This window comes from Triticum urartu, chromosome 2A (assembly GCF_056163025.1).
Source record: "Triticum urartu cultivar PI428250 chromosome 2A, HENAU_Tu73, whole genome shotgun sequence".
NCBI classification, from domain to species: Eukaryota; Viridiplantae; Streptophyta; class Magnoliopsida; order Poales; family Poaceae; genus Triticum; species Triticum urartu.
The window spans coordinates 16,161,638-16,272,978 of NC_141874.1; the positions used below are offsets into that span (position 1 = coordinate 16,161,638).

General features: G+C 46.4%; 7 protein-coding genes and 3 pseudogenes across 7 annotated transcripts; 5 read left to right on the plus strand and 5 right to left on the minus strand.

The window, feature by feature from the left end:
* Positions 1-8,770: 8,770 nt before the first annotated feature.
* Positions 8,771-8,909, minus strand: LOC125541933 (small nucleolar RNA Z247; annotated as a pseudogene).
* Positions 8,910-12,966: 4,057 nt separating this feature from the next.
* LOC125540595 (cytochrome P450 89A2) lies at positions 12,967-14,450 on the minus strand. Its single transcript, XM_048704201.1, has one exon. The coding sequence runs from the start codon at positions 14,435-14,437 to the stop codon at positions 13,016-13,018; it is 1,422 nt and encodes a 473-aa protein (XP_048560158.1). The 5' UTR covers positions 14,438-14,450; the 3' UTR covers positions 12,967-13,015.
* A 1,387-nt stretch (positions 14,451-15,837) lies between these two features.
* Positions 15,838-36,928, plus strand: LOC125534704 (putative amidase At4g34880; annotated as a pseudogene).
* Positions 36,929-37,431: 503 nt separating this feature from the next.
* Positions 37,432-38,767, minus strand: LOC125534705 (putative serine/threonine-protein kinase-like protein CCR3; annotated as a pseudogene).
* Positions 38,768-38,882: 115 nt separating this feature from the next.
* Positions 38,883-39,919, plus strand: LOC147982940 (uncharacterized). Its single transcript, XM_087542749.1, has 3 exons — positions 38,883-39,083; positions 39,171-39,450; positions 39,637-39,919. Exons 1-3 carry the CDS (start codon positions 38,883-38,885, stop codon positions 39,690-39,692), a joined length of 537 nt encoding a protein of 178 aa, XP_087398875.1. The 3' UTR covers positions 39,693-39,919.
* Positions 39,920-49,639: 9,720 nt separating this feature from the next.
* LOC125535023 (cytochrome P450 89A2-like) lies at positions 49,640-51,429 on the minus strand. Its single transcript, XM_048698086.2, has one exon. It carries the CDS (start codon positions 51,360-51,362, stop codon positions 49,914-49,916), a length of 1,449 nt encoding a protein of 482 aa, XP_048554043.1. The 5' UTR covers positions 51,363-51,429; the 3' UTR covers positions 49,640-49,913.
* A 9,950-nt stretch (positions 51,430-61,379) lies between these two features.
* LOC125535020 (putative amidase At4g34880) lies at positions 61,380-66,974 on the plus strand. The gene is made up of 5 exons (XM_048698085.2): positions 61,380-61,966; positions 62,073-62,287; positions 65,684-65,923; positions 66,136-66,334; positions 66,466-66,974. Exons 1-5 carry the CDS (start codon positions 61,448-61,450, stop codon positions 66,820-66,822), a joined length of 1,530 nt encoding a protein of 509 aa, XP_048554042.1. The 5' UTR covers positions 61,380-61,447; the 3' UTR covers positions 66,823-66,974.
* A 75-nt stretch (positions 66,975-67,049) lies between these two features.
* On the plus strand, positions 67,050-70,347 carry LOC125535022 (putative amidase At4g34880). The gene is made up of 4 exons (XM_087542748.1): positions 67,050-67,847; positions 68,609-68,848; positions 69,267-69,468; positions 69,689-70,347. The coding sequence occupies exons 1-4, from the start codon at positions 67,702-67,704 to the stop codon at positions 70,043-70,045; spliced, it is 945 nt and encodes a 314-aa protein (XP_087398874.1). The 5' UTR covers positions 67,050-67,701; the 3' UTR covers positions 70,046-70,347.
* Positions 70,348-71,844: 1,497 nt separating this feature from the next.
* Positions 71,845-88,333, minus strand: LOC125535024 (MraZ). The gene is made up of 22 exons (XM_048698087.2): positions 87,204-88,333; positions 86,267-86,382; positions 85,481-85,689; positions 84,048-84,167; positions 82,758-82,886; positions 82,555-82,680; positions 81,723-81,778; positions 81,541-81,640; positions 80,806-80,923; positions 80,498-80,707; positions 79,863-80,187; positions 77,720-77,813; positions 77,076-77,184; positions 76,714-76,982; positions 76,221-76,348; positions 75,307-75,541; positions 74,787-74,975; positions 74,039-74,322; positions 73,740-73,947; positions 73,399-73,638; positions 73,101-73,183; positions 71,845-72,342 (listed from the first exon to the last, which is right to left on the minus strand). The coding sequence occupies exons 1-22, from the start codon at positions 88,061-88,063 to the stop codon at positions 72,183-72,185; spliced, it is 4,368 nt and encodes a 1,455-aa protein (XP_048554044.2). The 5' UTR covers positions 88,064-88,333; the 3' UTR covers positions 71,845-72,182.
* A 1,544-nt stretch (positions 88,334-89,877) lies between these two features.
* On the plus strand, positions 89,878-92,608 carry LOC147982941 (uncharacterized). The gene is made up of 3 exons (XM_087540591.1): positions 89,878-91,068; positions 91,189-91,342; positions 91,554-92,608. Exons 1-3 carry the CDS (start codon positions 89,878-89,880, stop codon positions 92,606-92,608), a joined length of 2,400 nt encoding a protein of 799 aa, XP_087396717.1.
* The last annotated feature ends 18,733 nt before the right edge of the window (positions 92,609-111,341 follow it).

Consider the following 111,341-nt stretch of genomic DNA (forward strand, 5'->3'; position numbering starts at 1 on the left):
ATCTGATCATTGTCGTAGTACTTCTCCCTCATGGCAAGTTTCTCAAGTTCGTTGGTGACGTGATCAGTGGCTCCTGAGTCGGCGTACCAGATGGTACCATCTCCTCCTTGCTCCCGAATCGCAGCTACAACAAGACGAGCATCAGGAATGAAGTCATCATCATAACGGTGCCAACAATCCATGATCTCATGGCCTGCCTTTTTGCAGAGTTGACACCGAACACGTCCTTGGGAGGATGATCTAGAGGAGGCGTGGTTGTTGCTGTAGCCGCCCCCTTGATACGTCTCCAACGTATCTATAATTTTTCATTACTCCATGCTATATTATCTACTATTTTGGACATTATTGGGCTTTATTATCCACTTTTATATTATTTTTGGGACTAACCTATTAACCGGTAGCCCTGCCCAGAATTGCTGTTTTTTGCCTGTTTTAGGGTTTTGAAGAAAAGGAATATCAAACGGAGTCCAAACGGAATGAAACCTTCGGGAACGTGATTTTTAGGAAGATTATGATCTGGGAGACTTGGACCCTACGTCAAGAAATAAAACAGGAGGCCATAAGGTAGGGGGCGCGCCCACCCCCACCAGGCGCGCCCTCCACCCTTGTGGGGCCCCTGTTGCTCCACCGACGTACTCCTTCCTCCTACATATATCCACGTATCCCCAAACGATCAGATACGGAGCCAAAACCCTAATTTCACCGTCATAACTTTCTGTATCCATGAGATCCCATCTTGGGGCCTGTTCCGGACCTCCGTCGGAGGGGGCATCGATCATGGAGGGCTTCTACATCGACACCATAGCCTCTCCGATGAAGTGTGAGTAGTTTACCTCAGACATCTGGGTCCATAGTTAGTAACTAGATGGCTTGTTCTCTCTTTTTGGATCTCAATACAACGCCCCCCCTCTCTTATGGAGAACTATTCGATGTAATCTTCTTTTTGCGGTGTGTTTGTTGAGACCGATGAATTGTGGGTTTATGATCAAGTCTATCTATGAATAATATTTGAATCTTCTCTGAATTCTTTTATGTATGATTGGTTATATTTGCAAGTCTCTTCGAATTATCAGTTTGGTTTGGCCTACTAGATTGATCTTTCTTGCAATGGGAGAAGTGCTTAGCTTTGGGTTCAATCTTGCGGTGTCCTTTCCCGGTGACAGTAAGGGCAGCAAGGCACATATTGTATTGTTGCCATCGAGGATAACAAGATGGGGTTTTCTTCATATTGCATGAGTCTATCCCTCTACATCATGTCATCTTGCTTAAGGCGTTACTCTGTTTTTAACTTAATACTCTAGATGCATGTTGGATAGCGGTCGATGAGTGGAGTAATAGTAGTAGATGCAGGCAGGAGTCGGTCTACTTGTCTCGGACGTGATGCCTATATACATGATCATACCTAGATATTCTCATAACTATGCTCAATTCTGTCAATTGCTCAACAGTAATTTGTTCACCCACCGTAGAATACTTATGCTCTCGAGAGAATCCACTAGTGAAACCTATGGCCCCGGGTCTATCTTTATCATATTGATCTCCTACTACTTAGTTATTTCCTTTGCTATTTATTTTGCCTTTATTTCACTTTGCATCTTTTATCATAAAAATACCAAAAATATTGTCTTATCATATGTATCAGATCTCACTCTCGTAAGTGGCCCTATTGGGATTGACAACCCCCATTTGCGTTGGTTGCGAGGATTTATTTGTTTTGGGCGGGTGTGAGGGACTCGCGCGTAGCCTCCTACTGGATTGATACCTTGGTTCTCAAAAACTGAGGGAAATACTTACGCTACTTTGCTGCATCATCCCTTCCTCTTCGGGGAAAACCAACGCAGTGCTCAAGAGGTAGCAAGAAGGATTTCTGGCGCAGTTGCCGGGGAGGTCTACGCAAAAGTCAACATACCAAGTACCCATCACATACCCTTATCTCCCGCATTACATTATTTGTCATTTGCCTCTTGTTTTCCTCTCCCCCCCACTTCACCCTTGCCGTTTTATTCGCCCTCTCTCTCTATCCTCCCTCTCTATTTGCCTCTTTTTGTCCGCTTGCTTTTTGTTTGCTTGTGTGTTAGTTTGCTTGCTTGTCACGATGGCTTAAGATAATACTAAATTGTGTGACTTCACCAATACCAACAACAATGATTTTATTAGCACTCCAATTGCTCCTCTTACCGATGCTGAATCTTGTGAAATTAATACTGTTTGGCTGAATCTTGTCATGAAAGATCCATTTTCCAGCCTTCCTAGCGAAGATGCCGCTACCCATCTAAATAGCTTCGTTGATTTGTGTGACATGCAAAAGAAGAAAGATGTGGATAATGATATTGTTAAATTGAAGCTATTTTCTTTTCCGCTTAGAGATCGTGCTAAAGCTTGCTTTTCGCCTTTGCCTAAAAATAGTATTGATTCATGGAACAAGTGCAAAGATGCTTTTATCTCTAAGTATTTTCCTCCCGCTAAGATCATCTCTCTTAGAAACGATATTATGAATTTTAAGCAACTTGATCATGAACATGTTGCACAAGCTTGGGAGAGAATGAAATTAATGATACGTAATTGCCCTACTCATGGTTTAAATGTGTGGATGATTATACAAAAATTTTATGCCGGATTGAATTTTGCTTCTAGAAATCTTTTAGATTCGGCCGCGGGAGGAACTTTTATGGAAATCACTTTAGGAGAAGCTACTAAACTCCTAGATAATATTATGGTTAATTATTCTCAATGGCATACTGAAAGATCTACTAATAAAAAGGTGCATGCGATAGAAGAAATTAATGTTTTGAGTGGGAAGATGGATGAACTTATGAAATTATTTGCTAATAAGAGTGTTTCTTCTGATCCTAATGATATGCCCTTGTCTACTTTGATTGAGAATAATAATGAATCTATGGATGTGAATTTTTTTGGTAGGAACAATTTTGGTAGCAACGCGTATAGAGGAAATTTCAACTCTAGGCCTTATCCTAGTAATCCCTCTAATAATTATGATAATTCATACAACAATTCTTATGGAAATTATAATAAGATTCCCTCTGATTTTGAATCTAATATTAAAGAATTTATTACTTCGCAAAAGAATTTTAATGCTATGATTGAAGAAAAATTGCTTAAGATTGATGATTTGGCTAGGAACATTGATAGAATTTCTCTTGATATTGATTTTTGAAACTTAGATCTATTCCACCTAAGCATGATATCAATGAGTCTCTCAAAGCCATGATAGTTTTCATTGATGAGTGCAAAGAAAGAACCGCTAGGATGCGTGCTAAGAAAGATGCCTTTATAAGAGCGTATTCTTCTAGTTGCTATGAAAATAAAGATGAAGATCTAAAAGTTATTGATGTGTCCCCTATTAAACCTTTGTTTTGCAATATGAATCTTGATAATGATAGGACTGAATATGATCTACCTTTACCTAGAAGGTGTTCCAAGAATTCGGAATTTGTTGATCTTGATGCTAAATTTGATAAAAGTGGGATTGAAGAAATTAAAACCCTAGATATTGCTAAACCCACTATTATGGATTTCAGGGAATTTAACTATGAAAAATTCTCTTTGATTGATTGTATTTCCTTGTTGCAATCCGTGCTAAATTCTCCTCATGCTTATAGTCAAAATAAAGCGTTTATTAAACATATCATTGATGCCTTGATGCAATCTTATGAAGAAAAACTTGAATTGGAAGTTTCTATCCCTAGAAAACTTTATGATGAGTGGGAACCAACTATTAAAATTAAAATTAAAGATCATGAATGCTATGCTTTATGTGATTTGGGTGCTAGTGTTTCCATGATTCCAAAGACTTTGTGTGATTTGTTAGGTTTCCGTGATTTTGATGATTGCTCTCTAAACTTGCACCTTGCGGATTCCACTATTAAGAAACCTATGGGAAGAATTAATGATGTTCTTATTGTTGCAAATAGTAATTATGTGCCCGTAGATTTTATTGTTCTTGACATAGATTGCAATCCTTCATGTCCTATTATTCTTGGTAGACCTTTCCTTAGAACGATTGGTGCAATTATTGATATGAAGGAAGGAAATATTAGATTCCAATTTCCATTAAGGAAAGGCATGGAACACTTTCCTAGAAAGAAAATTAAATTACCTTATGAATCTATTGTGAGAGCCACTTATGGATTGCCTACCAAAGATGGCAATACCTAGATCTATTCTTGCTTGTTATGCCTAGCTAGGGGCGTTAAACGATAGCGCTTGTTGGGAGGCAACCCAATTTTATTTTTATTCCTTGCTTTTTGATCCTGTTTAGTAATAAATAATTTATCTAGCCTCTGTTTTGGTTGTGTTTTTTGTGTGTTTAATTAGTGTTTGTCCCAAGTAGAACCGTTGGGAAGACTTGGGGAAAGTCTTGTTGAACTTGCTGTAAAAAACAGAAACTTTAGCGCTCACGAGAACTACTGCCATTTTTATTTGGGAAGTGATATTTAGTTAATTATTTTTGAAGATTATTAATAGATAAATTCCTCACCTCCAGAAATTTATTTTAGAATTTTTGGGGTTCCAGATATTGCGCTAGCTACAGATTACTACAGACTGTTCTGTTTTAGACAGATTCTGTCTTTCGTGTGTTGTTTGCTTATTTTGATGAATCTATGGCTAGTAAAATAGTTTATAAACCATAGAGAAGTTGGAATACAGTAGGTATAACACCAATACAAATAAAGAATGAGTTCATTACAGTACCTTGAAGTGGTCTTTTATTTTCTTTCGCTAATGGAGCTCACGAGATTTTCTACTTTAAGTTTTGTGTTGTGAAGTTTTCAAGTTTTGCGTAAAGATTTGATGGATTATGGAACAAGGAGTGGCAAGAGCCTAAGCTTGGGGATGCCCATGGCACCCCCAAGATAATCTAAGGACACCTAAAAGCCTAAGCTTGGGGATGCCCCGGAAGGCATCCCCTCTTTCGTCTACTTCTATCGGTAACTTTACTTGGAGCTATATTTTTATTCGCCACATGATATGTGTTTTGCTTGGAGCGTCTTGTATTATTTGTGTCTTTGCTTGTTAGTTTACCACAACATCCTTGCTGTACACACCTTTTGAGAGAGCCATACATGATTTAGAATTTGTTAGAATACTCTAAGTGCTTCGCTTATATCTTTTGAGTTATATAATTTTGCTCTAGTACTTCACTTATATCTTTTAAAGCATGGTGGTGGATTTGTTTCATAGAAACTATTGATCTCTGATGCTTCACTTAGATTATTTTGAGAGTCTTAATAGCATGGTAATTTGCTTAAAATCCTAATATGCTTGGTATACAAGATTAATAATAAAAACTTTCTTATGAGTGTGTTGAATACTATGATAAGTTTGATACTTGATAATTGTTTTGAGATATAAAGATGGTGATATTAAAGTTGTGCTAGTTGAGTAGTTGTGAATTTGAGAAATACTTGCGTTGAAGCTTGTGATTCCCGTAGCATGCACGTATGGTGAACCGTTATGTGATGAAGTCGGAGCATGATTTATTTTTTGATTGCCTTCCTTATGAGTGGCGGTCGGGGACGAGCGATGGTCTTTTCCTGTCAATCTATCCCCCTAGGAGCATGCGTGTAATACTTTGCTTTGATAACTTGTAGATTTTTGCAATAAGTATATGAGTTCTTTATGACTAATGTTGAGTCCATGGATTATACACGCTTTTCTCACCCTTCCACCTTTGCTAGCCTCTCTAATACCGTGCACCTTTCGCCGGTATCATACACCCACCATATACCTTCCTCAAAACAGCCACCATACCTACCTATTATGGCATTTCCATAGCCATTCTGAGATATATTGCCATGCAACTTTCCACCGTTCCGTTTATTATGACACACTCCATCATTTTCATATTGCTTAGCATGATCATGTAGTTGACATCGTATTTGTGGCAAAGCCACCATTCATAATTCTTTCATACATGTCACTCATGTATCATTGCATATCCTGGTACACCGCCGGAGGCATTCATATAGAGTCATATTTTGTTCTAAGTATCGAGTTGTAATTTTTGAGTTGTAAGAAGAATAAAAGTGTGATGATCATCATTATTAGAGCATTGTCCCAGTGAGGAAAGGATGATGGAGACTATGATTCCCCCACAAGTCGGGATGAGACGCCGGACGAAACAAAAAGAGGCCATAAAAAAGAGAAAAGGCCCAAATAAAAAAATAAAAAAATGAGAGAAAAAGAGAGAAGGGACAATGTTACTATCCTTTTACCACATTTGTGCTTCAAAGTAGCACCATGATCTTCATAGTAGAGAGTCTCTCATGTTATCACTTTCATATACTAGTGGGAATATTTCATTATAGAATTTGGCTTGTATATTGCAATGATGGGCTTCCTCAAAATGCCCTAGGACTTCATGAGCAAGCAAGTTGGATGCACACCCACTTAGTTTCTTTTTGAGCTTTCATATACTTATAGCTCTAGTGCATCCGTTGCATGGCAATCCCTACTCACTCACATTGATATCTATTGATGGGCATCTCCATAGCCCGTTGATACGCCTAGTTGATGTGAGACTATCTTCTCCCGTTTTGTCCTCTCCACAACCACCACTCTATTCCACCTATAGTGCTATATCCATGGCTCATGCTCATGTATTGCGTGAAGATTGAAAAAGTTTTGAGAATGTCAAAAGTATGAAACAATTGCTTGGCTTGTCATCGGGGTTGTGCATGATTTAAATATTTTCTGTGGTGCGGATAGAGCATAGCCAGACTATATGATTTTGTAGGGATAACTTTCTTTAGCCATGTTATTTTGAGAAGACATAATTGCTTTGTTAGTATGCTTGAAGTATTATTATTTTTATGTCAATATGAACTTTTGTCTTGAATCTTTCGGATCTGAATATTCATACGACAATTAAGAAGAATTACATTAAAATTATGCCAAGTAGCACTCCGCATCAAAAATTCTATATTTATCATTTACCTACTCGAGGACGAGCAGGATTAAGCTTGGGGATGCTTGATACGTCTCCAATGTATCTATAATTTTTGATTGCTCCATGCTATATTATCTACTGTTTTGGACATTATTGGGCTTTATTATCCACTTTTATATTATTTTTGGGACTAACCTATTAACCGGAGGCCCAGCCCAGAATTGCTGTTTTTTGCCTGTTTTAGGGTTTCGAAGAAAAGGAATATCAAACGGAGTCCAAACGGAATGAAACCTTTGGGAACGTTATTTTTAGAAAGATTATGATCCGGGAGACTTGGACCCTACACCAAGAAATAAAACAGGAGGCCACGAGGTAGGGGGCGCGCCCACCCCCACCAGGCGCGCCCTCCACCCTCGTGGGCCCCCTGTTGCTCCACCGACGTACTCCTTCCTCCTATATATATCCACGTACCCCAAAACGACCAGATATGGAGCCAAAACCCTAATTCCACCGCCGTAACTTGCTGTATCCGCGAGATCCCATCTTGGGGCCTGTTCCAGAGCTCCGCCGGAGGGGGCATCGATCACAGAGGGCTTCTACATCAACACCATAGCCTCTCCGATGAAGTGTGAGTAGTTTACCTCAGACCTACGGGTCCATAGTTAGTAGCTAGATGGCTTATTCTCTCTTTTTGGATCTCAATACAACGTTCTCCCCCTCTCTTGTGGAGAGCTATTCGATGTAATCTTATTTTTGCGGTGTGTTTGTTGAGACCGATGAATTGTGGGTTTATGATCAAGTCTATCTATGAATAATATTTGAATCCTCTCTGAATTCTTTTATGTATGATTGGTTATCTTTGCAAGTCTCTTCGAATTATCAGTTTGGTTTGGCCTACTAGATTGATCTTCCTTGCAATTGGAGAAGTGCTTAGCTTTGGGTTCAATCTTGCGGTGTCCTTTCCCGGTGACAGTAAGGGCAGCAAGGCATGTGTTGTATTGTTGCCATCGAGGATAACAAGATGGGGTTTTCTTCATATTGCATGAGTCTATTCCTCTACATCATGTCATCTTGCTTAAGGCGTTACTCTGTTTTTAACTTAATACTCTAGATGCATGCTGGATAGCGGTCGATGAGTGGAGTAATAGTAGTAGATGCAGGCAGGAGTCGGTCTACTTGTCTCGGACGTGATGCCTATATACATGATCATACCTAGATATTCTCATAACTATGCTCAATTCTGTCAATTGCTCAACAATAATTTGTTCACCCACCATAGAATACTTATGCTCTCGAGAGAAGCCACTAGTGAAACCTATGGCCCCCGGGTCTATCTTTATCATATTGATCTCCTACTACTTAGTTATTTCCTTTGCTATTTATTTTGCCTTTATTTCACTTTGCATCTTTTATCATAAAAATACCGAAAATATTATCTTATCATATCTATCAGATCTCACTCTCGTAAGTGGCCCTATAGGGATTGACAACCTCTATTTGCGTTGGTTGCGAGGATTTATTTGTTTTGTGCGGGTGCGAGGGACTCGCGTGTAGCCTCCTACTGGATTGATACCTTGGTTCTCAAAAACTGAGGGAAATACTTACACTACTTTGCTGCATCATCCCTTCCTCTTCGGGGAAAACAAACGCAGTGCTCAAGAGGTAGCACCCCTCCAAAATGAGAAGAGGAAGAATTGTTGTTGTAGCCTCCTACGTTTGGACGCGCCCCTTGGCCATTGCCAAGGCCACGCCCGCCACTGTTGTTCCCGCGGTCGCGCTCACGAGCAGACCCATGACCTCGCGAGGTGGCGTTGGTGGAAGACTGTCGTATGTTGGTTCCGTGAAGAAGATTGATGCGTGCATCAAAGCTTAACAGCTGTGTGTACAGCTCTTGGACGGTGACAGGCTCCACCCGCGCAGCAAGGACCGACATGACCGGGTTGTAGTCGAGGTCGAGGCCGGCCAGAACCTATGAAATGATTTCGCCACTTTGCATCGCCGCTCCAGTGCACGCGATCTCATCTGACAGCGATTTGATCTTGGCTAGGTACTCTGACATCGTCAAGTTTCCTTTTTTCAGATTGGTGAGCTCAATCCTTGTGTTTATGGCTTGAGCTTGATTTTGGGCAGCAAACATGGCATGGATTGCTGCCCATACCTCTGCCGACGTCTGAAGGGTGACCACATATGCAAGGATCTCGCGAGACAAGGAACCCATCAGAAAACCTTGGACTTGCTACTGTTGTGCATACCAGAGGACGCGGGAGAAGTTCACAATCTGCTCCTCTTTCCCATCATTGGTGATGGTGAGTGTCTCCGGCGGCGCTTGGCTCTCCGGATCAAGGTGGTGGCCCATCTGCGCGCCCTTGATTTGGGGCAGCACAATAGCCTTCCACATGAGGTAGTTTTCCCTCGTGAGCTTCTCCTGGGGTGGAGGTCCGATGGACATGGGATATGACGAGCTGGAGGAGGAAGGGGTGAAGGTGGAGGTTGATGCAACAGATGTGGTGAGGGCACTCATGGTGCTGGATTGGGTGGAGGCAGAGGTCATGGCGAAAGTGGCAATGGGGTTTGGAATTTTACGATGGGTGTGAACTAGATGCGATCCTCTTTCGATCTCTGGGAAGAAGATGCTCTGATTACCATGTAAAATAGTTTGGGAAGCATAGAACTCTTTTTTCGGGCCGCAGTTTTATTTATACAAGTGATGCAGTGGCTTACAATAAGATCGATCAAGAGTTTGATCGAGAGTTTACAGAGAAGGTCGGTAACGGGAGGAAGAAACAGAAGAAGAGATAGAATAGGTTTCCAGGATTTAAAACCTCTAGTCCTATCCTATTACAATGTATTTCAACATTATGTACGCTAGTTAATCTAATGGTCCTGCTGTGCTTCCGTTTATTCATGGATGGTCTGACCAGAACTGTTGTGCAAAAATCGTTCCAGAAGTGGCGTATATGTAGCATGGTTCATACTCATCAACTTGAAAAAGCTGACCACACCTACCATGTGATTTGAGAAAGTCATAACATGGTATGATAGTGGATTATGATACCATATGTTTCTTTCTAATCTGTGATTAGCTATTTTGCCATGTGGCTGGGAAACATTTCTTTTGGTTGTTTTTTTCCTTTGTCGGTATTTCCGGCGACTATAAAATATGTTCAATGCAATCTCACACATTCCCTTTTTAGTGATTAACTAGATGAGTGTATATGCGTTCAAGGGGGATGTATGTATTTTAGTGGTTTCGCCAACTGTGACTAGTGTATGATTCTAGCTTTATAATTCACTCTTCTTCTTCTTTCTCCACCCACTATCTCTGCCTCACAAGCCTTCCACCCCGTCTTAGTATACCCACACTTTAAATTTCAAACATGTAATCATGCAATTATGTTATATTTGAACATCGTGCCTTGGCTTGGCTTGCCATGTCTGCAATTTTTTATTGCACGTAGAGCTCTCTCTCTCTCTCTCTCTCTCTCTCTCTCTCTCTCTCTCGTGTATTGCATGGATTGGATTGAGGTATAATCAAATTATGGCCATAATGCAAAAATAACACACAAAATAAACAACCAAATGTTAATTTTACGTTTGTGTATGTTATATAACATCCGAAACACGGAACAAAAAGTAAAACATTTTCAGGAGCAACATACAGATCTAGCGGTACAATGCAATTACTTTCAGTGGATACACATCTCCCTATTCTCCATAAGAATTAGTGGAATTAGCATGCTACAATTAATAACCAACACCTAGAAATCATACGGTCAGTAATCAACACCAGAACTAGGCAATCGCCCCCACAAGCCCTTTCGTTCAGGTGCGCCGTCGAGCACTACTCCATGCCAGTCTTCCCTCATGGGAGTAGGACGATATACTCACCTTTTGTGATAATTTGTTCCTTCCCAGCTGTGATTGATTCCTTCCCGTGAATTTATTATGTTATCAAATAATTACCGATCATGATTGATTTTTAATGATTTTATTGTGTTCCCAATATTTATTACCCAAAAAGAAATTGATTATCGAATTTGAATATATTGTGTGACTAAATATTGATTTGATTTGGCCGACCAGATGAAAACTATTAACCAAAGAAAAATCGCGAGGGATGAAGAACCAGTGGAAGGGTGGGGGTGACATATGGATGGAGTGCGGACGAAGGAAGGGCATGAGAAAACTTGACATAAGATGAAACCTTACATTTATCTAGGTAGTAGAGGCTTGTAATTGATATCCTATTCCACGCTTGCACCTTCCCACCACCACACTCACCTCACCTCCTCTTCCCCTCGCTTGTCTTGCCTGATATGCATGACATTTATCTCTCCGGGGCCCAGTGCGAAACTAAAAAGTGTGGCCCTATCTCCCTAGCAAAAATGAATTAACGAGCAATTATAATTTATATATCACGGAAAAAATTATATAGAACAATTGCAAGTGCAAGGTAGAAGGATTAACAAACTAATACCGGATGCCACTTGTGATGCTTCTTTTCTAACAAACTTGTCCATACTCCATACCACCTTTATAAGATTTATTAATTAAATTTCGTTCTCTTTCTTTTCTTTTGTGCTTGTAGGCACCTGGTGTTTCCCAATGATGACTCAAATCTAAACTATTGAAACACAAGATACAAAAGATGAATAGAATAAAATCTAAGTGATATGGCAACAGATATTAATTAGAGATTATACGTCAATGTTTGACAATTAAACGAACCGTCTGACTCACCTAGTCTCCTATTCTCTCCGGTTAAACTGTTATACTGTGATCTTCAACCAGCAAGGCAAGAAGCGATCTCTAACGATCCCTATCAAAAGTTAACTAGAAAATTTGTAACGCTGGTTGGTTTGCGATCGATGTGATCGTGGACCGCTGTAACGCTGGTTGTTTTGCGATCGATCTAATCTAATTCCCATCCCCGACTCGAGAGCAGCGGCCTGGTGGCTGGCTCGCGTCGCGGATGCCAACGCCCACCGGCCCAGCAAAACAACGTTTCTTTGAAGGCAAATTTTAACATGGTCCCGCTTACCTCCTTTTTTTACATGTGAGGTAAGAAGGTAAGAGTCAATCAAGCCATTCATTGATGAGATCAACGGCTAAGATCTATTTTATACTCTTACCTCTCATGTGAAAAGAAGGGGTAAGAGGGACCATGTTAAAACTGCTCTTCTTTGAATATACATACTAGGCCTATAAAAATTTGCCCCCCCCCCCAAAAAAAAATTTACGGGCGCTATACGGGTCACACAGTCAGCACACCTATGGGCCTGGCCCTGACCACACCGGGCCAGAAGCCGACCATTTGCGGGACCAGAACCCTGCAGACTCCCTGGTGTCAACTATTTCATATCACACCATGAGGGGGTAGAGGCCTGAGGCACCTTCTTCACCCTCGAAATGGGACACAAAACCCCAACATTAAAGGAAACTAGAGTGCATTGTGTATAGATCTGAGGTTCCCATGCCGGAGACGAGAAAAACCAACATGAAACAGTGGAAGGAGAAGCTTTCCGCGGCTATAGGTCTTGGCTACGACTGGACCAAACTTGTAGCTCGCGAGTTTAATGAACCCTCAATACCTCACCTTGTTAAGCTTGTAGCTTGCTTTTTAATGAACAATGATTTTAGCTCATTAACTTTAATGAGCTTAACGAACGAGCTAACGAGTTTCACGAGCAGCTCGTTAGTACAACGCAATACATATTTTTGTCTTATATGACAACATTTTTGTAGCATCTAAGTTGATCTATTCAATCTAATTGATCCAACCTAGTTCATAGAAGATAGCAAACTAGTGCACCTTCTTATGTAGTCACCATCTTCTTCTTCGCAAAAAACACATACATTCTTATCCAGTACGCTGTAGCACATTGTAGTCTGTTAGCAAGCGCTCACGTGATTAACAAGTTTCAAATGAACAAAGCTGAGAAGGATTTTGTGCTTGTTAAGCTTAATGAGTTTAACTAGTCAAGCCTTAAAGAGCACGAGTTTAACGAGCTGAGCAGCTCAATAATCCACCCCTACTCTCGGCTGCAACAATGGTAGAAACACAACAATTTTATTCTAAAGATATCGTGTAGATTCACGAGATCTTTAGATGGATTTAGTGCGTCGCGTGACACGTGCGGAAAGCGGCTTCTTCATCACCTTGAAGAAGGAATCCAGCTCCGTGAGGTCAACAGCGGCAATGCCAGTCGGCGGCGCCCACTCGAACTCGCAGACGATTGCCGCCAAGAAGCACTTCATGTTCACCATCGCCATCCCCACGCCAGGGCAGAACCTATGCCCTGCGCCAAATGGCATCATCCTGATCTGCTTGGGCGCCGGCAACGGGCCAATGCCCTCCCCGTCGCCGCCGGTAAGGAACCGCTCCGGCAGGAACTCGTCGGGATCCTTCCATATCTTGCTGTCCCTGCCAATGTCCCCCGCAGAGAAATTCACGTAAAAGTCGCCGGCTGGCGGCGGCACGGCCATTCCTCCGGCCAGCACTCCGACGGCATTGGCATGGACATGGCGCGGGATGACCGGCAACGGTGGGTGCATGCGAAGGGTCTCCAGCACGACGGCATGCAGGTAAGGCATGCCTGCACCCACACGGGAAACCTCGCCGTCGTTGACCTCGCAGTGTAGCTTCTCCTGCACCTCCGGCTTGTCGACAAGGTGGGCGAGGGCCCATTCGAGGCTTGCCACCACCGTCCCCGTGCCGGCGCCAAGGAACTCCGAGATCAGCCGCACCATCTCCTCGTCCCTAAGAGCGCGCCGGCCGCCGTCCTCGTTGGGGACGCGGAGATTGATGAGTGACTCGACGTACGGACGACGGCCGTTGTCGTCACGTGGTCGAGGAGACCGGACCACCCGCCTCCATGCCTCGATGGGAGGGAGGAATAGCTCCTTGAGCCGGACATCGATGGCGAAGAGCCTGCGCAGCCATCTCCACTCCACGAGCTTCTCCATCACGGAGCCCGTGGCCGTGAAGGGCTTGACCAGCCCAATGGCGAGCTGGAAGCGTTGTATGTCGTGGCGCATAGCGCGCACGTGGTCCTCGTCGACGACGTCACCGAAGCACAGGCGCGCGACGACCGAGAACACGGCGCCATAGAGGTGCTGGTGCACCTCCGTCACCTCCTCCCGGCCTCCCCGGGGGGCGGACGACAGCGCGGCGATGAGGCCCTGGACGGCCTCCCGCTGCAGCGGCGCTAGGCCGGCCAGGCGAGACGGATGGAGGGTCTCGGCGGTGAGGTTGCACCGGAGGGCGCGCCAGTGCGGTCCGTGTGCCATGGTGTTGAGGTTCTCGTTCCGCTGGCCGCGTCGCCGGGCGGCCTGGGCCACGTGCAGGCGCGCGGGCGGGCGATTCGAGAAGGCGTCTGCGTTCTCGACGAGCGCGCGGTGGGCGACAGCTGGGTCGCTGATCTTGTGCATGGCAAGTGAGGGTGGAGGAGGAGGAGCGCGGCCGCGCCGGAAGACGGCGAGGAGGCCGCACAGGAGAAACGCGAGGAGCACGAGGAGCTGATCCATTGATCTGCTGGACCTAGCTGCTGCATGCCTGTAGATGATTGTGTGTTTCCATACTTATAGGAGTGGGAGAGAGGGGCCTCGCCGCGTGATTGACTTTTGATCTTTCCCACCATGAACAATGAATCATATGCTGAGTGACTATAGGTGTGAGTGCGATATAACAGGCATGCATGGCCACTCACACCTAACGCTTGCACTCACACCGAACAGAGTATGATAAGATGCTCCTCACACCACTATTTGTTAGTGTTCTTTTTCTTACTTTTTGGAGTGCTTTCACTGGATACACTAGACGATGCGCCCCACGTTGTGGCGGTATTTTATATTAAATAAAAATTGCACTGAATTAATAATCATCTACTATTTGTTTAATTATCAGTATTAAGATAATTTGTTTATCGGTATTTTATAAATAAATAGATATCTTAATCTTTAAGTTCAAAGTTGGACGAAAACAAAAGATAATACGCATGGATGAAGCTATGAGCTGCATGGATGGGTCAATTTCTTTTTATTGATTAAAATACTCATAAAGCTCACCCGCAAAAAAAAATACTCATAAAGCAGCAGTTACTGCATGTTACTACATATGGTGGGTACAGCAGCTCGCGTTGGCCCTGTTTGAATACTTTAACTTAGTTAGGCCAACTCCACCGCACGACCCCAAACAGACGTCCGGATTAGCCGGATTTTGTCCCTTTGGGGTGCCGATGGATTCGCCCGTGTCCGGATTTGTCAGATGGGTCGTGCGTGCGCGCACCGCGCGGCCGCACCCCAAATTATGTCCGGGGTGGACATGAATAAAAAAAATACAAAAATAACTAAAAAAATAAATAAACACATTTAAAAAAACATAAAACATATATAGGGGTCGGCCACAAAACGGCCCAGTTTCCACGGCCACTTAAAAGGCCCAGTTTCATAATTAACATATAAAACAAAATATAAAAACGCCTCCCGCGCGCTCCTGCCGCGCCCGTCGATACCGTGGCCGTCGCCGTCTTCACTGGCCGCCGGTGTCGTCGTCGTCGCTGACGAGGTCGACGTAGGCCGGCAGCGTCCAGAGGTGGGCCGGAGGTGCGTGGTGGACGGGGGCGGGCTGGACGGTCGGAGGTGCCTGCACCACCTCCTCCCGTGGCGACGCCTCCAGCTCCGGTGACCGCGGCAGAATGGGGCACCAGTTCACGCCCACGCCGGCGGCCATCTCCGGAGCAGTGCAGGACCAGCCTCACCCCTGGCCCAGCAGCTGCTGGAACGCGGCCGGCGGGTCCTCCCTCCTCTCCTCCTCCACGGCCACCATCTGCAGCTCCGGGAAGGCGACGTCCCCGGCGGCAGAGAGGGCCATGGCCTCCTCCAGGCCGTCCCACTGCCGCTTGTCGTGCATGTACATGGAGTCGTCCATGACACGCTGCAGGAGACAGGCCTCCTCCTCCGTTGTCATGCGTGTACATGGAGTCGTCCATGACACGCTGTCGAGTTTCGAGGAGGCCGCGGGGTGGCGTGGGGCAGTGTGGACGACGACCCGTCCACGCTTCCCACTTAAAGAAGGACGGCGACCGTTCGACGTGCGGATGACAGGTGGGGCCGCCCGCTCGTGCGCATTGATGTGGGCGGGTGGGAGCTAGGTGGCCGCCTGCCACGCGGCCCCGACACAAAACGGACAAGATGGGTCCGGGCCGTCGCGCGCTGGGCCGCCTCCTTTGTCCGTTTTATCCCAAACGGACGGGGCCGGACAGGATAGGGTCGCGCGGTGGAGTTGGCCTTAGAGGTTAGAGTTAGATTATAACCTTAAACTAACCCTAGACTAACTCTAACCAAAGAGTTGTTTGGATGGTAGGGTTAGATTGACAATAAATATTCTTTCTCAATCATTTGACTACTTTGGATCATGTTTGAATGGGAGGGATAACTGTTTTTACTATTTTTTCTAGTGGGCCTAGGAGAACTAACCCAAATAAGCTCCTCTAGTGTGGGCTAGTTTTTTGGGATGGGTTAGATCCAACTAACCCACCATGTTTGGATACTTTTGAGTTATTTGAGCCTCAACTAACTAAAATTAACTCTAACTTAGGGATCCAAACAGAGCCATTGTGTAGATTGGATGGATATTGTTGATTGATCTTGTATATCAAAAGGCTACATTCATTTGGGTGATGTGACTTAAGAAGAAGCGGCAGAATTCCTTGTAGTGAGGGCTAGCTATTTAGATATAATAAATTCCAGTTTGTTTTGAGGATGATTGTTGACACTTCAAAAATAATGCACAAGTTAGGGCATCTCCAAGGCGGACCAGTAAATCTCCCGCAATCATTCCGACCGAGCTGTCCGGACCATAGAAGCCATCTAACGCCGATCTATATCGATCCACGGAGCGGTCCGGACGTGAGTTCTCCCGCAAACCGAAGACAAAATCGGGGGAGGTTTGCGGGAGTCCGGACCGCTCCTAAGCCCGCTTCTGACCACCCTGGCCCACCAAAAACCCGTCAACCGCCCCTCCTGCACTTTCCTTCCGACGCACGCGCCGCTTACCACGCCGCACTCATGTCGGCCCATAGCACGCGAAGGCCGGCATTGATGCCGCAATGTGACCGAAGGGGGGAGGGCGGCGCTACCGACGCGACTTGTCGGCATGGCCCGCCCTTCGCCTGGTCCTCGTCGCGGCTATTTAAGCCGTGCGCCGGAGTTGCACAGAGATACAACATCCCTCCCCAATCACCATCCCCCTCCTCTCCCCCATCTCCGTGCCGCGAAATGAGAAACTAGCGGTACCGGTTTCTACCGGGTACCACAAATGCAAACCGGTATCACAAATGCGTTGGATCCATTGTGTGATGCGTGCGTAGAAATCAATCTTGTACCGTAGCCACTGTATCAAAAAAATGTATCTACAGTGGCCAAATGATTTTTTGTTTTTGTGTATTCGCACACAATAGATACAGTGGATCCCACAACACACTTAACACATTCTGTCTATCTTTTAGACCCCTGCCTCTCGGCCATTGTTTGAGGAACCGCTAGATTGGGTAGGTCCGCCGTGTTGCACCGCGCCTCCCGCCGCCGTTGTGCTGCAACCGTGCCGTCGGGAGGAAGTGGAGTGGACCTCCAAGCATAGTAACAAAGTCTGGATCTAACGGCCCGAGTATAGTAACAAAGTCGAAGCCCTTTAGTATTTGCTGACTCCCTTGATTTGTGGATCGAGGCAGTCGAATCACAGATACTCCATTTGTCTCTTCAATCTTTGCAGTTCATAGTACCCGCGGTATCCTTAATTTCCCGGTTGTCGACATGCAAGAGGAGCATATAACAGATCTTGATTAGTGCCTTGGACGTTGTTGGTTATGTTGGGGAACGTAGTAATTCAAAAAAAATTCTTACAATCACGCAAGATCTATCTAGAAGATGCATGGCAACGAGAGGGAAGAGTGTGTTCACGTACCCTCGTAGACCGAAAGCGGAAGCGTTTAGTAACGCGGTTGATGTAGTAGAACATCTTCACAATCCAACCGATCCAAGTACCAAACGTACGACACCTCCGTGTTCAGCACACGTTCAGCACGATGACATCCCTCGAGCTCTGTCTCCAGTTGAGGACAAGGGAGAGTTTCATCAGCACGACGACGTGGCGACGGTGATGATGATGTTACCGCATATGACCGAGGTGTTGAACTCTGGAAGGGGGCACCGCACACGGCTAAGAGATTGTCTGCTGTGATATTGGGGTGCCCCCTGACCACGTATATAAAGGAGGGAGGGAGAGAGGAGGCCAGCCAAGGGGGGATCCTACTTGGAGCGGAGAAGGAGAAGGAAGGAGAGGGCCACGCCCCCACCCCTTGTCCAATTCAGTTTGGGCAGGGGGGAGGCGCGCGCCACTTCATGGTTTTCTTCCCTCTCTCCACTAAAGCCCACTAAGGCCCATTAACTAACCCGGGGGTTTTGGTAACCTCCCGGTACTCCGAAAAAATGCCCGAACCATTCCGATGTCCAAATGCAACCTTCCAACATATGAATCTTTACCTCTCGACCGTTTCGAGACTCCTCGTCATGTCCGTGATCTCATCCGGGACTCCGAACAAACTTCGGTTCATCGAATCACATAACTCATAATACAAATCATCATCGAACGTTAAGCGTGCGGACCCTACGGGTTCGAGAACTATGTAGACATGACCGAGACACATCTCCGGTAAATAACCAATAGCGGAACCTGGATGCTCATATTGGCTCCTACATATTCTACGAAGATCTTTATCGGTCAAACTCATATATAGTTTTAAATAGCCGACTATAACTCCACTGTAGCCCGCTATAGCATTTTCAGCAGGGTGCTGTTAAATGGCCGCCTTCACAAATAGCCCGCTTTAGCCCGCTATAGCTGATTTGGAGGCCTGTCGCTATTTTCCATAGCTCACTATTTAAAACATTGGTCAAACCGCATAACAACATACATTATTCCCTTTGTCATCGGTATGTTATTTGCATGAGATTCAATCGTCGGTATCATCATACCTAGTTCAATCTCGTTACCGGCAAGTCTCTTTACTCGTTCCGTAATGCATCATCCCACAACTAACTCATTAGTCATATTGCTTGCAAGGCTTATAGTGATATGCATTACCGAGAGGGCCTAGAGATACCTCTTCGATACACTGAATGACAAATTCTAATCTCGATCTATGTCAAGTCAACAAACACCTTTGGAGACACCTGTAGAGCATATTTATAATCACCCAGTTACATTGTAACGTTTGATAGCACACAAAGTGTTCCTCCGGTATTCAGGAGTTGCATAATCTCATAGTCAGAGGAATATGTATAAGTCATGAAGAAAGCAATAGCAATAAAACTTAACGGTCATTATGCTAAGCTAAAGTATGGGTCTTGTCCATCACATCATTCTCCTAATGATGTGATCTCATTCATCAAATGACAACACATGTCTATGGTTAGGAAACTTAACCATCTTTGATTAACGAGCTAGTCAAGTAGAGGCACACTAGGGACACTTTGTTTTGTCTATGTATTCACACATGTATCAAGTTTCCTGTTAATACAATTCTAGCATGAATAATAAGCATTTATCATGATATAAGGAAATATAAAATAACAACTTTATTATTGCTTCTAGGGCATATTTCCTTCAGTCTCCCACTTGCACCAGAGTCAATAATCTAGTTCACATCGCCATGTGATTTAACACCAATAGTTCACATCATCATGTGATTAACACCCTATAGTTTACATCGCCATGTGACTAATACCCAAAGGGTTTACTAGAGTCAATAATCTAGTTCACATCGCAATGTGATTAACACCCAAAGAGTACTAAGGTGTGATCATTTTTTGCTTGTGAGAGAAGTTGAGTCAACGGCCCTGCCACATTCAGATCCGTATGTATTTTGCAAATTTCTATGTCTACAATGCTCTGCATTGAGCTACTCTAGCTAATTGCTCCCACTTTCAATATATATCCAGATTGAGACTCAAAGTCATCCAGATCGGTGTTATAGCTTGCATCGACATAAATCTTTATGATGAACTCTTTATCACCTCCATAACCGAGAAATATTTCCTTATTCTACTAAGAATAATTTTGACCACCATCCAGTGATCCACTCCTGGATCACTATTGTACCCTCTTGCCAAACTTATGGTGAGGTACATAATAGGTCTGGTACACAGCATAACATACTTTATAGAACCTATGACTGAGGCATAGGGAATGACTTTCATTATTTTTCTATTTTTTGTCATGGTCGGATTTTGAGTCTTACTCAACTTCACACCTTGCAACACAGGCAAGAAATCCTTCTTTGACTGTTCCATTTTGAACTACTTCAAAATCTTGTCAAGGTATGTACTCATTGAAAAAACGTATCAAGCGTCTTGATCTATCTTTATAGATCTTGATGCTCAATGTGTAAGCAGCTTCACCGAGGTCTTTCTTTGAAAAACTCCTTTCAAACACTCTTTTATGCTTCCCAGAAAATTCTACATCATTTCCGATCAATAATATGTCACTCACATATACTTATCAAAAAGGTTGTAGTGCTCCCACCCACTTTCTTGAAAATACAGACTTCTCGGCAAGTTTGTATAAAACTATATGTTTTGATCAACTCATCAAAGCGTGTATTCCAACTCCAAGATGCTTGCGCCAGTCCATAGATGGATCGCTGGAGCTTGCACATTTTATTAGCACCTTTAGGATTGACAAAACCTCTTGGTTGCATCATATATAACTCTTCTTTAAGAAATCCATTAAGGAATGCAGTTTTTGACTTCCATTTGCCAGATTTCATAAAACGTGGCAATTGCTAACATGATTCGGACAAACTTAAGCATCGATACGAGTGAGAAAATCCCATCGTAGTCAACACCTTGAACTTTGTCGAAAACCTTTTGCGACAATTCAAGCTTTGTAGATAGTAACACTACTATCAGCGTCCGTCTACCTCTTGAAGATCCATTTATTCTCAATGGTTTGCTGATCATCGAGCAACTCAACCAAAGTACATACTTTGTTCTCATACATAGATCTCATCTCAAATTTCATGGCCTCAAGCCATTTTGCGGAATCTGGGCTCATCATCGCTTCCTTATAATTCGTAGGTTCGTCATGGTCTAGTAACATGACTTCCAGAACAGGATTACCGTACCACTTTGGTGCGGACCGTACTCTGGTTGACCTACGAAGTTCAGTAGAAACTTGATCTGAAGTTTCATGATCATCATCATTAACTTCCTCACTAATTGGTGTAGGAATCACTGGAACTGATTTCTGTGATGAACTACTTTTCAATTCGGGAGAAGGTACAATTACCTCATCAAGTTCTACTTTCCTCCCACTCACTTCTTTCGAGAGAAATTCTTTCTCTAGAAAGGATCCATTTTTAGCAACAAATATCTTGCCTTTGGATTTATGATAGAAAGTGTACCCAACAATTTCCTTTTGGGTATCCTATGAAGACGCATTTCTCCGATATGGGTTCGAACTTATCAGGCTGAAGCTTTTTCACATAAGCATCGCAACCTCAAACTTTAAGAAACGACAGCTTAGGTTTCTTGCTAAACTACAGTTCATACAGTGTCGTCTCAACGGATTTAGATGGTGCCCTATTTAACATGATTGCAGTTGTCTCTAATGCATAGCCCCAAAATGATAGTGGTAAATTGGTAAGAGACATCATAGATCGCACCATATCCAATAAAGTACGGACACACCATTATGTTGTGGTGTTCCAGGTGGCGTGAGTTGTGAAACTATTCCACATTGTTTTAAATGAAGCCCAAACTTGTAATTCAAATATTCGTCTCCGCGATCAGATCGTAGAAACTTTATTTTCTTGTTACTATGATTCTTCACTTCACTCTGAAATTTTTTAAACTTTTTCAAGTGTTCCAGACTTGTGTTTCATTAAGTAGATATACCCATATCTACTCAAATCATCTGTGAAGGTTTTGAAAATAACGATACCTTCCGCGAGCCTCAACACTCATCGGACTGCATACATCGGTATGTATTATTTCCAATAAGTCAGTGGCTCACTCCATTGTTCTAGAGAACGGAGTCTTGGTCATCTTGCCAATGAGGCATGGTTTGCAAGCATCAAATAATTCATAATCAGGTGATTCCAAAAGTCCATCTGCATGGAGTTTCTTCATGCGCTTTACACCAATATGACCTAAACGGCAACGCCACAAGTATGTTGCAGTATCATTATCAGCTTTTGTCACAGCCCTAGAATTTGCTTGTAGCTATTTACCTGAGTGAGCATCATGCATCATGTTTAAATTCTGAAAGTTGAATTGAGGTTAGTTGAAACCCTCATAAATCACTTCAAAAATAATCAACATTAAAATCTTTTCAAAGAAGTCCAAGAAAATGTTCCTCTTAGTCTCTGAAAATATTGGCAAGAGGTAAAACTCAAAACAATATTTTTGGAATCTCAGAGATATTTATTTTGGGCCTTTGAATTAATTCAATAACTACTTGCATTGGATATATTTTTTTTTATATAAATAATACATGTCCAATAATTCTGGAACATTTTATGTGGTTTGGGATATTTTAGTTCTAGTCACATATTTATTTTCAGGATTTTATAAAATGATTTAGTATTTTAATTAAATCAAAACAAATGTCAGAAAATATAAAACAGAACTAAAATAAGAGAGAGAGAGAGAGAGAGAGAAGGACTACCTGGCCCACCTACCTGAAGCCGGCCCAGCTCGCTGGCCCAGCCCACCAGGGGCAGAGCCGTCTTCAACCTCTGCCTACTGGCAGAGGCGTGGCGACGCGCCCGTGCCCGAGCCTCCACCTCCTGCTTGGCTGCCTCCTCCTCCCCAGGACGTCTCTCGCAGCGCCACGCGACCCTCCCCGGATCTCTCTCACTCTCTCTCGTCCCCATCCCCTCCCCTAGTTTTCCCTCTCTCTCACGCCCGAGAACGCCGTCGTCGCCGCCGACGTGCACCACCGCAGCCACCGCCTCCCCCTCGCCTCCCTGACTGGCTCAGAGGCTCCGCCTCGACCCCCTCTTTCTTCCACCCCGAGCCACGTCACCGTGGGAGCCCCACATCGCCGCCACGAGTCGTCTTCCCCGAGCACGGCCGCCAGACTCCATCGACGAATTCGTCGCCTTCCGGTCGTCCCCGAGCCACCTGAGCTCCGCTTCGACCTCGCCGTGAGCTCCTCTGCCAAACCCCTCTCTCCCCGCCGTCTATTTCCTCCTCTAGCCTCACTAACCACCGCGGCCAAAGCTCGCCGCCACGGCCACAGCTGCCGCCACCCACGCCCGAGCTTTGCCCCGTGCTCAGCACTCTCCCAGGAGCCGGGCGCGCCCACCCGTTCGACCTGCTGTGCCCCCTAGCGCCAACCCCGACCTCGCCCGAACTCCGGCCACCGCAAAAGTTGCCGCCGCCGTCGATTTAGTCAACCCCGGCGCGAGGTGTTGCCACCGCTGGATGCGCGAGTCTCCCAGCTCGCCGTAGCCACAAACCACGAGCGAAACGATGCTCTGTAGCTCCGTCCCGAGCATCTCCGGCGAGCCACCGCCGTGCTTTTGGTCGCCGGCGTCGACCGCTGACGTGGTCGCTTAATTAAGACTAATCACCACTAATCCCTCCCTAACAGACGCTGACAGACGGGCCCCACCCGTTAGTTAACCACATGGTTATACCCTGTTTAATTTAAGCTAATGATCATGGCCCCACCGGTCAGTTTGACCTGGCCACGTCACACGTTGACCGACCCCACCCGTCAGTGTTGACTTTGCTGACACGGCAGTTGACCGGTCCCACATGTCATCCACCCAAACCAGCCCTGTTACACTGACCCGTGGGTCCCAGCCGTCAGGTTTGACTCTGGGCGACCGTGTTGACCAGCTGACGTCACAGTGACGTAATGTTGACGCAATAATTCATTTTCTGGAATTTGTTAATTCTAAATAATTCAGAAAATTCCAGAAAATGCCCAAAACTTCTAAAAATCATAGAAAATCAACCGTAACTCTAAATGAAATAAATTATATATGAAAAATTATCAGAAAAATTCAAGGAATCTGTTTATGGCATTTTCATGCATGTTAGAACAACTTATGGCTGCTGATTAGGCCAATTCATATAAATGGAATTTAAACTCTCACATATGGAGTTTGAATTTGAACCTAGGGTTCAAACCAACTCCATTTAACATGTTGCTAGTTGCATTAGCTCAAACCATAGCATATTGCCATGTCATGATCATGCATCATATTGAGCATTGCATTGATTGTGTCCTTTCTCTGTTGCCGGTATTTGTCCCCTCTCGATAGACGTTGTACCGACGATGTGATCGTTGACACTGATGAAGACCCAATGATATCTTCAGAAGTGCCAGGCAAGCACAACCCCCTTGTTCATTCCGATACAAGCCCACTCTCTCGCTCCTGCTCTCTTTTACTGCATTAGGACAACAACGATTCAACTGTACATGCTGCGGTAGTTGAACCCCTTCCTTTGCATGACCTGTCATTGCCACAGTAAATAGATGAAACCCACTAGTATGAGTAGGAGTTGTTTGAGCCCTGATGTGCCTACTCATTCATGCTTGTTTGTCATGCCTGCTACTGCTTAGAGTTGAGTCAGGTCTGGTTCATCGGGGATGAATCGGAGGTGTGTAAACATGTCCTACTGTTGAGAGCTAAGTGTGTGAACATGATTTGGAAAAGGTAGCGGTGAGAGGCCATGTAGGAGTACATGGTGGGTTGTCTCATTGAAACCGTCCTCAGGAACCGAGTTCTGTGTTTGTGATCCATGAAACAGTTACTACCACGCATTGGGCCCGAAACCAATGGACCCTCTCGACTTCTTGATCACCCTTGTCCTCTGTCCAGGAGTTGCAACTAGTTTCTGGTGTTTATAGGATATGTGTTGGCGGCTGTGCGTAGCGCTGACTCTAGTGGTGGGCTATGATGCGGTAGATACACCATGGCACGGTGTACCGGGCGCCCATTTGGTGTCTCGGGAACCCTGTTCACATCGTTCGGGGCCGTATGTGGAAACCTCGCCCGGACTCCCTGCGGATGGAACCTGGATAGGCGATAAACCTGGACTAGAGACTTGAGTGTTTAGGTAGGCCGTGGCCGACACCCTCGTTGGGCTTTCGCTTGAAGGTTGCCGAGTACATGTCGTGTAAACGGCGGTAAGTGGTGAGAGCGTGTGTGAAGAAGTACACCCCTGCAGGGTTAACATCATCTATTCGAATAGCCGTGTCCGCGGTAAAGGACTTCTGGGTTGCCTATAACAGTTCATAGACAAGTGAAAGTGGATACTCTAAAACTCGCAAGATAAGTGTGAGTGCTATGGATGGCCTTCTCGTAGGGAGACGGGAGTGGTTCCATAGTGGTGTATTGGATGGTAAATATGTGGACTCGTGTGCGCCACCTCAAAAGAGTTGCTTGCAGTCGTAGTTCAGATAGCCACCGAGTCAAAGCTGGCTTGCTGCAGTTAAACTCCACCACCCCCCCTTTCGTTGATACTGATGCATATGTAGCTAGTTCTGATGTAAGTCTTGCTGAGTACTCTTGTACTCACGTTTGCTTAATTTATGTTTTGCGGAGAGATTTCAGTCTCGCTAGTAGTTCCGCGTGGACTTCGACGTTAGCTTGATGCCTCATCTACGATCTTGTGCCCTTGGCAGGATCTGGTAGATAGTCGGGCTTCTCAGCCTTCTTCATTTGTAGTTGTCTGTACTCAGACAAGTTAAGCTTCCGCATGTGCTTGTTGCTTGTATGTTCTGTGTGTTGGGTCATAAGACCCATGTTTGTAATATCTCGCTCCTCGGAGCCTAATGAATAAATACTTGAGTTGTAGAGTTATGTTGTGATGCCATGTTGTATTTACACATATCGAGCATATTGTGTGTATGATTGAAATGCTTGGTATGTGTGGGATCCGACAATCTAGTTGTTTATCCTTGGCAGTCTCTCTTATGGGGAAATGTAGTCTAGTGCTTCCATGAGCCATAGTAGTCCGCTATAGCCCGGTTCACCGGAGTCCTGCTAGCCCAGCACTACTGTTCAGGACACTTGACTGGCCGGCATGTGTTTCACTTCGTTCCTATGTCTGTCCCTTCGGGGAAATGTCACGCGGTGACTTCCGGAGTCCTGCCTAGCCTGCTACAGCCCGGGTTCCCCGGAGTCCTGTTAGCCCAGTGCTACAGCCCGGAATCACTCGTTGATGACCGACATGCTCGATGTGATTCATGTATGCCTGTCTCCATAGGTCTGTGCCGCTTTGGGTTCACAACTAGCCATGTCGGCCTGGGTTCTCTGTCATATGGATGCTAGCGACACTATCATATATGTGAGCCAAAAGGCGCAAACGGTTCCGGGCCATGGTAAGGCGACACCCGTGGGATACCGTGCGTGAGGCCGCAAAGTGATATGAGGTGTTACCGGCTAGATCGATGTGACTCGGAATCGGGGTCCTGACAGCGTTGGTATTAGAGCCTGACTGCCTGTAGGATTAGCAAGCCAAACTGGTCGAAGTCGAGTCTAGAAATGCTTTAGTTATGTAAGGGAATTGATTGTGGAAGGGAACGTAAGGCTCTTTTTACTCCTTATACCTCATGGCCTTCTGATCTGAGTCAACCTCTTCTCTTCTACGGGGATTAAGAACTAGGCCTTCTCATCTATCTATCAGGATGACGTGTTACTGAACCGTAGTTGCCTAGGATTGTTGAGTTCAAGCCTCAGTTCAGTTCCTACTACTTCCATATATTCATAACTAGCCTCAGAACCTTGATATTGTGATGTTGAGTGGTTATGCCACCATTTTTTTTGCAGGATGTCTCAAATCTGTTCGAGCATTTACAGCCGTTATGCTGTCCGAGTCATCCCAGGTTTCTAAATAGTCTGATGCATTTGTAAATTCCTTCTTTCCGTTCCCGACGTCCCTTTGGGCCAGTTCAACCACACTAATTGGTGAGTTGAGGTACTTTATTGCCTCGACATATATGTTGGGGACATTATTATGACCCTAGGTGTCTTAGGGAGTCACCTAGTAATCTATCCATGTTTTGTGTCCCCAGTGTGATGAATCTGGCCACCATTCTCGAAAGCATTCCGTGATGCCATTAGTAGTAGGTATTCTACTCCTGGGTTTTCGAACCCGTGATTCACCCTACTTCGTGTTGATAGTGTTGCTCGTACCTTTAGAATATTAGTAACCTTGCGATAGTCCTCGAGGTCTGTGGTATTTCTTTCTTCCAAATACCACGAACCACTAATGGCAGAAGTTTGTTGGATCAAAGATCACAACAAGAGTGCTCTTAATGAGTTCTTGATTCATATTGTGACTCTGCCAGTTCTATCATTCTGCATGGGTTATCCGGAAGAAATATGTTGAACTCGTTCGACATGCTAATCTATGCATCCACAACTTAGAAAATTATATGTTCCCTGAGTTGTTCCCTTCAGTTGTATTCCGACCATCCTCTATCAGTTGATAGCCAAGGGTATGTGTGCATTCGTGTTATCAATGCTTATTATTCTTGTGGTCTATCAAGCCATTCTATTCTGGAATGACTAGGAGAAACAAACTCCAGTACCTCATCCATATCCAGGATTGGGTCAAAGCAATTGTATTCCGCAGATCAAAATGCCATCCAGCTTTTGCTTTGCTCTACCTTGGAGTGTTACCATCTTTATGTCAGGAGTGTCATGAGAATTGCACCACCTCTTATGAATTCTTGACGCAGTAATACTTCTTGCCATCATTGTTCATTCCTAAGTTCCATGTTATTATAACCGGAATGCCGACAAGTGAACCGTGGTGTGTGAAAGCAATATTCCTAGCAACTCCGTTGCTTGGTAGTTAATGGACAATACTCTCATTCTTAGTGTGCTGGTAATTAAATCACCATCCTAAGATTGACCGTGCTACCTAGTCCATATTTCTGGGTGCACTCATCGACCAATGAGTTAGGACTGTGAATCCCTCGCTCCTTGATCATATCGTCTTGCCCTGAAAAGCAAGATTGTTCTCGAGCTTAATAACATATCGGTGGTTCGTGATTTTCCGAATATTTTCTCGGAAGTGTTACCAGGTTGTCACCTGACCGTTATGTTGAGTTCGTGAACAAGTTGGTTTTCCGATAAACCACTTTTCCCCAAGAACCTGTGTTGGATACCCCTGAGCTAGTTGGTTAAGCTTAACAACAACTTGGAGAGTTGGAAGATAAAAGCTTGACCTACCACGCTCATCCCTAAGGGATATCCTTGTGTGTGCGTGTGTGTGTGTTGAAGAAAGATGATATCTTCATCGACTGATCCCCATGATCAGTTGTTGGATCTATTATCTTGTCCAAACCTTGATTTGAGTGTGGGCTATCGTCAAATCAAATCAGAACCAACGATGTTCGTAATGTTGTCTTACTTGCGGTTGTCCCTTGAGCATACACCATTATATCTTTGGTCTGACCAATACTATCACATTGTTCACATAGTGGTGGAAGTCCAGTGATATGGAGATTCCGATGAGTTGTTGTTAAGCCCATCAGCAGCATTTTGTCTCCCCCATGATTCACGTTGAACATTACACTAGTGTTGGAAACTTTATAAGCATTGCCCTCATGTCCCGATCATGAAGCATATGTCCGGTTGAAAGGTGTGACTTCCTCTAATTCATGTGCATCTGATGTAAGTTGCCGCCGTGAATTCGAGAAAGTTTGTTTTGCTTCCTCTGGAATCATCCCAAGTCAGTCATGCATGTGCGAAGTATTCTATGGTCTGATAGACTGATCATCTACATTCTATACGTATCCCTAGCACACCAAGCCACTGATTGATTTGTTCAAGGAGAAGAAGTTTCTTCTTAAGAGTTAGACCTACGCAAGGACTTCGATATCCTTGTTGATGGTTCCCCCTGAACTCGGTAGTGTTTCATTTTAAGACTACCAGGTGACCATGCTTGTCTAGGACAACGTGTTCACATGCTTGTAGCAGAACCGGCTCATGTTTTGGAGCTTACTACCGTAGTTCATTCCCCCGAGAATCTCGCAACGTCGTCTCGTCGATTTGTGTTGCAAACCTTCATTTTCATTTCTAGACTCGATGAGTCTGGAATATCCTGACACCAACCAGATCTGAATCTCAGGCAGATATGATGTTTGGAGCATTTTCCAAGAACTATAATATTGGTCTCTCGATAACCGGTAAAGTGGATGTCGTGGCCAACACACCTAGCCGGAAGGCCTATTATTGTAGTATCTTGATTGAGGAAGTTGGTCACCTACCCATAAGGATTTCGTAGGATTTACTCCAGAAGTTGTTCCTTATGGATCTATTGTATTCTGAAGTCCGACCACTACTTGGTGGCTATGCCGATGCTTTAAAGCATGACCGTGGTAACCAGTACATCAAGGAGAACATTAGAAGCGGAGAGCTAAATGTCTCTCGGTCGATCATCCAGATTTCTTTCCCTTGGCCTCACCAAGGTGAAATATGAGAAAGTGTTATCTTCCTTTGCACCCGTATTGTCCATCACTATTCATCATGGTAGTAAGATGTGTTCCCAGGATCCTCGGCACGGATGTTGGTAAGACCTTGATGAGTATGGGAATGCTCAAGTTCTTGAGAGCACGCTCAGGCACTAGGTTCTGATGTTGTCGTTAACTGGAATGTGCCTCCGTTCCCTCAGTTGTTCGATAACCATCCAATTGGTGGAATCACCTTTGCCGTTGAACCTTCTCCCCAGTTACTAGAATCATTCCCAACATTTGCATTTTGTTCCCAGCTTACACCTCAGTAGCTGTTGTTCAGGATCATCCTCAAAAGTGGACTTACCATGGGTCTCATCTATTTCCGATGATAAGCAAAAATCATCCATTGCGTTGTCTTCGACAAGGTAGTCCACATCATCCATTCTAGTCCGAGTATGTCATTCTTTCAAACCCCTTCAAAAGATCGATTGTGATTGCCCTAGGCTGGTATAAAGAGTTTCAATGATCTATGGGTCAAAAGTAATTCTTTTTGCCACTTAAGGGAATAGCTCTACGAGTCACCTTCACTAAGGTGCCTCGTTATGGTTTTATGGGCAACATAACTTCTCGCTACTTTGAAACCCCCTCACCATATATTTAGGCGTGGAATTGTTGCCCACCAAATCAAACCCCGTCGTTGTTCTTCCATCCCTCTCGATGTGTTTTGTGTCTCAACTCGAGATGTTTCAACATCTCATTCCGCGAGTCGGGATTGTATAGTTCGATCTTTGAGAAGATCAATCCTAGTAGAGTTTCTTTCCGCCGTCACCGCATGGATGAAGATCTCAAAAGCGAGGATGTCAAGATCAACGTATGCAACGAATCAACCACCTTATGAGGTGCAACCTGGATCGTGAAGATTATGACAGCTTGTGTTTCCCCCTTCACCTTACCCTACGCTTGAATCTCGGGTCGAGATTCTTGTTTAGTGGGGGTGAGTTGTCACAGCCCTAGAATTTGCTTGTAGCTATTTACCTGAGTGAGCATCATGCATCATGTCTAAATTCTGAAAGTTGAATTGAGGTTAGTTGAAACCCTCATAAATCACTTCAAAAATAATCAACATTAAAATCTTTTCAAAGAAGTCCAAGAAAATGTTCCTCTTAGTCTCTGAAAATATTGGCAAGAGGTAAAACTCAAAACAATATTTTTGGAATCTCAGAGATATTTATTTTGGGCCTTTGAATTAATTCAATAACTACTTGCATTGGATATATATTTTTTTATATAAATAATACATGTCCAATAATTCTGGAACATTTTATGTGGTTTGGGATATTTTAGTTCTAGTCACATATTTATTTTCAGGATTTTATAAAATGATTTAGTATTTTAATTAGATCAAAACAAATGTCAGAAAATAGAAAACAGAACTAAAATAAAAGAGAGAGAGAGAAGGACTACATGGCCCACCTACCTGAAGCCGGCCCAGCTCGCTGGCCTAGCCCACCAGGGGCAGAGCCGTCTTCAACCTCTGCCTACTGGCAGAGGCATGGCAACGCGCCCGTGCCCGAGCCTCCACCTCCTGCTTGGCTGCCTCCTCCTCCCCTGGACGTCTCTCGCAGCGCCACGCGACCCTCCCCGGATCTCTCTCACTCTCTCCCGTCCCCATCCCCTCCCCTAGTTTTCCCTCTCTCTCACGCCCGAGAACGCCTTCGTCGCCGCCGACGTGCACCACCGCAGCCACCGCCTCCCCCTCGCCTCCCTGACTGGCTCAGAGGCTCCGCCTCGACCCCCTCTTTCTTCCACCCCGAGCCACGTCACCGCGGGAGCCCCACATCGCCGCCACGAGTCGTCTTCCCCGAGCACGGCCGCCGGACTCCATCGACGAATTCGTCGCCTTCCGGTCGTCCCCGAGCCAGCTGAGCTCCGCTTCGACCTCGCCGTGAGCTCCTCTACCAAACCCCTCTCTCCCCGCCGTCTATTTCCTCCTCTAGCCTCACTAACCACCGCGGCCGAAGCTCGCCGCCGCCGTACCTCATCGCCGCCACGGCCACAGCTGCCGGCACCCACGCCCGAGCTTTGCCCCGTGCTCAGCACTCTCCCAGGAGCCGGGCGTGCCCACCCGTTCGACCTGCTGTGCCCCCTAGCGCCAACCCCGACCTCGCCCGAACTCCGGCCACCGCAAAAGTTGCCGCCGCCGTCGATTTAGTCAACCCCGGCGCGAGGTGTTGCCACCGCTGGATGCGCGAGTCTCCCAGCTCGCCGTAGCCACAAACCACGAGCGAAACGATGCTCTGTAGCTCCGTCCCGAGCATCTCCGGCGATCCACCGCCGTGCTTTTGGTCACCGGCGTCGACCGCTGACGTGGTCGCTTAATTAAGACTAATCACCACTAATCCCTCCCTAACAGACGCTGACAGACGGGCCCCACCCGTTAGTTAACCACAGGGTTATACCCTGTTTAATTTAAGCTAATGACCGTGGCCCCACCGGTCAGTTTGACCTGGCCACGTCACACGTTGACCGACCCCACCCGTCAGTGTTGACTTTGCTGACGCTGCAGTTGACCGGTCCCACATGTCATCCACCCAAACCAGCCCTGTTACACTGACCCGTGGGTCCCAGCCGTCAGGTTTGACTCTGGGCGACCGTGTTGACCAGCTGACATCATAGTGACGTAATGTTGACGCAATAATTCATTTTCTGGAATTAGTTAATTCTAAATAATTCAGAAAATTCCAGAAAATGCCCAAAACTTCTAAAAATCATAGAAAATCAACCGTAACTCCAAATGAAATAAATTATATATGAAAAATTATCAGAAAAATTCAAGGAACCTGTTTATGGCATTTTCATGCATGTTAGAACAACTTATGGCTGCTGATTAGGCCAATTCATATAAATGGAATTTAAACTCTCACGTATGGAGTTTGAATTTGAACCTAGGGTTCAAACCAACTCCATTTAACATGTTGCTAGTTGCATTAGCTCAAACCATAGCATATTGCCATGTCATGATCATGCATCATATTGAGCATTGCATTGATTGTGTCCTTTCTCTGTTGCCGGTATTTGTCCCCTCTCGATAGACGTTGTACCGACGATGTGATCGTTGACACTGATGAAGACCCAATGATATCTTCAGAAGTGCCAGGCAAGCACAACCCCCTTGTTCATTCCGATACAAGCCCACTCTCTCGCTCCTGCTCTCTTTTACTGCATTAGGACAACAACGATTCAACTGTACATGCTGCGGTAGTTGAACCCCTTCCTTTGCATGACCTGCCATTGCCACAGTAAATAGATGAAACCCACTAGCATGAGTAGGAGTTGTTTGAGCCCTGATGTGCCTACTCATTCATGCTTGTTTGTCATGCCTGCTACTGCTTAGAGTTGAGTCAGGTCTGGTTCATCGGGGATGAATCGGAGGTGTGTAAACATGTCCTACTGTTGAGAGCTAAGTGTGTGAACATGATTTGGTAAAGGTAGTGGTGAGAGGCCATGTAGGAGTACATGGTGGGTTGTCTCATTGAAACCGTCCTCAGGAACCGAGTTCTGTGTTTGTGATCCATGAAACAGTTACTACCACGCATTGGGCCCGAAACCAATGGACCCTCTCGGCTTCTTGATCACCCTTGTCCTCTGTCCAGGAGTTGCAACTAGTTTCTGGTGTTTATAGGATATGTGTTGGCGGCCGTGCGTAGCGCTAACCCTAGGGGTGGGCTATGATGCGGTAGATACACCATGGCACGGTGTACCGGGCGCCCGTTTGGTGTCTCGGGAACCCTGTTCACATCGTTCGGGGCCGTATGTGGAAACCTCGCCCGGACTCCCTGCGGATGGAACCTGGATAGGCGATAAACCTAGACTAGAGACTTGAGTGTTTAGGTAGGCCGTGGCCGACACCCTCGTTGGGCTTCCGCTTGAAGGTTGCCGAGTACATGTCGTGTAAACGGCGGTAAGTGGTGAGAGCGTGTGTGAAGAAGTACACCCCTGCAGGGTTAACATCATCTATTCGAATAGCCGTGTCCGCGGTAAAGGACTTCTGGGTTGCCTATAACAGTTCATAGACAAGTGAAAGTGGATACTCTAAAACTCGCAAGATAAGTGTGAGTGCTATGGATGGCCTTCTCGTAGGGAGACGGGAGTGGTTCCATAGTGGTGTATTGGATGGTGAATATGTGGACTCGTGTGCGCCACCTCAAAAGAGTTGCCTGCAGTCGTAGTTCAGATAGCCACCGAGTCAAAGCTGGCTTGCTGCAGTTAAACTCCACCACCCCCCCTTTCGTTGATACCGATGCATATGTAGCTAGTTCTGATGTAAGTCTTGCTGAGTACTCTTGTACTCACGTTTGCTTAATTTATGTTTTGCAGAGAGATTTCAGTCTCGCTAGTAGTTCCGCGTGGACTTCGACGTTAGCTTGATGCCTCATCTATGATCTTGTGCCCTTGGCAGGATCTGGTAGATAGTCGGGCTTCTCAGCCTTCTTCATTTGTAGTTGTCTGTACTCAGACAAGTTAAGCTTCCGCATGTGCTTGTTGCTTGTATGTTCTGTGTGTTGGGTCATAAGACCCATGTTTGTAATATCTCGCTCCTCGGAGCCTAATGAATAAATACTTGAGTTGTAGAGTTATGTTGTGATGCCATGTTGTATTTACACATATCGAGCATATTGTGTGTATGATTGAAATGCTTGGTATGTGTGGGATCCGACAATCTAGTTGTTTATCCTTGGCAGTCTCTCTTATGGGGAAATGTAGTCTAGTGCTTCCATGAGCCATAGTAGTCCGCTACAGCCCGGTTCACCGGAGTCCTGCTAGCCCAGCACTACTGTTCAGGACACTTGACTGGCCGGCATGTGTTTCACTTCGTTCCTATGTCTGTCCCTTCGGGGAAATGTCACGCGGTGACTTCCGGAGTCCTGCCTAGCCTGCTACAGCCCGGGTTCCCCGGAGTCCTGTTAGCCCAGTGCTACAGCCCGGAATCACTCGTTGATGACCGACATGCTCGATGTGATTCATGTATGCCTGTCTCCATAGATCTGTGCCGCTTTGGGTTCACAATTAGCCATGTCGGCCCGGGTTCTCTGTCATATGGATGCTAGCGACACTATCATATACGTGAGCCAAAAGGTGCAAACGGTTCCGGGCCATGGTAAGGCGACACCCGTGGGATACCGTGCGTGAGACCGCAAAGTGATATGAGGTGTTACCGGCTAGATCGATGTGACTCGGAATCGGGGTCCTGACAGCTTTGCATCTTTTGGTATCAATATTATTAATATGTGTATCACTATGATCGAGATTCAATAAACCATTTATATTAAGTGTATGACCATAGAAGGTTTTATTCATGTAAACAGAACAACAATTATTCTTTGACTTAAATGAATAACCGTACTGCAATAAACATGATCCAATCATATTCATGCTCAACGCAAATACCAAATAACATTTATTTTAGGTTCAACACTAATCCTGAAGGTAAGAGGAGTGTGCGATAGTGATCTTATCAACCTTGAAATCATTTCCAATACACATCGTCACCTCGTCCTTAACTAGTCTCTGTTTATCTTGTAACTCCTGTTTTTGTGTTACTACTCTTAGCAACTGAACCAGTATCAAATACCGAGGGGTTGCTATAAACACTAGTAAAGTACACATCAATAACATGTATATTAAATATACCTTTGTTCCCTTTGCCATCCTTCTTATCCGCCAAGTATCTAGGGCAGTTCCACTTCAAGTGACGATTTTCTTTGCACTAGAAGCATTCAGTTTCAGGCTTGGGTCTAGCTTTGGGCTTCTTCATGGGAGTGGAAACTTGCTTGCCATTTTTCTTGAAGTTCTCTTTCTTTTCCTTTGCCCCTTTACTTGAAACTAGTGGTCTTGTCAACCATCAACACTTGATACTTTTTTTTGATTTCTACCTTTGCCGATTTCAGCATCACGAAGAGCTCGGAAATTGTTTTCGTCATCCCTTGCATATTATAGTTCATCACGAAGTTCTAGTTGCTTGATGATAGTGACTAGAGAATACTATCAATCACTATATTATCTGGAAGATTAACTCCACTTGATTCAAGCGATTGTAGTTCCCAGACATTCTGAGCACATACTCACTAGCTTAGCTATTCTCCTCCATCTTGTAGGCAAAGTACTGTCAGAGGTCTCATACCTCTCGACAGGGGCATGAGTCTGAAATACTAATTTCAACTCTTGGAACATCTCATATGCTCCATCGCGTTCAAAACGTTTTTGAAGTCACGATTCTAAGCCGTAAAGCATGGTGCACTAAACTATCAAGTATTCATCATACCAAGCTTGCAAAACGTTCATAACGTCCGCATCTGCTCAACAGGTTCATCACCTAGTGGTGCATCAAGGACATAATTCTTCTGTGCAGCAATGATGAGGATAATCCTCAGATCACGGACCTAGTCCGCATTATTGCTACTAACACCTTTCAACTTAGTTTTCTCTAGGAACATATCAAAAATAAAATAGAGGAGCTATACGCGAACTATTGATCTACAACATAGATTGCAAATACTATCAGGACTAAGTTCATGATAAATTAAAGTTCAATTAATCAAATTACTTAAGAAATCCCACTTAGATAGACATCCCTCTAGTCATCTAAATGATCACGTGATCCATAGCAACTAAATCATGTCCGACAATCACGTGAGATGGAGTAGTTTTCAATGATGAACATCTCTATGTGGATAAGCTAGACGTCGCTGCCAATTTGACCGCTCTATTAGATGAGATTGGGTCCAACAAGGGGATGGTGATGCAGGCATAATTCAAGCTCAGCATAAACGCGTATTTGCCAGACTTGGTCCACTCCCCGGTCCATTCGCTTGCAGACATCATAGCTTTCAACAAGGCACATCCTATAGAGGCAAGTGTAGCAACTGAATCCACATTTCATCTCTTCGCTTCTTGTTATTTGTTCAAAGTTCAAACAATATATATCCAGGTATTAAAGTAATTTTATCAAAGTTTTTATAGATCAGTGATCACTCTTAAAAACGGTAGAATCAACACGGCAGTGAATGGAACTTGCTCTTTATGCACGCTCTTAAAAAATTTCTTTACCCTTAACTTTAATGCAAAGGCAGAGCTCCTGCCAATTTGGCTCAAAAAAAATTTATTTACATGTTGGTGCAGGAGAGGCTAAAAGATTTCGGACAACCCGACCTTATCGCGGCCCAAAACACAAACGGCATTGGCACGGTGGAGAGAGTCGCGATCTGGTGGCTGAATGAACTAAACGTAGAAGGGATGGACATGCTGATGAAGGAGCACCAGCTGGACGCAATTGTGGCGCCTAACAGCGATATATCTAGCATTCTCGCCATTGGCCACTCTGGCATCGTTGTGCCGGAAGGTTACTATGAGAAGGAGGTCCCCTTCGGGATATGTTTTGGTGGGCTGCAGGGGTACGAGCCAAGGCTGATCGAGATGCCTATGCTTTTGAGCAGGCTACCAAAGTTAGGAGGCCACCCATGTTCAAGCCCTAGCTAAATATAACTTTTTGAGTAGCGACAGTGTAACAAACTCTATGGCCCAAAAATAGGCTCTAGTTACATTTTTCTCTTTACATGTCACAGAACAAAAACCTGGAAGTATTACTTATTGGGTCAGCAAGTAACTCTGAATAAACTAGCAATGTGGCAGTAAAGGTGAAGCAACAGGCACCATCTACAGGTAACCAACGGAGTACTCCAGCCAATGTTACAGCAAAAGAAAACACACCCATCTCCTCCTTACGCTTAATTTAATTAATGTATGAAAATACCATATGACAATGTTCTACGGTTTCGGGCTTAAAAAAAGCAGGGTCGGTGGTGAACAAGCAAACTATACATAACCGTCGGCCCCAACAGACGCTTGCAGATTACCAGAAGCAGGGCGTTACCTATGCATGGTAACAAGATGCTCAGCTGGTGAGTGAAGCGATTGACGGCCACTTGTCGCTCGTTGTGAACCCTGTCATGGTATAATGCACCTTGGACGATTGGTGTCAACGCCCATCCTCCAACATCTCAGGTTCCTAATTACGGAAGAGAACACAAAAGGAGCAGTGAGCACCCTTCATCAGTGCACGGACATGATTGAATTAGATTAATCTGAACAAAGTTCAATTAGTTTGTAGTGTACCAGATCGGAATAGTAGCATGCTGATGGCACGTTCCTCGCATGTGGAGAGTCCGGTGAGTCGTCGACTTTTTCAAGGAAGGGCTACAAACCAGACTTGTCAACTGAATCTGGCTCATCGCTGCAGATCAACTCGCACGCTATCTCGAGGTTGGCAACAATGCCTGATATGGCGGGCCGGTCGTTCCCGGCAAACTTCACGCAGCATCTTGCAATCTACGCCACATGTTTCGATGTGTGCAGCTGCGATGGCGTTGGCTCCGGTACAGGTCATCTATCCAGCATCTCCTCAGTAATACCGGCCTCAACGATGGGGAGTGCAAAGGATGCCAGATCTATATTTATCTCCTCCTCTGCTTGGTAAAACGCCTTTTTCCTTGTCAGAACCCCAAGCATAACCACGCCGAGGCTATACACGTCGCTCGCCAGAGTCAGATGACCTGTATGGAGGTACTCAAGATCGATGTATCCAAGTGTGCCTCTAACGGTGATATCCAACCACGGCACCTCACTCGCCCTGTCCCAGGCGAGCGACAAGCCAAAGTCTGACACACGTGGTACCCACTTGCCATCGAAAAGGATGTTACTCGGCTTGATGTCCCGATGAATGATCGGCGGGTTGGCATGACAATGCAGGTGCTCGATGGCGCGTGACACGTCGAGGAGCACATCAATGCGCATCTTCCAGGACACCGTCACCGGCGACAACGTGGAGCAGCCCTGATCAGCGTGCAGGTGGTCGAAGAGTGTGCCATTCTCCATGTACTCGTAGACGACCGACCTCTGTGGCTCTTCCGGCTCCTTTGTCCGTCTTGTTAGCAGGCCCTTTTTCTCTTTTGCCGGGTTGTTGGTAGGCGCTTTTCCTTGCTCACGGTCACACACGATCCAAGCAGGTGGACGATGTGTTTGTGTTGGGGCCGTGGTAGGGTGTGGAGCTCCATGCTGAATACCTTTATGCAGTACTCGTCATTATTGATCCGCTTGATGGCCACCCCTCGCCCATCGTGAAGCCTGCCTTTGTACACCTTACCAGAAGAACCTTAACCAATCACGGTGTCAAGGGCGAAGTTATTGGTGGCAGCCACAATCTCCACGAACGTAAACTCCTTGGTTCCGAATAAGGCTATTCCTAACTGATTGCGCGCGCAGCACGAATCAGTGTCGTTGCTCCTCATGTGGGTCAGCATGAGCGTGCCCCACATGGCCCCATCCGAATATAGCGTGCAGTTTTCCCAGCCGCATATGGAATGAATACAGTCCCATCGTATCTGCCGATCTACTACTACCTATGCACGCACTGTACTCGCCTATGGGGCGATGTGCTCATCCCCCGTGACCCAGCTGCCCCATCCGCCCGAACGGGACACCATTCGAAATGTGAATCCCCTTCGGCAGACGCAGCCTCGTCGCCGGGAACCAGATCGACCTTCCATCCATATCGACGCCTCGGTCTACAGATTTCTTCTCGATTTGCCCAATGGATCTTGGTGCGGAGTCATTCACGGATCTCCGGTTCAGGTTTCTCCTCTCATAAGCTCCTCTGTTTCTTGCATCGTCTTCTTCCGTCAAATCCTTCAATCTTCATCTTGCCGTGTCCATGTGCAGCTTCTGTTCCCAGCCGAGGGCGTCCCAGATCTGGGATTGCTAGAGAAGGAGTACGACGTGCTAGAGGAGGAGGAGGGCGACAATTGCGTTCCTCTGAATTTACAGAAGGATTCGCCTTCCTCAAGCCAAGATGGAGAGAAAGATGGTGTTACGGATTCTGGATCTCAAGTTCCTGAGGCCACGCAAGATTTTTCTGGCATCCCGGATATTGACAACATCGATAGCCACCGAGAGAGCGCTCATCTGAATCGCAACACACTCCAGATCTGTGGCCTAAAAGGTACTATATCCGTCGCACTCCTGGTTGTCCTCGTCGATGCATTCCATTCTCACACGAAGGACTTTACTGAAGTTTTGGATTTTGCATGAATTAACCCTGTTTAAGTTTGATCAAGCCTATTAAAATATTATTAACATCTGAAACACCAAATTAGCATCATGGAATTCTTTTGTTATTTCTTCTCAGCTCAAAAAAGACAACCGGTGACAACGGCGTTTGATGTCGGCGGTGGCCTGGGGTGACGTGCAACGGCTGTCTGGGAGACAGTCGGAGCTGCACTGGTAGAAGAACTTATGAGTGCGGAATATCATTTAGCCAGACGGATTTATTGAACCTTTTTTTTGCGAGGGGATTTACTGAACCTTGTGGATAGAAAAATATTTCCCAACACTGTCAGACGGAATCAAAATATATTTCTGAATAAAATATACGAGTGTCACTGGATAAAATATTCCTACGTGCTCCATGTCACCGGATAAAATATAAGAACAATACTTTGTTTTTTGAGGAAACAATACTTTGTTTTATTCTACCGACGAAGAACATTTTCCATCTCTTGCAAAAGAAAAAAGAAGAACGTTTTCCATCGAGGTGTCGGACTTTGCTTTGCCACCTATGAAGAACTTGTTGATGGCTGTTGTTTTTTGTTTGGCGTTATATTGTCACATGTCTCACCATTCGTAAGAGAGAAGGTTCAAATTTTGAATCTCATCGGTAGAAAAATCTTGCTCTCTCTCCACTTCTATGACCCTGAGGACCTAACCCATAGCGGCGCCTCACCTCTGACACAACTATCGTGTAGCTTTGTGGGACTATGGACCCACCTGCCGTCCAATCTCGAGAGGAATACGGCTTGATATACCAGCTGTTAAAATAGGAAGATGCCTCCTACACAGATGGAAAAGGACTGGGACCTGACCAACCTGTCAGCCTGTTGATTTCACATGAAGCTGGATGTGCGGACGAGATACGCGTTGTGCGCGCAATGGGTTAGGAAAAATCCACGTCCCCTTGGTTCCATGCAGTAGTACCTCTTGGGAAGCGGATTTTTCCTAACTATTTGCGCCCTCAACATATATCTAGTCCACCCATCGATAATATTTCTAACAGTGTCATAAAGTTTTCATCAAAGTCCAGACAAGCTGTTTATAAAGTTATCGGTTTCAAATACATTTTATAGCAAAGTTCTTTAATATTTCTAACAAAGTGCAGAAACACTATTTATAAAGTTCTTCACTCCTGATCTTGTTTATTTATCACTTTGAAAATGCAAAGTTCTTCACTATGCCCAGCAAAGTTCCTCACTGAAAACACTTATAATCTTCAAAAAGACCATATTTCAAAAACAATTTTTTGATTAAACTGTTAAAAGACAACTAAAAGTAATCAAGTTTTTGAAGAGAGGAAAGACGACCTAGACATGCATGTGCACTGTAGCCATGCATGTGTCTGTCCATGGGAAAGAAAAGAGAGGGAGAGGGGCATGCACATGCAAAGGGCCTGGATCCATATGTTGGAGCAGTGGCTGTGATTAGCGTTGCGCGTGCAACCACTTAGAGGGTGTTTGTTTTCAGGGACTTATTGGTTTAGGGACTTAAAAAAGTCCCTATAAGTCTCATCTAAACCAAACAGGAGGGACTGATAGGGACTTAAAGTGGGCAGTTGGGACTTATGAAATAAGACTCTCAAGGAGGGACTTATAGGGACTTATAGTTGTAACATGGTCTTTTAGTCCATGTTAAGTCCCAGAAATCAAATAGGTAGTGACTTCTTAGGGACTTGGGACTTATAAGTTGGGACTAAAAAAAGTCCTAGGACTTATGAACCAAACACGGCCTTAGGAAAGGCCTTATTCGAAGTCAATGTGCTCAGCTCAGCTGAAGCTAGCTGCTCACTCAACTAATTTTCTGTACGTCCTTCGATTTCTCCTTTCCCTTTGAGCTCTCACTTTGTATCGTGCGATGGACTCCAATTGGCAAATCATACAAGCAAGCAAGCAAGCACACAGGATGTTGGTGTAAAATACAAAGGCAGCTGGTTAACACAAGTTTCCTTCGAAGAACGTCACGAGCGACGTACAACCGGCTATTTTATCTTGTCTTTGTTTGCCTATTGTATGTCCTATTTTTGCCCGCTGTGGTCCAATAAAAATAGGTGTTTAGACATTATATGTCCTATTTTTGCCCGTTGTGGCTATTTGTTTTTTTATCTTGTCTTTGTTTGTCTATTTGAGTTGTGTTTAGCACTTTGATACTTTATCTGTCTTAATTAATAAATGGCTATGTGCACCGCTTGATGTCAGAGAGGCCGGGATAATCCTCCTTTTCAAAAAAAATCGTCTATGGTTCATTCAAATGGTCAAAGAAAATATGGGATGATCTACGTCAATCTAATGGTCTTGCTTCGCTTTCGTGGATGTGATTAGAACTGTCATACAAAATTCATATCAGAAGTGCCGTATGTGTATCATGGTTCAACAATGATTACAAAACTACTCCGCATACGCTTTACGTATAATTTATGTATGCTAGTTAATCAATGGTCCTGCTGCGCTTTCATTTATTCATGGATGATCTGATTAGAACTGTTGTATAAAAATCATACCAGAAGTGTCGTATATGTAGCATGGTTCATACTCATCAACTTGAAAAAGCTGACCACACCTACCGTGTGGTCTGAGAAAGTCATAACATGGTATGACAGTGGATTATGATACCATATGTTTCTTTCTAATCTGTGATTGGCTATTTTGCCATGTGGCTGGGAAACATTTCTTTTGGTTGTTGTTTTTTCCTTTGTTGCTATTTCCGACGACTATAAAATAAGTATAATGCAATCTCACAGATTCCCTTTTTAGTGATTAACTAGATGACTGTATATGTATTCAATGGGGATGTACATATTTTATTGGTTTCACAAACTGTGACTAATGTATGATTCTACCTTTATAATTCACTCTTCTTCTTTCTCCACCCACTATCTCTGCCTCTCCATCATAGAAATCCAAGCCCGCCATCCTCTCCCACTGGCACAGCTAGCTCACAAGCCTTCCACCCTGTCTTGGTATACCCACACTTTGAATTTCTAACATGTAATCATGCAACTATGTTATATTTCAACATCGTGCATTTGTCTTGGCTTGCCATGTCTGCAATTTTTTATTGCACGTAGCTCTCTCTCTCTCTCTCTCTCTCTCTCTCTCTCTCTCTCCTTGTCCTCGCCTGAAGGAACGAACTTGGATGTCGAGTGTATTGCACGGATTGGATTAAGGTATGATTAAATTATGGTCATAATATAAAAATAACACACGAAGCAAACAACCAAATGTTAAATTTACGTTTGTCTATGTTGTATAACAAACGAAACACGGAACAAAAAGTAAAACATTTTCAGGAGCAACATACAGATCTAGCGGCACAATGCAATTGCTACCAGTGGATGCACATCTCCCTGTTCTCCATAACAATTAGCGGAATTAGCATGCTACAGTTAATAACCAACACCTAGAAATCATACGGCCAGTAATCAACACCAGAACTAGGCAATTGCCCCCACGCGCCCTTTCGCTCAGGCGCGCCGTCGAGCACTACTCCATGCCAGTCTTCCATCAAGGGAGCGGACATATAACTACTCACCTTTTGTGACAATTTATTCCTTCCCGTCTGTGATTGATTCTTTCCCATGAATTTATTATGTTATCAAATAATTACCAATCATGATTGATTTTTTATGATTTTATTGTGTTGTGAATATTTATTACCCAAAAAGAAATTGATTATCAAATTTGAATATATTGTGTGACTAAATATTAATTTGATTTGGCCGACCAGATGAAAACTATTAACCAAAGAAAAATCGCGAGGGATGAAGAACAATTGAAAGGGTGGCAGAGTGACATATTGATGGAGTGCGGACGAAGGAAGGGCATAAGAAAACTTGACATAAGAAGGGACCTTACATCTATTTAGGTAGTAGAGGCTTGCAATTGATGGAAGACTGGCACCTTCCGACCACCACACGCACCTCAGCTCCTCTCCCCTCGCTTGTCTTGCCTGATATGCATGACATTTATGTTAGAATAAATCCAAAGCATACCGTCGATCATCCAAGGACCAAACAATCACATGAGTACGACATCGAAATTTGTTAACGAGGTTCATCGATATGGCTACATCCCGGGGCCTAACTACGGGCGCTTTTCCCCGTGACACCGCTACAATACCGCATCCGGTCGTCCCGAACACCGGCACATGCCGCCGGCTTTTCTTGCGTTCCGGTGCTATTATGTTGGCATATGTTACATCATGTGTCTACCCCCTCTATATAAGAGAGGCTTAGGCTACAAGTGTCCTACTAGGACACGACTCCACATCCTATGTAAACACAATACAACTCATAGTCCAACTGTAACCTACCTTGTACACAATATTCGACACAACTCTAATAAACTCCACCTTGGCGAATATTCTCCACCACCCTGAATTTGTCCATGCATCGAACTTCCATGTACATTGAACTTGAGCTTATCCCATGAGTACCGCTGCTACTCCAAAGACTCCATATGACTCCACCTGCAACTTGTAGTCCCTTCTTTTCTTGACCACAGTCAACACTCGAGCAAAATTAAGTTCCTTCTTACTCTAATTTGTGCTCCCAACTTTCAGAGTACAACGCCATCACACACTGATCACTGACCTGCGTGAAAGTGAACAACTCACATATTGGGTGACACACATAAGAGTTATCTGAACTCAACATCACCGCTCCTTTCTTGACCGTCTGTCTGAAACTTGAAGGAATTTCACCAGACTGTCCAAATCTGACCCAGCCGAACATATCTGACTGCAATCATGCTCCACCCTGCATCACAACTGCTTGCACATCATTGCATGTTTTGGACGCCTTGTGTTTGCATGATTCTGCATGACGCGCTCCAGGTTTCCAAATACTCAACCCTGACTGCCATCCATACACAAATTGTGTACCAAACAAAGGAGACCGAAATAAAATCTCTTGTAGCCTTCCTGTGTGCACGTACCAAAGGAGATCAATGACAAGCTAACTAGTCAAACTCCAATCTGTCACATTGTAGCTTGTGGACTTGTATTTCTTTCCTCTTGTTAGATAGCATCACGCCTGATCCTTGGTCCTTGTGCCAATATTTTTGTCCAAAACAAATCCCATATACGTTGCACCGATCGCACTGTAACCCGTGTGTTCTGCCTTGAGTCATCAAGTTCTACGCCTTGGCCACTTGCCCTTCCAGCACCTGGCTGGTACGTGCCCGCATCCAGCACGCCCCCGCCTCCAAACCCTTGGGCCACGCCTAGCGATGCCGCTGGCCGCTCGCCAACACACGCTGCTTAGGGTAGATTCCGTGTGCGTCGCCGTCAGTCCATCGATCTGCTCGACCTCGCTGACACGGTCTCGAACACGATACGCCCTGCTGTACACGATTCAGTCGCTCGATTGCTATTCCAAAGAAAACGCCACTCTGTCGGATCGGCCCTCGTCCGCACAAGTCGCTCTACGGCGACGTCTTCCATACGAATAATGTTGATCCACTCTGAGCGCTTTTTCTCCTCTGATCAACAATCCACGACCTCCAAATAACCTAGCTCATGATATCACTTGTTAGAATAAATCCGAGACATACCGTCGATCATCCGAGGACCAAGCAATCACACGAGCACGACACTGAGATTTGTTAACGAGGTTCACCGATATGGCTACATCCCCGGGGCCTGACTACGGGCGCTCCTCCCTGTGACACCGCTACAATACCGCATCCGGTCGCCCTGGACACCGGCAATGCCGCCGGCTTCCCCTGCGTTCCGGTGTCTCTACCCCCGCTATATAAGAGAGGCCTAGGATACAAGTGTCCTACTAAGACACGACTCCACATCCTATGTAAACACAATACAACTCATAGTTTAACTGTAACCTATCTTATACATAATATTCGACACAACTCTAACAATTTATCTCTCCACATGCTTCTCTGATGTTTCGCAACATCATCTCAATGAGACGACACATCAAATGCAACTTAAGACCTTGAGAGGACCGAACAATATAGGTTGGAGTCTAGACCACGACCCATTTTGAGCTACACGCAGATGACTTGGAGTTGGAGCTGGCTAGAAGTTCTACACTAATAACCCCGACGACATTCCTATTCCTCCCTTCAATTGCTCTGTTTTTGTTGTAGCTTTAATGTTACAAGCATACGTTTCTTCATCCTCCTCATGTCCAAATCTTTCCTCCACCCATTGTAAGATATGCGTCTATAAGTGTAGATAGCAAAGGCAGTCTTGGTCACTTGTGCTAATGTGGTGACGTGCAGGGGCCTAGGTAGGCCAAAGCAACACAGGCCATGGCCTGGGGTGGCAACAACTCCCTTTGTTGACTATTGTTGTTTTATTTTGCGAAAAAAATCTGATCTATTCATCTTTAATCATGGCAGTATAACGAACACCAGAAATAATAAAGGTTAGATCTAGATCCATATAGACCATCTAGCGATGACTACAAATACTGAAGCGAGCCGAAGGCGCGCCTCCGTCATCACCCCTCCATCGCCGGTGTCAGGAACAACTTGTTGTAGAAGACAGTCAGGAAGTCGTCGTGCTAAGGCCCCATAAGACCAGCACACCAGAACAGCAACCACCGTCGATGTAGAATAATGTAGATCAGAAGGATCCAACCCGAAGACACATGAACGTAGACGAACACCGGCGAGATCCGAGTAAATCCATCAAAGATAGATCCACCGAAGACACACCTCCACAGGCCCACCAACGGTGCTAGACACACCGCCGGGAGGGGGGCTAGGCAGGGAGACTTTATTCCATCTTCAGGGAGCTGCCTCCGTCTCACCTTCCTGAGCAGGACACAAACCCTAACAAAAATTGAAAGAAACGACTAAAAACGGAGTCCTTCCGTCGGCCCTTGACGAGATCCACCCCCCCCCCCCCCCCCCCCGCCCCCGCCCCCGCCCCCGCCCCCGACCCTAGGGCCACTAGAGAGGAGGCGGACCTGCGGCGTCGCCGGCGAGAGGCAGGAACCCTAGCTTTTTTGGAGGAGGAGGAAGAAGCAGCCTATTGATTGTTGACTGATTGATTGTTGACTGTTGCTGTTGCAGCTATTGTTTGATATTGTATCTTGAATTTGGCCTGGGCCATTGGTAATTTCTAGCTACGCAACTAATGACGTGCCTCTCAAAACAGTGGTCATAGAAAAAAATAGTTTGACAAATAAGTCATCATATATCCGCATTAGTTGATCCATGAATAGATTGCAACGGTATGAGTAAATCGACAAAATGGTAGACAACAAAGCAAACTGTTAGACCAGCAATCACACCAAGATGCTTTCGAAATAGATTAGCAGTACTCACAAATTGTGCCGGACATGGTTTTCGATACACGCTCTTGTAGATGGTTGTGCATAGAACCGTCAGGATGAGATAGCCTTCTAACAACACAACAAAATGGACCACCAAAAAACACAGCAAAATGATTTTACAATGTGTGAAAGAGGCTACGCGAGAGACAGGGAGATCAAACCCAGCGTTAGGAGATGGACTGATCGGCCTTCTCTGTATGAATTCTTCTTTGTGGATGGTTACTTAATTAATTCTCATTATCACAACTGGCAAAGATTCCAACCCACAATGAACCAATACCTGGTATAGCTCGGCTCTTCATGATAAAAAAAACGCACATGGCGAGAGGCGAGGGAATGAACGGGCGTTGTTGCTCTCTTTGTCATCCGCGTTCCTGTTTTATTTTTTGCCCTAATGTACTCTTAATAGTTTATCAACGCAGTCGGATGTTCACTAAAAAGATACTTGCATGCTATGTGTAAAGCCTTTAGTCCTACATTGTTAGCGCAAAAAGGAACAACAACACATACAGTTGTATTTATAAGGAGCAGCTTGAGTCGTCCACCCCAATAAGTCAAAATTATTCAAACGCGTTGTGGCCGAGGACACACCCATTCCATGGTAAATTTGTGAACTGTTGATTCCTCGCCACAATATCATAGAACAAGTTCGCCAAAACAAAAAGAATGAAACTTGAGAACTAAGAGCATCTTCAATAGATGATGCAAATTTGTAGATATAAAACTAGAGATGTAAAATTTACATCACCAAAAGTACATTTTAGATCTTTAAAAAAAAGAGGCAACTCCAACAGATGATGTATATTGGTGATGTAACTCCAATAGATGATGTATAATTGGTGATGTAAACTACACCTACTGTTGAAATTGAACCTAGTGTCGAAATTGATCAAATGGCTGATGCTCTCGCATGCCTCCGGCCGATTCCCATGCACCGCCAGTTGCCGAGAAAATCGAGCTGCCGCTTATCGTCTCCTCCTCTGTCGCACACTGCTAGATGTTGCTGCCGCTCCTCCTCTGCCACAATCACTCCTCCTCGCCTCCTCCTCTGTGGACACCGCCAACCGGGTTGTGGCCCGGGATGGCGTCAAGGCGAAGCATCGTGGCCATGAGTGCCTCGGAGAAGTGCGCGCGACCGCCACGCACTTCTGGCATCCTCCTCTGCTCGCGACAGCTCATCTGCTCCAGCGCGGCGGATGGCCGGATTCGGGCAGCGGGGATGGCCGCGGGCGGACTGGAATGGGTAGGGGAGGCCGAAGCTGACGGAGGTGGTGGGGTGGCGCCAGAAGTGGCTGGAATCAGTTGCCGACGGTAGCGGCCGAAAGAGGATGGCGACTGCGGTATCGTCCGATTGGTAGTGGGCGGGGACGCAGCAGCAGTGGAGCATCGGGATCTGGCGGCGGCGCAGCGGAGTTGGCCGGGTCGGGTGGCGGTGACGCGCGGGCGGGTGGGAAATGAAATGAAGGGTTGTTGGCATGCGGACAGATTTTTACTTCTCCGGGAGGTGGAGATGCAAATTTGCATCTCGAGATGATGTATTTTGCATCTCCTAGAGGTGGAGGTGTAATATTTTTATATCTACATCATCTTTTGGAGATGGTTTTTTAGGTCTCTAGTTATTTTTGCATCTAGATCATCTATTGAAGATGCTCTAATGACCACACCAAACTTGATACCACACCCGACCGGAAGCCGACGATTTGCGGGACCAAAACCCCATAGACTCCTCGATGTCAGCCATGTCATATCACACCAGGACGGGGGTAGAAGCCTGAGGCACCATCTGCTACCTCGAAATGTGGCACAAGACCAGAACATTAAGGGAAACTAGAGTGCATTTTGTTTGGATCTGGGGTTCCCTGCCGGAGACGAGAGAAACCGACATAAAACAGTGGAAGGAGAAGTTTTCCTCAGCTATAGGTCTCGGCACTCGTAGCTCGCGAGCTTAAAGAATGTTTGATAGTTCGCCTTGTTAAGCTTGTAGTGCTTCATAAGTAGGCCCTGTTTGGTTCATAAGTTCTAGTATTTTTTTAGGCCCTGTTTGGTTCATAAGTGGCCTAAAAAAATCCTAGGACTTTTTTTAGTCTCAACTTATAAGTCTCAAGTCCCTAAAAAGTTCCTATTTGTTTGGTTCCTGGGACTTACAAGTCTCTATAAGACCATATTACAACTATAAGTCCCTTCTTGAGAGTCTTATTTCATAAGTCCCAATGCCCACTTTAAGTCCCTATAAGTCCCTCCTGTTTGGTTTAGATGGGACTTATAGGGACTTTTTTAAGTCCCTAAACCAATAAGTCCCTGGAAACAAACACCCTCTTAGTCCCAATTTATAAGTCTCAAGTCTCTAAAAAGTCCCTACCTGTTTGGTTCCTGGGACTTATAAGTCTCTATAAGACCATATTACAACTATAAGTCCCTATAAGTCCCTCCTTGAGAGTCTTATTTCATAAGTCCCAAATGTTCACTTTAAGTCCCTATAAGTCCCTCCTGTTTGGTTTAGGTGGGACTTATAGGGACTTATTTAAGTCCCTAGACCAATAAGTCTGTGGAAACAAACACCTTCTTAATAGAGCCAACCACTAATTTCAGCTCAATAATTTTAACAAGCTTAATGAATGGGATAACAAGTTTAACGAGCAGCTCGTAAAGTTCGTTAGTACAACACGACACATATTTTTATCTTATATGATAACATTTTTGTAGCATCTAAGTCGATATATCCAATCAAATATAATCGATCCAACCTAGTTCACAGGAGATAGAAAATTAGTGCATCTCCTCATGTAGTCACCATCTTCTTCATAAAAGTCATGTGCATTCTTATCCTGTAGGCCGTAGCACATTGTAGTATGTTCGCGAGCGTTCACGAGCTTAACGAGTTTCAAATGAACAAAGCCGAGCGGGGTTTTCTGCTTGTTAAGCTTAACGAGCACGAGCTTAACGAGCACGAGCTTAACGAGCTGAGCAACTCATTAATCCACCCTTACTCTCGGCTGCAACAACGGTAGGAACACAACATTTTTATTCTACAAATATCACGCAGATTCACGAGATCTTTAGATGGATTTGGTGCGTCGCGTGACACGAGCGGAAAGCGGCTTCTTCATCACCTTGAAGAAGGAATCCAGCTCGGTGAGGTCAATGGCGATAGTGCCAGTCGGCGGCGCCCACTCAAACTCGCGCACGAGCGCCGCCAAGAAGCACTTCATGTTCACCATCGCCATGCCCACGCCAGGGCAGAACCTATGCCCGGCGCCAAATGGCATCATCCGGATCTGCTTGGGCCCCGGCAACGGGCCAATGCCCTCCCCGTCGCCGCCGGTCAGGAACCTCTCCGGAAGAAACTCGTCGGGATCCTTCCATATCTTGCTGTCCCTACCAATGTCCCCCGCAGAGAAATTGACGTAAAAGTCGCAGGCCGGCGGCGGCACGTCCATTCCTCCGGCCAGCACTCCGACGGCATCGGCATGGACATGGCGCGGGATGACCGGCAACGGCGGATGCATGCGGAGGGTCTCCAGCACGACGGCATGCAGGTAAGGCATGCCTGCACCTGCACGGGAGACCTCGCCGTTGTCGACCTCGCCGCGGAGCTTCTCCTGCATCTCCGGCTTGTCGACAAGGTGGGCGAGGGCCCATTCGAGGGTTGCCACCGCCGTCCCCGTGCCGGCGCCGAGGAACTCTGAGATTAGTTGCACCATCTCGTCGTCCCTAAGAGCGCGCCTGCCGCCGTCCTCATCAGGGATGCGGAGGTCGACGAGTGAGTCGACGTACGGACGACGGCCGTCGTCGTCGCGTGGTCGAGCAGACTGAAGCCCCCGCCGCCGTGCCTGGATGGGAGGGAGGAACAGCTCCTTGAGCCGGACATCGATGGCGAAGAGCCTGCGCAGCCGCCTCCACTCGACGAGCTTCTCCATCACGGAGCCCATGGACGTGAAGGGCTTGACCAGCCCAATGGCAATCTGGAATCTCTGTATGACGTGGCGCATGGCGCGCACATGGGCCTCGTCGACGGCGTCGCCGAAGCAGACGCGCGCGACGACCGAGAACACGGCGCCATAGAGGTGCTGGTGCACCTCCGTCACCTCCTCCCGGCTTCCACGTGGGGCGGACGACAGGTCGGCCACGAGGCCCTGGACGGCCTCCCGCTGCAGGGGCGCGAGGCTGCCGAGGCGCGACGGGTGGAGGGTCTCGGCGGTGAGGTTGCACCGGAGGGCGCGCCAGTGCGGGCCGTGCGCCACGGAGTTGAGGTTCTCGTTCCTCTGGCCGCCGCGCCGGCCGGCCAGGGCCACGTGCAGTCGCGCTGGAGGGCGGTTCGAGAAGGCGTCGGCGTTGTCGACAAGCGCGCGGTGGGCGACGGCTGGGTCGATGATCTTGTGCATGGCGAGTGAGGGTGGAGGAGGAGGAGCACGGCCGCGCCGGAGGACAGCCAGGAGGCCGCACAAGAGAAGGGCGAGGAGCACGACGAGCTGATCCATACTGATCTGCTGGACCTGCTGCTGCATGCCTGCAAATGATTGTGTGTTTGGATACTATATAGGAGTGAGAGAGAGGCGCCTCCCACCATGAATGGTCATGCCGAGTGACTCGGTGCCAGTTTGATATAACACCGGCATGGCCACTCACACCTAACACTTGCCATTATTGTATCATCCACTCACACCTAACGAGTATGATAAGATGCTCCTCACACCACTCTTTGTTAGTGTTCATTTTGCTCACCTTTTGGAGCGCTCTCATTAAAAGTATCACGTTTTGTTTCGAGGATGGATGCTAACACTTTAAAAATAATGCACTAGTTATATTCCTAAATATAGCACTAATTAAGGTTGTGCCGATGCCGAAACCAAAGCACTGGAGCGCCACCAAGCATCTCACCTTATTCTCCCTTTTGAGTCACCCACTTGAAGGTCACACCACAAGCAAGAAAACTTCCGCGCCTTGACCCCTACCACCTAGGAGCCCAAATATTCAAAAATAACAAGTGTTGGCAATGAACGTGTTGGAAAATCACAAATTGATTTGGTGGAAATGTAGATCGGGTGAACCTCTTCCAAATCCTAAAGTATGGTGGAATTTGAGATGATGGATTTGGAGTAATCGAGATTTTAGGGTGTAGAAATGAAAAACAACCGGAAGTCAATGGTTTCAAGTGAGAGGTGGCGGGGGGGGGGGGGGGGGGGGTATTTACACCTACCCCCCATCAATGTGATAGTTGCCACGCACGTCCAGGAAGGAGGGGGAAGGAGCCGTAGTCACAATGTGTATCTTAACATCTACCATATGAAGGTTTGTCCTGGTGAAACAGACACCGGGACACAGAATGAGCGATGCGTCTATCGTAGCTTCCTTCACCGCTGACTGGCCAACTCAATTGGAAGGTTTTGTATCATAAGGCTAGTCATAGTGGAGAGTAATTTATACTAGTTTCATGCATATAACACTAGTGTAAGTTACTACCTTCATAGTGTAAAGTAACATAGTAGTAGTGTCATAGATGACTTCATTTATTATCTTGTAGTATCATTTTCTCTTGGGAAGCATTAGGCTAGTCATAGTGGGGAGTAAGTTAGACTAGTGTCATATGCATGACACTAGTCTATGTTACTACCTTCATAATGTAAAATAACATATAAGTAGTATCATAGATGATTGCATTTATTATATTGTAGACTCATTCTGCTTTAGGTTCCGTTATGTTACAGTAACATATTATGTTCCTCCAAACACCTCACTCCTCATTAACTACATGCCACATAAGCAAACTTGTCTTGAAAAACGTTATGTTACTAGCTAAGTTACTCCCACTATGACCAGCCTTATTTTAGGCCCTTCCAAGTGCTCCACGGTGTACAGGTGCTAAGGGTGCCACATAGGCAAAAATATGATGTGGCAAAGCATTTAAAAAGGAGAGAGAGCATTATGGTGACCCCAATAAGAACCAATGCTAAGCACGTGGACCTAGGTAAAAAGACTACCAACCAATACATGAAGGAGTTTTATTACTAAACAATTAAATAGAGGAGGCTTAGCTACAAAACCTAAGCACTGATGCATTAAGGACATTAGTTGCTAAGCATTTTAATGCACTTAGCACCTCACTTTAGCACCAATGCATTGGAAAAGGTCTTACCGTAACATATTAGGCTAGTCATAGTGGGAGTAACTTAGGTAGTAACATAGAGCACTCCAAGAAAATGTTGCTTATGTGGCATATAGTTAATGAGGTGAGAGGTGTTTATAGTAACATATTATGTTACTGTAACATAACGCTTCCTGAGAAAGAATCAGTCTATAAGCTAATAAATGAAGCCATCTATGACAATACTACTATGTTACTTTGCACTATGGAGGTAGTAATTTAGACTAGTGTCATGACCAACCTTATGTTACCACAGACATCTCTCTCTTCAGTAACTACTTGTCACATAAGTAAATTTGCCTTGGGGTGCGTTATGTTACTATGCCCTTCGTCCAGGTGCAAAGGGCATCTTAAGGAGTTGCATTACAACCTAGGTGCGTGAAGATTTGATGGGTGATATTAAACCAAAAATCAATGACAATGATGACTCCTATTTGGCCCTCTTGAAGAATTTGGAGGAGCCAACCACTATACGCTAGTTTCCCGCGTCATTAATTTCTAAAGAGCAGCATGCAAATCCTATTTAATGCGGCAGCCAATGAAAATAACAGCATGCAAAGTGAAAATTAATTATCACAGAGAATGAGGAGCTCCTTCTACATAAGGTAACTGATATGTTTGGAATACTAAATTTTCATTAAAGACCCCCTATGCACCTCGACGAAGGGAGTAGCTAAGTTACTCCCACTATGACTAACCTAATAAGGAAAAGCATGATGGGGCACTCCTCCTCTAGCTAGGACGCTTGTCGGCTCGTCCTTTTAGACATGGAGTAGATCACCTAGATGTGCAACAACTACTGCCTGGCGAGCACATCTCCGATGTTGTTTCCCTTGCCACATGACTCTGATTCATGATGGCTGACATAAGGAACAGATTCGCGGTGACAAGCTCACCCCTGAGTTATCGAGTGCTTCTATTCTATGCTTTAAGAGTAGGCGGAGGTAGGTGGCAAATCGCCTCACATGCTCTCATATGGGCCAGCCTTAGCATGACCCATCAGTTCAATGTTCTTTATTTTTGTTATATAATTCAGAAAAAAATTGTAGTTACAAGAATTTATAGAAAACACCCTCAAAGAATGAAAAAAGGAGAAATGTCCACATATTTGGAGAATAAAATGTTTGGATTTTGTTTACAACATTCATTTTTTTGCGAGAAAAAGTAGGGTATTTATTTCAGATTCACAGGATTACAATCGGCGGCGACAAGTTTAACGATATAAGAAAGAGGTTGTGTAAGCCAGCATGCAGTATAGTGCTATCCCCAACAAGCAAAATTCGCTAAACAATCTACAACCCTATTTTGTTCATGAGAGATTTTTCCAGGAGTATACACCCCATCTTCTAGTAGAAGTTTTATCTCTGTAATCAAATGGCCATACGTTGATCTGTCTAAAGAACGGTCCTTGATCACCGATAATGGTGTGGTATAGTCAAACTGGGTCATTACTGGTAGGGCAGTCCGCTGGGTCGCCAATTCAAGACCCTCCATTATCGCATGTAACTCCACCTCCAAAGCTTCATTGCAGTGGTATAACCGCCTCTACGCCGCAAAAATTATCGCTCCCTTGTCGTATCTCAAAACCATTCCTGTACCAGCCGAACCGTCCTCTTTAAGAAAAGATCCATCCACAGATAAAGCACCCCAACCAGATGGTGGCTGTGGTCATGGATGGTTCGGCGGTTTCGGTTTGGTTTGAGGCAACTGTCTACATCGAACACCAGGGATTTTCCTTTATTGCCTCCTCAACAGTAAGTTGGCGCGCTTGACTCACTGAGTTAAGATAGCTGCTCAGGAACAAGCTGGCACTTCCGTAGGGGAATAGATTTACCATGATATAGCTCATTCCGGTGGTGCCATATACGCCATTGAAGGAGCAGAAGTATGTCTCGTGTTCTCTCAGGTTGATCAACAAGAAGGTGAAGCAACTATTCGTTCCCAGCCCATATAACTTCCATCCTATCTGGTATGGGCCATTGAAGCTTCGTTGAATCCCAAAGAGTTGCAGCATTCGGGCAAGCTACGAGTGCATGAAATGACAATTCTTCCTTCCGGCCACAAATAGGGCAGGCTGCATGAGTTCCAATATGAAGGCAGTTCTTCTCCAAATTAGTGTCTAGAGCTCCAGACGCTACTTTCCCCTCATTTTATGTGGAACTGATGCCTTCCAAATCAGGTTCCACAATGGACGATTACCTCCAGGTCTTCAACTACTAACGCCGGAACAGTGACTTTCCTCATGGTCTGCCATGGCTAATGGTACGCAGACTTGACACCTTCTTGCCAAGCAATAAAACCATCGAACAAACCTAGGTGAAGTTCGTATTTTCAATATTTCATCCACATCCGCAGGCAGAAAATATTTTTTTATTAAATCCATCTTCCATGCCCCCATTATGATCAATAAAGTCTGACACCTTCTTGAGCCGGTAGATTCCCTTCAATGGAACCGTCGTGTATGGCGGACCATGAGGGATCCACGGATCACGCCAAGTACGTATCTTCCACCACCCATGATAGTTTCCGGCCAATGCGAGGACGGTAGTTGAAGGACGATTAGACGAAGGTGTTGTACGTTAACAGCTCTGACAGATGGAGATGGGGCTCGGAGGGGTAGGACTTTGTGGCGTCGCCGGACGGCTTTAAATAGTGGGTGCCTAGGAAAGCAGAGCGGTGGCTTGAATGTGGACGCCCGGATTTTGTTATTGCCAATGGCTGCCGATCGCACGAGAAAGGAAGATAGAGAGGATTTTGCGAGAGAAGAACAAGTCTGACAAAGGAGGGTTTTGAGCTGAGCACTGAACTGCAGCTTTTCTTTGCTTTTCTGTTATTTGTAGCAAGCTCAAACGGCTGCCTAAAAACAAGCAAAACGCCCACTTCTCTAGCTGGCTTACTGGTCGTGTCATCCCACGACGCCGCACTGAGATCGAGCAACTATTGCGCCCGCACAAACCGTGATAATCATGCTATCCCATGACCTGGTCCTGCGAGCGAAACTAGCTAACTATCTAACTGAATCTACTGACAGACTAGCTAACTGAAACTACTGACCGTACGTGGACATATGCACGCTGCCGGTCCTTTTATTCAGATAAGGAATAGATTGTAAAGCTGAGACTAGCCACAATGGGTAGTAACATAGACTAGTAATATACACATGTTACTAGTCTATGTTACTACCTCTATAGTGGGGAGTAACATATGTGTGGTAACATGCAACACTTTATTTATTAGGCTTTAGACTCATTTTGCTTTGATATGTGTGATGTTACTCATACTACTAGTAACTGACTATGTTATCACTTTTCTCCATTTTTTCATTTATTACTTGTCACATCATTTATTTTATCTAGACATATGTGATGTTACTACCTATGTTACTTCCACTATGGATAGTCTGAGACTAGCAACGAGATTACACATCAGATTTGGCTTCCTGTTTGCCGCACCAATGTGAATGCCGAGCACACGGAGGGTCGGTCAGCCAGCTTAAATGCGGTTGAAGCCATCCCGTAGTCCCGTCCGGTCACACCCGCTCTGAACCGGCATAAATGCAGTGTAGAGAGTGAGCGGGCGGGACGGGAGAGACAGAGTGGCGGCTTCAATGCGGGATGGTGTTGTCAATGCCGGGCAGGCGGGCAGCCGGTCAGCCAGTTTGAGTGTGGTAGGAAGTCTCCCATCCGATCACGTCTACTCCAAACCGGCATGAATCAGGCGCGGAAAGCTTGCGGATGCGGCGGGAGAGGGGTTTTGGACGTGGGCCCATGGTGTTGGAGGTCCAGATGCCCACAAACCTTGCCTACATTTGGTTCTGATTTGTGGGATTTTGGATATCAAGATAGGTCTAGACAAATTGAGTGAGTGGCGTTGGATGGCAAGAAAATGTTTGGACTGTGCGATCTGTACATATAGGAGCTATTTCATGAACTGCGCTCGAGTTTCCCTTAGTACGCAAGGAAGCTAGCTACTTCTGAGATGTATTTGTCAAGGTCGGTTCTTGTGGCCTATAAATAGGCATGTATGCCATCTTTCTAAGGCAAGCTTGTAGTGTACTCTATAAGACAAATGGTCTTGAGCCCTTGGCTGTGTGGGGCAACAAGTCACCAAAACTGCCTGTGTATGTTGTGAGAAACAACATAGAGAAAGTAAGTGGGGCAGAGCTAAGAGAGCTAAGAGCATCTCCAGCCGCGCCACAGAAAGGCCTCTCCAGGTGATTTTTTTTTTCACCGTCGCCGAAAAAACGGTCTAATCGTGCCTTCAGGAGTCCGATTTTCGCCGGCCTGGGTCGAAATCAGCACCGGCGGATCCAGCCCGAACCCGGCACGCTGGGGGGCACTCGGGAGCAACGGGCGAATCGTTTTTGGCGCGAAAGAGCCACGGGCCCTCCTTGCCAGCGACTCGTCTCTCTTCCCGCGGCGAATCAATGCCAAATCTGCCGCGCGCTGTCGCGCCGGTCAGCCTCCTCCATTGATGCCTCACGGACGACGCGCGTCCTTCGTCCGCCACGCGTGCACACGACGGCCACGCGTACACGCTGCGCCCCCGCCTATATAAGCCGACCCCCAGCGCGCTGGAGACACACAGACTCTCCACCGCCGACGCGCCGTTTCTCCCCCATTCCTCCCTCTCCTCTTGTCGTCCCCAGTTCAACCATGGCCGAGCGCTTCCCAAGTGACGGCGCGGCGATGAACGGCTTCGGCCGCCGCCACCTTCACGAGGACGAAACTTGGCTCCTCTACGAGGCCGAGTACCCGGTCCCGCCGGATATGCGGGTGCCCGGATCGTGGAGGATCAGCGCCGGCGGGGTCCCGGTGCCACCACCGCCCACCGGGGTGGCGCGGCGTGCGGAGATCGCGCGTATCCGCGCCTCTCTGCCGCGGGCGGCGAGGAAAGGTCCACGGTACGTCCCCGACAGCCCGCTCTGGGAGCCCTACTTTCGCCGCCGCCACGCCGAGCAGCTCGAGGCCACCAACGGCGCCGTGCCCTCCGGAAGGCTCAACTCCGAAGGCCGGCACCGATGGTGGGACGTGCCCGGCCGCACGCTGGAGGCCGTCCTCGAGTACATCGAGGGCGGCAACACGCCAAGGCTGGAGTACCCCGCTCCCCCGTCCATCTCTCGCCGGCGTGGGAGCTCGTGGAGGCCGAGGCGCATGGACCCGGGGGCGTCCTCCTCCTCGTCCGGCTGCTCGTCCGACTCTCCCTGCCTCCGCCCCGTCAAGCCGGAGCCCCAGGACACGCCTGTCAGCGCGCGCACCCGCAGCTTCAGCATCCGCATCGATGACTCCGCCCCCGCCTCTGGCCGCCTCGTCCTCGTCAGGCCGAAGCCGGAGCCCGGCCTCCCTGCGGAGTACGAGGAGATAGTCCGGCGCGGCTTCTCCGACGAGGACGCCCTACGGTGGGCGCGGGACGACTACCTCCGCGACGAGATGGTCCGGCAGCGCCGGGCCCTGGAGGAGATAGCCGCCCGCAAGCGTGGGCGCGAGGACGAGCACGGCGTGGTGATCCTCGACAGCGACGAGGACGAGGTCGCCCCCGGACCGTCCAACCCGCCGAGCCAACCTGGGAGGGTTGTAGCAGGGACGGCGGCCGCGGAGGAGGCGACGACGACGGCGGCGGCAGCGGCGACTACACGCGGTTCTACAGCCTCCTCGGCATGTAGAGCTGCAAGGGCGGCGGGCGGCGAGGGAGACGGCGGGCCTAGTAGCGTTTTTTTTCTTTTTTGTAAAATACTCTATATATGTATGAACTCGCCGAAGTTTGGTTGAATTTGCGCCGTGTTTGTGCCGGAATTTAAAAAAAAAATTTAAACGTGGGCGCCGCGACTGGGGGCATCACGTCCCGAGCACGCGGTTTGCGCCGGTGTGCCCTAGAGGACGGTTTTTAGTGCCTTCTGAAGGGCCAATGACGGGAGATGCTCTAAGTGATTGAGCTTCAAAAGAGAAGAGAGGGAGAGAAGCTTAATTCAGGAATAAGGGGAGTCGATTCAGCTAAGCTTCACTTCTAGTAGCAGTTATGTGTGTCTATCACACACACACAGAGAGAAGCATATTTCAGGAATAAGGGGAGTCGAGTGATTCGATTCCAACAGACACATCCGTCGTGTTGAGCTTGTCGCGCGTCGCAATCAGGTCCTTGAGCAGCACGGGAACCATTTGCCAGCGCTCGGCATCGGCGGGTGTTGGAACCGAGGATTGCTGGACAATCACAGAAACACGAAGAGATGAATTTTACCGGATGACAAACACCCACGGCGATGGAAACCCGCCTCGGCGACGAACGCCGGGGCCCTTTTTCTCTCTCTGCATTTCACCAACTCGGCTCAAACCGAACAAGTCCATTACATTGACTTATATAGCCCAGCAAACAGACGCACGCCCAGCCGTCGCATGTATCTGGCCACTATCCACGCACGCACGCACTAACTGATCGACCTAGCATGCACTAACCACTAAGCCACATGCACGCAACGCCGCGACTCCACTCTTGCTAGCTCGCCCGATCAGCACGCCATGGCCGGCTCGCACGACCCGCTCATACGCACCTGGACTCGCAACAGATCGTCAACGGCCGCAGCCTTACACGATGGACTCAGGTGCAAACACACCATCGCGACACACGGGCACACAGGCCCTGAACGGACCGCACCCGGTGCACCCGACGCCAACAGCGGGCACCTCTTGCCGTAGCGCGTACACGTTAACCTCGATGACGGTGCAGACCAATGAGTTCAGCCGGCTGATACGGTCCAGGTAGAACCGGACGAGCACCGTTGTGGTGATGGTGCCGTTGCCGAAGCCGAGTGGGATGGCCTCCACTGCGACCACATGGAACTCGAAGCATGTACTGGCGTCGGCGAACCGAGCAAAGACGGCGACGACGAGCAGCGTTCCTGGGCCTCGTGGCCGTGGCTGAGACATCCGGTCGTTCGCTGATCAGTTGTGATCGAGCAGCTGACTTTTTGTTTGTTTAGCCTCAGCTAATCCCAAGTCTCAACTATGATGACATATTGTGAAGCAGCTACTCATATTAAACATAGCTCGAACTCATACCATTCCAACGATATTTGATATCACTTGGGGTGCTAAGTATAAGAAAAAACTTAGCAATTAAATTCTTTAAGACATACTCCTTCCGTTCACAAATATAAGATGTTTTGGATATTTCAATATGGATTATATACGGAATGAAAGGAGTGAACACACACTAAAACATGTCTGTATGCATCCAATTCGTTAGAACATCTTATATTTATGAACGCAGGGATAGATCCTTAATTTTTTATTGCTAAAGCTTCCTTCTCTTTTAATTATTTAGCAACTGAACTTCCTCATGGATAGGCGATTTGCGTCGATCCATGTGCGGTGTGCTCATCATTTCTTTTTAAAAACTGCTTGAGCATGGATTACGGGCAGCGTGCCTTCTGCTAATTCATCCCTCACTCCAACTAGGTGATGCCACCTCTCTCTCCGTATGCCCATCTCCCTACAAACGTGCCCGTAACACTAGCATTGCTCGTTTCTTTATGAGATCTCCAAAATGGTCTCTTCTCTTTAGTTGCTTTGCATGTGGTATTCAACACAAAAGTATCTCTGGCCATTCCGTCAAATCACTTTTAAGTACTCCATTTTTTTTATATTTCAATAGTTAAACCCTTTTTAGCCCTTCCCTCGAAACTGTTTACTTCTCAAAACTAATTGCCACTCAAACCATCCTCTTCATGCTTCGTCAAACCTTCTCTCTCCTCTCATTGCATCCTCTTTCTTTTGCCGGGCACGCAACCACTGCACCGACCTTCATGGCGGCGACACCCCGGCCCTCCCGACATCCGTGGCGACCTCACACGTCGCTGCCAAACTCCTCCGCGCCCTCTCCTCGCCCGGCGGCTGTCCCATGACCAAAGTCGTCATCACTCCATTGACACTCCAAGATCCATCCTTTTGTCGACTACTCTGATGCCCCGATTTCGCACGCACGCATCTGCCAAATAAGCAGGAGACCACTGAATGTACATCGCCAAAAAGGCTGAAATAAATCAGAAAAAATGAGCACCATTGTCAAGTCTAGAACTTGAACTCCAGCGCTCTAGTTCGACCACTTGCATTTTAACAACCATTGTCTATGCCCAAAGAAGGAATCAGGGCGTTTGCCGATTCCGTTGGTCAAACGGAACTTATTTTGGGCAGTTCCGTTTGGACTACCCATTGGCAATTGGCAATGCATGTACGGCGACTTGCAGCATTTTTTTTTTCTTAACTTGCAGCATGTGCGCTTCCTTGCTTGTATAATGTGCCAATTGGAGTCCATGGCGGGTGCCTTCCTAGCAAACAATCGGGTTTTTTTATCATGGGAAAGTTATTAATCTATGTTGATCTCATCGATAAGCTTGTGTTCAGTCAGCAGTCAGCACTAGACTTCACATTTGGACAGGCCGGCGTTAGCTCCAGGATGCCTCAGCCGCTCCTGGCAGTGGCCGCGGCGCTCGTGCTCCTGCTGTTCGCCGCCGCCGCCGCCCATGGCTTCGAGATCGAGGAGGCGACCGTGGCCAGCATCCAGCTAGGCTTCCACAACGGAAGCCTCACCTCCGTGGAGCTCGTCCGGTTCTACCTGGACCGCATCAGCCGCCTCAACCCACTGCTGCACGCCGTCATCGAGGTCAACCCGGATGCGCTCCGCCACGCCGCGCGCGCCGACGCAGAGCGCCGCTCCTCCTCGTCCGGCAAATGCGGGGCCCTGCACGGAGTCCCCGTCCTGCTCAAGGACAACATCGCCACCCGCGACGCGCTCAACACGACGGCCGGGTCCTTCGCCCTCCTCGGCTCCGTGGCCAGGCGGGACGCCGGTGTGGTGCGCCGGCTGCGGCGCGCGGGCGCTGTGGTGCTCGGCAAGGCCAACATGGACGAGTGGGCCAACTTCCGCAGCCTCGCCGGCACCGACGGCTGGAGCGCGCGCGGCGGCCAGGCCCGGGTAAGTAACTACACGAGCACATCTAGTGATCCTCTCACTCTGCTTGCTCCAATGGCGAACGAACTAATCCTAATCCTCTTGTCTTGCTCTGTGTTCTGTGGTGTAGAACCCGTACGTGCTGTCGGCGAGCCCGTGCGGGTCGAGTACGGGGTCGGCGATCGCCGCAGCGGCGAGCATGACGGCGGTGACGGTGGGGACGGAGACCGACGGCTCCATACTCTGCCCGGCGTCGCTGAACTCGGTGGTGGGGATCAAGCCCACGGTGGGGTTGACCAGCCGAGCGGGGGTCGTCCCCATCACACCACGCCAAGATACCGTCGGGTAAGTGATCGATTTAATTAACTGATCCCCTGCCTGTATGCAATGCATAGACCATCGATCTAACCAATGAAATATTCTAAAATCTAAAAAGTGCACGCGCACTGTTTAGACGAGTCGAGCGGCCGGGTGCTGGCCACACGATCTCGCTCCTATCGTCGCGCGCGTGGGTCAGGTGCTACCTTGTCGAGACGGCTTTCCATTCTCCCTTGCGCTGCCCCTGCTCCTCTCGTTCTTCCCATGGCGCCGTCGGCGTTGCCCCTGCTCCTCCCGTTTTTTCCATGGCGCCGCCCTAGCCCCCTCTCTCCTTCCCATGACAGGCAACAAGATCGACGGTCGAGCCTTTGCCGCCTTTCTGCCCCATTCATATCCAGCTTCATGTGCTCGATGGCGGTGGAGGTCAGCGGGAGCACCGACTAGCTGGAGTTCACCATGCTCCTCTCTGGCCCAATCCGCCCCTTCGGCCATGAACCGGGGTACCGCAGGGAAAGGGGGCAAGATTCTCATCCCCCCGACGCTGGTAAGGAAGGTGTCACGGGAATCAGCGCGTCATTGGCGAATACCGCCGGCCGCCGCTGCTGCAAATCTCTGAGTCTTGGTGAGTTTTGGTTAGATGGGGAAGAACCAGAGGACGAGAAGACGAGAAGACCTGTATGCTCTGTCTGAGCAGAGGCCAATGAGAATCTTTGACGAGGTAGATGGATTATTGGGGTTGGATGGATTGTAGGGAAGAGATCTGAGCTTCGTCTCCCTTCCCCTGTTCTTGCGTGCTTCCCTTTCTTCAGGAAGAAAAATATGCCCAAGCACTAGTATAGTTAATTTACGTTAATTACTACCCGCTAAGATATGTTGATCTTGCCCTTCGTTGTATCTTCTGCACCATCTGTTTCTCTATTCACCCGCCACGTAGATGAGTAGGTATGTGCCTTGCTTTGCAGGAAACCCATTGAACAATTGTACCTCTTCTCCTGAAGCCGATGCTGCTGTGCCTATGAGCTCAGATATGATGGATGCTTGTAACGTAGGAAGACTAGTCGCACACACATTGATATTTAGTTGGCTTGTAATGTAGTCCAGTTGCACATACGTTGATGTTTAGTTGACAGGAAGACTAATTGTACACACATATACTCAGTTGGCTTGTAATTTAGTTTAGTTGCACATACATTAATGTTTAGTTGGCAGGACACTAGTTGCACACACATATGTGCAACTGACGCGGCAATGTAGCTTAGTTGCACACACATTGATGTTTAGTTGGAAGGACTAGTTATACACATATGCTCAGTTGGCGCGGCAATGTGGTCTAGTTGCATACACGTTGATGTTTAGTTGGCAGGAAGACTAGTTCGTCGAAACATTCCCATGCGGGGTCTACTTTTAAAGAGCACGTCGCGTGGGTTTAAACGGTGAAAACAGATCTAAATTTTGACACGCGGTTTAGAAGATATATTTTTTATAATTTTGAAAACCAAAAATTAATACACAAGAAAAGAACACAAGAAATATTAGTGCAGCAATATGGGCATCCATCAAATGAGAAAAGACCACATAAGATGATTAATTAACTGTGTTTTTATAGCACTTTTAGATTACAGTAATTTTGTCTTTTTTAACCTGTGATAGGACTAGACGTGCTGCCGACCAAGGGGCCGGCTGCTCGCTAGCGCTAGCGAGCCCGCCAGCTAGACACGCCCATGAAATATACTCCCTCCGTTGTTAAATATAAATTTTTTTAGAGATTCCATTACAGAGACTACGAATGTATATAGACTAAAGGTTTACTTATTTTGCTCCGTGTGTAGTCTATAGCGAAATTTCTTAAAAAATATATATTTAGAAATAGAGAGAGTAGTAGTAACTCGTTAAACAAGTATATATCAGTAGATGTGTACTCCCTCTATCCCATGATATCTTATATTAAAAGAACGGAAGGAGTAGTTTCTTATGTTTTTTTCATTGATAGAACGAGCTAGATTCGTACTAGTAAAATGATGTTTCCAGCAGTATATGGTTTGTAATATGCAACTGCTATTAGACTACCCACATTGTGAATAACTTCAACAATAACATAAGGTTCAACTCAGCAAGTTTGCTTATGTGGCAGTGATTTAATGAGAAAAGAGAGATGAATTGAGCAAAATAGCTAATTACATTGGTCAAACTGCCGACCTAGAGATTCGTGCAAGCATTATTACAAATCCAAAAGGAGGTAATGTTATGATATTGATGCCAATTCTATGAAGTTTGTCAGTTAAAGCGGAATAAATCCGCTTTGTCAGCTACTACCTCCGTCCTAGGTTATAAGTTCACTTTGTATTTTGTGTCAAATTTTGTTATAAATTTAACTAACAAAATATTAATATATGTCACCAAAAATGATATAGTTGGATTCGTATTCGAACATAGTTTTCAATTATATTATTTTTTATAACATGCATTAACATTTTATTATTTAAATTTAAGGTCAACTTTAGCACAAAATACAAAAGGAGACTAATAAACCAGGACGGAGGTAATACTCCGTAGTTGTCAAAAATGTGAAAACAGCGGCTTAGGTTCATATAGCAGCCTAGCTTCGGCATATCATGCATGTCATATCACCGGAAAAAAAAGATCACTTTCAGTTATTGGACTCCACTACAAATTTGATGTCAGATGTTTGACAATGGCAAATCGAACGTTTTTCATGCCAAATTATGTTCTTCGAGGATGGCAAGTGTAGTTGGCGAGCATGGCAAATCCCCCTCGGTTCGCTTTTTACCAGAAAGATTACTGTCCTTACAAACTAAAATCGCTACTAAGCATACAATTCCGACGTAGGATATTTAGCGTTTCCATAGTTATTTTTGTACTCTCTTTGTTCCAAATCAATTAAAATTAGTAGAATTTTGCATGTCACGTGAGGTCGAATTATGGATTAACTGTTGAGGGTACACGCGACATGATATAGCTTGAATTGATAAAAATATTTTTTTTCAAAAGAGAGATCGAAAAGTGGGCTTTGAATGGTTGAGATGCAGGACAACTTGTTACACACAATCTTGCTATTGACATCAACAGATCTAGAGATCGAGATTGCAACCCCCTTTTTTTCTTGAATAAGAAATGTTTCTCAAAGTCCACTTTGATATTCAACTTGCCAACTGGCTAGGGTAGCTGCCACTCTTTCGGTCTTTCCTTGGTTTATAAATCATCCTAGTGGTATTTTGCAAATGGTGCTAAACATCCTACTGTAGTACAACACAGTAAATAGTTGTTGTTTTTTTGAAATGATGGTCAAACCTCCGGTCTCTGCATCGTTATGATGCACACAATCACTATTATTAATGGTTGCCATATGAACTGTGTCTTCAAGTAAAGTAAAACAAATGGAGATCTTGATGTTTCATACGGCAGGCCGATTTGCCGCACAGTGACAGATGCGGTGCTTGTGCTGGACGCCATCGTTGGCTACGACGCCCTCGACGCGGCAGCCACAAGCACAGCTTCCAAGTACATCCCCGATGGTGGATACACACAGTTCTTGAAGAAAGACGGACTAAACGGGAAGAGGATCGGCATCCCCAATGGGTTCTTCAACTACGCGAATGGGACCGTGCAGCACACAGTTTACCAACAACATATAGACACAATGAGGTATTTGCCTTCTTCTTTTACAATAGCGGAGCAATCCTAATTTCCATCTTTGCCCTCTTTGTGAGATGTTCAATGCCTCAAGTACTGCAAAGTTTGCCGAAAAAGTATTACTATCTCCGATCCATATTAATTGTCGCTATTAGATAGATCCGTTTGAGCAACAACTAATATGGATCGGAGAGAGTCACATTACCTTGTTTGTCCATTTGAAGGAAACAAGGAGCAATAGTGATCGAGGACCTTGACATAGCGAATCTAAGTGTCATATTGGATTCCCTTAACAATGGACAAGAGATTGCATTAGCAGCAGAGTTCAAGTTAAGCCTCAACGCATATCTGCCGGGCTTATCCTACTCTCCAGTTCGAACACCTGCAGAGATCATAGCTTTCAACGATGCACATCCCGTTGAGGTCAGCTTAGTTCAGAGTTGATTGTTTTCATCTTCATGTATTTTCTCATCGTTACCTTTATGTTATGGTTTATATGTTTGTTTCCGTTAAAAGTCACGAAACTGAAATTACGAGATTGACACGCATGGCAGGAAAAGATGAAGGAAATTGGGCAGATCATCTTCCTGGTGGCCGAGAACACGACCGGCATTGGTGCCATTGAGAAAGCGGCGATCAGTCAGCTAAACAAGCTGTCCGCCGACGGGCTAGAGAAGCTGATGAGGGAGCATGAGCTGGACGCGGTCGTGACACCCAACGACTCCGCGTCCTCCGTGCTCGCCATGGGCGGCATGCCGGCCATCACCGTACCGGGTGGTTACGGCAAGCTAGGGGTGCCGTTTGGTGTCAGCTTCGGTGGGTTGAAGGGGTACGAGCCGAGGCTGATCGAGATGGCGTATGCGTTTGAGCAGGTTACCATGGTCAGGAAGACCCCCACTTTCTTGCCGTAGAACAGACAAGAGAATGGTGGTGTTGTTGGGATTTATTTTGTTTGTTTCACCATATTTATGTACATCTATGGTGTAATTATTTTCCGCAAATTTGTCGACAAATATTTAGATACTTTTCAGAAGATCTTTCCTGGAAATGTATCGTTGGAAAAGTGACCGGGACAGGCATACTCATGGAGCATCTGAAAAATGCCAAAAGCGACTCCACAAAATATGTTCAAATGCCACTAACTTAAAGCAACGGGCGCACTGGCAAAACCACTAACCACACTGACACTGGCACCGTGCAGCTCAGCTAAGTATGGCTTGGCTGCGGCTGCAATCTGCTGCCGCCGTCCTCGCTCTGATGGTCATCGCCGGCGCCGCGCACAGCTTCGAGTTCCACGAGGCCACCATCGACGCCATCCAGCTCGGCTTCCGCAACGGCAGCCTCACCTCGGCCGCGCTCGTCCAGTTCTATCTGGACCAGATCAGCCGCCTGAACCCGCTGCTGCGCGCCGTCATCGAGGTCAACCCGGACGCGCTCCGGCAGGCGGCTTGCGCCGACGCCGCGCGCGGCCGCGGCCAGCCCACCGGCGTGCTGCACGGCGTATACCCGTCCTGCTCAAGGACAACATCGCCACCCGCGACGCGCTCAACACCACGGCCGGCTCCTTGGCGCTCCTCGGCTCCGTGGTGAGGCGGGACGCCGGCGTGGCGGCCCGGCTGCGGCGCGCGGGCGCCGTGGTGCTCGGCAAGTCTAACCCCTCCGAGTGGTCCGAGTTCCGCCAAGTCGACAACGGGTGGAGCGCCCGCGGCGGCCAGACGCGCAACCCGTACGTGCTGTCGTCCGACCCGTGTGGGTCGAGCGCCGGGTCGGGCGTCGCCGCGGCGGCGAACATGGCGGCCGTGACGCTGGGTACCGACACCGACGGCTCCATACTCTGCCCGTCGTCGTTCAACTCCGTGGTCGGCATCAGGCCGACCCTCGGGCTCACCAGCCGTGCCGGCGTCGTGTCCATCACCCCGTTGCAGGACACCGTCGGGTGGGAATTCTTCTTCTTGATGTTGTTTCTCTTCATTCATCATTATTGGAATATATTGTCGTCTTTCTCCATCATCAGTTTTGACTTTTGAATGAATTGGCTGGAGCATGAATCTTCTATATCTAAATAATTAGCCCTCACTAACATATTTCTCTCAACATGCAAGCATGCCACCTCATCATTCAACATGCATGAAAAAGGCTCACCTCAACATGGAACTATGCATAATAAAAACCCACCTCAACATGCAAACATGCATGGAAAATTTCATTCTATTATGCTATTTACATTTAATTTTTATATTCATTTAAAAACTATTATTTCAAATATTAATGTTTCATATAACCAAAACCTCATCAAAATATTGCAAAACATTCCTGCAACAACGTGCGGAGCGTCATCTAGTTCAATATGGTATCAGGCTCAAAAGTCTTAATAAGTTCAAGACTCTGCCAACGCAATATTAAAAAAAGATTATGTGGCCTACTTAAATTCATTGAAAAATAGCACGCTATAGTGTATTGAGAATTGTCTCGCTAAATATATTAGTGTACAACGTCTCGTTAATAGCACACTATAACGTGATATAGCACGCTAATAGCATATCTTGAGGTCAGCTCTATTTTACTGTAGCGCGCTATTTTTTTTCCTTGCTTAAATCCCACGTCTAAGAACTAAATAAGTCTAGACGTGAGGGAAGCGTTGAAATATATTTTCCACCTCTCTTCATCGGTTTGAATTTTGAATGAGTTGGAATGCAGGCCGATTTGCCGGACGGTGTCAGACGCGGTGCACGTGCTGGACGCCGTCATCGGCTACGACGAGCACGACGCCGCGGCCACCGGAGCGGCGTCCAAGTACATCCCTCCCGGCGGGTACGCGCAGTTCTTGAGGAAGGACGGGCTGAGAGGCAAGAGGGTCGGCGTCCTCCGTGGATTCTTCCAATCATATGCAGGCACGCAGCGACTGAGGGTGTACGAGCAGCACCTCGCCACCATGAGGTGAGTGACGAACAATTTAAATAAATACCGCCGACTGTCGATGGTTTTCTATTATTTTGGAATGCAAATTTGGAACCTTTATGACCGATTTGGTAGAAAAGAGGGAATGGTGTGCATTTTTCATTGGGGATTCCGTGAAATAAAACGTCGAGTCTTCCTCCTATCCCTTATGTGGGATATCCAATGTATTGGAAGTCAGGTTAAAGATGGTCTTTATCGTCATCTTATTCTTTATATGGAATGTGGGGGGCAAGGTACCTTCGGGTCCTTCGTCTTGGTTCAACCAAATAAACTATGAAAAATGATGTGAATTTCAAAATTTTAGTGTATTGTTTTTTTTTGAACTAAAGAAGGTACCTAAAGGTTTCGATTTTGCATCCATATACTCTTATTCTATTTTATATTAATTTCGTCAAAGGAAACATGGGGCCGTGGTGGTCGATAACTTACGTGTCACGGCCAATCCGACGGCTCTGTTGGATGATATCAGTTCCAACGAGGGCATCGCAGTGGTGGCAGAGTTCAAGCTCAGCATAAACGCCTACTTGGCAGACTTGGTCTACTCCCCGGTCCATTCGCTCGCGGACATCATAGTTTTCAACAACGCACATCCTATAGAGGTAATAATAAATAGCGTAAAAAACTGAAAATTCTTGATTTATCTTATTGTATGTTCGAAATAATAAGCAGCAATATATCCAAGAACATATTGTGTAACTTAGTTTACCCACAAACTTTAGAGGCCGTGTTGCTTGTGCATCGGTTCATTTACATCCATCGATGCAGAGGCCCGGATCCAATAAGTGAGCTGAAACCTAATTAATGACATGTTTGCTGCAGGAGCGGATGAAAGATTTCGGGCAGGATGACCTTATCGCGGCCCAAAACACAAGCGGCATTGGCCCCGTGGAAAGAGTGGCGATACGACGGCTAAAGGAACTGTCAGCTAATGGGCTGGAGAAGTTGATGAAGGAGCACCAACTAGACGCGATTGTGACGCCCGGCAGCGACGCTTCTAGCCTTCTTGCCACAGGTGGTCACCCTGGCATGATTGTGCCAGCGGGGTTTAACGAGCAAGGGGTTCCCTTTGGCATATGCTTCGGTGGGCTGCAGGGGTACGAGCCAAGGCTGATCGAGATGGCATATGCATTCGAGCAAGCTACTAAAGTGAGGAAGCCACCCATGTTCAAGCCCTAGCTGGAATGCACAATCAAGAGTTAAGTATAACCCTAGTATGTGCATCAGCCATTCAGAAACTTAGTGTGTGTTCATGATGCTTTGTATCGCCTTCATGCTCAATAATATGAGTTAATAGAGAACACCCTTTATATCTCTCAGTAGTGCATGTAAAAACTTGCTTCGGTTGTCGGGTCTTGGCCTCCTTTATATATTCGTGGTATGGTGGTAGCCTCCTCATCTCTGAGTAGGCTTATTTACGAGGACCCAAAGCATATCCCAATGGTGTGGGCATCAAGGTCTACATATACCTAGGTCCATACACCCCATATGACATATATAGTATATGCATACGTAGTACAACTACTCATTGTCACACAACATTTATTCAAAATATTGCAGCTCATGTGAAAAATTGTCGCATGAAGTTCATATAAGATGTTTCGGAGGAATCTATGTGCCCAACAAGCATGAAGGGTGTGGGCACGAGCAATGTAGAAAAGCAGGACTTTACCCGGTCTGTGGACTAAGCGTTCGATCTTACCCTCGGCCCTAAGATCAAATGTCTGAACCCTATGATCGGTGGGAATCTAAGTATATTGAATCTCCTTACATGATGGTTGATATATCTTCTACTAATCCACATAAGAGTGTTCTTCAAAAAAATTTGCTCTTAGGGCACGTACAATGCAAGATGCTTAGGGTGTGTTTAGTTTGAGTCACCAAGTGGAACGGCATGGGCTGGACCCGTCCCTGGGCCTTGTTCCAGCGTTTGGTACGCAAATGGAACAGAACCCACTCGTTCCCACCGAACGAATATTCTGTGTATATCCGGAACCAAGCCATACCTCCGAATCGGGCGGACCATGCGGAACGGGTGCCTCTTTCCCCTCCCCCCGACTCGCACGCACCCTCCATATCTCAGCGCCGCCACTCCCCCGACTCCCACCTCGCCCATTCTCCGGCGTCGGCTGCCCGTCTCCTCCGTGTCGTCTCTCCTCCTGCTTGTCTTCCTCCCAACAGTTGGCCATCTTCATCTCTCCCAGCGACAGAAGGAGGAGCGGCCATCTTACCGCAGACACATTCAGGCAAAGGAAGGAGGAGCGGCCGTCCTGTCACAGGCACATCTGAGCGGCCGAAGCTGCTTGCTGTGCATCGGCAGCGGCTAACGGTGAGTGAAGCAGCGGCCATCTTGTCGTAGGCACATGTGGAAGCTGCTTGCAGCGTAGCGGCAGCGGCCAAGGAGGAGTGCCGCAGCGACCAATTGTGGCGGAGCTGCGGTAGTGGAAGGAGCCGCAGCGACCATGGGCTGTGGTTGTGGCCGTGGCTCGTGGCTGGCCGAGGGCGGCCTCACCTGCAGCAGCGGCGTACACACATCTAAACATGAAGATGTAACCGTTCCATTCCACCTCACTGACCATATTAAACATAGAGATGGAACCATTCCATTCTTGTGGAATGGAACCATTCCATTCCATTCCACTTGGTTCTTCAACTAAACACACCCTTAAAGAGGAGCTTATGAAAATAAATCAGTTTTTTTAAGCACCGATGCTTATTTATATAGCACAAGGCCTTACCTGGACACCTCTAATATGAAAACAAGCAACGACGCTTAATAAAAAAATTGGCTTATTTTCACTAGCACATTGCATTGTATATGTTCTTCGGAGCCAAGCCGTGAGAGCACTAGACATGTTCTTTTAGGCTCAAGACACCTACAGGGAAAATGTACAAGCACATATGATATCCGGCTCCTGTATATCGATTGCAAATTTGCAAGATGACATTGTTGTTGCACAACTCATGCACATCCTGAGTAAAAATGAACATCACTGATTTTATATGCATTCACTCCTACTATTTATTACATACATAATGTACACCATACGAACACCAATCGCATCACCTGTTTCTTGCTGTACACTCTGATCACTAGCTCAAACTAAAAACCTATAAACTAAAGAAATCTAGTTCACCCAGAACAACAAAACCTATTCTAACGGTCAATGTACATACTCCAGACTAACAAAATTTCACTTCAGACACATCTACACTATGCCGGAACAAGTTTCGGGTCTAGAGCGCCATGACTACAGGGGACAAAATACAGCAGTGCCATGCCGTTGAGATTCTGCCATTTTTGCGACTAGGTACACTACATTGTCCAGAATCTGTCCGGGTCAGGGCTAAACAAGGAATGATCTTGGATCTCCAGATTTGCTATGTGCCAGTTGACCAATCCGGCTTGAAGCGACTTGACAACAAACAGGACAACTGGCAGTATCCACCATCCATCGTCGTCCCTACCCTTGAAGCTGCAGATGCGCCAAAGAACAAACAGATCAGCATGTAACATGTGGGTAGTTTTTAATTCTTCTGTCTCATCTAAAATAATATTTGTAATTTGTAATTAAGTCAATCCAAAACACAATGATATCCACTATTATCACTATTAAAGGGCCATTTGCTGGTTTCGCTTCCATCACTTCCACCCTTCTCATCCAACATGCCCTCTCCCACCCACTTTCTTTTTCAAACCACGCGATAATCCCCACTAATTTTTTTTTCCAAATCAACCCCACCTCCTCCTTTCTAGGGAAAAAAATCCCATGCAAAGCAATCGACAGAAATCAAATAAATTACCAATAGCAAGAAATCCCTTGCTAGCAAACAACAAAATCAACTCATGTAGTTGTACGTACACAATCTCAATCACATCATATATTTCCTTACCTTTGCCTATGGACTCCCTCCTGACAACATATCTCAATCACAACCCAATCAAATTTTCCTACCTTGAACCACTAGAATAAAGTTGCCCCTGTTGCAAGGCATAGGTAATTTGCTAGTAAAAGTAATTGTCTAGATTCTCAATGTGGCATTTTTTAATTACTCGTGACATGGGTTTCCCTAACCCCCAACAAATACCGCCCAAACTCTCGGTTGTAAGTGGAAAGCCTTGAAATTATAGTAAGCCAGTTTCCTGAGCAATGGATCTTTTTCGAAAACTGGAGAACGAATAGTGCGAGTCGATTGAAATGTTCTCTCTATAAGTACATATAAGGAATCTAACCTTTTGCTGTTTGATGCCTGAGCTGAAGACACTGTCAAAGAAGATAGCCCAGAGTACATAGCACCATAGACGATTGCTACAATCTGCACGGAAATAAGATTCATAAATCTCCGAACCTGTCACACTATATGTTTATGAATATATAGATATTAAACTGTTGCGATGCATTTCGAACTGATAGCAATAGAATTAATAGATATATTCTCTACTATTACAATGCTAGATACAAAAGAGTTCAAGGATAAATAGCATGTAAATAAAAGAGTTCAAGGATAAACCACATGTAAACAAGACTTACAATGTTTATGACAGAAGTAGTATTCCAAAGTGTAAAAATGCGGGTGACAGAAGATCTTTTTGGTCCTCGGCTGAAAAGTGCATTGAGGCCAGCAAGAAAAGGGGAAAGCAAAGCAAGGGGTGGAATAAGCAGTACAGCAAGGAAAGCTCCAACAGATATCCAGTAGTATTGTACAAGCATAAGCAGGGTGATGGTAAAATCACCCACAAGTACAATACAAATAAGCAACTGCAGTGTTTCCTGAAATGCCAAAGCAAGGTCACAGTTAAGGTAATATAGGTAACTGTCATGTACAACATGAGCATTTGTGTGCTTATAGAAAGGGTCTAGTGGTTGCTTACCGCATAGCCAATAGGCCTGCAATTTTGCAAGAGCAACGACAGAGGGAATAGATAATCTCTTTTGTAGTCCAGTGACTTCAGTGTCTCTTCGTTTATGACCCCACCAGTCACTCCGCCTGTCAACCGCTTTCTGGAAACACCATAGCTTGTGCAAGGCTGATCCTGAATTGCCTGCTTGGAACCCAGTAGTGGAACTGCAAAATTCTTCCTGTAGAATTAAAAACATAGCAGTCATTTCACACAGCATGAGAAATGTTTTTTGTAAGACATGCTATTGTAGTTGGCCTTTCTTTTCATACCTCGAGCGATCACCAAAATCTGGGGCATGCTCATGATGGTGGTGACTCTTGTAGAAGTTTTCATTCACTGCTACAACAATACCTAGCTGGTAATAACCAGAAGCAGTGGCCTGAAACCACCCTAGCTCTACTCGAACACCATGTCGCTCAAGTTGGGGATTCCCATGACTCTTAATCCAAGAAACAACCGGACCCAGAGTTGACCGGATGCTGCCTTGCTTTACTGACCTCAACTGAGTATTCAAGCCAGCTACTAATCTGTTCCAAATCGCAGTAGACACATACTGGGAAAATGAAACTGAGTCACTGGGAGTGACTGAACACAAGAAATGCATTTTGTAGCATATATAAGAAGAAAATAAGCAGTGGACACCTCAAAAACACTAGAATATGATATCAAAACCAAACACAGCTAATAGGGATTTTTATACCATTTGCCTCAAAGTTGTTGCACGCCTATGACAATTTGCAAAGTTAAGGCATATCAAATGGGGCAAGTTACAAAGGCACACTAACCTCGGGGCAAACGATAAAAAATCTGTAACCAATAATAATGCATTACTTTGGCAGACAACCATATCCTAGTCAAGACTGGAATTTTTCTACTTTGACCATGTGTGACAAAGTGGCTACTGGCTAATCCTCATGTAGTAGTAATATAATTGGGAACGTGGAGCATATCTATAGATATAAAAAAGAGTAATGTCCTTGGCATCACTTGTTCAATATTAAATTGTCTAATGTTCACCTGGCCAAGAAGATTTGACAGTAATGTATCACTGTGTAGGTGGTATGGGGACATATAGCTCCCCTCACCGCCAAAAATTAAACACATGGGAAACCTCTTCTGGATTGTGGCCGCTACATCAAGTCGTTTCTCATCACCTCCCAGAAAGAAATCAATGTAAGCGACCATTAAGTCTGGAGTTGAACCAACCTGTTAAGTTCAAACAATTACATGTGTTAGACTGGTATGTCAGCAATGAAAATAACACACCAAATTTCCCTGCATTCCTAACAAACAGCTATTCATGGTTCACAGAGCTAAGGAAGAGTATACTTCAGATCAGAAGTCAAACTCAGCTGAATAATATCTCTGAGTAGCTATTCCAGGTATATCTGGTGAGTTTGGGTACAAATTTAGATACATGGCTAGTACACCATTGAACTGAAACCCAGTTGAACTGATTTTAAAAACATTGACACAATTTGACACAATTACTACTGGTTCTAATACCAAATGACGTGACTAAATTATGATTACTGACCTTCAGCCCTTTATATAGAGCCCGTGATCTGCAAGAGCGAAGACATGAATGGTCGTATTCAGATTTAACGTATTCTTGAAGACGATGGATTTTCTTTCTTCTGCGCCATTGCTTCCAAGACCAGGCACAAGGATATGCAAGTACTGCAAGTATACTATGCACAGAACCTTCCCACCACTCAAAGGCTGCTACCAAATTTATCTCATCGATAAAACGATTAAAAGCATCTTCATACCTGGGAAAAAATAACAGAATTGTCACCTACAGTCAGGAGATACATATATATATATATATATATATATATATATATATATATATATATAGAAGTACAGATGGAAACATTAAACAGTGTTCTCTCATGGAATATGGGTCATTAAATCGATATCCATATGTCATTCAGATCAATCAAGATAATAGTCGCTCCCGTTTCGAACACGATAGTTGAACTGTTTTCAGCAAATTCTATAGTTCAAGGTAGGCCCTAAAGGGTTTTGGATCTCGAATTTTAGAATAAGCAAGTTTTATACTTCAGTCACTTTTTTTTGCTCAAGCTCAGTTGGTTTCATCAGCAATGTAATTGCTGTGTACCTGTGAATCTAGAACCACTACAGCAAGGATGGCTGTATGAGAACATCCAAGCTACAAATTCTAAGGAAAAAGAAAAGACAATAAGAGGAAGGATTTCACAAATGGGTAAATCAACAAAACAGTGCAATATTTTCTATAGGTTAGTGACGCGTAGAACAATGTGAACAACTGAACATTAGTGATATGTAGAACAATTTACATCTGAAGTTATATATTTGCAGTGCAAATTATAGTAACTTCTCTGAATTCTATTACTTTGTGATGAATGAACACGGATGAATTAGTGATCATGTACTGTCATAGATTCATAAGATGAAAAGCCTTACACAATGCCAATTATAGATTCAGGGGGCGAGTAAGGAAGATGCCACGGTTCTCGGAATGTATTAGGTCCCATGAAGTACATTCTGTGCACATGACTTTGTGTTTCTTCTGCCCTGCTGGCCCCAGGTACCTATTTATAAGAAAATACACAATAAGCAAGATTTCTCAACAAACTGTACTACAAGTGTCCTTGTACTTCATCATATTTAAGAGCTAAATATGCTTTGATGAGGTGGAAAGCTTTTGACGAGGCATGTTTAGATAAATAGAAGTAGTGGGGATCAACTAATAATAGAAAACTTTTTTTCCATACATGTTGGGGTGGGCCTTTAATGAGGTGGCAGGTCTGGTGAGATGGCATGTGTGCATGTTAAGATAAATAGGAGTGGTGATCAACTACTTAGGTATATAGGATTTGCTCAATGACCAGATCTAGGTGATTTTGCAGTTGCTCTAACTACATCCAAAGACCATTTAGAATAAAATGAACTATACCTCAGCCAATGAAAGCAAAAAAGGCGAAGAAGCATAGGCATCATTGTGGATTGCACTTGTAGCCCGATACGTGACTTCACTCTCACCAATCTTAACTCTTACGGCACTTAAGATGAGTGCCAAAAGAATAATTGCAAAGAATAGGAAAACCGCAAAAGACCAAGGACCCCCAAAAGTATATATAACTTCCTCAAGTGGTGTGTAACAATTTGGCATCTTGTACTTAGCAGATATGCACTTATACGGGCAGGATGGCTGGGTAACACCACCTAGCAAGTCAAAGTTAATGCTTATTTTCTTCCATGCAAGGTCAAGAAGTTTGAACATAAACAAGGCAAGATAATGCAAGTCCGATGACCTACCTCTTACATATATGAAGTCAGCACGGTTTGGAAGAGCATTCAAAGAACAAGGGGTGCAGAGAGATGAGTTGGACCCAGCAACATTTTTATATGTTCCAACTGGGCATTCCTGGAAAGAGTTATAGTCAGTCAATGGTTTCAAAGGAACTAACAGAAAGTCATCTGCTAGTTAGAGAACATTAGCCTATTAGCCTTTCGTTCATCAAGACGGAGTGTGTGGTGCAGGTTCTTTTGAGAAAGTTCCCTCTCTTTCAGCCACTTAGCCTATTAGCCTTTCGTTCATCTATTGTCACTAACAACCTTACCTTCTTTTCCTTAACAAAAAGATGTGCAAAGCTTCTACGGCTCTCTAAAAAGAAGTATGAAACATAAATAGGCTTAGTTTTGTACTGCATCCTGGAGCCAAAATGTTCTGTCCACCCTAGCCTCATCCCTCTTTTTTTCTGTTCCCTTTAATGTAAATATTCTGGATGTTACTCCTTAATGAAAATGGATGCAGAGATTTTGCATATACAAGAAAAGGAACAGGTAAAATAAATTAATATGTAGTAAGATGAATACTATATATTATTTGTGTTACTAATAACAGAAAACGTGCTATGTAAGCTGGATGAACAAAGACATGTCAAGTTTAGTGCTCATACGGTACAAAATGTTCCATATAGTCCCACAGGGCACTCCTTTCCTGTTATTGTTCCATCTTCTCCAAAATGCCCATCATCATTACCAGAACCTCCACTACACAAAAGAACAGCTATTGGAAATTAGCACAAGAATATATTCATTCACTAAAACTTCTAAGGCTCAGGCAGTGCACAAATGAAGTTCCATGCCAAAACAAAATACTATTGAGTTCTCCCATGTAGGTCAACACAGATAGTAGCTGTTGCATTTCATGATGAAAACATGCATCTGAGGTGAAAAATAAAACAACAGGTATGCCTCAGAAATTTAGAGTAAATTGCACCACAAATATGATAACACGCAAATGGAATTAAAAAATGCCTTTAGAGTAAATGCACCACAGTTACCTGATCTAATAACAAAATAACCATTAGGTCCCTATACTTGTAAAACATTTTGGTAGGTCCCTAAACTTGCTAAACTATTTGGCAGGTCAAAACATGTGTCACTTGGGTCATTTTGACTCAAGCTAAAATGCCAACGTTATGCTGAAGGTATGACTATGATGTTCATCATTATGTGAACCCAAATTGCAGCATTGATCATCGACCCAAACAAATAACGTCAGTTTAGCACTTCTATTCAATTGGCATGTCATCATATTAGGTGAATGAAAGGCCATCATACCTTCAACTTGACATATGGATAATCAATATGGATGATTCAAATTAGCTTTTGCACCTTTTTATTACTATGTTAACAATCTTAGCAGACTATAAAGTTCTAAATTCTAATGACCTAAATGTCGTGTTCTAAAACACAGCCTAGGTAGCCTCTGCACATGTAGTATTTCACAATTTTAGCTACTTATCAGGTTGTAATGACCTATGCAATGTTAAGACTAGGAGAGCACTTTTGCTGCCGCATATAGGCCATAGTTGAAGGCTGGGTATTGGACCCACCTAGAAGGTTCTATGTGGACAATAGCACCACCTAAGCAGCAATGTTGAGCTTGGTGCGGCAGGCAAAAGGCAGCGACTCATAGGTCTGCTACTCTGCCCTAGATCTGCAGCACTAACTTCAGAGCAGAACAGGGATAACATGGCATTAGGAAGAGGCAATGTAACACTGGCATAGCCCATGAACCAGTAGCAGTGATGCCTGTTGAGGTCATGAGCAGAACCTGCAGAGGCATGTCGGCGAGGTAAGAAAGGAAATGGCCCACCCAACTAATCTGGCCCAACTCAACACCCACTCACATCCTAGGGCTTCAGTACTTCAGCACAGCCTCCATCACCATCAGTCTCCACCGGCCTCCTCTTATGGTGAGTTCACAGGCCACCACTGCTGCTCCGTTCACTGGTTTCTTCCTATCAACCAGCTAGATCAAGTGACCATGGCCATAGGGGACTGGAGGGAAACAGAAGCAAAGCTTCGGTAGGTGACGTTTATGGTGGTGAAAAACTGAAGCAGACACAGAAGAAGTTGACAGCAGCAGTGCGAAACAAACATACGGCTTCTGGTTAGCTTCTCTTTGCCTACCTAACTTCTCGGTTGGTTTACATCCATATCTATTTTGTACTTTTGTTTGTGTGTTCTAGATAATGTAGTAGCAAGCAGATAGTGACGTAGGAACTTAAAACGTGAGACGGGCAAACAGAGGAAGTAGCAAGTAAGAAACTTCTGAAAATCAGGATGATTTGCAGAAAACACCATTAAACAACTTAAGCTCCAATGTTGTGCCCTCCAGTAAGCTAACTTTGTTTTAGGACTTTCTTGACAGTCCTAATCCCTAAGATCCCGTCCAAACTAACAAGCAAGTCCAATGAGGATTCTGCTTGAATGTTGTGGTTGCAACAGAACACCAATAATCACATGTAACCGTAATAGAACTCCCATAAACATTTCCAAAAAAAATTGTGCAGTAATGACATTGGGTAGGTCAACGCTGGTGCAAACATATGATCTCTTTCTAATATGTAGGTGTCATTACGAAGGAATTTATTATATCAGGTATACTGGTTAAAGGAAAATCATCCGGAAGGCTCCGAATAACATAGTGAAACAATAAATGATCATGTCTCATGGCTTTAGAGAGACAGGTATATGCACAAGCAAGGAACCTCCTTTTTAATTATCATGGGTATTTACATGATTACGTACCTTGATGCTACTGTACCATTGATAGATGCAATCTGAACAAATTCATCTCCAGTAGCAATATTTGACCAGTGGAAGTGTATTCTGCCACCACCACCGCCACCTCCACCATGTATGCCTCCTTTGCCTCCAGATGCTGACAATGATGAATTTTTCTCTACCAGAAGCCCTTGAAGGAAAAAGAGAATTGTTCCTCCAGAACCGCCACCAATGCCACCTTTGAAGGACCCACTGGAATTTCCAATTGTGTCTCTATTGCTTTCACCATTAGAGCTCACAGAGCCATAAATTAACAATCTTGCAAGTGGCCATTTCATGGATCCAATGACTGCATCAGGAAATTAATCGGAATTTATAAGAGAAGTGGTACCAAAAGCTTCGCAAACTAAATGTACTTATTTCCAGAAGCAAACTGAAAAGAAAAGGCTAGTTAAGTAAGAAGAGTGCATGTAATAGATTATGCTCTCATTGTGCAGGGCAATGTGCTCGTGTCAAGCACAGAATAAGGAAAAAGAAATGTGATGACAGCAAACTCTGATGGTGCTATTAAAGTGCTTGAAGGAAAACTATCATCAGCACGGTAAACCCCTGTTGTGGATAAAGATTCACAACACAAGACTACACAAAATAGTGCATACCTATCAATCCCCCACCAGCACTGTCATCGCCTGACTCCGGAGAACCAGTACCACTTCCTAGCTCACATGGAAGATAAGCACTGCCATATCGTTGACCTCCTTCACTTGTCATTCCGTTGTAAATCCCTATACCACCCTGGCCTCCATGACCAGCACCACCACCAGCTCCATACTTAAGAAATGTTCCTCTACCAATGCCTGCTTTGCAACCTATAAAAAGATCCAGATTGCTGAGTGAACAGAGTTACCACATTGATAGGAGAGATTCCAGTTATTTTACTGATCACAACACAAAAACACTGAATCACCTAACTCTGAGGCACTTATTGCACCACCATCTGTAACAGTCACGGTTCTTGCTCGATGAATATGAATTATACTCCCCTTGACTATGCCACCGACAGTTATGTCTTCAACACGGCAAATCTGCAAAATGTGAATTTCTTACTAAGAAGCTAGAACAAAACACGAACTTCAAACTGCAATATAGCCAGATCAAAACAACAACGCACAATACAACTATGAGATAATAGGAACTTAATGTTATTTCTATTGGCAGGAGGGAATATTTATTGTCTTGTGAATTGTGATAACATTAAGGTGTATCATTCACCACTATCACCATGTTAGTAGCAAGAGGTGATTCCTTTTTTCTATCCATTTGATGTATTAGTTGTCCTGGGTAGGTATAATCCATGAAATCGTTCGGTTTGCCGATTCACGTGTATTGCATTCTGTCAGTACAGGGTGTTGATAAAAGAAATCAGAAATGCAATGCACTGCAGAAAATCATCTCTCTACTGAATGACAATGAAGGTTGGAGTGCAAGTATCAAATTCGACATGGTATACGACACATTTCAACAGTGCAAGTATCGAACACATCTTGTGGAATGAATATCCAAAGGCACAATGTAATTAAAATTTAAAAGTTCAGCCATCATGCTTCCTTGCCAAGAAGTTTGCTCTTGTATGGAAGATCTACAAGTTAATGAAAATTAGGAGCTTCCTTCAGAAGAGAATCTCACAGCAAACAATCCTTACTTGTATTGTAAATGACAAGGAGCTGTTCACATGGCAATCATCGGGGGGTGCGATTAACTCACTAGGGCATGTTTTACTTTCACAGATCGAAAGTGCATCCCTGATATACACAAACATTAATCCACAGCAGTGTTTAGAAGCAACTAAAGACCAATAATTTACATTGCAACAGCAGAACTCACAAGCTGCTTCGAACATCCTCATCTAGTGGAGCCTGGACAACGGAACCAGGACCAACCTGCTCATACATCAAGAGAAGTTGTGGTCACAAAAGTTATAACTACATGGAACAAGTTTTAAAGCTCACATGTTGTTTCAACATGATAACATGGACCAGCTCAACACTAAGCATACCAAAAAGGGAATCCCAAGAAATACAGTTGCACGGGATTAAGAAAGAACCAGGAAAGTGGATTTACTTGTTTCCAGAAGCATCCCAAATAATAATTGCATCAAGAGCTCAATGCATGTGGTTCAAACAAGTCAAGGCAAACACTAGGAAACATGGTTTATAAGGCAGTAAAGCGACCTAAAGCGAGCACCGCCTGCTCTGACGCTTAAGCAACGCCTAAGAGTCTAAAGCAGGCGCTTAAGCGCCTAAAGCGGGCAATATTTCTAAGGCGCTGCCAGGGCGCCTTATCGCTTAAGCGTCTGAAGCAGGACGCTTTATAAACATTGCTAGGAAACGGCAGTGCTTCCTAGATACTTATAATGCTGAAAGCTGATGAGTAGCATAAAAATAAGAACAGAAAATTGTTAATATACCAACACTCTCATATATGTGACATATTGCTGACGAACATGCAGTACAGTCAGCTATTCATTATACAAGTTCTAAGAACTTCAAGAAATTACAACTTATGAGATCTGAATAAATTGAGAATGCAGATAAGTGAAGTGTCCTTCCTACATAATAATGCATATGCTATATCATCCGCTGGAGAAGGAAATATTGAAGGTCTGGATAGGTAATTGCGCAAAAACTGGATAGGTAATGATATAATATGATCTTACTTCAATGTTGTAAAACAGAGACAGAAACAGTTGGCGTGCTTTGATTCCATCTCCAGGACCACTCAAATTAAGAAGTCCTTGTCCATAAACTCCCAAAGCAGCATTGGAAGATATCACTGACCCATGCTGTCAGAACAGAGAAAACTGAACTTCCACTACTAAGAAAAGGACATTTTGGCAATAAGGCTTTCAAACAAACATACCTTGAGTACGACAAGGTTTCTTGCCTCAAGCATTGATGCAAGAACAACATCCTTACCCCCACCATCTATCTGAATCTTCGAATCCCACATCAAGAGCACCTTCACATACATTCTGAAAGCACCATACACCTACAATAACAGGAGAAACTTAGGACTGCATAACATGCTCAGAAATGATTATAATGAAGTAACAAACAGTATATTTGGTACATCAGATGTGTCTTCCTGTTGAATCTTTGCAATTACAAGGAAGAAACACACACACACACACACACACACACACACACACACACACACACAGATGAGCCCATCGTCCAATAACATGCTAAAATGACAGAAACCAGGCATAATTCGGTGGATTTCACTAAATCCCTGCTGTACGCACCTACGCGTGTGTGTAAACATGAACAGCAGGATTTGAGCCCTCTTGGGTGGAGCTGTTGCCCCCACAACTCCATCCCACAGTCCCACCAAGAGGCGGTTTTCATCTTGCTTCTAAATATAATCCTATTATACCAAGCAATGCTTCAATGTCTGCAAGTGTTGGACGCATGACAGTTCCTCAATGCTTCATCAGCATGTGTGAGAGCCATGGAAAGTATCCGAGAATCCCTCAGGTGTATCAGAGCCATGTCAGATCACATGTTGGGATATTGTTATTCTCCTCTCTGACAGGGCAAGGTCTCAAGTTTGGAGCAAAAATATCTTGTAGTTGGGCAACTGACGATATAGGCATTACACAAAGAGTAATATCAACTCAGCTGGGCGGAAGAATGGAACTAGCACAAAATTCTAAAGCAGGTCAGAACATGGTCGACTCAGCACAGCAGGCTAGAATGGATTTTCAAGAAGCGTAATCACATCAAATTAATACTGGACGTATGTACAGCATACAGCATGGTGTAGTTCGATTGGTGAAATTTAGGATACCAAATTGTGTCACAGGGCACTGAAATTTACAGGTGTAAAAGCATCACCATCCACATACGCATGCGCTTGCACCAAAAATATATAGATATGCAATTCATAATTCTCATAAACCAGTTGGGTCTCTCAACATCCACACCTCCTTTAACAGCCCCTTGCTCAAGCGATTGTAAATTTTGTCGAATGATTGTTTTTTAGGAAATGCTCATCCACAATTGCGTTGGAGGCCTTAACTTCTATAAATCGCAGTAAGACTTCTTTAAAACAACTAATTTAGATCATCAATTCCTCCTTCACCTTGGTGCTTAAGGAAAAGTCTCTACAAGCACCATAAACAAAAGCTGTGTATACAACAAGGCATACCTTTATAACAGAGTCACTCATTAGAAGCTCCTCTGCAACCAGCTCAAACTCTGATATTGGATTTTCAGACAACCCAAAGCAAATGCTACCCCCAGTAAGTAGCCTTATTTGCCCTGTCACCTGAACAAGTAGAAAATAGGAGCAAGTAAAAACAGCGAATTAAATAATGGAAATGCAGGTAGGAATAGGAAAAGTGTCAAACAATAACAAACAGTAGGTAAAGAGGAAGGAAAGCACAACGAATATAAAGGGCATGGAAACCCAGCCAAACAAATTTAGAAAGGAGCTCCATGATAAAAATGTAAACATGCCTGATATGCATAGACTTCATTGCTCACTCAAGTCCAAAAAGAATATATTCGAATATAAATTATTTAGTGGCCCATGTAAAAAGAAACATTGTGATCGACAAACTAAATTTTAAAAATTAGCCACAACAAAGGAAAAGAAGATAATGAATGGGAAAATTATAGTAGAGTGACAACTGCAGGAATCGATGGTTATTACAAACTGTGAGTGTTGTATGGCATGCCAGTGGTTGACTGACGGGGCAAGGGGGCAGGCGGGCAGCAGGGGCCTTTTCTCCTGCCAGGCTCCATGCTGGCACAGCAAGCACTGCCAAACTTTTTTTCCACCCTAGGAACCCATGGCGCAGCACTACCATTGCAAAGCGCTAGCTCAGATAAGAAATTTAATCAATCTGAAGGGGTAAGTAAACAGAGAATGGCTTAAGTTGTGTTGGTGGGCTTTGGGTTTACTACATAAAAGACAGAATATGGCACCAGGCAGCCCAGACTAGCCGAGTCAAGCTAACAAGCGTCCGAGACCCTCCCTCGACTAGTGTTACAATTGCAGGGCACGGGCACTGGGTGGGCATCACAGCAAGGAACCCTAGCGGCAAGGTCAAATCCTGGCTCAACCCCTGTGTGTAGGAACACCACAAGCAGGTTCAATTAGTGCTGCTCAACAGCTCATCCACTTTACAAAAATCACATTAGCTTGTTGACAACAAGGCCATGTAAATTTGAGAAACTGGATGATAGCCTAGTGGTGGAGGCATGAGGTGGTGCCTCCTTGCAAACCCCGTTGATTTATTTCGTGTAGTGAATAAACCAGTGCCGTCTTCTTAATAAAATTTTGTCGTGCCAATATCCGCAATTAGATTAGTGCAGGTATTATTATGGGACCTCCTTAAATGGGGAACATAGATTTGCAGAAACAATTGGATATTAGTGCGGTGTAGATGCAATACTGAGAGAAGGCACTTCAAGAAAATCGAGATATTAGTGTAGTTATACAGGTACAGTATGTTTGCTTGGAAAAAAATATACAGTACAATATAACCTCAGAATTAGTTGCGCAAAGGCATACAAAATATTGATTAATAAATAAGTCATGAACGTGATGTTAGTCGTGAGTCAAAGTATTCAAACCTGTACTCTGGACCACAACAAGGGAACCAGCACTTTTGCATTGCTCTCCACAAGCACATTGGACCAAAGTTTAGTCACTGAGAAACCCAGCAATGGAGTTTCCGTATGCGTGGTGAAGTTTCCATTGCTGACCTTTAGAGTCTCCAATGATTTATCATATATTGTGCCTGCTGCACCAGCATTCTGGGGGCACCCAAAACTCTGTCCACCTGATGAATGTGAAAAAAGTTTTACCATCAGAATACAACGAATGGGAGAAGGATTGCATTACTGAAAAGCGATGAAGCAAACAGGCGTTGATATCTTGCTCTCAAGAACTTTATTGTTGACATTTAGCAGTTGTTCCATTAGGAGAAACCATTGACTCATGAAAAAAGGTGTTTGCACACGAGCGGTACTTTATGCAAAATAGTGCAAAACAAGGCTGCATGAGTTTAACATCATGGCTAAGTCAACAGAATGCACTAATTGAGCTATCCCTACATGAGGTGCAACCTACGTGTCACACCCTTAATGCATTTGGTACTCCCTCTGTAAAGAAATATAAGAGTGTTTAGATCACTACTTTAGTGATCTAAATGCTCTTATAATTCTTCACAGAGGGAATAGTTACTAACTAGCCAGAGAACCAATACATGACACTAAATAGTATTAGTAACCAGTAATAAATATCCATTGCACTATTAATTGAAATAGTTTGGCCGATTGTGCTTCCCTATGGGGAAACACCAGTGGCAGGAGGGTTACAAAACAGTTGCATAGAAACTAAGGCCAGAAAATACTCACCGTGAGCTATAATTTCCAAATCTTGCTGAATGCTGTAAAATTTTAGGGATATCCTCCCACCACCTCCTCCGCCCCATCCATTACCACCGCCAGCACTTATTGTACCATTTCCATATCTAGAATGTTATACAATAAGGGAGTGTTGCATCTCACAGGTCAACGCAGAAAGCATAAAGTGCAAGTATGTGGTTTGCTACTTTGCCTATGGGATGTTTATGAATCTTGCAGCAATTAATAAAGTAAATGGTCGTTGTTAAATGTTTAAATGGGATTTCGGTTTTGCAAAGATGTAAACCTTGTGGGCAGCTCAGATGTTATGGGTCATAACAGGATAACAGGGCTATGTATCGATTGTACCATTGGAGTCGCACTAGAGCATCATATCCAACAACACTTAGCTATATCACAACTCATGATATTTCTCAATATTTCAAACTTGAGTAAATGGTCACTGTTAGAGATTGTCTGCTTGAACAAAAAAAATTGTGTGTAGGGTAGCAGGAAGAAAGGCAGCACATCAGACAGCAAGTCACTGTTTTGCAACTCAACGCAGCAACTGCACTCAAATTATAGCATCGCGGTACAACCAGACTAAGTCATAGATACTCTTGATTTCCTTGTTTTGCTTGAAAATGTAATTTCAACATAATCCTGAATAAAGGAGATTCACCCAATGTCTAACAAAGTGCAATGACATGGTAATTCATAAAACGCTCTAAAAATTCCTTAACAAGAAAAAACATCATAATGTTCACATTATGAAGTTATGTAGCCAGATTGTGCATTTATTTATCGACAGAAGCATCCGGACAGGCTAATTCCCGTGGAATAATGTGAAATGATCAAATAGGAGTCGAATACTTCTATCCAAGGACTTCACATTGCTAACGTAAATCGTATCAAAAACAAGTAAAGTTTCAAGAAATGCAGAACTTACAGCTTGAAAGCCTTGATCATAATGCTTCCCCCGGACCCACCGCCCCCTCGGAGACTGCCCACGCCTCCTTCGGCAAGCACAACTCCATCAACAGTCAAAATCTCACTCGCCCTGAGCAAGACGCGGCCTCCGCCGTCCCCTCCAAGGTTCTCATCAGTGGACAAGCTCCCACCCTTACTGCCATAGCTCCACGGATTGTCCAAGAACGCCCACGCGTACACGTCACCGCCCCAGTTGGTGTCGTTGGAGACCTTACACGACGCGCCACGGCCACCATGCCCGCCGCCGGCCCCCTCGAGGCTGTGCGGCGTGCCGGAGGTCTGGGGCGGGGGCGCGCCGGCGAGGCCCGTTGTGTTGACTGCGGAGCCGCGGCCCAGCGAGACGTTGGCGGCGTGCAGGCCGACGGAGCCGGCGACCAGCTCGGCGCGCTCGCCGACCGCGATACTCCCGGAGACGTTGAACACGAGGCGGCAGCCGGGGACCCGGCAGGCGATCCTCACCCCAGCGCGTATCTCCACGCTGCCGGCCCCGTGCGCGCAGACGTCGCCGGACAGGGTGGTGGTGCTGGAGGCGATGACGCAGACGGCGTCGAAGGACCCGGCCCCGCCCAGCTCCTCGCAGGTCCGCGTGCTCGCCGCGCGCTCCCGGCACGGCAGCTCCGCCTCCGGGTCCTCCGCGCCGCCGCCGCGGACCCCGTAAGGGAGCCGCGCGAGGCTGTCCTCGGGCCGCAGCGCCAGCGCCGACGCAGAGACGCGGTGGCCCCCGCTCCCGCCACCGCCCCCAATCAGACCGGCCGCCGCGAGCAGCACGGCCCAGCAGGCGAGGCGCCTCGCCGCGGAGCGCTCCGGGCCCCGAATCATGGCTCAGCAGCGCATTCTAGGCGGGGAGAAGCGGTCCGAGCGAGCACCGGAGCGGCGGCGGCGGCGGGAGACGGATCTCGGTGGAGCGAGAGCGGGGTGGATCTGCAAACCCTAGCGGCGGCCGCGCGCGCGCGAGGACGGGGAGGGGGAGGGGGTGCGGACGGCGACGAAGGAGAGCGTGCTGCTCGGCGAGGCGGGGGCGGGGGGGAGCGCGTGCGCGAGGAGAGAGAAAGTAGAGAGGGAGTGGAGTCTAGAGAGAGAGAGAGAGAGAGAGAAGGGGGGGGGCGAAGGTGGCCAGCTGGAGTGGTTTGTCGAGTCGAGGGGGGCGCGATCAGTCCACGCCCACTGACGGTTTTTAACACCACGCCGTCGCTTTCACTCCTCCCCTTTAGAATTCTCAAACAGCCTCCTTCTAAAAAAAAAGAATTCTCAAACAGCCGTTCAATCTCGGCCTCGCCCTCCTCCGACGGTGAGGATCTGTCGACGCCCTTACTCTTCGTTGCAAAATAGAGGGGCGTGTCGTCGTGGATTCGACCCCGCTCTCGCTGTTGTGGGGAGGGAAAATGGCTCGGCAATGGGAAGCGCCACTGTGGCATGCTTACAATTCGTTTTTTTTTATTTTGTGTAGTTCTCAGTGTCATGCGTCAAGGAGCTCGTGAGGTATGTCGTCTTAATTAAGCATCAGGAGAGATGGATAACGCTTCGCTAGGGCGTCCCAGCCCGGGCGATCAGGGGGCGATCCCCACGCCGCCACCGCCGCCGGACATCGCTCCGGCCAAGTGTGGCCCTCCCTCCGGCCCCCTGCCTGCGCAGGATGCCGGAACAGCAGCGGCTTCGTCCGCCCTGCGATCGCGCGGGCTTATAGTCATCGTCGATCATGCCGTGTTCGAGATGGAAAGTGCCAATGGGCTTCCTGACTCCCCACGTTGGAGGGGGCTAGATTTTCTCGAACCCTTCTGCAAGGGAAAGCTGGATTGGACTCCCTTAATACCAAAGGCGGGGTTGCTGCGAGGACAGAAGTCGAGGGAGCCACCAGATCGATCTACGTGCGCTGCTACACCGCTGCCGCCTGAGCGAGTCATCAGCGAGAGGGCGGGATCGTCAGCGCATCGGGCGGGGAAAGCTATGCCAGCGACTACGGGGAACCTGGTGGTTGGTGGGGGCGATTATGGGGCTCCCTCTGCGGACGCCGCCCGCCTGAAGCCCTCCATCAGGGGATCTGCAGTAGCCACGGCTATGAACCCACGCGTGCAGGACCTGATCATATGGAAGCGTAGAACAACGGAGACGCTGGAGGGGCAGCAGTCTCACGTACTTGGAGATGTTCGTGACCAGGACATGCTAGAGGTGTCAAGCGACAAGGAGGCAGTCGGCCCAGGGGCCGCCGACGAACTGACGGGGCCGGCGGAGCCCCGTCAGGAGCAATGAATGTCTTAAGTTGGAACTGCCGAGGGGCGGGGAACCCTCGGACAGTTCTTGATCTTGTGAGTCTTGTTCAGACTCACTCCCCTAGCATTGTTTTTCTTTGTGAAACTCGACAGTCCAAGAATAAAATGAGTAGGTATCGTGCTCGCTTAGGTTTAAAGGGTTTTGATGCTTCTGATAGTGTTGGTCTTAGTGGAGGTCTTGCTTTGTATTGGCACGAGGCGTTGTGTGTGGATGTAAAAACAATAAATGAAAGATATATCGATGTGTATGTGACGAGTGTGGCGGGCGAGCCGCCCTGGAGGCTCACTTGCGTCTACGGCGAGCCCCGTACGGAGGACCGACATCGCATGTGGTCCATCCTTCGTGATCTGCACCGACAAGCCAACATGCCATGGGCAGTGGTTGGCGATTTCAACGAGGCCATGTGGGGCTTCGAACACTTTTCTGCTACACCAAGATCGGCAGGTCAGATGATCGACTTCCGTGATGTGCTTGAAGTATGTGGCTTGGGTGATCTTGGTTTTGCAGGGCTCCCGTATACATATGATAACCGGCGAGGTGGGCGGGCAAATGTCAAGGTACGCCTAGACCGGGCCGTGGCAAATAACTCTTGGAGGGATCTGTTTACACATGCAAAGGTGGAGCACTTGGTGGCTCCTAGTTCAGATCATCTACCTATCCTGCTCCGCTGTTCTAGGGAGGAGCCGAGACAGGAGCATGGGAGGAGGTGCCGCCAGTATGAGGTTATGTGGGAGAGGGATCCCACGCTACCGGAGGTAATTATGAACACTTGGACCGAATTGGGTTCGATGCTTAACCTTGGTGAAATTGCTTCTGGGTTGGGAAACTTGATGAAGAAGTTGCATGATTGGAGTAGGAAAAAGTTTGGTAATGTCATCAAGGAAATTAACAAGTCTCGCTCTCGCCTAGAGGAGTTTATGTCTATGAATGCAGATAGGAAGGAGATTAGAGAGGCAACAGACAAGATGAATGAACTCTTGTATCGTGAGGAGATGATGTGGATGCAAAGATCATGGGTTGCATGGCTGAAGGAAGGCGACAGGAACACACAGTTCTTCCATAGGAAAGCTGTTTGGCGCGCCCGAAAAAACCGCATTAAATCATTAATGGATGCTGCAGGTGTCATTCACAGGGATCATGAGGCTATGGCGGCTATGGTTACTTCATATTTTGCAGATCTCTTTTCAGCTGATAACTCATTATGTGCGGACCCTGTGATTGATCTCATTAATACTCGTGTTACTGACCACATGAATGATGCTCTCTGCGTAGATTTCTCGGACAAGGAAATTGCGGACGCCTTGTTCCATATTGGACCCTTGAAGGCTCCGGGACCAGACGGGTTTCCCGCTCGTTTCTTCCAGAGGAACTGGGCTGTGATGCGGGACCAAGTCATCGCAGGAGTTAAAGAGTTTTTCCGGACGGGACTAATGCCGAAAGGGGTGAATGACACTGCCATAGTTCTCATCCCCAAGGTTGATAACCCGGAGAAACTGACAGAGTTTCGGCCTATCAGTCTGTGCAATGTGATTTATAAGGTGGTCTCAAAATGTCTGGTAAATTGCTTGCGCCCTATCCTTGATGATATCATCTCCCCCGAACAGAGTGCATTTGTTCCTGGCCGGATGATCACAAATAATGCGTTAATTGCGTTTGAATGCATTCACTATATTCAGCAAGAGAAGGACCCTGATAAGAGTTTCTGTGCTTATAAGCTGGATTTGTCTAAAGCTTATGATAGGGTCGATTGGATCTTCTTGGAAGCGAATGATGCAAAAGATGGGTTTTGCTCGTCGTTGGGTGAACTGGATTATGGCATGCGTCACCTCGGTGAGATACACAGTTAAATTTAATGGAACCCTCTTGGATTCGTTCGCACCGTTGCGCGGGCTACGGCAAGGTGATCCCCTCTCCCCGTTTCTATTCCTGCTTGTGGCTGATGGTCTCTCCGCTTTGTTGAAGGATGGAGAGCGCAAAGGTGATTATACTCCGTTAAAAATCTGCCGCAGAGCTCCGGGTGTTTCTCATTTATTGTTTGCAGACGACACTTTGCTTTTCTTTAAGGCTAAAGAGGAGCAAGCTAGGAAAGTACAAGAGGTGCTAAATACGTATGAAAAAGCTACAGGCCAGTGCATCAACCCAGCCAAGTGTAGTGCTTTGTTTGGAGATTCATGTGCCATTGAGGACCAAGAGAAGGTGCGTGATGTCCTACATATTGAAACAGTAACTTTTGAGGAAAAGTACCTGGGGTTACCTACACCGGAAGGACGTATGTCTAAGGGAAAATTTCAGAATTTACAGTCTCGTCTGCTGAAGAGGATCGTTGCTTGGGGCGACACCCTCTCGCTTGCAGGGAAAGAAATAATGATAAAAGCCATTGCCCAAGCTATCCCCACATATATCATGGGAGTTTTCAAATTACCTATGTCTGTTTGTGATGACCTGAACAGAATGGTGAGGAACTTTTGGTGGGGCTCCGCTGAAGGCAAGAGGAAAACTCATTGGTTGGCATGGCCAAAAATCTTAGCTCATAAAATGAAGGGCGGCCTGGGCTTCAGAGATTTCCGTGTTTTTAACCAGGCTCTCCTTGCTCGCCAGGCGTGGCGGCTGCTTATCAAGCCTAACAGTTTATGTGCGCAGGTGCTGAAAGCTAGATACTACCCAGATGGACGCCTAGAGGACACAGTCTTCTCCGGAAATGCTTCTTCTACGTGGCAGGCCATACAATATGGACTAGAGCTACTAAAGAAGGGCATTGTGTGGCGGGTAGGGGATGGCCAGAACATCCGCATATGGCGGGATCGGTGGGTCCCCCGGGAGCCATCGCGCCAGCCTGTCTCCCAGCAGGGCACATGTCGGCTCCGGTGGGTGGCTGAGCTTCTTGGCCCAGACGGGACTTGGCGCATGGACCTACTCCGGCGCTACTTCCTTCCGGCAGACGTCGACGCGATCGCCAGCATCCGCACTTCATCCCGTGTCACCGACAACATCATCGCATGGGCTCCGGAGAAGAACGGTATCTTCACTGTTCGATCCGCCTATCGCTTTTCCATGGACGAGCGCGAGCGTCCATCGGCCACATGTTGGGTTTCGTAGTAATTTCAAAAAATTTCCTACGCACACGCAAGATCATGTGATGCATAGCAACGAGAGGGGGAGTATGATCTACATACCTAGTAGATCGACAACGGAAGCGTTTGGTTGATGTAGTCGTACGTCTTCACGATCTGACCGATCAAGCACCGAAACTACGCCACCTCCGAGTTCGAGCACACGTTCAGCTCGATGACGATCCCCGGACTCCGATCCAGCAAAGTGTCGGGGAAGAGTTCCGTCAGCACGACGGTGTGGTGACGATCTTGATGTACTACAGCAGCAGGGCTTCGCCTAAACTCTGCTACAGTATTATCGAGGACTATGGTGGCTGGGGGCGCCGCACACGGCTAAGGAATAGATCACGTGGATCAACTTGTGTGTTCTAGGGTGCCTCTGCCTCAGTATATAAAGGACCAAAGGGGGGAGGCTGGCCGGCCACATAGGGCGCGCCAGGAGAGTCCTACTCCCTCTGGGAGTAGGATTCCCCCCCCCCCAATCCTAGTTGGAATAGGACTTGTGGAGGGGGGAAAAGAGAGAGAGGGGCCGGCCCCCTTTCCTTGTCCAATTCGGACCAAGGGAGGGGAGGGGCGCGCGGCCCATGTAGGGCTGCCTCTTCTCTTTTCCACTAAGGCCCATCATGGCCCATTTAGCTCCTGGGGGGTTCCGGTAACCTCCCGGTACTCCGGTAAAATCCCGATTTCACCCGGAACACTTCCGATATCCAAACATAGGCTTCCAATATATCAATCTTTATGTCTCGACCATTTCGAGACTCCTCGTCATGTCCGTGATCACATCCGGGACTCCGAACAACCTTCGGTACATCAAAATGCATAAACTCATAATATAATTGTCATCGTAACCTTAAGCATGCGGACCCTACGGGTTCGAGAACAATGTAGACATGACCGAGACATGTCTCCAGTCAATAACCAATAGCGGGACCTGGATGCCCATATTGGCTCCTACATATTCTACGAAGATCTTTATCGGTCAGACCGCATAACAACATACGTCGTTCCCTTTGTCATCGGTATGTTACTTGCCCGAGATTCGATCGTCGGTATTCCAATACCTAGTTCAATCTCGTTGCTGGCAAGTCTCTTTACTCGTTCTGTAATACATCATCCCACAACTAACTCATTTAGTTGCAATGCTTGCAAGGCTTAAGTGATGTGCATTACCGAGAGGGCCCAGAGATACCTCTCCGACAATCGGAGTGACAAAACCTAATCTCGAAATACGCCAACCCAACATGTACCTTTGGAGACACCTGTAGTACTCCTTTATAATCACCCAGTTACGTTGTGATGTTTGGTAGTACCCAAAGTGTTCCTCCGGTAAACGGGAGTTGCATAATCTCATAGTTATAGGAACATGTATAAGTCATGAAGAAAGCAATAGCAACATACTAAACGATCGGGTGCTAAGCTAATGGAATGGGTCATGTCAATCAGATCATTCTTTTAATGATGTGATCCCGTTAATCAAATAACAACTCATTGTTCATGGTTAGGAAACATAACCATCTTTGATTAACGAGCTAGTCAAGTAGAGGCATACTAGTGACACTTTGTTTGTCTATGTATTCACACATGTATTATGTTTCCGGTTAATACAATTCTAGCATGAATAATAAACATTTATCATGATTATAAGGAAATAAATAATAACTTTATTATTGCCTCTAGGGCATATTTCCTTCAGTCTCCCACTTGCACTAGAGTCAATAATCTAGATTACACAGTAATGATTCTAACACCCATGGAACCTTGGTGCTGATCATGTTTTGCTCGTGGAAGAGGCTTAGTCAACGGGTCTGCAATATTCAGATCCGTATGTATCTTGCAAATCTCTATGTCTCCCACCTGGACTAGATCCCGGATGGAATTGAAGCGTCTCTTGATGTGCTTGGTTCTCTTGTGAAATCTGGATTCCTTTGCCAAGGCAATTGCACCAGTATTGTCACAAAAGATTTTAATTGGACCCGATGCACTAGGTATGACACCCAGATCGGATATGAACTCCTTTATCCAGACTCCTTCATTTGTTGCTTCCGAAGCAGTTATGTACTCCGCTTCACATGTAGATCCCGCTACAACGCTTTTATTTAGAACTGCACCAACTGACAGCTCCACCGTTTAATCACTACTAGGAAAAGGCCTACTAATGGCGCACCTAATTTGGCCATTAATGGCGCATTAGTGGTGCGCCATTAGTAGCACGCCATTAGTATATTTTACTAATGACGCACCAGTGGTGCGCCATTAGTATCTGGTATACTACTGGCGCACCCCAGATGCGCCATTAGTATATACAATAGTGCGCCATTAGTATGCCTCACAGGGGGCCATGTATACCCAGGTGCTTTGGCATACTAATGGCGCACGACAGCAAGATGCGCCATTAGTAACTTCGGCATACTAATGGCGCACTCTTTAATGATGCGCCATTAGTATCCTTTGGCATACTAATGGCGCACTATGATGTGATGCACCATTAGTATGAATATTAGGTTTTTTTATTTTTTTTATTTTCTGTTTTTTGCACAGGTTACAAAATGTATAATTGGACAAAATATAGACAGCACACATCAACAACAGATTCATCGAATACAATAGAATATTAGTCTCTGAATACAATTCATCATTTTAGTCTCCGAATACAAGTCATCATATTAGTCTCCGAATTGAAAAGACCGAACAAAGATAGAACATTATATTACAAGTCTCGAGACCGCGAGTTTGTCTTCACATTACAAGTCGATATCGATCATCTAAAATACCATCACATAGAAGAGAGCTGCGGTCATCACGATGAGCATCATCACGATGAAACTCGTCTTCATCCGGTTCCTCCAACGCTCCCTCCCCTCTCCTGCTAGATAGCGGGCGTATCTAGATTTGGCCTCGGCCCTAGTGGCGTACCCTTTGTAACTGTTACCGTTGAATCGGTGAACCTGTCTCCGACACTCCTCCCAGTCGTCGTAGACTCCGGGAACCTTACCCTTGTACACGACATACCACGGCATCGCTATGCAGTAGCCAAACGAAACGTTAGTACCAATTCACAGACAATACATAAGCAATATATAAGTATGCAACAGAACGATCGGAAGAGAAAAGCAAGACATTAATAGCATCGATTACATCTTAAGTTGAACGACTCTCGAAACCAAAGAGACATACTACAAGTTCATTAAAGTTTAATTACAACATGAGCCAATCGATGTTTCAGAACTAGACACAGCATCACTGCTTTCGACTCGACTCAAGGGACCGGAGCGTGGATGAAGCCGCCGTCTATCGTGGGAGTCATGAAAGAATGGGCGTTGTCAGCCTGCATTTGTAGGATTGTGTCGATGTCACTGTTGGACGGTTGATTTCTGAGGTAGAACTGCCCCGCGGTACGAAGGACATCTTGATGGATGATTTCCGCAAACTCCGACTGGATGCGAAAGAATTCTTGTCTGATGTCCGCGTCCTGGATTGCCGACACGCTCGCGGCCTAATCTTTGAGTCTACTCGGTAGCAGAAGTTGATGATGGTCCCGTACGATCGCCCGCATGTGATGGATGGCGTAGTAGGCACCCTTCTGACCGCCAGGCGGCTGCTTGACGCAGCAGAACGTCGTATTGTGGGAGAACACGTGCTTGCCGTACTTACGAATAGGCCTGGTGAAGGTGCCTCCAGATTTTACGTAGCCGGGGAGAACATCATCAAGAACCTTCTTGACATTTGTGTAGTCTACATTCGACTGACGGTCCGGGTCGAAATACGTGGCCATGGAATATTTGGGGCTTAGGAGGATGAGCGTGCAACATGTGTCACTGCAGAAAACACGGAATGTTAAAAGAAAAACGATCGAAATCTAAGAATTCATATGTTACGGGGCGGTTGAGGGGAGGACTTACTCGGGAAAGTAAGGCACGAGGAAGTTATCCTTATCTTGGTTTGCCAGAATGACGCCTTTGAGGTAAGAACTCGCGACTTGCCGGTCCCCAGCGCTGCCCAAGATCTTGGCATGCATGTAGAAGGGGTCGACTATCACGATGTCCGGGGTCTTGTCGCGAATGATCCGCATCTCCATACTCAGCAAAAATAGCCGAACGAAGGTGTAGTGCAGCGGATGAAGGTTCAACATAGCGTGGATGTCATCAAACCGCAGGACGATCGTACCCCCGATGGAGTTATCCACAAAGCCCTTGCCCTCTGGCACCTTGGCCGCGAAAACCGGGTATGCCACATCCTTCTCTCCGAGACGCCGCTTCTCCAAAGAAAGAACACTGTCATGCAGAATCCGCATAGCACCGGTTGCAGCATCGAGCATATTTCTCGGTAGCATCGGCCTACCCGCCACATGCACCCTCCTCGAGATATCCTCAGGTGAAGGTGGCCCGTCCTGAGCACGGATCATACTCGGTGCCGGCTGGCCCGCACCCTTGTTAGTCTTTCTTTTGCGTGCCTTCTTCTTCTCCTGTAATGGGACTGAGTTCTGCTCACAGACCGCCTTCTTGAGTGTGTTGGGGCTGATCATATTTCGCACCTCGCCTATCTGAGGCTCGGTGAAGTCGGCAGCTGGAGGCGTCTCCTGAGAGCTGAACTGCAGACGACGCCTGTTGCAACTTGGCTTCTCCGCGTTACCAGCTAGATCGCGCACGTCTTTTGTTGGGTTGGGTTCTTGAGAAGGAGGCCCCATGAAGTCGCCACCGTACCCATGATCGGCAAAGTACTGATCGACGTTGGCAAATGTATCGTCGTCGTCGTCGTTCTGATCCTGTGCCATATGCATGTTTGGATCCAGTGGCATAGGGATGTCCGGCACCGTTGCGGCGGTCTTGCCATGGGGCCGACTTGGCGCCGGCACGACTGGCGGTGTTGTCTTTGGGGTGGTGTCCCCCGCCCCCAAACGAATCTGGCTCTTCGGCCAAAGCAGGGGCCAGCTCAGGCAGGCGCTGAGGGTCATCACGTCATCATCGTCGGCCCCGACGGGTCGAATCGGAGGTAACAACTCGTCGCAGCCTGGCAGCACCCGAACCAGTTGAACCCTAAACAAGTTGGGTGGCATCTGGGTACCGTGGAACAAGGGGTTGCCCGGTTGAACGATTTTGCCCTTGGCGACATCGACCAACTCGTTGTTCACGAAGTGCAGGAGAGTGCACGGAACGTCGGCGGCGCCCTGCGAAAACATGTAGGGCGTCAGGGATGCCCAGTCAAAGGCAAGGAGATGAAGTCCTCGGCCGAGAGAGGCTTAATTAGTTACCGTGATGATGGCGTCGAGCTCGGCTAATGTCGAGGCACCGCCAACGGCGGGCGTGCAGTTGACGGAGGGGCCGCTTGCTGCAGAGGTGCCGGCCGACGTACACCCGGGTGCATTAAGCTCCCGTGCCGGCGTCGGAGACACCAATGCCGCCTCCGCCGGAGACACCAATGGCCCCGCCATCACGTTCTGCGAGTTGCTGGCCGTGAAGCTAGGAATCGGGGGCGGCCCCTGTTGGCCGCCCGCAATCCACGCACTAATCCCCTGGATCAAGGTAGGCACAATGGCGGTGATCGTCGCTCCGAGTTGTTGTTGCACTTGCTCTTGGACAATCTTCGGAATCCGCGCCACCTGTGCCCTGAGTTCTTGAACCTCGCGCGCCTGGCTTTCCGAGCTGGTCTTTTTCTCCTTTCGCCCACCAGTGTTATAGTATGACGACCATTTTGTCGACAAGCCTTTGCCGGCCACACGACCAGCTGACGTCGGCTTACTGAGCTTATCCTTGTTCTTCATTACATTCAACGCCCTATTTAGAGTGGTGTCCCAAGGGTTGCTCTTAGTCGACCCCGCGCTATTGCTTTCAGTCGCCTACGGAAGGAATGTGAACCATTTAGAAATTTGGCTTCATTAATTAGAATGCAACCATATGGAGCTAATTACGCGGGGGTGTATTCCTTACCAGAACAAGCTCAAGCGCCCTGGTCTTCGGATCCGTGGTAAGCTCCTTGTTTTCGGGTCCTTCTTGTACCGGGCCCTGACAAAGTTCCTGGTCTGCTTGTCACCGTATTTATCGAAGAGGGGCGGTAGGCCTTGCTCGGCACGGTCCGCCTCCTCCTTGTCCCATATAGGCTCCGCCACTCTGTAACCGCCGAGACCGAGTGTGTGTTCCCCTAAGTTCAGCTCCCGCATTTCTTTCCCCCACTTACTTGATTCGGAGCTTGCGGTGCTCGAGCAATTGATCTTGAAGTCGTTGTAGTCATCTTCGGTGATCGAAGGATTTTTCTCCTTGATCTTCTCATAACTCTCACCTTTCTCGATCATTCTCTTCACATTGCTTTTCCAAGTAGACAGGGCCGTGCTCATCTTCGTGAGGGCAGCATTGTTCACTTTATTCCCTTTGAGGCTTGTGTTTTCAAATTCAGCGGGGAACTTGTATCGTTCGTGCAGCTTCGTGAAGAGGAGGTTGCGCAAATTCCCTCGGTCAGGATGCCTGAGGTTCTCGGTGTTGATCGAGACGGTGCTCCGGAGAATGCACCCGAGCTGAAGCGAGTACCCCTTGACTATTCGTTCGGGCGCCGTTGGATTCCCGTTGGAGTCCACTTCAGTAACTTCCTCCTTGAGGGTGCGGAGCATGGTCGGGCGCCGGTCCTTCCGTTGCCTCTTCGGTTGGCTGCCATCTGTGCGTGCGCCGCCATCATCAGTGGTGGCATCCTCGGCGGCACCATCAGTGGTGGCATCAGTGGGGTCATCCTCGGCGGTACCATCAGTGGTCTCAGGATCGGTGGGGAAGGCGGCGTCCTCATACAAGTGAGGTTGTTCCTCCATCTCCTGGGACAGCTCCCAGAATTTCTTGCCGCCTGAACCCCCGGCCTCATCGTTGTTGGGCATGTTTCTCTATAAATAGGAACAAAGTTTGGTCAAAAAGTTGGTTATTGTCAAGGAACAAGATCATGGTCTCATCATTTAGGGTTTGTCGACACCGAGGCATCCTAAAAGCTAAGCTTTTATCATTGAGGGTTTTTCGACGCCGAGGCACCCTAAAAGCCTAAGCTTTCATCATTTCGGTTTTTATCGACACCAAGGCACCCTAAAAGCCATGCATTAGTCACAAGTACGCCGGGGCACTTGATCCTACTTAATTAACTACTAAGATACCTCGGCCCATGCATTAGTCACAAGTACCCCATATGTCCTATTTTTAGCAAAGTCATGCTAAAATTCACGGAAAATTTCAGCATGACCTTTGCTGAAAATAGGACATATGGAGTACCCGAATTTGCCGGAACGGAAGTTAATCGACATTCCAGCAAACTCAAGGGCCTCTCGGGTGGACAAGGCAAAAAAGGACACGATGGTCGGAGACATGACCTTTGCCTAACAGTTCTGAACTCCTGCCAAAACTTAACACAACATATATATACCAAGCATCTTGCCAGCTAGTAGACCAGCTAGTAGACCATCATTTGTCAGGCAAAATTGAGGCCAAACAGAAAACCAATGTGGTCATGGCACAAAGTCCATGACCCAGAACAGGAGACATACCAAGCACTAAATGAGGACAGAAACAGACATTTAGAACAATTAGTTATTAGCTAAAATGTCTTGCTTGAATGCATCACAATTTATTCACTACTCCAAGGAGTACTATTTCTCACAATCCCAAGGAGAATAACTGGCAACAGAAAACAAAACACTTATGGTAGTATGTTGATGTCCAGCCAATGCACCGAAGTTAAAGGCACCCATTTAACTACGAAACAGCATTTTTTTGGAGCAACACTCTTAACACTGGAGAATGAAAACTGAACTCAGTCATTACTCATTAATACAACTTTTTTGGTAGCAAAGTAGATTGACAGCTCTTGCATAAGAGAACAGGAAAGTAGTGATTGTATAATAAATCATATAACTTACAGGAGGGGTTATCCGATATTCTGGCTTTATAACAACTTGTATGCCCACTGCAGCGAAACAATGAATTACGTTAGTAACCATGAACTGTTCTCAATAACAGTACAGAAGGGCACAATATTGGGCAGTTTGTTAGTCTGGCATGGTAGCAACAGTAAAATATATACAAGCAGGCACTCCCTTCTCTGTATACCAATTCAAAGTCCAACCAATGTCTCACAATATTTTTCAATTTTCAGCATGACCCCCTTCTTCGCGAGGAAGCATGCTCTGACAAGCTAAGTTAAGTTACACATGTAATGGCCAAATTGGGGGAAATTACTAGCTAAACAAGTTTAAGCGCACACACATGCTAGCTACAAGAGAAATGATAGGGTTAAAAGACCAACAAACAAACTCGTGTAAAACTGCCTCAGTTTCAGGTCTAGATTGTTCAATTCCACTTTCCACTCACGAAACCACTCTTAGTTCGATCGAACGAAAGATCAATAGTGGCCAAAACTGAAGAAAAAACTGAATAAAAGCATGACTTGCATACAGAGCACATACCAAGCAGCGGCCTAAAATAGCAAGCATCAAATTAGTAGCAGTATCAAACTGGAAAAAGTACATCCATCGATTTCTAAGAATCGGTAGCATTACCAAATTATCAACTAGCACTAAGCAGCAAGCAACAAGCAGCAAAAGGGCACTGATTTAGTACCATTGACAGTTCACAGCAGCAAAAATCTGAGACGTACTAACACGAGCTATCAATCACAGTAGCAAAACAAATCCATTCGTCCATCTATTCAATATGCAACAGCAACATCCACCCATCCGGCTAACAAACAGAGGGGTGGGGAACAGGGAGATGAGAGGCACCTGTTCTTGAAGGAGATGTGGGCGGCTGGTCGAAGCAGGGGCGACGGGAGGGCCGGGGGCTTGTCGAAGCAGAGCAGCAACGACGGGGGGGGGGGGAGGGGGGGCCGGCGGGAGGCGGCCAGGCAGGGCCTAGCGCTGGCGATGCTGAGAGGAAGGGGCCGGCGATGCTGACCGGGCCGGCGAGGCAGGATCGCCCTGGCGGCGGCGCGGATCCTCCCTCGAAGGCTCGAACCCTAGCCGCTGTGGGAGGGAGGAGCGGGGTGGCAAAGGAGACGATTGTGGGGGCGTGGGGACTGCGGAGCGGGAGGAGGAGCCCGACAAGGTGGACGGGGCGGCGTCCGAGCCGCCGGCGACGAGGGGGAGGAAGGGGAGAGGGAGGCGGCGGGGGCGCGGTGGAGGGAGGGAGAGGGAACTGGCGAGGGGGAGAGGGAAGGGGGGATCGGGCGAAGGGGGAGAGGGAAGGGGGGATCGGGCACAATACTAATGGCGCACCACCCCTCGATGTGCCATAAGTACATCCATACTAATGGCGCACCTCACCGTGGTGCGCCATTAGTACTTTTTTTTTTCTTATAGCAATGGCACAATACTAATGGCGCACCACCCCTCGGTGCACCATAAGTACATCCATACTAATGGCGCACCTCACCGTGGTGCGCCATTAGTATTTTTTTATAAGACAGTAATAATTTTTTAAACTTGTTTAAATCATAATAGTAATATTTTTTTTATAAGACAGTAACAGTAATATTTTTTTATAAGACAATAATAATTTTTTAAAAAATATCATCAAACAGTAATGCCGGTGGAGCGGGGGAGGGTGCGCGGGGTGCGGGGGGTCGGCGGCGGCGGTTGAGTAGGGGAGGGGTGCGGGGGGTCGGCGGCGGTGGTTGAGTAGGGGAATCGAGGGTGCGGGGGGTCGGCGGCGGCGGCCGGTGGACCGGGGGGTGCTCGGCGGCGAGGGGGACCGGATCTGGCGAGGTGGGATAGCGATCGAGATGGAGGGGGATCGAGATCGAGTGTCCATGAAATTTAAAAATATTCATGATAGTTCAAAAAGTGCCCATGAAATACAATCGAGAAATGAAGGCTACGATTTAAATACAATCGATCTTAGCTAGCTATCTGTTCACAATCTTCTTGCCCTTCTTTTTCGCAAATGGAGTTCTTCTGTGGAACGGACGTCCTTTAGGTAGGGTGGTCCTGCTTCTTCTTGTGGTGTATGCTGCTACTTCATCATCGTCGTCATGTTCGATCCTCGGGTCGCCGTACTTGTCGAAGTCTTGCTCATTGGCTACTCCATCCATTCCGATGATCTTCCTTTTGCCTCTCATCACGACAACACGACTGGGCTTTGACGGGTCGGTAATGAAGAAGCATTGGTCCACTTGGGAAGCCAGTACCCATGGCTCATTTTTCGCGGTGACGTTTGCGCCCGCGGTCTTGGATTTGGCTTCGGGTATAACCATGGTGGTGAAATACCAGTCTTCTTTTAGGACGCTCTTGGCCCATCTGACACGGAACATCGGGACCTTCTCTCCAGCATAGCTCAGCTCCCGGATCTCCTCGATCCTTCCGTAGTATCTGTCCTTGTCGTTACCGGTGTAGGATTCCATCGTTACCCCGGAGTTCTGATAACCATCGCTCTTCATGTCCTTGGCCTCGGTGTAGAATGTGTAGCCGTTGATATCGTACGCCTCATAGGTCATCAGGTTGTGCTCGGCGCCCTGTGACAAGGCGAATATGAGTTGTTCTTCCACGGAAGAATCCTCATGTAAAGGGTACGACAGAAGCTTCTGCTTGAACCAACGCGTGAAACATGAGTTGTGCTCTTTGAGTATATCTCCGTCCGTCCTCTGTTGGCCTCGGTCATTGTACGTCTTGTTAATAAAGGTTTTGTGCTGTACCACCCAAGGATCGACCACGTCTATGTGTTGTAGCGCGACTAGGTTTGCTCTTTCAAAGTCGGCGAGTCGACCCTCGAAGTCGACATGCATTTCGCGACGACCCTCACGGTGACCCCATCCAGCGAGCCTGCCGAGGTGCCTGTTGACGGGCAGACCAACGGGGTTCTCGATGCCTAGATAATTCGTGCAGTAGGAGATGCACTCTTCGGTCAGAAAGCCCCTGGCTATGCTTCCCTCTGGACGTGACATGTTGCGAACGTATCCTTTGATGACACCATTCATCCTTTCGAACGGCATCATGCTGTGCAGGAACGTCGGCCCGAGTTGGATGATATCGTCCATGATATGGACCAGCAGATGCACCATAACGTCGAAGAATGCGGGTGGGAAGTACATCTCAAGCTCGCATAGTATCACCACGATCTCTTCCTGTAGCCTTCTGAGTTGCCTCACGCCAACAGACTTCCGAGAGATGACGTCGAAAAAGTTGCATAGGCCAAATAGGGTTTCACGGACGTGCGCGTCCATGATCCCACGGATTGCAACTGGAAGTATCTGCGTCATCAGCACGTGACAGTCGTGAGACTTCATCCCGCTGAACTTCAGCTTCGCTGGGTCTAGGTATCTGCTTATCTTCCCCGCGTAACCGTAAGAAAGTTTTACTCCTACGAGGCAGGTGAAAAACTGCTCGATCTCCTCCTGACTTAGAGTGAAGCACGCGGGAGGGTAGTCATTTCCGGTCTTCTTGGCCTTCTTGCCTTTGCGATGACTTTCCGTGTCCTGCTTCGCCTCATCATCATCATCATCATCATATATAGCGTGAAGCTCCTGCCTGATGCCCATTGATTTCAAGTCTGCCCTTGCTTTCGGCCCATCTTTGGTCCTCTCTGGCATGTTGAGCAGGGTACCAAGCAGACTCTCGCACACGTTCTTCGTGATATGCATGACATCAAGGCTGTGAGGCACACGGTGGATCTTCCAGTACGGCAAGTTCCAGAAAACAGACCTCGTTTTCCATACCTTCAGCAGCGGCTTTGGCGCCTTTCGCTTCTTTCCCGGCTCTGGCGCCTTTTGCTTCTTTCCCGGCAGTGGGCAGTCTTTCCAATTTTTCAACAGCTCGTCTATTTCCTCGCCGCTCCTCGTACGCGGGCATCCTCGGGGTTCGGTTTCACCATCGAACAGATCCTTGCGTTTTCTCCACGGGTCATCATCGAGAAGCCACCTTCGATGTCCCATGAACACGGTTTTCGAAGACCCGGGATCTCTATCTAGCTGGCGATACGTTGTGTCATCCATGCACCTGACGCATCCAGAAAATCCGTGGACCACCTGCCCCGCGACATATCCGTAACCGAGATAGTCGTGCACCGTCGTGAGCAGCGCGGCTCTCATAGGGAAATATTCTTTTTCTACGGCGTCCCACGTATTGGCTGGCGTTTTCCACAGCGTGTCAAGCTCCTCTTTCAGCAGCCCCAGATACAGATTGATGTCGTTCCCTGGTTGTTTCGGTCCTTCAATTAGCATACTCATGTGAATGTACTTCCTCTTCATGCACAACCAGGGGGGAAGGTTGTACATCCACACAAACACAGGCCAGGTGCTATGTGTGCTTCTCTGGCTGCCAAACGGATTGACTCCATCGGTGCTCGCGCCCAGCACGATGTTCCTTGGATCGTTCCCAAATTCTGGGTCTTCGAAGTTCAACGCTTGCCACTGGCTCGCATCCTTAGGGTGACTCAGCATCTTGTCTTTTTTATCTATCTCCGGATCATTTGCGTCATCTTCTCGCTTCTTCTCCTCCCTATCCGCGTGCCAACGCAGGAGCTTTGCTACCTTAGGGTCCGCGAAATACCGCTGCAGACGAGGAGTGATCGGAAAGTACCACACCACTTTTCGAGGAGCTTTCTTCCTCTTCTTGTATCGAGTGACGCCGCACACCGGACATATGGTAGACTCCGCGTGCTCGTCCCGATAAATGATGCAATTGTTCATGCACACATGGTATTTCACGTGCGGTAAATCCAGAGGACACACGATTTTCTTCGCCTCCTCCAAACTGGTCGGGCACTTGTTCCCCTCGGGAAGACGTTCGTGCCAGAATGACATGTTCTCGTCGAAGCATGCGTCGGTCATTTTGTGTTTTACCTTCATCTCCAGAGCCATGAGCGTTACTTTCAGGCGGGTATCCTCGGGCCTGCATCCTTCATACAATGGAGTAACCGCGTCTAACTCAAGTTGATCCATCTTGGCTTTCTCTCGGGTGGCAGCTCTTGCGTTATCCGTCTGCTTGAGAAGCAGCTCTTGAATATGAGGGTCCTGCACCCAGCCCATCGATGGTCCAGCGTCGTCTGCTCCGCCGGCATCATCATCTTCATGATCATGCCCGTCGTCTGCTCCGGCATCTTCCTCATCATCATGTCCTGCATCTTCTACATGATGACTGTGTACAGCATCACCGTCGTGATCATCTCCTGGGGATTCTTCGTCTTCTCGCCCGCCCGAGCCGCGGTGGTTGTCTTGCTGCCCTTCCTCATTTCTTGCCCGGCCCCCATGGACGACTTCGTAGTCATCTTCATCACCTTGCCACCGATAGCCATCCATGAAACCATGCAAGAGCAGGTGGTCCCGCACCTGCCCGGATTCCGGGTCCGCAATAAGGCTCTTCAGCTTGCATCTTCGACACGGACATCTTATCTCCGTCTCGTTCTTTTGAAGCATCTCGGCCTTCGCAGACCTCAAAAACCTATTCACGATGCCTTCGGTCATCATGCGGACCATGGTCGCCTGCGGGGTAGAGCAAAACGATATTTTAGAATCAAGAAAATATTTGGCATGACTTTCCCTAAAAATAGGACCAAAAAGAATGCTTAATGCCAAAATTCTCGCCGAAACGGAAATGAATCAACATTCCGGCAAAATATTGGCAAGTATCGAATTTCAAATACCGGTACACCTCCAAACACAAACACATATGCAACACCACAAACATATGCAACACCACGAACATACATAGATCTAGCTAGGCCATAAAAAGTGCATGTGCACATTGTTGTAGGGAGAATAACATAAATATAGCTTCCCCCCTTACTTACCTATCAAAATAAGGTAATTTAACCACTTAAATTGAATGAATCTATGGTGGAAATGAGGTGAAAAAGAGGAGGCACCCGAGACAAGGAGGAGGTGGAGAGAATGAAGTGGGGAGAAAGTGAGTGTGGGTAGGAGAGGCTGTCCAAAATATCTTGTTGCTGCCCACTTACTAATGGCGCACCAACTCTAAATGCGCCATTAGTAATCCAGGTTACTAATGGCGCACCTCCTGGTGGTGCGCCATTAGTAGTTTTGCAAAAAAAAAAACTAATGCCGCACTGTCCCACAGTGCGCCATTACTAGTTTAAACTAGTAATGGCGCACGGTGGAACAGTGCGCCATTAGTAGTTTTGCAAAAAAGGGAATAAAAAATATAATAAAAAAACAATATTAGTGGCGCACTTTCCGGCAGGTGCGCCATTACTAGTTACAACTAGTAATGGCGCACTGTGTCTGGATGCGCCATTAGTATGTTTGGACAGGCGCACTAGTTAAATTTTTTTTTGATACTAATGGCGCACCCGGGGCCAGGTGCGCCATTAGTAGTTTCAACTCTAATGGCGTATCAGAAGGTGGTGCGCCATTAGTATATACTAATGGTGCACCACTTGTCTGGTGCGCCATTAGTGTCAATCCCATCTATAGCCCTTTTTCTAGTAGTGAATGTAAACACGTATCCGGTTTGCGATTTAGAATCGTCCGGATCAGTGTCAAAGCTTGCATCAACGTAACCTTTTACGATGAGCTCTTTGTCACCTCCATATACGAGAAGCATATCCTTAGTCCTTTTCAGGTATTTCAGGATGTTCTTGACCGCTGTCTAGTGATCCACTCCTGGATTACTTTGGTACCTCCCTGCTAGACTTATAGCAAGGCACACATCAGGTCTGGTACACAGCATTGCATACATGATAGATCCTATGGCTGATGCATAGGGAACATCTTTCATATTCTCTCTATCTTCTGCAGTGGTCGGGCATTGAGTCTTACTCAACTTCACACCTTGTAACACAGGCAAGAACCCTTTCTTTGCTTGATCCATCTTGAACTTCTTCAAAATTTTGTCAAGGTATGTGGTTTGTGAAAGTCCAATTAAGCGTTTTGATCTATCTCTATAGATCTTAATGCCTAATATGTAAGCAGCTTCACCGAGGTCTTTCATTGAAAAACTTTTATTCAAGGATCCCTTTTGTTGGAAATATGCCCTAGAGGCAATAATAAATTCATTATTATTATATTTCCTTGTTCATGATAATCGTTTATTATCCATGCTATAATTGTATTGATAGGAAACTCAGATACATGTGTGGATACATAGACAACACCATGTCCCTAGTAAGCCTCTAGTTGACTAGCTCGTTGATCAATAGATGGTTACAGTTTCCTAACCATGGACATTGGATGTCGTTGATAACGGGATCACATCATTAGGAGAATGATGTGATGGACAAGACCCAATCCTAAGCCTAGCACAAAGATCGTGTAGTTCGTATGCTAAAGCTTTTCTAATGTCAAGTATCATTTCCTTAGACCATGAGATTGTGCAACTCCCGGATACCGTAGGAATGCTTTGGGTGTATCAAACGTCACAATGTAACTGGGTGACTATAAAGGTGCATTACAGGTATCTCTGAAAGTGTCTGTTGGGTTGGCACGAATCGAGACTGGGATTTGTCACTCCGTGTAAGCGGAGAGGTATCTCTGGGCCCACTCGGTAGGACATCATCATATGCGCAATGTGACCAAGGAGTTGATCACGGGATGATGTGTTACGGAACGAGTAAAGAGACTTGCCGGTAACGAGATTGAACTAGGTATTGGATACCGACGATCGAATCTCGGGCAAGTAACATACCGATAGACAAAGGGAATTGTATACGGGATTGATTGAGTCCTTGACATCGTGGTTCATCCGATGAGATCATCGTGGAACATGTGGGAGCCATCATGGGTATCCAGATCCTGCTGTTGGTTATTGACCGGAGAACGTCTCGGTCATGTCTGCATGTCTCCCGAACCCGTAGGGTCTACACACTTAAGGTTCGGTGACGCTAGGGTTGTAGAGATATTAGTATGCGGTAACCCGAATGTTGTTCGGAGTCCCGGATGAGATCCCGGACGTCACGAGGAGTTCCGGAATGGTCCGGAGGTAAAGAATTATATATAGGAAGTGCTATTTCGGCCATAGGGACAAGTTTCGGGGTCATCGGTATTGTACCGGGACCACCGGAAGGGTCCCGGGGGTCCACCGGGTGGGGCCACCTGCCCTGGGGGGCCACATGGGCTGTAGGGGTTGTGCCTTGGCCTATATGGGCCAAGGGCACCAGCCCCAAGAGGCCCATGCGCCAAGAGATGGGAAAAAGGGGAGAGTCCTATAAGGGGAAGGCACCTCCGAGGTGCCTTGGGGGAGGATGGACTCCTCCCCACCCTTGGCCGCACCCTTCCTTGGAGGAAGGGGCAAGGGCTGCGCCTCCCCCTCTCCCTTGGCCCTATATATAGTGGGGAAAAGGAGGAGCAAACCAATCTAAGGCCTGGCGCCTCCCTCTCCCTCCCGTGACACATCTACCTCCTCCCGCAGCGCTTAGTGAAGCCCTGTTGGAATCCCGCTACTTCCACCACGCCGTCGTGCTGCTGGATCTCCATCAACCTCTCCCTCCTCCTTGCTGGATCAAGGCATGGGAGACGTCTCCCTTCCGTACGTGTGTTGAACGCGGAGGTGCCGTCCGTTCGGCACTAGGATCATCGGTGATTTGAATCACGACGAGTACGACTCCATCAACCCCGTTCACTTGAACGCTTCCGCTTAGCGATCTACAAGGGTATGTAGATGCACTCTCCTTCCCTTTGTTGCTAGTCTCTCCATAGATTGATCTTGGTGATGCGTAGAAAATTTTGAATTTCTGCTACGTTCCCCAACAGTGGCATCATGAGCTAGGTCTATGCGTAGTTTCTATGCACGAGTAGAACACAAAGTAGTTGTGGGCGTTGATTTTGTTCAATATGCTTGCCGTTACTAGTCTTATCTTGATTCGGCGGCATCGTGGGATGAAGCGGCCCGGACCAACCTTACACGTACTCTTACGTGAGACCGGTTCCACCGACAAACATGCACTAGTTGCATAAGGTGGCTCGCGGGTGTCTGTCTCTCCTACTTTAGTCGGATCGGATTCGATGAAAAGGGTCCTTATGAAGGGTAAATAGCAATTGGCATATCACGTTGTGGTTTTGCGTAGGTAAGAAACGTTCTTGCTAGAAACCCATAGCAGCCACGTAAAACATGCAAACAACAATTAGAGGACGTCTAACTTGTTTTTGCAGGGTATGCTATGTGATGTGATATGGCCAAAAGGATGTGATGAATGATATATGTGATGTATGAGATTGATCATGTTCTTGTCAAAGGAATCACAACTTACATGTCGATGAGTATGCCGGTGACAAGATGATCATGGAGCCCCAAGATGAAGATCAAAGGAGCTATATGATATTGGCCATATCATGTCACTATTTGATTGCATGTGATGTTTATCATGTTTATACATCTTATTTGCTTAGAACGACGGTAGTAAATAAGATGATCCCTCATTAAAATTTCAAGAAGTGTTCTCCCCTAACTGTGCACCGTTGCTACAGTTCGTCGCTTCGAAGCATCACGTGTTAATCGGGTGTGATAGATCCTTTCGTTCACATACAACGGGTGTAAGCAAGATTTACACATGCAAAAACACTTAGGGTTAACTTGACGAGCCTAAGCATGTGAAGACATGGCCTCGGAACACAGAGACCGAAAGGTCGAACACGAGTCGTATGGAAGATACGATCAACATGAAGATGTTCACCGACGTTGACTAGTCCGTCTCACGTGTTAATCGGACATGGCCTAGTCGACTCGGATCGTGTGATACTTAGATGACTAGAGGGATGTCTAATCTAAGTGGGAGTTCATAAGATGAACTTAATTATCCTGAACATAGTCAAAAGGATTTTGCAAATTATGTCGTAGCTCACGCTATAGTTCTACTGTTTAGTTATGTTCCTAGAGAAAATTTAGTTGAAAGTTGATAGTAGCAATTATGCGGACTAGGTCCGTAAACTGAGGATTGTCCTCATTGCTTCTTAGAAGGCTTATGTCCTTAATGCACCACTCAGTGTGCTGAACCTCGAACGTTGTCTGTGGATGTTGTGAACATCTGACATACACGTTTTGATAACTACATGATAGTTCAGTTAAACGGTTTAGAGTTGAGGCACCAAAGACGTTTTGAAACGTCACGAAACATATGAGATGTTTTGAGGGCTGAAATTGGAATTTCAGGCTCGTGCCCACGTCAAGAGGTATAAGACCTCCGACGATTTTCTTAACCTGCAAACTAAGGAGAAAAGCTCAATTGTTGAGCTTGTGCTCAGATTGTCTGAGTACAACAATCATTTGAATCAAGTGGGAGTTGATCTTCCAGATGAGATAGTGATGGTTCTCCGAAGTCATTACCACCAAGCTGCTAGAGCTTCGTGATGAACTATAATATATCGAGGACATATATGATGATCCTTGAGATATTCGCGATGTTTGACACCGCAAAAGTAGAAATCAAGAAGGAGCATCAATTGTTGATGGTTGGTGAAACCACTAGTTTCAAGAAGGGCAAGGGCAAGAAGGGATACTGCATGAAACGGCAAATCAGCTGCTGCTCTAGTGAAGAAACCCAAGGTTGAACCCAAACCCGAGACTGAGTGCTTCTGTAATAAGGGGAACAGCCACTAGAGCAGAATTACCCTAGATACTTGGTAGATAAGAAGGCTGGCAAGGTCAATAGAAGTATATTGGATGTATTATGTTAATGTGTACTTTACTAGTACTCCTAGTAGCACCAGGGTATTAGATACCGGTTCGGTTGCTAAGTGTTAGTAACTCGAAATAAAAGCTACGGAATAAACGGAGACTAGCTAAAGGTGAGCTGACGATATGTGTTGGAAGTGTTTCC

Bases quoted from the DNA above. Each gene is read 5' to 3' on its own strand.
- LOC125540595 (XM_048704201.1), bottom strand. From the start codon at position 14,437: ATGGATCAGCTCCTCGTGCTCCTCGCGTTTCTCCTGTGCGGCCTCCTC.
- LOC147982941 (XM_087540591.1), top strand. From the start codon at position 89,878: ATGCCATGGGCAGTGGTTGGCGATTTCAACGAGGCCATGTGGGGCTTC. The intron at 91,069-91,188 runs GTAAATTGCTTG...CACTATATTCAG, and splicing joins AGGTGGTCTCAAAATGTCTG to CAAGAGAAGGACCCTGATAA. The intron at 91,343-91,553 runs GTGAGATACACA...TATTGTTTGCAG, and splicing joins TTATGGCATGCGTCACCTCG to ACGACACTTTGCTTTTCTTT.
- LOC125535024 (XM_048698087.2), bottom strand. From the start codon at position 88,063: ATGATTCGGGGCCCGGAGCGCTCCGCGGCGAGGCGCCTCGCCTGCTGG. The intron at 77,814-79,862 runs GTACGTAATCAT...TCTTTTGTGTAG, and splicing joins AATGGTACAGTAGCATCAAG to TGGAGGTTCTGGTAATGATG. The intron at 72,343-73,100 runs GTTAGATTCCTT...GCGCATCTGCAG, and splicing joins CAGGCATCAAACAGCAAAAG to CTTCAAGGGTAGGGACGACG.
- LOC125535023 (XM_048698086.2), bottom strand. From the start codon at position 51,362: ATGCAGCAGCAGGTCCAGCAGATCAGTATGGATCAGCTCGTCGTGCTC.
- LOC125535022 (XM_087542748.1), top strand. From the start codon at position 67,702: ATGGCGGCCGTGACGCTGGGTACCGACACCGACGGCTCCATACTCTGC. The intron at 67,848-68,608 runs GTGGGAATTCTT...GTTGGAATGCAG, and splicing joins CCGTTGCAGGACACCGTCGG to GCCGATTTGCCGGACGGTGT. The intron at 68,849-69,266 runs GTGAGTGACGAA...ATTTCGTCAAAG, and splicing joins CAGCACCTCGCCACCATGAG to GAAACATGGGGCCGTGGTGG.
- LOC147982940 (XM_087542749.1), top strand. From the start codon at position 38,883: ATGTGCTCATCCCCCGTGACCCAGCTGCCCCATCCGCCCGAACGGGAC. The intron at 39,084-39,170 runs GTTTCTCCTCTC...GTCCATGTGCAG, and splicing joins TTCACGGATCTCCGGTTCAG to CTTCTGTTCCCAGCCGAGGG. The intron at 39,451-39,636 runs GTACTATATCCG...ATTTCTTCTCAG, and splicing joins CCAGATCTGTGGCCTAAAAG to CTCAAAAAAGACAACCGGTG.
- LOC125535020 (XM_048698085.2), top strand. From the start codon at position 61,448: ATGCCTCAGCCGCTCCTGGCAGTGGCCGCGGCGCTCGTGCTCCTGCTG. The intron at 61,967-62,072 runs GTAAGTAACTAC...TCTGTGGTGTAG, and splicing joins CGCGCGGCGGCCAGGCCCGG to AACCCGTACGTGCTGTCGGC. The intron at 65,924-66,135 runs GTATTTGCCTTC...GTCCATTTGAAG, and splicing joins CAACATATAGACACAATGAG to GAAACAAGGAGCAATAGTGA.